General features: G+C 31.4%; 3 protein-coding genes across 8 annotated transcripts; all 3 read left to right on the plus strand.

Moving 5' to 3' along the window:
• Positions 1-475: 475 nt before the first annotated feature.
• On the plus strand, positions 476-89908 carry LOC125071051 (hypoxia-inducible factor 1-alpha). Of its 5 annotated transcripts, none has more exons than XM_047681112.1 (12): positions 476-736; positions 25775-25962; positions 28955-29124; positions 33968-34138; positions 37642-37883; positions 39685-39791; positions 61185-61329; positions 82028-82317; positions 82403-82608; positions 82692-82992; positions 83066-83220; positions 87442-89907. In XM_047681112.1, the coding sequence occupies exons 1-12, from the start codon at positions 690-692 to the stop codon at positions 88021-88023; spliced, it is 2604 nt and encodes an 867-aa protein (XP_047537068.1). In that variant the 5' UTR covers positions 476-689; the 3' UTR covers positions 88024-89907. The 5 variants fall into 5 exon arrangements, with proteins under 5 accessions (XP_047537068.1, XP_047537069.1, XP_047537066.1 ...); XM_047681113.1 differs by having other exon boundaries at positions 477-736; positions 82028-82287; positions 87442-89906; XM_047681110.1 differs by lacking the exon at positions 476-736 and adding an exon at positions 13424-13843 and having other exon boundaries at positions 87442-89908.
• Positions 89909-91545: 1637 nt separating this feature from the next.
• Positions 91546-117457, plus strand: LOC125071009. 2 transcript variants are annotated; one of them, XM_047681055.1, is made up of 7 exons: positions 91546-92490; positions 95345-95431; positions 100335-100453; positions 106639-106695; positions 115041-115135; positions 115314-115439; positions 115611-117457. In XM_047681055.1, exons 1-7 carry the CDS (start codon positions 91713-91715, stop codon positions 115846-115848), a joined length of 1500 nt encoding a protein of 499 aa, XP_047537011.1. In that variant the 5' UTR covers positions 91546-91712; the 3' UTR covers positions 115849-117457. The 2 variants fall into 2 exon arrangements, with proteins under 2 accessions (XP_047537011.1, XP_047537012.1); XM_047681056.1 differs by having other exon boundaries at positions 115594-115756.
• A 24770-nt stretch (positions 117458-142227) lies between these two features.
• Positions 142228-143989, plus strand: LOC125070831 (silk gland factor 1). The gene has a single exon (XM_047680816.1). It carries the CDS (start codon positions 142264-142266, stop codon positions 143314-143316), a length of 1053 nt encoding a protein of 350 aa, XP_047536772.1. The 5' UTR covers positions 142228-142263; the 3' UTR covers positions 143317-143989.
• Positions 143990-144179: the final 190 nt, after the last annotated feature.

Raw genomic sequence — 144179 nt, forward strand, 5'->3', positions numbered from 1 at the left:
CCCACTCTCTTTATTAATTATAATTTATTATAAAATGTCTAAGATTGAAATTAATAAGACACCATTGTTATGAAGCTAGAGACATCTAGTGATACAGTTGAACATACTTTGCAGTTTGTATTGCCATCTATTACAGATTTTACACAATATAATATCGTCAATAGAGGGCACTCACACTTTGTACTTTTCCTTTGTTTGAAATTCTATACTATGATTGGCGAACAATATATAGATAGATGTAGTCCGACAGAAATTTAACGGGAAATTAATAACTTTACGCATATTTTGTGAATGTTGCCACTATATTACATATTTTATAAATTATATATATGATTATTTTATTACATAATATTAAACGTATCAATAATTTATAAAAAAAAATAAAGGTTCATTCATCAATAACGATAGATTATTTTAGTTACTTTTTATTATTGATACTGGTAACACAATATTATTTGCTCGATCGTAATTCGTAAGTTTCTGCTGCTACTACTGTGCAAGTTCACGACAACAAAGTATAATTGTTTGTGTAGTGCATTATAAAATGACCTATATTGTGATCTGTGAAACAATATTGTGATTAAATCATAAACAAATCTAAAAAGAAAATCGTGAAAAGCGATATGATACTCTCCTTGGCAGTGTTCTAAGATTGTGCTCATATCGTGAAGTTTCATAATAGTGTCACTATGATAAAATCCGAAATGGCTCCAAAACCCGCAAATCAGAAAAGAAGGTATGTATCATAATAATTTGAGTATTTCCCTTTGGTGTATTCTATCCTACAACATTCTCAGGATCATACTTATCACCTAACCTTAGATTCTGATTTTCCTGGTACGGACCTGCCAAGTGTCCCTGTTTTAACTTTCTCTTTAATATTCAATATAATTCACTGAAGTTATTAATTATTATTAAAATATATTTCTCCTGGCCTTTAAATTATTGCTTATGTTAACAATCTTTATAATTATAATATATCTACATAGCGATTAAACTGTTTGTTAGAGACGAATACGTATACGTAACCAATAAAGATAAAAGTTTGTCAGAGGAACAAAAATAAAAATACTTCTTTCTAAGAGAACATTTACATAAAACAAGATTCATAGCAATGTGATGTGTAACTTAAATAATGCTTCTGTATATCAAAATAAGTTAAGTTTTTCATTCTTTACTCATAACTTTTTTCCTGAAATATCGTATTATCCAATATAGTGAATAGGTATTGGATCCTATTCAATAAGTAATAAATACCTCTGATGTAGTTACTTTTATAATTACATCAGATTGGTACTCAATTAATAACTTTTATTTTTAACTTGTAATCTTATAGTACCTAGAAATACACAATCATATTGCAATAATACATTTTATATAACTGATTAGTTAGTCTAGTGGTTAGCATATAATGCTAAAGATCTTATAGTCTTTGGTTCATGTTGTTGGCAGTGTTGGTATGAGAGTACACAGAATCTGTGCCTCTCCAGTTTTGCTAGGTGGCCGGCCCATTAAACTTATAGTTTAATGGGCCGGCCACCTAGCCAAGGAATAGATGGGTCATATAGATAGGATAGTCCTATATATTTGGCAACTGGCAACCCGAAATGAAACCTGGTCTGAAAGATATTACGCTATATTAAAGCGTTTATTTGTCTATGGTTGTCAAATAAAACTTTTAGAAAGTCGTGACTTCTTCTTGGTCATTGGTTTTAAAATATTACATTTGCATTATAAATAAATCTGCCTAAGAGCATAAAACAATTATTAAGTTTATATCATTTCCAAAACTGAAATAAGATTTTTGGTAACATAATTATAAACAATTTAGTGAATAAAAGTAAATAAAAATATAATATAACAAACAATTTTTATCTATAAATATATTAATAATAGGACAGTAAGTTAACCATTCTTGGAATCCTCTCAAAATTTCCTGTTTTTCAGCAAGAACAGGATGTTAATAATGTCGACAATATTTTTTATTCATATAAGTAAATAAAATCAAATACTAACTCCACACATTCAAATTAATTTTATAACAAAATCATATCAATGTAACACCTGAAACAAGTACAAATATTATTTTACAGAAGATTAAGATAAAGAAAAATTTACCATAGAGTATTAAAACTGTAACTAGGGAGCTATTACAGTTTTAATATACAATGCATTTCCAAAACAATTCTATTGTAAAATCTTTTTTTAAATTTCATTATAATATTTTAAATCTCTTCCTTAAAAATTGTTAAGCAGGCTGATAAATGGGCCATTTGATGGTGTGTGGGCATCACTACCCATTAACATTTAATGTGTAGGAGATATTAAGTATTCATTGCATTGTCAATGTGCCACCAACCATGGGACTTAAGATGTTATATCCCTTTTGGCTGTTACACTGATTCGCTCAACCTTTAAACCAGAAAACTACATTACTATGTATTGATATTTTCCACCAAGTTTTATATACTCCAATAAGTTTTACATCCTTGTAATATCCTCTGACTGTTCACATCGACATCATAAGGTTACTAAAATCAATTGTACCAGTGGACGAGCCAATTTAAAAATTGTTATTTTCATTTTGTAACCCTATTTTGAATACAAAATTATTGTAAAATGATATTCAATATTTCTCCAACATAGCTAGTCTAGGCTTAGATTTAAATTTGAATTACATAAACATTTAACAATTAAACCACTTTATAAAATCAAATATAGTAATTTACAACTGGCATTTCTCTGTAAATGCCTTAAAATATGCACTAATTATTATTAACATGCTTAAATATTTCGTGTAATTGACTGACTTGACATTTTTTTTTTTTAATTAGTTTTGTTGTTAGTAAAAATAATTATTTATATAGGTTTTGTTGATATTGCTTTCAACGTAAATACAAACGGAGTAATGGTCATTTCTTAAGATATATCTTTCCAAGAATACTAGCAGCTAGTGATAACTTTTTCCTGTTATGTGTATTTATGGTTCAAAAGATCGTATAATATTATAATTAAAATTCGGAAGTATGAATATAACATTGATGCAACTAATTGACAATTCACTTGATAAACGAATATTTGGTATTTAAAAGATTAGATAAGTATGATATATGTATATTTATGGACCTTTGCTGACGTTTCTTTACTTTAACTAATTGACTGTTTGATGTTTTTATTGATTATTTAAATACACCCATTGTTTTGGGAAATATTGATATATTGATATATCCCAAAACAATGGGCCATGGAAACTTGTTCACTTTACAAATATATAGATAAAAACTTATCTTGAAATTTATTTTTGTCTTTATTAATTTTGACTCAACCCATTAAGTCAAAAATTATCATATTTAAGTAACTTAATCTATTCTAATACTATAAATGTCTAAAATTAGTTTGCTTGTATGTATGGTTAATATCCGGAACGAATAAATAAATTCAAAAATTTTAGTAGAAAGCTTTATTATTCCTGAGTGCTATAAGGTATAAATTATGTATAATTGTATATAATATAATTTTCTTTATTACAAAATTTTACCTGTGTGAAGTTGAGGCGATTCCCTACTAATAAATTTGAAAAATACAAATTAGAATATTATGTATATATGGATAAGATTGAAAATTGATTGATATGCTCTCAACTTTGAGCAGCTTCTGCTGTAACGAGATTATACATTATATGTATATGTACATTAATTTCCTTAACTCCACGTAATTCCCACAAAATGCACAGCAGTGCATTTTTTTAATTGAATAATGTTTTAATCTATACAAATATCGCTGATACATTTTGATTATATTATATTTATTATCGCAATAAAGTAATTACGTTAAAAGTATTTTTAATCGTCGATTTTGACATAAGTGCAATATATATTGATCAAATGATCAAGAATATCTAATGATATCTAATAATAAATAAATTAACATGTCTCAATTTTCGTTGGATTAATCTTGATATTTTATATATATTTTTTCACATAATTAAAAAATAAAACCATTGAGACATGTTCATTTTTTTATTATTAGATATTATTCGATATTTTTCCACCCAACAGTAATACTTAGTATTGTTGTGTTCCACTTCCGATTTGAAACGTAAGAGAGTGCGTGTAACTACAGGCACAAGGGACATAACATATTCGTTCCCAATTTTGGTAGAGCATCGGCGATATGAGGAATAGTTAACATTTATTACAGCTTCAATATCTTTGGGCGGCAGTGACCATTAACCTCCAGGTTGCCCACTTGCCCGTCCTCATACACATATATCTTTAAAAAAAAAAATCCTATATCAATGATTGCTGTACTGCCAGCACCAATAATATACGTAACGTTGTAATTTTGTATGTTTTTGTATTTAATATACCTACGTTTAATTTATATTATGAGATAATGATTATTATATTTTAAGTTTAATTATATTATAGCGGATACTAATGTAGTTAAATGCGTCATCATTTTAACTAATAATGTGCGGGGATTTACAAATTTCGTAATTAACTCGTCATAAGTTTTCATCCTGAATTTGTTCATTAAGTAAATATTGGTTGGATACTGAGAAATCACAGACTATACGATTTATTATTTACGTGATATTTTTTATCTGTTATTTGCTTACATGCAATACTTCACTCAAAACTTTGTTACTATCAAACTTTTTTCATTGTTATGATGTAATAAATTGTTCAAATTGTTGAAGTATTAGAAGTTTGGAAACGGAATATCCAGTACCTAACGATATTTTAAATAGTTATCATGTCTTATTTGTATTATTGGCTATGAATATATATTTATTTAAATAATAACAAATTTTACAAGCCCGTCTGAATAAAGTACCACCCACTCAACAGATATTCTGCCGCCAAACAGCAATACTGGGTAATGTTGTGTTCTGGTTTGAAGGGTGAGTGAATCAGTGTAACTACAAGCCCAAGGGACATATATATCATAACATCTTAGTTCAAAGTTCAATCAAGGTTTCGCATTGGCGATGTAAGGAATGGTTAATATTTCTTACAGCCCCATTGTCTATTTGTTCGTCCGCCAACCTATACCATAAAAAAAGGAAAAAAAATGTTTTTTCATAATGTCTCGTAAAAACTGGTGGTAGGACTACATGCAGGCCAGACCGCGGGGTGATTAACATTCATACATCAGTTATTACACAGATAAAGATTGTATTGTTAGGGTCTCTTTTGAATTGTTAGTAAGCCAGTGTAATTACAGGCTCAAGGGCTATTGCATCTTTAATCTCGAAGTTAACGCAGTGAGAATGTAGTTTAATAATATATTATTAAATTATTTATTTAAAGCAGGTAGACATGAGTCATCTAATGGTAAGAGGTCACCTTCGCAGGTAGATGACACTGCAATTGGCTCTCTAAAAAGTATAAAATCCCTTACGTCGCCAACCACGGGACTTAAGATGTCACTTGGGCCTGTTCAATTGTCCATATTGATGTCTATAAGATACAATTTTCCCTACATTATTTTCTCATAGTCTATTTATAAATGCGAAAGGTTGCTGTCCTAATACTAATACGTCTGACATCCACTGATCGTATTCCGGTGAAACCATTTTGTCAACAAAAATGCTCTCTGAAAATAACATCTTACCGCGCGTTGAACATATATTCTAAATGTTTACACTAGTAAACACGAGTTCAACAGCTAATCGTCAAATTATTTTAACTGAATTAAAAATATGCTACTACAACTGAATATCGACTACGTTTTTCTTAAAAAATATAGAAGAGCAAAAAAAGTGTCAATCTCTTTACATATAGTCAGTATAATGTATTGTGATTCGCGAAGAGTATAATAGAGTTACTGCATTTCAAGGCATGGGTGCCACAAGAGTCGAATAACTTAAGTGCATCCGTGAATGAAGGAGGTAAACGACTTAACCACCTGTATGGTGGCAGGGAACTAAACCAACAGCAAAAATATTTCCAAGCATGGTTGGCATCGAGCGATCCTGAATCGTTAAACAGCTGCACAACGTGGACAAAACCTTTTTTTCAGATATAATACAGCGACCCTAAATAGACGAAAAAAACGCTAAACGACCGATGTACCTACTGGTATAAAATTCATATGTATTTCTCTGCTCCAAATGAATTTTTGAATTGGAGCAAAATATCTATCTACTTATGACCTTCATTTTTCATCAACATAATACCCTAAAATAATTATCAGTGCTATCGTTGCTGGCGAAAATATTGACCAGTTTGAAAATTTTTCCTGAAAATTAAAGTTTTACTGTTTGTATCGTATTTATTCCTAGGTTATTAGTTGGAACTTTATACAATAAGTAACTGTTGTTGACACTTGTTTGAAGGCTTCTGATACATAGAATCACCAACACACAATAGATGGAAATACTTGAAGTTATCGTCTACATCATGTTCTCTAACATAATTTGCATCATAATTCAAGTCCTCAGCCAAGAATTCATCGCTCGTTATATTTACATAGATAAGGCCATTCACACTAAATAAAAAATGTTGCTAATATAAAAAATCCTGCTTTGTACATACAAACGAGCGATCACGGAAAAGTAAACAACACTTACAATGCATTGTTACGTAATTGTCAGTTTTCTAGCCAATGCTAATTCGGGTCAATGAAAATAGCTTCAGGGAGCACTCGAATGGCAGCTAGTTATCTTGGACTGGAATTTTCCTTATAATAAACTTGCGCTCTTTGGTAAATAATGGTAGGTATTTTGAACGTCAATTATTATATACTTAAGTCTGAAGTAGTAACTGGAGGAAACCGATCCAAATCCATGAGACCCACCAACTATGCCTTGCCAATTCGTCTCAAGCTTTCTCAACTTCGCGAAGAGTGTAAGCCAAAGGACTCACATATCCATTGCCTGGATCTCATTAACTAGTTTAACCACTGTCTTAAAACATTTTAAAAATATTTTACCTACTTTTTTTTAGCGAAAAGTTTACCCCCTTTTTTTAAATAAACACTAACACTAACTCAAATTCAATTTTAAAAATGTGTATATAAACTATTTCTTATCTTTATAAATTAATATTTGATTGTTGGCCCAAAACATTACCAATAGTTGTCGAAACAAATTATTAACATGAATTGTCTCAACAATTATCTTACATATACACGAAGCGGACTTTGAACTACAAATTAGAATCAAGTAGCTTACGATTCCGCCGTTCGGAGACGTGATAATCATTTGTTACTTGAACCGTTTGATAAATGGAATCAGAACTGCAATTTTCTTGCATAATCATTATTTAGAGTGAAATAATAAAATCATTTGTAACTTTTTGTCCATGATATCTATACTAATATAAATGCAAAAGTTATTCTGTCTGTCGCCTCTTCGCGATTGAACCGCTGAACCGATTTAGATGAAATTTGGTATGGAGATAGTTTGAGTCTCAGGAAAAACATAGGCTACTTTTTTAATTCACCCTACAAGCGGGTAAAATGGCGGGAGTTGGTTTGTGGGCTATAGGTATTTTTTTATAAATTTCGCGCCCGTAAAGTCGCAGGTTCAACTAGTATATGATACATTTGTTAATTTCTATCAAACAGCTTACCAAAATTATATTTCTTAAATCAAGACAATAAGACAAACATCAATAAGCGTTTTTGATTTAATAAACTAAGTACGTCCTAAGTTTCATACTTTGAACTTAAATAATAAGTATTTTGTAATTTGTTTATACTTTTGACCAAACGCTTCCACATATTTAAATAAAATTTACTTAATTGGTATACAGTGCAACCGGCCACGAAGATAAGAATCGAACAAGCTACAGGTGGAATATTAAAATATTGAAAAATACTTCGTAGAAAGTCGGAGTCCACGGAATTAAATGTACCACTGAATTCCACTTACACAACAACTGTAAGGCCATTACCATATAACATCGAAATCTTCATAAGCGTAGTATTATATTATTAAACCGGAGTGCAACGAACTCGGGAAACTTTTGGATGTTATATACGTAAGGTACAATAAGTTAACAACACTATAAATTATAACCTGCATCATCAAATATGCAACATATTAACATACTATAAATGACTGTATTCGTTCTTTTGGACAAAAATAATAGGAAACTTCCATCTCAATCTATTTAGTTTATGAGTGAAACCTGAAAAAACAAAACATACTTCATTATTATATTAGGATGACACCAGTGACTTTAAATCAAAATTAATTAAAAATGTTAACTAATATCGTTACAAAGTACATCTACAGATACGTCGAAACAATAACAAAATAATAATAATTGAATACAAAGTTAACCAAATGAAATAAGTATTTTTTTTCTTCAAAGAATTAACGGAAAATTTAATGAAGACTTTTCTTCTTATCCTTGTCACTCTTGCCAGTAACTTAATTAAACTATTCACAGTACACTAAAGTTTTAGACGTCATTATTTATTTTTTTTGTGTTCGAAGATTTTGTCCGAGTGTAGTACTTATATATTAGATCTTGTTTTTGGAAAAATGTGATGTGTGGCTTTGTGAGATATTCTATTTTATAGTAATGCGGACCCTATACGTAACCTTTTAGAGTACCAGGTTAGGAGACGGGTTAAGTTTTAGCCTCTTATTCGATCGATTAACAGTTTAAGAATAGCTTTTCTGGACGTTTCGTGTTTTAAATTTATGAGTTATTATATCATAATATAAATTTATGATAATATTGAACTAAAATTTTCCAAATAAAGTCATGCAGTCAGCATGTGAAGTGACACTTGATGGAGAATCTTCAATATCGGACAATTTTTATTTAAATTGCAGTATCTTTAGAATATTCTAGAAATTCTATGCGAACTAGTAACTATATAGACTAAACAAAATAATATGAAAGATTTTCCTCCTTCCTCTAGCGAATTCTTCCAAAGTACATAATATTCACTATAAATACATCAGCTTACACTTGAAATGTTTCGGGTATTTAAACTACTTTTTTAATGATCGTTTACTTTATTTTTACTTTCCAGATCATGAGATACGTTCAGACGTATTTTGGTATTTATTGACGTACTTTATCTGTGACACGTGAGACTGGATTTAAATCTGTTATCGCATTTTTTGAATAAAATAATATTGCACAATCATTATTAATATATTAAACGGATCTTTCTAAGTCTTTGTCAATAAAAAGTTATTTGATTTAAGCCAAATTTCTATTTTACCCGAGATCCACACTAGTAGAGTTACGCAAATAGCGGTAATTCATTCTAAGAATTATAATTCACATTCGGGGATCGCTTTTGGCGATATGGACATTTTGTAAGACGGTCTTTATACTTTCAAAAATTAATAATATAATAATAATAATAAATAACTAGTAATGAGTACATGTTAGACAAGTTAGTAGTTGTGTTGCTACATGTAAATTTGTAAAAATAAATATCGGAAGGCAGTTGGGCAAATGGGCTATATGTGTATGTGTATCTTATTATTATTAACAATAAATCAACCAATATAAACTAAGACTTTATGTCCGATTTGCACTTGCACTTGCCCACTCACCCTTCACACCAGAACACAAACATTTAAAGTATTGTTGTTTATTTAATTGTACTTATTTAACAGAAATGTTTTAAAAGTTTAATTGTTCGAGGTTTTCTTAATTTATAGTGATTGATTCAAATGTTATTATTCTATACGGATAAAGTACTTATATTTATATAAAGTTAGTGATAATGTTTTTTTAATTTAGAATTTGTATCATGTTTACACAAAAAAGCTAGACAATCGTTATCTGATAGGTATAAGGAAGTAGAAAAACGTTGAAACAGATAATGAACTTTGATTATTAATATCTTTAGATAGACTATCAAAGGTGAGAACGCATCGAAAAAAATAGTGGCCATCTGTTGGCAACTAAGTACACACACACTGTCTAGTAAAGTAGTATGACGTCTAGCGAGTGGCAAGCATAGCTGGGTTCTTTTGCAGTGCGACACTCTATCTATTACATTAGCAGCCTGTAAATTTCCCACTGCTGGGCTAAAGGCCTCCTCTCCTTTTGAGGAGAAGGTTTGGAGCATATTCCACCACGCTGCTCCAATGCGGGTTGGCGGAATACACATGTGGCAGAATTTCGTTGAAATTAGACACATGCAGGTTTCCTCACGATGTTTTCCTTCACCGCCGAGCACGAGATGAATTATAAACACAAGTTGAAACAACACATGAAAATTCAGTAGTGCTTTAATAAAACTTTTCATTACGAAAAAAAACATCATCAGCCTTCCAGATTAAGCACATGAAAATTCAGTGGTGCCTGCCTGGGTTTGAACCCGAAATCATCGGTTAATATGCACGCGTTCTAACCACTGGGCCATCTCGGCTCTCACTATATCTTTACATATAATTAGTCTAACATCATAAACGAATACGAATTGACAAGAGTTTAAAAAAAATATTTATTTAATTATTCGTAAAACATATGTTACATTTTTATTTACACAGTCTTAATAAATAACAGAGTCTTTAAAATACAACCTTTGTGCTCTAATAAAAAAAACTCGTTACACAAACAAAATATAAGAAAACAAATCGACTAGTATTAATTGCTACACGTCGTCCTTGGTGTCAAAGTAATCTAACCATACGTGACAATATTTTATTTATACTTATATTCTAGAGCATAATATTATGACACTAGAAAACAATAACAAGAATATATGATATAACAAATATAACATTATATTAAATCAATTGACGCTATTGACCATATTTATTCACCGAGTCCTTCTGTTTCCGAATCATGAATTTCCTTTTGTATTATATTTTAAGCTATATTATTGAATGAAATACTAGATTTAATTATTAAAAAAATATAATTTTATCAATACTATAAATTATTCTATGAATAAAATTAATTAATATTACTGCGCCACAATCGCAGCGCTCCAAGCAATTTAAAATTGCTGTAACAACTTAAACTTTATATTTATAGCTACAAGGTTGATATTAGAATGAACAAAAAAATGGGTTGATTACCTACGACCTTAATGCACAAAATGCTATATTAAATTTAAATACATTTGTAACTAGTTTGTGTAAACTGAGGGCATTTTACGCCTTATAATTAACCCTCTTAGCTGATCAATTATTAAAAATCTTCCTTAATTCTTTCCTATGTTATACAAGGATAACCGGAGAGACTGCGTAGTATGTCAGTTAGTCAAATTATTATTTTATAAAAAATGAAAGTAAATGAAAATTCGTATTTAAAATTAAAGGTATGGATTAATTTTAAGCTGAACGTAAAAACATTTTAAAATATATGTTTCAAACATGCTGTTAACTAAACGATTCTGCGTATAATTGTGCGTCCAACGAAATTAGGTTAACTGACTACTAAAAAGAGATAACGACGCGAGACTGCAAGTTAATATGCAGTTTTGGGAGACCCAATGCCACGTTGGTAGATAATATAAATCACTTCTATGACTATATAAAAAAATTTTATTTATACAAAGTTACTTGAAAATTTGTTAAGTAAGCCGAAGATTATATGTATTTATCACTGAAAAAATTAAAAACTAAATATTGAATATTAAGCTGTTCATGATTAGCTTATGCCAAGTTTCATAAAAAAAAAAAAACTTTGATTATTTTGGTAATACAAAAAAGCTAACGACAAGCAAAATATGATGGCAAATAATATTAGGCATTAGTAGCAAAATAAACGTAAACAGAGTTCAGTAGCCTTTACAAATTTAAATGAACACAAGCAATCCGACATGTTTTTATGCGCCTTCGTCGTCGACATTGCGTACGCCATCTTTAGTAACTTGCCTCTTAATTACAAGTTCGTTACCAGTGCGTGACATTTTATCATCTCGTGATAACTGCACATTTAACCTGATCTCATCCGCTCATTACCTTTTAGAAAATAATGTTATCTTCTTTCAACTTAACCATATACCACTTAACTGGATCTCTTGATAATTGTCTTTTAATATTTTTTATTATAGCTTTTCGTCATGTCACCACGGCACAGATTATTTTATTAAAGTTACGTTCGATGAATATGACATTAGGGAGATTGATCGGTACAGTCAAGGTCACATAAAATGAAGTCTGTCATAATAGAAGTAGTTTCAATGTGAACCCGTAACCTGAAACAAGAATAACATAAATGGTTGAATTTAAAAATAAATTGTTCGTATAATATAATACTGGTATAAAGAAGACAATAATAAAACTATTTACAGTTTAATTTTTGATAATTAATACCTACAAGGTCTATTTATTTCTTTTGGTCGTGTCATATTTTGTATAAAAAAAACTGGGGGGCTAATTCTACTAACAAAATGTAATTTTATCGTAATCGAATCGAAACCTAATTGTATTCCATTATCCGTTTTTTTATTCTATTAACAAAACTACCCAGTTGCGGTTAGGTCGAATTTGGATCGGAATATATATATACAATAGAAAATGTATCGTAACTGTTATAAATTAATAGGTAGGTTCCCAGCTACGATACAGCTAAGAATTATTTTTGTGAAGAATAGTCGAACTTCTTCTATCATATCTTAGTAGGATTAGCCCCCAGGTAAGTTATTCTATTATGACCACTCTTCGATAACGTTGAGAAGAGGCATGCTAAGTGGTAATAAGAACGAAGGCCAATTAATTATAGAGGAGTAGAGGGATATTTACGGGGTCTTAATGAATCAGTTTTACTTAATAGGAAAGCAAATCCCTTTTTATTCCTTTACAAATAACACCCAATAACTACCAAACGAAAAAAAGGATTTAATTGGCAAAAGTAAAGTAATGAATTGTTTTCTCTTTGTATATACAAGATCCTTACCGTCCGTTAAATTTCCGTCGTGATATGAAAAGCTGCGAACGGTGAAAATAGTAATAGCAATTTCACGTTTTTATATAATTGCCCATTTTGTATCATATGATGTTTATTTTTTATCAGCACCTGATTGATCGGTACGTTATGACGATTCCGATAAACGTTTGATAAAATTTTAATGTAACCATCATATTCACAGCCTAAGTAATTTAAACCATAATTTATTATAAGTAAGAATGTAAGTAACTTTTCAATTAAATTTACATACTACGAACAAAATTTGTATTGGCTTTAATGTGCCACGTACTACATCGACCTTGTAAAGATATATCTCTCTGGTGATCTCCAATAAAATCAGAATTATTATTCAAAACACATTATAAAAAGAAACAAGTCCTGGAAGAAACGTTATCAAAAATCTGTCACAAATAGTAATTGATGAAACGAATATCGTACATATATTTAATATCCGTCAATGTAATACCCAGACAGGGTCGAAATTAATCATGAGTTATCAATTTTTGCTACCATGCGAGTTATAGCGGGCGAGATAAGCACATCTTTGCCGCTATCAGTTGCTCGTCGATTATGTAGCCCGATGGACTGTTTTATAATTTCATTTATGACTAAAACAAAGTATTTAGTATGTTGGTGAACGGGGAAAATATCACCCAGCGATGTCCAGTGGTCGGTAGCTTCGAGGAAACAGGATGGAATGTGCAGTGTCCGATGTCGAATCAGTGGTCGAGGCAAACAGTGGACAATCAGTGCAATTATGATATTTACAATAGCTTCAGTGATTTATCAGTGCAATGCTACGACAGGAACTACTACCGAGACAGTGTCCCTCAACAGTACTATCCACAAAGAGTGGTGTACACCCAGCCGCCGAGTTTTCAAGCAGACTTGCCGTGCCGCCAAAGACAGGAATGGGACTACAATAGCACGTGCTACAATGTAGACGGTCAACCGTGCCAATACACGAATGTCGTCGACTTAGAAGACTTCATGTGAGTCTTGTGATCGCCTGATTAAGATGAAATTCTTCGCATACTAGTCATGACGAAGTAATTTATACACATAATTAATTATAATACTAAGCTTTAAATAGAAAACACTTTCAAACAATGCTTGTGAACGTTATCTTGCTAGTTACTAGGAACTCGAAGAGTAGGTATTCTGTATTTTATTTACATATATTTATAGGTTTTGAAGGCCTATGTTTTCTAGCCAGGTAACTTGATATTTGATTAATGCGTTGCTCCATAAAATATTTGACTTTTTTTCGCTGAATCTAATTATTACCATCCTATAATGCATAACGATTAAATATACTTAATTATCTATTATAAGATGTTACCTAGCTGTACCTATATGAACGCGTTCCGTTTCACGTCAAAAATAAAAATCTTTAAATTTATCCGTGTAAAGTAATTTGAATAAATCTTTTTATGAGTAAAATACTCTTTAAGGTGCTCTCACGTAATTTAGAAAAAAAAAGTCCACCACAAAGAGTTGTGGCTACTAGATAACTTATAAATATTTTTAAATAAAATTACCGTTACATTAGAATCCGTCCAGTCGTTTACTTGCAAAATGCAACACGCAAACTGCATAAATATAATATTAGTATGATGATGACATTTAAAAACTATAACATACGTTTATAAATAAACTATTTTGTTATAAAAAAAAAAAACATACTTAACCTATGTACTAAAATGTTATGATTGATTTAAGTATACTACTTAAATTATATAGTAAACTAATTGTCGCCCGCGTCTCCACTCGTGTTTTAGAGATTGGTTGTCAGATGATAAGCAGTAGCCTTTGTCCTTCCTTGGGGTTCAAGTTTCCTTCATACCATATTTGATCAAATTCAGTTTAGTAGTTTGGCCCTGAAAGAGCAACACACGGACAGACAGACAGACAGAATTACTTTCGCATTTATAATAGTCATATAGACATCAGAAGTGAAAATTTTGAACGCTATTGGTTGGGTGGAACTTTTTCAAAAATCTTTTGTAGATTTGCTCAGGGCAACATAATATGTTGATATCAAATAACCTGTGTATAATCAAAGTAATTATGATCAATAATAATAATTATAGATCTTTTAAATTTCAATCATAGAACTCCTTATACCTTATCGGTTTAACTTACCATCAATAAAATTATCAAATAGCATAGATTTTTTATCGAATATTTTGAACACTAATATTGTTATCGCAATATTAATTAAGTCATAAGATTAATTCTTTGATAATATTGTTATTTCTTTTTCGATATCTATAAACACACTTAAATGTACCATTCATTATATACTCTTGAGTTTTTCTTCTATAAATTCTCATTAGCAGTTTGGAAGTTGGCTGTTAAACAATATTGTCCCTCGGAATGCACTTAAATCTGTAGGTGTTCTGGAACTTTCTCTGGTTTAAGAGAGCTCTTGAAAAGAAAAGAGAGTCATTTGTCTAATATGAAAACTCCATTGGCTCGTGATTAAGAGGACATCATACTTATGGCGTATGATACGTTACACTCATGGAGTATTTTTATACCAGAATTTCGACATTTATGTAATGGCTATATGTTATAAACGAATACTGAATATTGCTAGAATTTAATATATCTTCATATTCTAATAATAAACTTTAGTCATATCTAACAGTAAAAGGAAACGCCAAAAAGATTAACATATTGTTTCGAGTATTCTAGATTACGTTAGATACGTTAAGTCAATAAGAAAAAGGTCAAGAGAGTTTCTGTAGATTGGTACTAAATTTACCGATATCACAATCACCAGTAGATTGTCAAAAGTAGTGATAAATATAAAGATAATTTGATTAAATTAAGAAGTAAGGATTGATAGTAATCCTAACATGTCAAACGTACAAGTTTATACTAACAGGGTTATATCAGATTAGTGGTCCCCATTGTGGTCGTTTGAATATTTTTCTCACTCTTTGAATACTTAGGTATAGATATACCTGTGCTTATATAATTATTTATCAATTATATACATATAAATGATAAATTAATTGCTTGTATTGAGCTAAACATGTAGATAACACTCGATAAAAATTTTGGGTATTGTGATCGACAATAAAATAATAAAATCGAGATATATTTCAGTTATATTTTTTGTTAATAAGTTTAAGTAGTTGATACTTTTATTGTACATACTAATTAAAAAAAATTAAAAAAATGATAATTCTAAATTTAAAACTTATTAAGGGCTGTAAGTAGTGAGATATGTCTATTATTAGATATTAAGTTACAATCGGTTTATATATGTAAACATATTATATTGACAAATGAGCATGTATATGTACCCCTTCCAGATCGCGTGGGGGCTTTGTTACGGCTTCATTTCTAGAATATTTCTGATATTACTAATAACGGCTGGAAGAGCGCCAGACGCCTCATGTTTATCAGCTGATTAAAACCACGTGAGGTTTTCAACTCGCAGACTTGAGATTATTTCCCCCCAGACAGAAAACCGCTAAACCCTCCCGTGATACGTCAAAACAAACTCACAGCTCCAGATACCGCGAGTCAATAATAACGTTTAAGGAAAATTATGTGTTTAGTCCAGTTCGGACGACTGTGTTTGTGTCGATAACTTAATCTGCTCCGTCGGTGCACTAATCGTGTGGAAACAACATAAGCACAGAGCAACCGATAACCTCGCTCCTTACCAGCATGAGGTACGTAACGCGACGGTGATAATACGACCGGCTATTATGTTATCTACGACAAATTCTAACATATACATATGCGTTTATATAATTGATAATAATGATGGATACCACGTTGCAGTCTAGTGATACGTATCTTTTTTTTTTAAGACTGTGCAGAGCAGACAGTTTTTTATTTTCAAAATTTATAAGTTCTGGTTTCTATCTGTTATACGTTTGCTGTTGTTAATCTAGCATTAAATCTTGTTTATCAACAATATAAGTAACTGATACTTATTACAATTTTCTGCTTGTTATCTGTGCTAGCTGTGATTACGTTCGGTTGTTTATTAAGGTTTTAATTTTAGTTGATAAAAACAGATCAATAAATAAAGAGAGATTTTCCACCACCCATTATTCAATGTTTTCTTTAAGTATATCTTCAATAAAATTAAACATTTTATTTTAACATTGCTGTTATATTTATTTTACGTCTTAGGACTTTGTATTTGATAAGACACCCCATCATATAAAACGTGCCACGCATCATTTGGATTAACTACATTTTAATGACTTAATAATTGAGTTTCATACATAAAAACTTAATGATCAAGGAAAACAAGACATCTTGTTTAGTTTTTTTTTTTTAATTTAGTAATACGTTATTTTATAAAACGCAATACATTTACCTACATTGCTGTTTTTATTCGCATGGGTTTATTAGACGGCTAGGTGGACAACTTGCTAATAAATTGTACTTAATAGTCAATTGACCTTACGTACCTTGATTTATTTACTAAATATATATAGATTTGTATTCAGCCTCTAAAAATTTGTTACTTTACGCCCCTAGTACCTGTAATTATAAAGGCTTACTCACCCACTTCAACGCGGTAGTCAGCTGTTTAAAGTATTATTGTTTGGTAGAATTTGATGTCGGTACCTGCCATGGCTTACACAAATTTATAACCATCCATCCATCCATCCAATCGAGGCAATATTGATATTGAAGTTATTGGATATTCAGTACCAGCTGGAAGTCTGGAAGTTGGTAGCGTTTATAGTTCCGTGTACCAACCACGTATATCTCTAGTCTTGCACCTAAACTTACCCATCCTATCAGACTTGCCGTCCTATTATGAGATTAAGGAAATGGAGAGTCCGCTTGCGTTGAGATGGCTAGCCGCTTGAGATTGGCCGCCGTAACCGAGTCGTTCAAGAGAAAATCATCGTCGATATAAAGGAGCGTGTATTTGCGTTAACGTCAAAATTTGTGAATTGTCTTGCGTTAATATGTGTTGGGCCGCGATGGCCCAGTGGATAGAATGCGTTCATCTTAACCGATGATTTCTTGTTCAAACCCAGACAGGCACCACTGAATTTTCATGTGCTTAATTTGTGTTTATAATTCATCTCGTGCTCGGCGGCGAAGGAAAACATCGTGAGGAAACCTGCATGTGTCTAATTTCAACGAAATTCTGCCTCATGTGTATTCCACCAACCCGCATTGGAGCAGCGTAGTGGAATATGCTCCAAACCTTCTCCTCAAGGGAGAGGAGGCCTTTTGCCCAGCAGTGGGAAATTTACAGGCTGCTAATGCTAAAAAAAAAATATCTGTTGGCTAGGCCCGTGAAAGTGACCGCCGTAACCGAAATCGTTCAAATGAAAATCATCGTCCATATAAAGGAACGTACACTTGCGTTTACGTTAAAATTTGTGAGTTGTCTTGCGTTAATATGTGTTGGCTAGCCCCTTGAAACCGACCGCCGTAACCGAAACCGTTTAAATGAAAATCATCGTTAATATAAAGGAGCAAGATATGTTTTGGCTAAACCCTTGAAACTGACCGCCGGCGCCGTAACCGAAATCGTTCAAATGAAAACCATCATCAATATAAAGATAAAGCTTAAAATACTTTATTAATATTTTAATATGATATGAAGTATGAGTAAAGTTAATGTATGTTGTATGGTTGATGTCTGTGTAATATAACTTATTTTATATACATATTTCGATGCAATTTGATATAGCTTAACGGATAATTATGCTTGCGAAGCGTGTTTATGAGACTATAAAATTAATTATCTGTTTCCTACATTAACTCCAAGAACTAATGCTAAGATCTAAGGTAAATGGCTATTAATTTATACGTGATTTATAACCTTATAATACCCATTCTCAGAAAAACAACGATGTAAAGTTAAATAAACTATAGAGATTCTTAAAGCGCCTTCATTGACACTTTAATATGATTCATTTAATGTTATGCTTATACGTGCGGTCTGTAAATAGTTTTCATAATATTTGGACAAAGAGATACTCTTTTTTTATTGTAAAAAATACATGACATGTCATAATAGAAAATATAGCTATTGTTCTATTTAAGGCCTTATTAGCGATTTCGAAAAAATGTTGTGGTGTGGTGTGACCGGCTATCACTTTCAAATTTTTACTTAGTTAAAGAGGAGTGGTCTGTGGTAGTATTAACACGGTTTTAAGGTAAAAGCTTGCCCGACATCATGGAAGGACTGTTTGAGCAACTAAGGGTGATATGTGCCAGGAGTTAAGGATACGAAAAGAGAGAAATACACCGTTTATATTGGGATAGAAAATACACCGTTGACACAAACAACACAATATGGAAAAAGGACAAACAAATTTTAATGAAGAACAAAGTTCATTAACTTTAAATGTTAACAGATTTTATTTATCAAAAACCGGCTTATCGTGCTGATCGGATTAAATGAGTTTGGATTAGAATCGATATTATAAATTTTTCTCGAAATATAAGACACGTTTTCAAACATAAAATTCGATCCTTATTTATTTATAAATAACTGTGTATCTTTCTAAAAATCACAGTACAGTCATCAGTCATATGATCAATAAGGTATATTTGTTAAAAATGTTTTTATGGTAAACATTTATCTTCAAATCTTTACCATAGAACAATGAGGGTTAAAATACAAAAGAGAACAGATCAGAGGAGATATAACTTTGTCAAATGAATTGTCAAAATTAATAATAGAAGGAAATCATTGAGATGAAAATGAAGTCGAAGAGTAATGATATGGAATTAGTGAAGAAGAAACAGTCTAATACAATAGGCACGTCTAAATACCAGCAGGCGAAAAACTTTATGTGAAATCGTCCAAACGTCCAAAAATAACGCATCACTATTATATTGGATTTTCATATATCGTCTAGGAAGAACAACATGAAACCCCAATTCTTACGTAATACATGATAACCTCTTGGAGCTCACGTACTCGGCACAACGTGTGACGATATCAATGAAGAACGGACATACAAATTTGCAGACCTACGTCACAGATCCTCGATTGGACGGAACGCAATTATATTTACAATCACCGCCAATTGTAGCCTCCTGCTTTTAGCTCCTGTGCAAATTGCGTACAATTTTATTGTTTCCATTGCCATTTTAAAAATAAACAAGTTTAATTAAATACCGAAAAATTGGTCTCGTTGTGATAAGTTTACTTTGGCCAGATCAGAATCTAAAATGTTCAAATATAAACACGTCTGGTGTTTATATATTCAACTGTTTTTGTAGATTCAGATAAAGTTGACTGTTACATGATAGAGAGACACTAGATTCTATAAAAGACTTTTTTTGTGGGTACGTGGGTATTATCGTTTATCAAAAGTGACGTCAAAGTACAAATTTGTAGTTAATTTTTTTTACACAACAGCTAACAGCTAAAAGAAAACAAAGGCTTAAATATAAAATTTGTAAGTACAAAGAGCGGATAGAATTAATAAATTATTTTAATGTTTTCAAGAATAAAAACAAAATTATCCTCATCGTAATTACAAGTTTTAGAAATTTATAAAATAAATGTACCATCTAAAATAATCGATTGTTATCGACAATATGATCGGACATAGTTTTAAAAAAATCGATTTTTTACTACAAGCATTCTGAGTTGTGACCTTTATCCAATGATAATAATGCTCACTTATCAAAATGCTGTTACAACGTCGGCCTACATCATAACAACTCATTGCGAAAGAACACGCTATTATTTTTGCAATTACTAACAAATTTAGATTATACAGTAACCTGATCATATCATTCAGACACTAAGTGATACGTACCTGTGTGTGTTTATAAAAATACTACACACACTCATATTAAATAGTAATGAGTTTTGTTTTTATATCTGTACAATAATATTAATAAATACGAAAGTAACTCAGTCTGTCTATCTTTTATGCTTTTACGGCCAAATTACTGAACCGAATTTGATGAAACTTTGTATGAAGTAAGTTTGAACCAGAAAGAATAAAATTGGCTACTATTTTGTACGTAAAATCTACGACCCTCCTAGCACGCGGCCGAAAACTAACAGAATTAAATTTCGATTCATCAGTAACAGTTATGTGAAGTTACATAAGTAAAAAAATATATGAGCGCTTTCTTTATAATTTCTTATTGAGCTTGAGCTGAGCTTCAAAACTCTAAAAAAATAAAAAAAATATATTTATGTAATGTAAAAAATTCAAGCTATATTCATAATAGGGACGTATTTATTTCTTTAAGAACGCATAAACATAACAGACGAATAGATAATTTCAAGTTAGTTTAATTATAACAAGCAAGCCGTCGTAGGTTAACGGTATCCAAAAATTATTTCTTATTCCAGGAACTCGTTCTGAAGATGAATACAACTCGTAATTTTAGATTGAACTAACAACAAGACGCATTATTTTGTACACTAGAAAAAAATATTTACAGGTTTATATACATTTTTAACACTTTAAAACACACAAACGAACTGATGTTAAAAGAGCGCTAAGTATGCTTATCGCTTTGAAATCATTTTTCCAGAATACCCATAATTTAAATTGATAAATAATATTTTACCAATTCTATAGGTATTATATAAGACTTGGAAAATATTCAGATTTTATATAAATAGTTACGTTTAACTCCAATAAAAAAAGTATTACAAAAACATGTTTTTATACATTTAAATGAAATGAACTACGCACAAGCATACATTGTTCCTGTATTGTTTAAAACACCGGTCGAATATTATGATGAGTCCATTGGCTTTAGCTTTCACGGGCCACTGTGGACTGGTTTGTATTTAAATCATTTGTAACGTTTAGTATGCAATGGAGTTTAAAATAGCACTACATAACCGTCACAAAACGCACGTGTAATTCTAATTGAAAGTCTAAATCTCGTACGGATTTTTTTGGCTTATTGATCAGTAATAATTAATTTTAAAAAGTATATACATTTCAAAGTTATAAAGAACAGTCACAAGTCAGTGAAAGACTCAAAATGTATTCAAAAATATTCTTGTCATAATATTCGAAACTATAAAATACTTGAAATTGGGTATTTTTATGTTTAAAGTAAGATTACAACGAAATCCCTGACCTAAAATAGTTTGTACTATTTTGTTGTGTAAATATAAAATCCCGTGTGATAGATAAAAGTTATAGATGAACAAACGACACGATAAGGAACGGCTTGCCTATTGACTCCACACTAGGCAAAATATTACTAGTAAAAAAATAAATCTTTTCTTTTAAAGTACTTTTTGATTTGTCAATATTATGTTCGAATTGTAGATTGGAACGAGAAGAACTAAATCGAAATTAAAAATAATATAAAATTCGAAAATCCGATTTTTTTTTTTTTTTAGGAGTCGGTATAATCTTATTTTTGTCAACGATCACATGGTTTAAAATTTTAAATCATATTATTTAATTTATATATGCGTCTTTATTATTTTTTTGCAAAATATCAAGGCTTATTTAATTGTTTTTTTTTTTTTTAACAATTATAATTACTTTATATTGCCATAAAAAATCATATGATTCTACTTTTCTCAACCATGATGAAGATCGACATATTAAGGCATTCCGTTTCACCGATTGCATTAATTGTTGTTGTTTAAAATCTCTTTTATTTTTTACGGCCACGGTATTCATTGAAGCGATATTTTCCTCAATGCATTCCACTCAGATATAGCCGTCCTTATCGTTGCTCACGACGATTTATCGTTCCCAAAACTAGTTCACATCTGTAACCTTTTTGTTATAAACTTTGTTTTTTACGTTTCGTTTATTATTAACGTGTACGTTACTAACATTTCTTGCATATTTTCGTCGAGTGCTTGGATTACGTTAATTTTAAACGGGGATAGCGAATTCAAACCGAAGCGCCACTGAATTGTCATGTGCTTTGTTTATGTTTATAAATAATTTTGTGCTAGGGGTGATGAAAAACATCGCGATGAAAGCTGTATATCGTAATCGATATTAAAATTTAACTCGTTATACACTTGGACAGTTTTATTTCTCACTACATTTGCCTGTCAAAATTTACTTACAAAATCAGAAGTCGTTTGTTTTAAATATATGAACATACGTAATTAAGTCACTTGGCGTTATATAAATACTAAATTATTATTTTTTCGTCCATTAGATTCAGAGAAAGTGGACCCTGACAAGACACGGCATTGAGATACGAGATGTTACTCGTTTTCCATTGGATATACGTACCTACTGAATTTTAATAATACCAACATATAGCTAACTACTTCAATCGATATTCATTTTTCTATAGTAACGCATGTTAATAAATGATAGAATTTCGTTATTACATTAACCGTAAAATAATCCCATATTTAAATAAGATAAGATGTTAAATAACTTGAAAGAGAGACAGACGACTGCACAAGATTATATTTAAATCTTTCCACGCCATTCCCGTCGGCTCGACATTTCTTAGTATGAAACTCATTAATCTGCTCACGTTCCGTGGCTCGTTTGCGTCAATAGCTTCTACATAACACACCATTCGATAGACATAGCTCTTTAATTCTTTGACACATCAATTATTTCTTATCAATTTCCACAATAGTCGCAGGATCGATCCCGTCCCCTTGTGATAAGTTTAAAATGACGGGTCAATAGGAATATTAGTGATTCCTTAATTAATTTGGGGCATTGCAAGTATTCTTTTTTTTATGGCATTGGTTGTCGGACGAGCATATGGGCCACCTGATGGTAAGTGGTCACCACCGCCCATAGACAAAGGCGCTGTAAGAAATACTAACCATTCCGTACATCACCTATGCGCCACCAACCTTGGGAACTAAGATGTTAAGTCCCTAGTGCCTGTGATTACACTGGCTTACTCACCCTTCTAACCGGAACACAACAATACAGAGTACTGTTATTTGGCAGTAGAATATCTGATGAGTGGGTGTTACCTACCCAGAAGGGCTTGCACAAAGCCCTACCACCAAGTAAGATTAAAATCCTTTTAAAATAAAAATAATAATAATTTTATCGTCTTATATTGACAAATTCACAAATGCATTATAATCTAAACGTGATAAGATAAATGTGCATGAAGTCCAAGATTATTTATATGCATTACTGTATTTGATAAAAAACGAGACTAAATGATAAGATTTCTGTCGAAATTTCTGTCGATTTTTTTAAAACTTTGAGGGCAAAACTGTGTAATCGAATAGGCAATTAACCATAAACAGTAATTTGAAATGCCATTTATTGACGCATTTGTTAAATATGCTATTTGGAACATGCGATAAAACTTGGTGTCGGGTGGGACCTAATGACAAATTAATGGAATAAACTTTTTGTAATTGCAAGCCACACCGTTCAGTGATTTGGACGAGAATCGTCTTGTGTTGTCTAATGACTTTCTGTTCTACGATATTCTCATATTAAAAATAAATATTTAAAAACGAGAAGTATTTGTAAAATGTGTATACCGGGTGCGCCCGAGATTGTCGACAATCGTAACAAACTTTGTGCAGTGTCAAAAAGGTAATATGAAAAAGTATATTTTTTATGCAAAAATAGAACATACATATTTTAATATAATTGTGAAATTTCTATTATTCTATGAATTTTATTTTCTGTTCACAAACGTTACTTCTATTAAGAATTTGTGTTAACGATCTGTTTGGAATGCAAATTATTCGAAGATATATTTGTATACATCGAATTTTCTAGAAGAATGTGTCAACATGATAATTAAAAGAAACGCATCGACCGACTTAATAGGTCTTCTATTTTGAAAAAGTTATAAATTATAACTAATCTTTCTTTATTATAATATAATATATATGTTAAAGCAGTAATTTTATATGTATAGAATAAAATTGTATATTCCGTTTATGCAGATTCAATGACTTCTTTAAATAATAATTGTACACTTTTATTATGTATGCTTATTTTATCGGTCCAGGGTTTTATTATTGACTAAACACTCCATAATACTCAATTAATTTAAATTTAAATTATTTTATATTAACTGTATTTGCGGTCTCACCTGTTTAATTCGAATTATAGTTGCGTGTTTGATACGGGTTGCTATAATCATTAAAGTTTATTAGTCTTGCCTGTTTCCATAATCGTAACGTGAAGTGATATAGCCCTATTATTGTTTATTTCAATTGAACTGACAACTGCTTAGATTAGAGCTTTCAGTCAACCAATCGATCCAAGTTGACAATAAATCTATATTCAGAATAGCTGTTACCCGCCAAATATTTAAAAAAAAAATATTGTTTACAAAAGATAATTAATACTAAATTAATGAATAAATTTTTGCTTTGTATATATAGTCTATCATTTGCACATGTTCTTACTATATACTAATTTTTATAAAGATCAGTTCAACCGTTCTTGAGTTATAGCAGGACATACAGACAGACAAGAATTTCAAAAATGGTAAAACTGATGTCAGTGCGTCATAAAACGATTTACGACGAAAAAATTTAGTGTACAGACAGACTACAGATTTATATAGTAGTATAGATATAGATAATGATAAAATAATTTAGCTTGTAACATAAACATTATTATGTTTATGTTACAAGCTAAATATTGATGATATTTCATAAAAAGATTTTTTTTTACTTATTATTTTAAACTAGCAAAAAGTAATAACCAATTCAATTAAACTTCTTGGCGTTACGTTACAAATAATTAATTAATCCAGCGAGTAATGAGAAAAGGATTCATCAAAAAGTCCCCAGCTTAATATCACTCACTAAACATTATTTCCCGTACTTGTTAAGTTAATAACACACTAATTTTATTAATATTTTGTAGAGAAATTTAATTGTAGTTTTTGTAATTATTTTAATTTTAAAGCCAAATTATCTGAATTGCTTATTTTCAAAAATAAATCATCTGCTTTCAGGACTATTTATCTCATATATATGCTTTATTCATGATCAGGAACAATGAGAAACGCAAAGAGAAATCTCGCGTTGCGGCTCGCTGTCGGCGGACCAAGGAGATGCAGATCTTCGCTGAACTAACAGCTGCGTTGCCGGCGAAGAAGGAAGAGGTAGAGCAGCTCGACAAGGCTTCGGTGATGCGCCTTGCTATCTCATACCTTCGAGTTCGCGATGTCGTCTCTATGCGTAAGTATATATCACTAGCGAAACCTGGTAGATGTTGCCCTGTCTGTGTGTATGTTGAACAGTATAATAGTCCATGTGCCGCAGCGCCATCTAGCGACGAGTTACAGGAAACAGGATAGTATAAAACACTCAATGGAAAATAAATGTATCGCCAACTTTGATGGTGATTGTCCAAATAGATTCGAAGTTTATTATTGGTAAAACAATATACGAGCAACCGTTTTTTTTTTATACACATATATCGTAATAATAGTCCTGATATGAAGCAATGATGATTGACACTAATTGTACATGGCGACCCCATGCCGGTATCGAGGTATTGCTTTTTTTGTTTTGGTTCCTTCGAGTCGATTAACGAGCTCAGATGCAGTAACATAATCATTAGCGCATATAAGTAATTATTTATTTAACTGAAACAATTCATGCGGTCATTCTTTGGAACATTTTATCAAAAATTTAAACGAAAGTAAAGAAATCAATAACTAAATATTTACATTTTGGTTTTTAAATGGCATTTTAATACAACCATTATTGAAATAACACATTCTGACGTCATACAATCAAGTTACGTATTCAGTATTAGATTTATTAATCCGTTATCCTAATAAACTTAGCTGAGATGGCCCAGTAAATAGGACATATAAATTTTAACCAAAAATTATGTTCTAACCTAGCCAAACAACTGAGCATCTATGTGCTTAATTTACATTTGTAATAAATCACGTGTTCGGGAGTGAAGGAAAACATCGTGAGGAAACCTACATAATTGTGTCGCATGAAATTATATAACATGTATATATATGTTACCAAACTGTATTTCCAATACATCGTGATGGAATAAGTTCCAAAAGTCCTTGCAAAGGTTCTCCTCAATGGGAGATGAGACCTTGGCCCGGCAGCGGAACGCTAAAGCTCTTACTTTACTTTGACGTAATAAAAGTAACACTTATATTATTTTACTTAACTGTATTTGCAATATAGTTATTTTTTGATTCGCGCTGTTTTGACGTCCATGCAACATACAATTTGTAGTTATCATACTTAATGTAAGTAATTCGCGTTGACGTGATGAATAATTTATAGTGGGTATATAATCAGTTTCATGACGCATTTATTGTATAGAACATTACGATGGGTAGAATTTAGGCGCCCTATTCGCTTATTGCATTTTGTTTACAAAATCCATTTACCGCGTATCATAAAAGTACGTGTATAATATTATCTGTTTCGATAGTATTACTTTAAAATTTAAATATTAAGTTTTCTATGGAAAATATATAAAAAATATACATAAATTTATTAATAATCTAGTAATAAATTGACATAAGTTGAGCGATATTTAATTTAATTGAAAACACAACAATTAAATTACGTAAGGTTTGGTGTTAATTATTTAAATAACTAAATATCGAGCGTAAAATTTGAAATTTTGTATAATTACAATACAATATTCCGAAACAATAAAGTAAAATAATATAAGTGTTACTTTAGTCGCTTTTATTGATTTGAAGTACCTAAATTATAGGGACATTGATAATTTAAGCAATATTAATCGTTTTTGATATCACCAAAGTGCAACCAACCTTGAGATATAAGGTGTTATATCTCTTGTGCCTGTAGATACAAACACATACCCATCAAACCAGAAGACAACAATACTGTATTGCTGTTTGGCGATGGAATTGGTGGTACTAGTACTACACGTAATATACATTAGACCTCTTATAAATGTATAGCTAACCCCTTCAATATAACCTATTAAGTTGAAATTTTGCCGGTTGTTTAGGTAAAAATAATATTAAGGAATAAAATTTTTAGATATTTTATTAAGTTTTTAACAATGTAAAGAAATAATGATACTTAAATACTTGTTACAGCGTTTTAAATTCGTTTTGTTCAGTCTGGGTATATTTTCCTCAAGCTACAGCAAACCACAACTTCCGATTTGTTTAAAACGTTGGCACGCGTCAGTGCGACATTTTATAATGCAAAATTTACCACAATATGTCGTCAGCTCGTCGGGACCAAATAATTGAATTAATTTATAATATTAATATTCAAACGGCTTATGCACACATTTATGTGTTAAATATTACACTTGAAATCAGTACAACGTCTATAGCATTGTACGGTTTTGAACTGTACTATATACTTAATTTGAACGATAAGACCGATTTGTACATACTTCTGGAACATTTGTGTATGTTATTTTATTTGCTATAATGTATATTTTTAAATAGATATAATTTTTTAATAGATATAATCACGACGACAAATGGCCATATTATCTCTACAAATATCTGTTATGTATAGTGGACGAAACCACTGTGAAAATTACGATAACTCGGTTGGTTAAGAAAACCATTTTCGAGTGAGTGAGTTTGAGTCTTAATCTTCTCTTCAAAAGAAGAGGTCTTCTAGCACAGCAGTGGAGTTTTTACGAGTTACTTCTTCATTAATTTTTTTTTCCTGCAATAATGTTTACCAGTTAACAACCATTACTCAATATACAATAACGACACCGTATGAGCGCGTGCATCAAATATATAAGTTCAACGTCTTACATAATAACGAAGTCGAAAATAGAAAGGATCATTCCATTGAAGCAGCAATGACCTATTTTATAACGAAACCAATATTCACTTGTCTTTATCTAAAGTAATTGTTTATTTAATATGTACCTTATATAATTAACGTAAAAGTATTGTTAATCTTATACGAATTTCACGCGAATCAAATTAAATGAGTACACACTTGTTAGCTTAAAGAAATAAAATACAACTTTATTTGAGTGATTATGATTTGTACAGTAACTAGTTTTAGTTCTTATTTGTATATATAGTTAAGGCCTTGATGTTAATAATTCTTATGTAAATAAATGAATCAAAATATTTGAGTGGTGTTTAGATATGGTTGTATTTCTTTAGTATATTTTCTTCAGTATTATGACAAGAGCAAAAAAAATTTAAAACACGGTTGATTTTTCTTCCAGTTCCCGAAGACAAAGAGGCTCCAACACTGCAAAGTCCAAAAGGTCTAGAAGAAGTACAATCCGAGCTCTCCTATATGAAGGCGTTGGATGGCTTCGTACTAGTTTTATCACAGCAAGGCGACATTGTTTACTGCAGTGATAATATTGCGGAACATCTTGGTGTCTCTCAGGTAAGGAGTAGATTTGATTTAATTTTTACAGTCTCGTGATTCCAGATGTTTTTTGTAAGGCATACTAAGCATTAAATGTTTGAGCTATGTTGGAGACTAAACTAACTTAAAAGTTGACCATCTCGGCTACTTTTACATCATTTTGTACCTAAGCAATAAAGGCTTCTAATTAGCTACAGAGTGTATAGGTTCAGGAAAAATTCCGGGCGTTTCGTACAGTATTTAAAACACCTGTCCTAATCGAACTTCGTTCACCGAAGCTAATCTCAAGGACTAGCCAACTTCCCGGGAAATATAATAAAGAATATGTGATTCCTCACTACCATTGTCAGATGGGACGGCGACTGAAATGCCTAGAGAAATCAGGAGTACCAATGACTTTAAATATTTTCCAAGAACTGCTACTCAGTATTCACTGGCAGAAAAACCCATTCATTTTAATCTCGTGATCTTAACTTTTAATTTAGTATTCATACCAATGAGGCAATATTAAAATTACAACAGTCTGTAGTGAGTAGGTATTTAAGTATAGCTGTGTACGTATCCCACTGCTGGTCCAAGACAGTTTATCTTGAGGAGAAAGCTTGGGGTTATTACACCGAGACTCCTACGCAGACATTTTACATTTATTGACATCGATTGAAATATCTCTAGAATATTTATCTTCTGTTGAAATCACTTTCAAATTTTAAATTGCATTTAACACACCTCTGTCAATGAATAAGTCATTCTAAGAATATCGTCTCGGTTACGACGGTATAGCATTTGATTATTTTATCAATTTGGAGTTTTTCCGCTCAACGAGCATTTCAACGTCAACATTCTATCGACCTGATAAACAATTCTCACTTATGTTGAAAATGTATAATTTATATTTAAAAAAAAATATATCAAAATTTGCTCAGGAGATAAATATCCTTGCGCTTAAGTAACTAACTCCTGTTGCGTATTGTAGTATTTCGGATTTTTTTTTTAAAGTAGCAAAAGCCTTCCTTGTTAATGTCATGAAATATTCCGAATAACTCCCAACCCGTGTGTAAATTTTTATCGATTATACGATCGGACATGACTAAACACACGCTTAATATTTTATGGATAATTGTATTTTGCCAAACAATAGCCAAAAATTAGCTTAAAGCGTATTGTAATATATTTATAAGGTCCTCGAATTCAATGCTGCAAATCGACCAATGCTCCTTGCATTCTAATAATGTACTTTACGTCATTGAATATGTTTGTAGCAACACGGAAAATCCAGACATATTTTGGTTATTTCGATGAATACAAGGGATATTGTGAACATAAAATAGCGCATTATAACGCTTACAAACACAGTAAAACTTATTCTTCAGCAAAAATTAAAATATGTCCATTGGTCGCGAATTGAAAAGTATTTTTCTATGATAGGCATTTTTTTTTATATCAAATTTCATCGTAGTTTCATTTTATACTAAATTAACACGATAACAATTCATTGTTTATTAAAATACAGATATTGAATTATAATTTTTAATCTTAATTATTTGAATATTAAAGTTGTATCCATTTCATTGTAAATCATATTCCAATGACAAATATAATATTAACCAATGATAGTCATGCAATTAATTTGAACATAAATTTTAATAATACAGTCGCATCGTAATATCTTATATATTAAAAGCATAAGCCGATTTTTGTCCCCGTGATTATGGGGCAATAGCTGCAAATAAAAAATCTCGGTTTTGATTCATTCATTTTGATGAGATCCGGTCGTAGATGTGCAGAAAAATAAAAATATGATGGCATTTTGCTAAATTGTTACGAATTTATTTAATTGAAAAATAAAAGATTAGATTATAACAAACAAATAAAAACGTAAACAAACAGTTCTAAATGAACTAATCTATATTTGATATTAAAAAATTCACTCAAAAAAGGTTTCATCATTATGGCGCCAAATGTAGATGAGTGACTTGCGGTTTACAATGAAATTATATATATACAAAAACAAAACCTGTCATATAATTATTATTACACAATGCATTTATAAAAACATATAAAAATTTAGCCCATATATAGTATTGGAATATAATATAAGGATATATAGAAATACTAAAATGTGATAAAGAAATGTGAAATACTTAATTCAGGTGTAATACCCCATTGCTGATCTTAATCAGAGGTTGTGGACTTAAATCTGAACAAGCACCACTAATGCTTAGGTTAACTTAAGTAACGAATGTTTGCCGTCTTTCGGAATGAAATTATGTTTGGCGTATATATTTGTAATAGAATCAGTTTTCAGTTGTTATGTATACATTTTTATTTTTTAGTAAGTAAATAATATAAACGAATATAAAGCAAAATAAATTCGACCATCCCATCGCAACAGTGCCTCATTCGAAAGTAATGAAATTTAATTGTAATGTATGAGTACCCTAAACTTAAACGTACAACAAATCCTTTCAATGATTACTGAAACGATAATTCAGATTGATATGTCGCTTTGATAAGCATATTTCAATACAGATTATAAATTTGTTTTTTTTTTTTTCTTATCTCTGGCGTGTAACTAAGCTAGTTGAGCGCAAAAAATTCTGCAATATCACGTTTAATAGAGAAGACACGTAAGAGATTAATTCGTTTCAAATGATTAATGTTTTTATAATCTGTTTACAAATTATAATAATTTGTAGTGTCTTTTTTTTATTGACTTGTTTAGGTCTTCAATTTAAAAAATAGTTCTTGAGTATATAATATTTAAATTAATTATGAATAGTAATGATAACAGCTGCCAACAACAATTTCAGTTTTTTTTTTTTTTTTTAATTAGTAATAACTAGAAGAATAACTAGAGACATATTATTTCAGCCCCTAATTAATAACTGAATATCGGAATTAATAAGTAAATTATTCATTTAAATAAAACTGCTTCAAAACGCCTTTAGACCGAAAGCTTCTCGGTCAAAGCGTTGCACACACAGAAGCGACTTCCGCCTTCACCTTCTGACTGACTGTCATCTTCCCCAACCCAAAGCAATTATCACATTGTCTTGCGAAAGAGTAAATATTAGTCTCGCAAATATATACAAAAGAGATGCATTATCGTCTAGTATAAAAATGATAATAAAATTAGTGGAAGAACTAAAATTATGAGGCCTATCTACTGGCATATTAAGGAACTGACGGATTAATATTTATTAAACGGTTAGTGGCGTATTAAGAATTCTACCACACGTGTGGACTAACTGACCGAACTTGAATTTGCACTTACAGTTAGATGTTAAGTACATGTTTTGATTATTGATTCTTGTAATAAATGCCATTGATGATTTAGAAAATTTCCTTTTAAATTTTTAAGGAACACATTGTTTTAATTAGGAAATAACAATAAATTTAATCCTTTAAGTTCTAATTTCGATAATTTCATATTTAAGTTTATGATTTGTTTGTCAACATAATTGTAATGTCAATATTAAATTTTATAATAAAATGAATTGATTTAAATTTATTCTTAGTAAGTCTTTGTTCAGAATATTTACATTTCAATACACGGAATATCAATTTTAAGCAAAAATACGCTAAATATCGCAAGTGTATGCCAATTGATATGCTACAAAAATGTTGTTACGCTTAAATTTCTATCCTTGAAAATATCGTTATATGTTTAAACCTGAGTGAATCGTAGTTTTTATTTTCTGGCGATAATAAAGCGCTACCACGCCGCTGCGCGTTCAAAGTGTGCAATAATATTTTGTATCCGTTACAAAAATAAAATAACCTCCCATTCAAATGAAGGCCCCTTTTTATTATTTATGATCGGCTTAAATGTTATAGATCAATTCGATCGATAGAAATTTTAATAATAAATACAAAAATATTTTGCAAGACTTCTGATAGATTTTACGATTAAATTTTTAAACTATTCTTTTGCAGCTATAATATAATCTATGGTTGATGATATACAAACTTCTTAGTTTCCTTACAGCCTGGTATATAAATATACATAAACTATATAAGAGAGCAAGGAAAATATGTTTTTCGATTTATAAAATATCAGCAAATTAGATATATCGTACCGTATGTATGTTGTGCTTAACTTAATACACTCATTGTCATCCACGATACATTGTGGAAAATTCGACTCGTATACGATAGTATTATTTTAAATTATGAATTATAATAATCGTTTATAAATATTTATAAAATTTACCAAAGGTCGATCCAAATGTTGGAAAAGAGTAACTACTGAGCTTCTTTCCGGCTCTTCCCAGTAGAATCTACATCACGAACCAATGGTCGTTTAACTTTTAATACAGTTAACAAAAATGACGATCCAAGAGTGCTTATAAAAACCTACTTAAACAAAATATATGTTGATTCTAACAGAATAACCAATTATGTTAGATGTTACATTGTCGGATAGATATGTCTCTTTTTGAGCTGAATATATATAAATAGATAAGATATATATTTTTATATTACATTACATTAGCAGCCTGTAAATTTCCCACTTCTGGGCTAAGGCCTTTGAGGAGAAGGTTTGGAGCATATTCCACCACGCTGCTCCAATGCGGGTTGGTGGAATGCACATGTGGCAGAATTTCGTTGAAATTAGACACATGCAGGCTTCCTCACGATGTTTTCCTTCACCGCCGAGCAAGCATTGTAAACACAAATTAAGCACATGAAATTCAGTGGTGCTTGCCTGGGTTCGAACCCGATATCATCGGTTAACATGCACGCGTACTAACCACTGGGCGATCTCGGCTTAAGATATATATATATATATATATAAGATATATATAAGAGACTATTATTTAAAACAAATTATAAATATATTTATTATTAAATTTTACAGATGGAGATCATGGGCCAAAGCGTTTTCGAGTTCAGCCACCCATGCGACCACGATGAGATCCGTGAAGCATTACGTGCGGGCCACGACGGGAAGCGGGACTTGCTCCTACGCCTCAAGTGCACTCTCACCAGCAAGGGGAGAAATGTACACCTGAAGTCTGCTTCCTATAAGGTACATGAAACTCACTGGAATAAAGAATCCCTTACTTGTAAACCGTAAGAAACGTTTCGAATAATTGTCTAAGCCTTATTTTCTGAACGGTATATGGCTATCTCATTAAGTATTGAGCTTGGTGTTCTAATAAATATTAGGATTTAAGAAGCTATCTTTTTTTATTAATATTTAGGCTATGAAAAACTAACAGTTGACAATAGTAGATCTAGAACCGAAAATTGAATTTGAATTTTGATATTCAATACGCGTCTCAACAACGATTTTATCCCATGTGATCCTAGTAACATTCAACATCATGTTACTTATTTTTTTTAAAAGAAATATTATGCTATTATTACAGGCCGCTAATGTATAATTAAAAATATAATTTGACAAAGTTAGTAGATCCTTCTCGGAAGAATATATTACTTGATTGATAGGAATGTTTAGTGTTAATATTCGTTGAAGGTCATACAGGATCCATAGATATACGATTATTACATATAAATCGTTTTTGATTGAAAACGAATAAGTACTGAGAACCGGTGGTAGCTATATATATAAAAAAATATGGTGAAAAGTACTTGTTGAATAAAATATATTTTGATTTAATATTTAACCGAATGTAAATCGTCATATTGAAATTACCCCATTCACATTTAAGACGTGATCCTTGACCACATTACGTAAAAAGTTCGTTTTGCGATATTTAACAATTAAATTGTCTTTTTTTTTTATTACGAAGGAACAGATGTGATGTAATCCATTACCAAAAACCCATGTCCGATTAATCTCAAAACGAACAAAAAAGTTGTAATCACTTGTGACTGTGTATTCTTTCATTTAGGTAGTAATGCAATGAAAAATACAAATTAAATGACGAAAATTAATAACTATATATATTTGGTGAATTATAACATGTATTTTCTTACATTTTTTTAAAATAAGTTTAAATATAATACGTGGATTTTAAAAGAAGAGCTTTACATCCGCTAGGTATTTCGTGACTGTTAATTTGTTTAACAAAACTTCCAATGAATTTCTGCTACATGTTAATCATCTACCCCATACTGGAGCAGCGTGGTAGAATTAAAATAAACTTGCATAAAAAGAGTCTCAGTCAGCCCTTTCTCAGCTGTAGATTTTTATAGACTTGGAGTCTGTTAAGATCCACCAAGATAAGATGTTATTTTTACAAGTACCAATTTAAGACCTATTCTTGACAACATGGTTTGACCAAAAAATTTTATCCTAAGCACAACATAAGTATGGCACAGACATTACTAAAGTAACCGAAGCTTTCTTAGACATTCATCATGAGCAATGACTAAAATAATATCTGACTAAGACTGGATTAATTTAATCGTACAGACAGTACAAAAAATACAAATTAGATTAGATTTGTTTATTATATTTTTTACTTATTATAATGTATAACAAGCATTTTATGTACATATGTAAATTATATAAGGTAATCACGCGTCGAAAATACGTTGGTCATGCAATTATTATCGATATGAATTTGATTTGTCATCATAAAAGATTATTTTACCCGGAGAAATAATCGAACGAACAATAGAAGTACAAAAACTGTTAATAATTTTACGTATACAATGTATATGTAATTGTAAATGAGATAATAAGATATATAAAGGTAACCGAGAACCGAAATATAAAACAAATAATGTAAAGCTATTTTAAAAGAGGTTTTTTTTTTAATTTTTGAGATACGCGGTAACGTACGAACAAATACTTAGCGGCTACTTAACAGAACATTGTACAGATATCGCTAATACTGATAAAGCAATAACATTTTTTTAATCAGCAATATTTGACTAATTATTATTGTTATGTGATTTAATTATTCAAATAGTGACAAAATAAATTAAATATAAACAAGGAGTGGATACCATTCTATGGCCTGTAGCCTATATAGGTAAAACTACATTTTTAATATAATATCGTCAAGCCTTAAAAAACCATTACTAATACCATCGATATTACACAAGTCATAGAAAACAAAATCAAAATATACTTTATTCAAGTAGGCTTTTACAAGCACTTTTGAATCGTCATTTCACAAATAAATAGATTCTACCAAGAAGAACCGGCAAGAAACTCAGTAGTTACTCTTTGTCAACACTTAAATATACAGTCGTGTTAGTTGAATACAATTATATATGTATGTAATATATCTTGCCTGGAAGTCAACAAGTATTAACTCCACGCTTTTTTATCATCTGTATAATCTTGTATTGAATAATATGCCTTCTTTACCAATGTGTTTTCTACATTTTTTATGAAAACGACAAAGTTAAAAATTACCAGAAGTTAGGGTTATTGACATTGACCCTTTTAGCACCAGACCATATATTTTTTTCTTTAAGTAATATATTTAATGGTAAGAACAAAATACATAACACTAAACAATGTTATCAAGTCGCACATATACGTTTTATATTACAACAGTGCTCATTATGGGCACTTGTAATTCAATGCAGGCGTTACACATGTGATACTATTTAACGCATTACAAACACAATAATTCGCTTTTGTTTCGACTCGATTATTAATGCTTATTGGTTTTGCCGAGGTCTGTAACTACTTCTAATATTTGGTACCATGAAAAGAGTAAAATTTCATATAACTTTCTAGATATTTTTACACTGAGGTGTACATTAAGAAAAAAAAGGTGTATTTTGTTGTTTAAAATTAATGTATAACTTAAATTGAGAGAAGGCTTTTATAACCTTTTTTCGTTTCGTTTCGTTATTCCTGTTATAAAGTCTATGTGTAATCGACGTCTGTATCACAAATCGAAATTGTATTAGTAAACAATTATTAAATATACGAATCTAATAGACCCACGAACTATATCACAAAAGTATTGTCTGTATACACATTTACAATATAATTGTCCATTAGAGCTATTCTAGTAACTTCTAAGCGATTTTTCTAACGACCAACCAGTTACTACAATTACCTTAGATTGAAGCAATTTTCAACGTACATATATATTTTAAACTGTTATTGTCATTGATATATAACATTATTTCATGTATGATATGAGACTTGAACTAACTGCGTAGTAAGTGTATGTCAATATGTGCTTATTGTTCGTTTTTTAAAGCTACATTTTAATAAGTCTAAAATAGCACTGAGTACAATTTGAACGAGGTTATTTTACGTGGCTTACAGCATAGTGAAATGGTTAAAATCGTCACGTAAGGAAAGAACGTTATACCCCTCCAGACTTTTCTCTCTGTTTCTCTTTCTCCGTCTCTTTTTATTATATACTTTTTTAAATAAAATTACTTTTTGTCCTTTTTTTAATTCACACGCGATTTTTAATAAGCAACTTCGTTCCAATGGGGGGGGGATCTAGGCTCCTACGTCACATCCTTTTTTTATTAAATATAAAATAAAATTATTAATTCGCTGCTGGATAAAATTGATTAAGTTATCTTATATACTAATAGTATATTTTCGTAGCGTTCTACTAATATATTTCAATTCAACAGGTCATCCACGTCACCGGCCACATGCTAACCTCGTCCGAAGAGAAAGCCAAGGAACAAGAGCGTAGTACTGATTCAGAGGATGAAAAGAAAGGCAATGAGATTAAGAAATACACCAAGTCCGGCGCCCTTGTGGCTGTCGGTCGTCCGATACCTCATCCTTCTAATATCGAAGTACCACTCAACAGCATGACCTTCTTAACAAAACACAGCTTGGATATGAAGTTTACGGACACTGATGAGTGGTAAGTTGTAATGTATTTTTTTTTTCGTAATATTATTTATAATAATATTCGTAAATAATTGTCGTAGTGAATATAGTATTCGATATTATTACTTCCAATACATGGTTCAAAATATTGTGACCATGTTGTCATCATCTAAATTTATAATGGAAAAATCGTTAATTCTTTTTTTCTTTAGCATTTTTATCAAAAAAAAAAAAAATTCAATAGTGTTAAAAAGCAAGTAAGCTTTTTGTTTCTGTCAAAGTAGTTTATCTTAGAAATTTTCTATAATAGAATCTGTCGCGATATCTGTAAGAATATCTTTGAATAGTATAAACAAACTCATATACTTAGTTTGTTTATACTTATCAAAGATATTCTTACATATTATTTAAAAATAAATACTTGTAAAGCATTTCACAATTACCTACTAACATAAACAAAGCTATAAATATAACAATAATATGATATATTACATAATTATGATGTACAGCATCATCCAAAGCATAAAAATATTGTAAATATTAAAATATCACTGCAAGCGAAATGAGATAAACAGAAAAAAACCACTAACAAACCAAAACACGACTAAAAAAGTTATAAAAGACGTATTTTTTTTTAATTTGCTGTTGTTGTTTGTTTTTAGTACCAAATAAAATGATTTAATTAAAATTGTATTTAGTTAGATATTTAATAAAAAAATACATCTCTTTTTTCCAATGAATCCAAAAGTTAATTGTAACTTGTTGAGAGAAAACAAACAGATTTTATCCTCGACAGATGTCTACTTAGTTCAAAACAACGCTAAAAGATGGCGCTGAACAACAATAGAGTTCAGTTATTACCTGGCAAAATTTAGGTACTGGTCTGTCCGCTATGTTTCGACCTTCAGATCGCTTTACTTAACTTGGTAGTATAATATCAACAAAAATATCACCTTCAAATGTATTTTGTAGGTTAAACATGATACGGATTTCGCGGTTTTGTACTTTTGTACTCGGTACATGATAAAGAACGGATCTTGGATGTGTTGTGATGCTTTGGGAAGTGTTGTGTTTTGTGATTATTTGTGGTGATTAAAAATTGTGGCGTTGAAAAATAATATTTAAGAGCTTGTGAACTAAATTGGCGGTGATGGCGGGTTTTTTAAATTTAGCCGTAAGTAGATTTTGTAGAGTTCACAATAGAAACATCTGGTTATTGCAATCTTAGCTTCGAAATTGAATAATATTATATGTTTATGATGTTATGTTTATTTAAATTCCCATGAAAGGTAATTGATACGCCAATAGGTCATTCAAGGTTAACTGCAGGTACCGGTAAACATAACCTAAACAAATATTAAGACTAGGTCACATTGGGGATGACCTTTGATATCATCATGGGATCTTTCTATAATATTTGAATATATCGCTTTTATTTATACATACATACAAATAAGTATTCACTTTAGAAAATTAAATTCTTAAATATATAATATAAAATATTTTGTTTAGTTTTAATACCAGTGAACAATTATACATTAATTAAATATTTTCATTTATATTGAAAATTAGTTACCTGCGAAATATTTCAAATTAATGTTCGGAGCATGGAATTAGAAATAATATTAGGAAAATAATTTTAGAGATAAGCACCTACAAAAAATTACAAGTTAAATTCATATTTTTGTGGATTTTGTACATATAAAAAAAAATATAATGATCAGGATCACATATAATCAAATTTCACAACAATTCCTGAGGTTTAGAATTTACCATAGATTTTTTTTGTTATCTTCCAAGCAAGTAAAAGTATTTTTTTTTATTTTTTGTTGCAGCTTAATGAAAACGCTGGGCTACGATACGGAAGAATTGGTAGGTCGTTCCTTATACGACTACCACCACGCAGCCGACAGCGCGGCTTTGGCTCAGCAGTTCAAATCATGTAAGTACATACATAATTACCTATTTATTGAAAAATAGACCTAAGTTAAATAATAGTGCAACCTAATGCTAAAGGGTCAATAACCCTTAATAATAATAACTTTTGGTGATTGGAATAGAAATAATGAACATATTTTGGCGGTTTTCACATATTATATGCATTTTTGTATAATATTGTTGTTATTAGTAATTTTACGCTTATCGATGCCGATTCAGTGTAAATTAATTTATTATTCTTCACATGATTTGACAAATGTACTTTGGATAGATGTAATATGTAGACATTTAATTTAAAAATATTTTTCTAAGCATTGATAATTATTTATTTGAAAAATATTTGGCGTTTGTGCAAAATATTCTAAGGCGTGTAGGAAAGCAAATAAGTTTTATATAGATGTTATATAAATAAATAACATACTGCGCTCTCAGTATTATGTCGCTTTTTTATCATTCGTAGTGTCGTAAGTATCGTAATTCTTTAACAAAATGTGGAGGCAAATATAATATTAAATATTAGCGCCATCTGTATCCTGTGTTTGGAACTTTTTTTCTCTAACGTTATAAGTTATAGTCGACATTTAGTACAACGTAGATGAAATAGATGGCAGGCAATGTTATCATTTGTATTAGTCACGTATTTTTTTGTTTGTAGTTGCTGTAAACAAATATTATGGAATACAGCTAAATACAAATGACAATCATTTAACGACTGTTTGCGCAATTATTTCATTTGATTTAACCTCAGACATATTGTGTAAGTGTTTCGTAAATAATTACTTTACAACGCGCCTTTTAATAATATTATATATACATAGAACATTGTCATATATTTAAGACAACCAATTTAAAATTAAAATATAATCAGGTAGTAAATATAATATAAGTAAAACATAATGATAACAAACATACATCATTAGATGGAGCCGTGGTATGTGAAATCATTATTTATATAAAAGCCGGATGCGTTTTTGCTCTTGGCTAATAGCCACAAGCACCAATTTAAGTATTTAGATATTATTCCATAAACAACTTACACGTGCAAAAATTAGACATAAATTTTACATCACTGTAAAAATAATATCTTGAAAACTGAGGCACGTTGGAAAAAATCACGATAAAGCGCTATATATATTTTGAATAACATTGTCAAATATACTTTGTAAATCAGAATCTTAGGCGGATTTCACACTTTTGCATGATGTAAATTCACGCCGCGATTTTAGTGTGTAGTCAGCGTAAAAAGATAAGCTCTCTCTCCATAGTCGCATCTTTCGGCGCTCAATTTACTTGCACTATAGTCGTATTAGTGACACTGCTATACTTTTACTAACAATTTAAAATTAAAGCGCTTTGCCTCACTAAACGTTTATTGAGAATATTTAAAATGTATTACTGTTTTTAAGCAGCGACTGTGAATGCTTTTACATTGAAGCTAGGTTCACATTCCGACTCGCAACGATAAACAAAGTGCGAACATGCAGAAAACACGCGAACGCTCTGCCAAATCCATCCAAATTCATTCGTGTTATTTCACGCCTGTTTATGGCGCTAGTAGTGTTTTGCATTACGACTGAAGTATGTCTCAAATATAGATATACTTCACCTTGTTTATAAACATTGGTCGGTACTGATTGTTATAGTTTTAAATGAATGATAAAATTTTGATAAGACATAAAAATATTTTTCTTTTCGTATGATGTAACAATGTTTTGTTTATTTTGTACGTGTTTTAAATGGACGAACTTTTTAAGAAATATGTATACAAGATAAGAACATTAGATACTTACGAATTGTGTTATGAAGGCGATGTTTTAGCAGATATTCTAAAGTAAACTACGACCATGGAGAACAAAAAAATACCTAATTATACTTATATAATATTTAAAGTTTGGATTTTGATGATTCCACTGAATTTAAAATTTTATTTAGGTACTATAGTAAGTAAATATTACAATGAAGTATAAAAATCTAAAATATAGAAATACTTAATTAATAGTAACTACAAAAATATCTAAATGATAACAGCATCTCATCTTATTTTACATGCACGGAAAACAATAAACACTATTGTTATATACATGTATACTTATACTCTATTTCAACCATAACAGGAAAAAGCTAAATAAACAACATTTGACAGCAAATTGACGCGACATTGGTCGAGAGCTTGATTAATCTATGATATTCACCATGGATTTTCGTAAAATGGCGTTTTGAACGTCGACATAACTGTTATATGAAATTTGGAAGTAAAATTAAAGTGAAAATAAGTAATTACGTGTTATAGTGTTGTTTTATAAGTAAATATATAATAACCATAAACTCTCAGTAGTGCACAATATAGCTGAGTTATTAGCAAATCGCATAAAATACGTAACTGTAAGGATCGTTTATCTTTTTTCCTACTTCTATTGGAATAGACTATAATTATTTTTTGGTTATTATTGGGAAAATTATAACATAATTATGTTTTATGATTTATTTTTAATTCATCTTAAAACATAATCATGTTTATTTAATTAAGCTTATAATCCTAACTGACATGTAACAAGTAAGATAATTTATATTTATTTATTTATTTATTTATTTATTTATTTATTAAGATCCTCCAGGAGTAAATACATCAACACAATATTAGTAACAATAACAACATATAGGGATATAAAAGGAGCTTACACGATAAAAATATGTACATTTACAAATTTAAACATATTATGCTAATTGAAAAGTTACAAAAAAATAAAATAAAAATATACTTAATAAAAAACAATAAGCAAAAAAAAAGAGTTAAAAAAAAATAGATAACGAAACAATAACAATCAAATGGCTAATAATTCTGACATTTTCTTATGGAACTTAGATAAAGAGTCACCAAATGGATCTAGGGAGGCACTGTGCTCGTTTAAGATTTTACAAAAACGTACCACAGGTGAGTTACTTCCTAAAACGGTTATACGAAAAGGTCTTACTAATGGCGCAATCGGTTTTCGTGGGTATCTAGCAGGAACATTTAAATTTATTCTTGAAACTAGAAAAGAATTATCATATAAACTATTTATAGCTTTATATAAAAACGTTAAATCTAGCATGTCACGCCGTTGACTTAAGGAAATAATTTTGAAGTACCTTAGTCTTTCATTGTAGGTAGGAAGTAATTTGGCTTTACCTAAAGAAAATGTGCGATGGTAAAGAAAACGTTTTTGAATTCTCTCTAGTCTTAAACAGTGAGTCGCGTAATGTGGCCTCCAAACAACACTTGCATATTCCAAAATGCTCCTGACAAAACTGTTGAACAATATGATCTTAGTTTTTGGATTTCGAAACAGTTTACCGTTTCTGATAACGAAACCTAACATTTTAGATGCCCTGCTAATTATGTTGTCCATATGTGATATAAAAGTTAATTTTTTGTCAAAGATCACCCCAAGATCCCTAATCGTATCTACAGAATTGATATGATTGCCAGCTATATATATATATATAGCTATATACATATAATGCGTACTAATCTCATTATAATTTCTAGTGAAAGATATCCATGAACATTTATCTGGGTTGAGTTTCATACCATTATTTTGACACCAGTTATACAATTGTGTTAAATCATCTTGTAAAAGGATTGTATCATTTGAATTCCCAATGATTTTTAGAAGTTTTACATCATCAGCGTACAAATATGGGGTAAATATTTAAGAGAACTAATTAGGTCGTTTATGAATATATTGAATAATAACGGGCCTAAGTGTGAGCCCTGTGGAACTCCAGATATTACTTTGCGTTTACTAAATTGAAAACCGCTGGCAACAACATAAAAATGTCTGCTAGTAAGATAAGACTCGAGCAATCCTAACAGTGGCCCTGTGAGACCACAAACGGACAGTTTTAAAATAAGAGCAGAAAATGGCACAAGGTCAAAAGCCTTACTTAGGTCAGTATAAATAACATCTACTCTTTTATTTCTATCGACAGATTCAAATAAAATTTCTGAGAAATTTACTAAGTTCGTACATGTAGACCGTCCAGCAACAAAGCCATATTGATGATTACTGAATAAGCATCTAACATGGTTGTAAATATATGGGTAAATTAATGACTCAAACACTTTTCCAAATATCGAGAGAATCTAAATGGGCCTGTAGTTTTTCACATTATTTTTCTCACCACTTTTGAAAATGGGAACTACTTTTGCAGTCTTCCATTTCGAAGGAAATATCCCCAATCGTAGCGAAGTGTTGAATATAATTGTGAGGGGCAGAGCAAGATTTGATGAGCATTTTACTATGTAAATTGGGGGAATGTTATCAGGTCCAGAACTTTTATTGCTATCCAAGCACTTTAATTTTTCTAGAACCTCGGATTCTTTCAATTGAATTATCGCTAAACTGCTATTGATTCTACTGTCCAAGGTTTTAAGAATATTATCAATATTATAGGAAGGTACTTTATTTTCTTCATAAACTGATGAGAATTGTGATGCAAATAAATCACAAATACTTGGGCCATCACTCGCTATAACTTCATTTCGCCACATAGTTGCTGGATAAGTGCTAGCTTTGTTGTTTTTCTTTCTTTTTATATACGACCAAAAATACTTAGTATCAGATTTAATTTTCTCTTCCGCGAATTTATGATACGAATTATAGCACTCCAGTGATAGCTTGTCGCATCTTTTCTCTAAAATGGACAGTGACACCCCATCCATAGGGTTTTTATATTTCTTAAATCTTATTCTTATCTTTTCTTTTATTCTTTTAATGAGAGCTTTGTTGAACCATGGGGGGTACTTAAAATTGTTTTTAACAGTTATGTTAGGCGTATGAAGTTCTATGGAATTTTGTATAATAGCGTAGAAGCAGTTAACCATTTCATCTATATCATTAATCTCTGCAAACGTTTCGACCCAATTTACGTTGCTAAGGAATTCATTTATTGATTATATAAAATAATTATAAAATAATTATATAAAATAATTATATTTCTTTGTGTTAAGATTTTTATTCAGGTTTTTCTGCGAATTATGTTCTAGATCAATATTGATGTTAAGAGGTGGATGTAGTGGATCTACTCGACTTAATTCTTTTGTTGAAGGGTCAACTGTGAGAGTCATTAATTCATCATTAAAGAAAACCAAGTTCAAGATTTTATTCATATGGTTTTTTACACGATTAAATTGACTGAAACAGTTTGTGTGAGAGAAATCTATTAAAGATTGAGCTAAGATGGTAGTGTGGTATCCACCGAGGGGACTTTCAGCCAAGTTCCAATCGATACAACTTAAGTTAAAATCTCCTATAATATTCAAACATTTATCCTACAAAAACTATAGTATAAATAGGTAATTAAATAACCGTTAAAATTCCGATCTATGTTTTCCTTCGAGAAATTAAATTACTACATTTGCAGCGATGTTAATAATTACCTATCCTACAATTAATATTTTCTACTTATTATTGCATATATCTTACCTTATCGTAAAATATAACTGTCGCCTTTCATGAAATTTAATGAACGAATCGGTTGATTTTAATATTCGCTACACGCATCACAGTCGTCCCCTAAACCTGTGGTAATAATGACTATCTTAAAAGCTTTTATGTAAGCTTTCGTACATGACACGCTTACCATGCCGCGGACTTTTGGGTTACCCTCGTAAAACATTTTACGGTTCGTGGACCTGTGTTGATGATGTAAAAAACCTAGATTTTAAATTTCTTACAGTTTATTTTATGTGTCTATAAGCAAAAGTGAATACATTACATCAGCTAGCCCAATAGCCCGTCTTACTTTGTTGAATTATAAAATATACAATCGATATACATTCATGATCGTCTCAATATGAATGAAAATTTGTAAATTATTTAACAAATACATTTATATATACATCAGAATTATTAACATCAAAATTTAAGGATACATAAAAATTTATAATTTATTTTAATAACTAATAATAATTATTTATTTTAACCTTATTAAATATTACACGGTCAATAACTCCCATAAAAGCTTCTAAAACACTTAAATGATAAATATCTAAGAAGATATGGCGTTAATATACATAATGGTAATTCAGAGGCAAAGTTAATGTACTATGAAATGTCTGCTTTTATATTGTAGGCATAACGTTCCTTCGAGGATGTTCTATTCTTCGGGACATTAGAGGGATCGTTTATGAATGGAAGCGTAGTATTATATTCGCACCGTTTGATACTTTTTTTTAATTTAACTATTCACCTGTGACGTCATCTATACTGGTAACTGGTGAATCACATCGAGCGACAGCTTAAGTTAAATTGCGTAGTCTTTTTTTAATAAATGCTTAAGATAATACCTGCGTCTCATCTCATACCTTGACATAATCCACTCATATACCAAGTTGTATGCGATTGAATAAGAAACATCCATATAAACAACTACCTATCGTACTCTATATATAACATATAATAACATTAGAATGTCTGTTTGTAATATTAAAATAAACACGCACATTACATTAACAGACTGTAAATTCCCCCACGCTGCTCTAATGCTTGTTGGTGGGATACACATGTGACAGAATTTCGTTGGAATTAGACACATGCAGATTTCCTCGCGATTTTTTCCGAGCATGAGATGAATTATAACACTCAAATTAAACACATGAAAATTCAGTGGTGCTTGCCTGGGTTTGAACCCAAAATCATCGGTTAAGATGCACGCGTTTAGAACGCGTTAACTGGGCCATCTTGGCTCTTCATTGATATTTAATTCCCTATTAAAATAACCACTATTTACTCAATGCATATGAATGTATACACTGTACATATACCAAAATAACATAATTTTTTTTAATTTTTGTCTGTCTGCTCCGGCTAATCTCTGGAACGGCTGGACCCATTTTGACGGGACTGTCACTGGTAGATAGTTGATGTAATAAGGAGTAACTTAGGCTCCAAAAATAACTTTTTTTGTTAAATTCAAACGTGCAAGAAGTCGCGGGCTAGTTCTAAAATATATTTTACGATGGAAACAAAAATTAATTTAAAACTATAAAGAAAATTTAACATATTTTTAAAAATACCTACCTCAGTATGTTTCTTTTTGTGGCCCGTTACCAGTAAAGATAATGATATATTTGTTTATGCTTATTAATTTTCAATGTTTATATAAGACGGTTTCTTACATATATATTATCATTAAATTATCCGCCTGAACGACCTTTATGTCTAGTACTATGAATCGCTTACAGTTACTTAGGGGTAAGATCGTTTTACCTAATCGTATGTGAAATAAATTGTCCCCTAACTCTTGTCGCGAGCGCGAATATGACACGTAAGGATAAATTGCTATGTGACGACTATTGCCTTTTAACCGACTTCAAAGAGGTGAAACGATCCACCTTTTTCCCAGTTTGCTTTTATATTGCATATTCTAAAGATTTTTATTTAATGCGTACATATAGGCATTTTTTTGTTAACTTAATCTATATTATATATAAAAGCAAAAACCACACTGATTAATCAAGAAATCGCAGAAACTACAACACTTACTAACTTGAAATTTGGCAGGTAGATTCCTTATATGGTGTAGACATGTGCTAAGAACAGATTTTACAAAACTCCACCCCTAAGAGGGTAAAACGGAGGTTGGAAGTTTGTGTTTTATTAATTTCGCCCGGGTAAAGCCGGTGGTTCAGGTTATTTATCAGAGTTTATGGTTATCTTATTGAAGTTATAAATGCGAAACATGTGCGTGTGTTTGTTGCTCATTCACACACATGTCGATTACATCGTAGAAAAATAGTAAAAAATATTATCGTGGAATGTTTAATTTGATAATAATAATGATTTATTTGTCATTGATTAATTTATACGTGATACTTAATCGCACTCGACTAAATCGTCGGATTATAATTTAATTTGGCATACATACAGATAACATCGTGTAATACAATAGGAGATAATAATAGGGTGTTTCTTATTATTCGTAAATAAAATCATTAATGTTCGCCGAACGAAAGCAAGCAGTCAGTTAACAATACCTGTAAAAATATGATTATTATTACCTTTGTTTTTGTTTCTGTAGTTCCTATACATCTAAGGTTTTCATAAATACGATTTGTCTCACAGCGGAAGTTTAATCTGTTTGATTACGAGTAATTTTCTGCAATTCTAGTTCTGAATCTCGCTCTGCACCCACATCCGTAGATCTTATGATATGAGTCTATTGTGCCATCATTTCTCATCTCATTAACTTTATCTTTCCAGCCAAAATCAAAGTTAAAATGAATTAAAGTTATGTTTTCAGATCGGGTTTTTCTGACAATTATATTCATAAGTTTTCAATTGTTAAATAATCACACAATGACATTTAAAAGCGCGTTATCGCAATTACATTTCTAACGAATCAAATCAAAATATACTTTATTCAAGTAGACTTTAAAAGTGCTTGACATTTGAATCATTTTATGGAATTGTCTTATATGTAAAGCTACCACCGCTTCGGCTTGTAAACTTGCCCGAGAGGAACTGGCAAGAAATTCAGTAAATAATCTCTTCCAATATTTGATCAACAAAGTTATGTCAATTAAATTTATATAAATTGCCGTATTTTTAATAATAATTAATGTTCGACTTAAAATAACATTATTGTCTGAATATTATTTGTCTATTATTGCAGTAAGCACTAATATCGTCGTACAATTAAAACGTAATTTAATATGAAACTTATATAATGGATAGTAAATACATTCTCATTTGACACACTATCATATATCGTAATAAACACCGATTTAACTTCCGTGTTTTTAATCATAAATAGACTATTCAAAGTATGAAATATAAATCACACTTCAAATGCTGCTATACAGGGTGTCAACTTTCAATTAACGAGACACAACGCGCCCACATAGCAACAGGTCATTCGCGTATGGAATGATCCATTCAAATTCATTGACGTCTTCCGTCGGACGTCACGATGGACGAAAACAATACATTTCGCAATTACTTCGAGCGTACTTAACAAATTAAATCAATAAACATTAATAAATAAACCGGTTTCACTTGTATTATTGTGTCAAGTATCGGTTTTGTCAGACCAAGTGTTGTCTATGTCAAACTCAACATCAAGAATAATGTCTATACATAAATCACGTATTCACGAAACATTCGCTTTTATAACATTAGTTTACATAATACGTTAGTTACAAAGAAAGTAATAAAGTTTATTTACCTTACAAACGATTCTACTCCAACAAAGAATGTATTGTAAAAGAAACAGAAAGAAACATCGTAATGTGCTCGGATAAAATTCATTTGTTATCCATTTCATTTCGCATAATAATATCTCTCGAGAGGCGGGAGTGCGGTCGGATCGTAACCGGTACAATGAGCGAAAAGCGTAATATATTTTTATTGCATAAAAGCCTTTACGTCTATTATAACGAAAGTACGCGTCACTTGGATAAAGGTTCTCGATTCGAAAATATATGCCGAGTTCACACAACACAAATAATAATTAAAAATCATGCAACCTTTTAACGCGGTGTTAATTAAAAATAAGCGTCGCCCACACACGCGATGACATAGAAAATGTAATTTCTACATATTTTGCACTTTTTTTACATCAGATTCTAATTTATTTGCACTTTAAATGTGTCGTGCATCGTTCACTGACAAACTTGCTACATTTGTGATAGGATTGCTGGAATTCGAAGTTTATATTTGATCCTACTCACACTATTGTATATTTAAGTTTTTACGCGGTCGAATTAATATTATTAAATATTACTATTACTTCAACGGTAAAGGTTACTTGGCGAGTTTCAGTTTTTATCATTGAACTATTTGTAACTCGGAATAAGTGAACGCCAACACGTGTCAATACTAACTGAATTATGGTCCTTTAGTTCCCTCGATAATAAGGTTCTTGAGCCGTTAAATTATATAATGTATCCGACGTGTCTCACATGTTCGTCCCAGAGGGCATGCAAACTGTAAATCTTGTCCTTATTTTTGACCTACTAGTACTTATACATAGGTACGTGGTCTATTTTAGATACAATATTAACATATTAAAGCAACTAATATATTTAATGTCATGCCCGCAAGAAGAAATTGTGTAAATAATAAATCCTTACTAATATACATATATATACATAGTTTTATCTGGGTTTGTTAGTTTTTCACGGAAAAACAGGCGAATGGATTTTAATGTAACTTCACAATAATATAGCTTATACATCAGAATATCACAAAGGCTATAATTTATAAAGATATTGTGTGAGTAAAGGTGTAGACGTTCAAGAGGTACAAACTAAACCATAAATAAATTTGTATTCAGAAATGAAACCTATTTAATTTTGACACTAGATAATTAACATGTATGTATGTAAGAGAATTTGGTTTTATTGTTCTGGAAAACAATCCGATATAATAGAACGGAGCGTTGGAAATAAGCTCGATTTTAATATATAGAGTGCCCATACTTTTCTTTTATGACCGTACAATAGCGTTACAGTCGTAAAACAAAGGCGGTACTCAAAAATATTTTAACATTCCCATATCCATAAAAGTATTTCTTTAACGACACAAAAAAACCTTCTGTTATTTAATAATTCTTTGGTAAAATAAGTTTCGAATCATCATCATCCAGTCAGACATAATTACATAAAAACCCATAATAAATGTGATTACGTAGGTACGTGGTAAGGTGTGTAATATTACAAAATCGCAGTCTCGTCAATCTTCATTAAAAATAATAATAACCATAAGTCACTACAGACAAAAAAATACAATTAGAAGAAAAATTAAAAAGCTTAGTTCTAATTTTTGCTGGTGCCTGTGGTTGTCTGGTGGGTGTGACCAGGTCTCTCTTCTCACGGCTGATATCTACAACAGTTTTTAATTAATTTCTTTATTAATAGAAGTAACTATTAACGAAAACATAGTGCTTGTGTTGACTCTATGCAAAGAAGAAAAAAAAAAGATTTAATACTATGCGTAACGACAAAAACTTAAATATTACCTAGTGATATGTTTATATCCCTATTTAATATTGTAGCTTTACTATCTTCAGAAGATATATCTTCCGAGAAAACTTAATCATTGCTGAAACTTATAAAACACGTTTATTTTCTTGAAATTATAAAATAATTATCAAAGGTATTCGATAGACTTATTTTTGGAATTGCAATGTACATGTATTTTTTATGTTTACGCAAGTTAGTTTAATTTATCCTATATAGATGTTATATCATAAGCAATTCGATAAATATAAAACAGCGATGGGTCACGGTCAAGGCCATTTAAACGTACGATATGGTATGACCGCTGGTCGGTTCGTTGAAATTATATTCTGTGATTTTATACGTCCCATATGTTCGTCTTCTAACTACATCTAAACATGTTTTTTTTATTTAATTAGTAACGTTTGACATAATCAAAGTGTTTAGTTTATGCGTATGAATGTCTATTGTTATGAAATGTAGTCTAAATGTAGGTACATAGAAAATGCTATCGAGTGCTCTAAATCATAATGTCGTCACCGTGACGAAATCGTTAAAAGATAACTAGATTATCTTAAAATGTCATTTGTAGCGTATCACGTGCGTAGCAGCTGATTTCATAGAGTAGTAATGTCATTGTCGGAACGTCTAAATAAAACTAGTGTGACGGCCGAATATCTAGGAATCCGGCTAACTTGCCAAATTTTCTTTTATCGCACGAAAAAATGTTAGTTATAACTCATAATATAAATCCAATTTATAAGGGAGTTCCTCAAAGTATCCCGAATCTGGCTGAAGAAACATTTTTAGATAGAACTTTTATTGTTCGGTAAATATTTAATATGGTCTGTTTATTTTGGAGGAAAAACTCGCCTTCTACGACAAAAATTCTGTCAAGAACATCGAGTTCAAATATTTGTTCGTGGTTAGTATTATTTACTCTTGCCCGAAGCTACTTCAATCGGTAATTTTAGGACCAGATTCCCGCCACGCAGTCTCAATTTATATAGATGTTTCCAACACTATTACGTAATCGCATTTTATTATATTTCCATTTAATTAAATATGCATAATAAGTCATTGAAAAAAAAGACAACTAAACAATATCGAATTATAAGCAATTAAAAATTGAATAGTATATTCATCGCCGAGATATGTTATTTATTTATTCACAGCCCTACCGAAACCCTCCGCTCGTATAATGTTATTCACAAATTTTCATGCATACATCACGTGTTGAATGTATTTTTTCTCCGTCTACCTTGAACTTGAACGTAAAATAACATAATATAAATAGATTATCATATGTTATACAATCGCAAACATTCGTATATTTGCCGTCGTCCCGAACTTTCCACACTCGCGTTTTAAATAATCTATTTTTATCGTTGAATTGAACATTACGATTAAACAGTTTTTAGATAACTGTAAATTCATAAACGATAGTTTTACGATATTATCTATATGTATATTATTTTCGATAACGTATCAAATACTATTCATATATTAATAGGTAAGTATAATATATAAATTTTTGTACTTATATTCAGGGATATTGAAAAAGTAGCCTAGGCCCTTGGGGCTCAAGCTTGCTTCATACCAAATTTTATCATCTTGTTTGGTCGTGGAAGAGTAATGAATGCAGTAGATATGCACGAAAATAGGTCGCATTTCACAAATAATTAATATCTGCAAATACATATTATGTTCCTCCTTTATGACGTAAGATATACTAGTATTATTCGTTTTTCTATTGGTCGGCTTAGAGGATCGTCAACGATAGAGTTAATTAATGTTGACGGGTTTTTTTTTTGTAGAGAATTTCTCAGTAACACCCCGGTGTAAGGAAGCAGCAAAAATTTGTTTATATTTTTAAAATTAATATTACCTATAAGTAAAGCGCTACATAAACAATGACCTATTTTATCGTAATTAGTGATGCAAAATAATTTATATGTAGGTGTACACTTCTTTTACAAATCATTAGGTAAATGTACATTTCAACTTTAATCAGAAGTGATTCTACTGTAAGAGCGAATCAGCGAGTCTTGTTTGTTATTTGAAATAAATAGAATGCCAGCGGTGGGACTACATTATATTGCGGAAATGAACGTTTCCGCTTATCCGTAAGATCTCATCGCTTAGAACGAATTCCATTCAATATCACGTTGGCGTATTGCGTGTTCCCTTTAATAAAACGTGTTTTGAAGTACATGTAATATTACTTGGTGGCAGGGCTGCTGTACAAGCTCGTCTGCATAATCACCATCCCTTCATCAGATATTCTACGGCCAAATAGCAATACTTAGTATACATGTGTTACGGTTTTAAGAGTGAGAAAGACAGTGTGACATGAGGTACAAGGAACATAATATCTTTGTTCCCAAGGTTGATGGCGCAATGATGATCTAAGGAATTATTTTCAAATCAGTGTGATATTAATACAATACCATTCGAGTTACAAAATTATATGAGGAAACCTACTAAAATGAGTTTTAAATTAATAAACTTTCATGTTGTTATTGAATGTAGTACGTCGTGTAGTAAATTAACAACATTAATTTTATTATTTTATATTCTTGTGAATTAAAAACTTACAACGTTGTTTTTTTTGTATAATTACTAAAGATTTTTTACAATGTACACACACTGGCGTATACAGTAACAATTAACGAGTCAGCTTATTAAAAACAAACCTTAAAATTACCATTTTTCAAAGTAATATTTCAATACAGTTCAATTTACTTAATCGTATAAACAATTGAATTCATTACGCATTGATTTCATTGTTATAATACCTTCTGTGATTGCGCCACGTAATAAAAGGAGAATATATGTAAACAGGTGCGTTTGTAAACATCGTTCAAAAAAATAGGTACGTTACAATCTAGAAACTCATGAAGTGCTAGTTCAATATATCATGGTCGATTTATAGCTGCTATCTTTACTGGTTATAAAAAGTACATTTATAACGAGATTAAAAATTTGGCAACTAAGCGTGTTTTGTCGATATACATAAACGTGTAACATTATAGTCATATCTCGATATTGGAATTTTAAACAGAAATATTACAATTTTTTGGTAACTATTTAAGCTATTACAACAAACATATCAGTGAATTTATCATTGAGATTGATCATATTTAATTCTATCTTATCATTAACGTATGCATGTAATAGTTATACAATAATTGGTGACTGAAGATATGCTATATCTAGCTATGGATTTTTGATTAACTATCCGTTTAATAAGTTCCAACGGATTTTATTCACGTGGAGTGAATTTGTTGAAAAAATTACTTGCATTGCATTATTATCATAAAACCGAAGTGGTATTTGAGTCATGGATTACACAAATAGCATTAGTACACGTTGAAGTGGACTGCGCATCCTAAGTCTCTACACATAAATATTCGAATATATAATATCATATTAAATATCACATCTAAGGAGCCGACTATAAAACGATTAATATTCGATACAGCAGTTATAAGAGATAGATGACACCCAAATGGTGATATTAATATAGTTATTATTTTTTTCTCCTATTGTATTTGAATAGGATCCGAAGGAATAAAATACGTGCCCATTCGTAAGGCCAACGCATTATCCACATTCCGACCTCAATAGGGTTATTCAAATCAACCTGAACCTTTTTCTAAGCTGCCACGTCGTCCTCGAAAAAAATCGTTAATTTAATTTTGTACGTTTTTTAATTTTATATGATCGCCAATACGATTGTCGTTAAAATAATGTTTTAGTATCTAAAATATATTAGTGGTTTTAATTTAAAAAATATTTTTATAGATGTATTATGTATGTTTATTAATTAAAGTAGTGGTTAAGAGCAATGCAAAATATTGCACATAGAGAATTTGATCCAGCCTTTGTATTTATGTCATTCATTTCCTTTCATTTCCTTTTCGAATAAAATAAAGAGTTATAGTAATAACATTTATATACAGTATTTAAATCATAAATTTAAATATATTGAGATTTATTACGCAGCCCTAGAAAGTCTCTCATCTCAGAAGTTCGTAGCTGGAATTTCAATTCGTCTAAATGCTAAATGTTCCACAATAAACTGTGAGATGAGAGCCCTTGTAAAACCTTGAGCTAAAAATATCGAAAACCAACGAAAGTACGGAAGAAGATTGCTTACTGTATTTGTATGTATTTTTATATATTATGTTTTAATTTACATGACGAAGAATAGTTGCTTAAAATAATTCATGACAGTAACATTTTACGTGTAATATAAATTAAATCATAACCTCAAGTGTAGTCAACGAGGAAAACAATTTGTTTTGTTTTTAAACTAGTTATTAATAATAATGTTATATTTAAGCTTTGGCGAATATTAGAAGTCATTAAAAATAGATGTCATGGAAAAAATGTCACTCAAACATAGGTATAGAGAGCATATTTGTATGGGCTGGTTAATTATGAGTGACTGGGTCAATATTAACGGTTATAAGAAGCGGGTACGACCTCAATTCTTACATAAGCTGGGGTAACAGTTGTAAACATGTAGTACAAATAAAAAAAAAACATTTGATACTTATTTTACAAATAAAGCAATGTTTTCAAGTATTGTCGAGATAAATAATATAATAATAATTCAAATTATCATAGATATTAATAACTATTGTTACTGAGCCGACATATACGGCAAACAACTTAATTTTCATCGTTGGTCTCATTAAAATAATTCTTATAATAATATGAATCAATTATAATATATTAAAACTATTCGTTTCTTCTTGTTATGGTCTATTATATTAATATTAGAGGGTACGACACGTCGCCAGTTGCTATGTTGACAATAACATGATACTAGCAAAGATAACAAGCGGCCAGTTTTACGATCATTCAATTATTTGCTATCAGCGCGGCGACTTTATGATGCTGGATTCGACCAGATTTTTCTTGTTGCTTACAATATTCATAATCACTCGTTCTTTTGTATTGTTGGACCTCCATTCTTGTTATAATTCTATTTCGCGTTTATGCGTAACTAAGGATCATTTTATAGAAGCTTACAACTGAAATTTCCGATGCTCTAGGATTTTCTAGGAATTTCAAGAATCTCGCTGTATTCTGAAACATATATTCAATTCTTCTAGAAGTGTCGTGTCGTGTTGACGTAACATATTCTCTAGAACATATCATACTACAACCAAGTGCGGCGTGACAACGCAAGTATCATTGTTGAGGAAAAATTAAGTCAACATTGATTCTCTTAACTTAAATTTGCGATAAATATACTTTTTTAATATATATATATTTTTTAAATGTTATTACTTAGTTGAATATACAATACGATTACATTAAGAAAACCCAAATTCGCCTGTTTCATTAAAATTTAATTCAACCGCGAGTAGGTATTTAGCATAATCCATTTGTGTTTTTTAGCAAATGTAGGGATTTTTTTCTCCTATATATTTTGGTAATCTTCTTAATAACATTCACAAACGATTTCTAAGTGTAATAATGAAAATTAGAAATGATTTTCTCTAAATTACAAATTTATTTACCCAATTTGTTGTAAAATGTCTCAACAATCAGGAAAGGAGCATTTATCGTTTAGCTGAATGTCTCGGCTTGATTCATTAGCATCCAAAAAGTGCCTACAGCGAAATTTATTTGTTTTACATAATTTGAATGTCTCGAGTATAACCGTAAAATTGTTGATAGCGGCATAATAATGATTGAAGTTACTTTATTTCACGGCACTTTCATAATATTTGAATTAAAAGAGGATCATTTAATTCACGTTAATAATAGCCGAATCGATAATTAAAATCATATTTACCCTAAATTGTCTATAAAAGCGAAGCTGCCTCCGATTCGATATCTAGATTCTACGGTAAACTAATTACAAGCATTTTATAATGTATATAATAATATATATAAATTAATGATCATATGCTAATCTAATATAACAATTAATAAAATATAACAAAATATATCCAGATGTTCGTATCTCTGGATAATTTTAATACAGAGTTATTTTCGCGACTTTAATAAACTACAAGAATTTGACCTAATTCTTGTAGCTACTTCTATTGCGATCACAGTATTTACCGTTAATAAACATTTTGGCTCATTATATCATAAAACAAATGAGCGAAAATGCTTAATAATTAAATGATATATGTGTACGTTAAATTTTATTGTATTAATATTAACATGTACCAATATTTTGGAAGCGACAAATCGTTCTTACAATTGAATATTTGATAATATCAGTAAACACAGAGTAATTCAAGGATATTGTAATATTAATATTATAATAGTACTAGAGTACTAGAAATATGAATTAAATGTTTTTTTGAAAATTTATCCGTCGTAAATTTTCACACTGATTACAGAAATACGTGTTTTACTACGTATCTGATTAACAATATACCTATTTAAGGTGATTTATGGTGCAATGAAGACAATCTTGGCTTCTATCGTTTTATTACATACAATAAAATAACATATATATAAATAAATATTACGTGTGAAACGATTTCATTACGATCATTTAAAATGCATCGAACATATAAATGTTTAAGTCACTTACTAATTCTAATACTCATCCCATTTGAATTATTGTAATCCAATTTTGAAAAATACTTCAAGCATAATCACTTTTTATTTATAATACGTAGTATTTAATTAATACTAGCGAAAAGTCTGGAAGTAAAATTCACATCATAACCAATAGATTAACCTTGGATTCTATGAAGTTATGTCCCTTTTGCCTATAATTACGTAGGCTTACTTACCCTTCACAACAATACTAAGTACTGCTTTCTAGCGGTAGAATGAATGGTACAAGTAAATAACTAAACTGCAAATTACAACCATCAAGTAAATTACATTCATAATCGCGATTCAAAAAGCAGCCGTATTTACAGTGTATTCGAGGTACGGAAATAGTTGTTTAATGTAATACCGAATTTAGAACACCGTGGCCATGACATTGTATTCATGAGAACAAGCTATTTTAAAACTAGATCGTCTCAACTCTTAATTCGATAATAGTCTATATTTATAAGCAACTAAGGACGGTTTTTATTTAAAACGTTTTTTTTAAGTGTCTTCTTAAGAATATTTAATACGACAAAGTACGACTTTTTAGAGCCGAGATGGCCCAGTGGTTAGAACGCGTGCATCTTAACCGATGATTTCGGGTTCAAACCCAGGCAGGCACCACTGAAATTTCATGTGCTTAATTTGTGTTTATAATTCATCTCGTGCTCGGCGGTGAAGGAAAACATCGTGAGGAAACCTGCATGTGTCTAATTTCAACGAAATTCAGCCACATGTGTATTCCGCCAACCCGCATTGGAGCAGCGTGGTGGAATATGCTCCAAACCTTCTCCTCAAAGGGAGAGGAGGCCTTTATCCCAGCAGTGGGACATTTACGGGCTGCTTATGTAAGTACGACTTTAACTAATGAAGATGCAAGTTTAAAAATGCAGTTAAACCATACTTATTCTTAAACATCTTAAAAGCAAATATGAAATAATATCATCTTGGGCCATATATATATATATTTATTATGTATGCGTAGATATAAGATATATGTAAGTCAAACTTTGGTTATGGAACATAGCTATGATATGATCAAGACGTGTTAATACTTTTATAGTGACAGTATTATCATTTGAAATAAAAATAGTACTTGAGTTTTATCTCAGAATTACCTGTAAGTGAATTTTTATTTGCCGACATTGTCAATAGATATTTATGTTTTATATATCAGCGTGTGATACACTTTTAACCAATCACTTAACTAATTTATCAGCAAAAAATTATTTCATCTCATTCTTATACGTGTGTTGAAAAAGGATAGCAAGTAGTTTAGTGTCTATCAAAAGGCTTAGCTAAGAGATTATGTACATCAAAATTGGCACATCTGTCATTAAAGTTTGAGTTTCTTATTACCTACTAATTTTTATGTTTTGTTACTTGTCATAGCTATTATTGATTTTATCTGTTTGATTTAAATAACATCGGCTACTACAGTAAAATTCATATGAAGATTTTATCAAATTTGTTTATTAACTTTAACATGGTTGTAGGGCTTTGTGCAAAGCCGTCTTGGTAGGTACCATCCACTCATCAGATATTCTGCCGCCAAGCAGCAATACTTGGTATTGTTGTGTTCCGGTTAGAAGGGTGAGCGAGACAGTGTAACTATAGGCACAAGGCAATCATCTTGGTACCCAAAGTTGGTGGCGCATTGGCGCAAGGGATAGTTAATGCTTCTAACAGCGCCAATGCCTATAGGCGGCGGTGACCACTTAACATCAGGTGGCCCATTTACCTCTCCGCCTACCTATTACATAAAAAAATAATAATAATATAGGAATAAAATATTTCCATTACTCGAATGCTTGATATTTTAACACTATGCAATACTCTATTCTTAGAGCATCAGTTGTTTTCATACACTCAACAGAAATGTATTCGTACAGGTCGATGGCATTGAATAAATATAAATTCACTTGCCTTCATTTAAACTTTCAATATATATCTAACGTGCATGTATAGCGAATTATATCCAATCCATTGTTGACAACGTATATATTTATAAGTAACTATTTTAGTGGTGTATTAAAGGGAACCTATACCTGTCTATTTAATTCATGTAAGCATACGAAATGAAGTTCGAATGTTAACCCAAATTATTTGGTAGCGTGCCAGCTGAGCGAGCTGAGCTGAACTTAGCAACATCGCGCGTAAAATAAACAAGTGGATAAATTATATTCAGCTTTTATCGTGGTTTTTTTTTTCATCGTGATAATGCAATATCAACTTCGAAAGTGAACAACCAAAATACTTTTGGAATGAAACACAAAATACAGTTTATAATTAGATCACCTACACTTTCTTTGTAACAAAAATGTTCCTTATGACTTAGCCTTAAAGTACAGTTTAGTAATTGAATTAGTATAAACATAGTTATATTTTCGTGTAAATAATATACCAAACAATTACAGGGTCCATTAAGAAAACAGTTGCTACCAGCATGAAATTTCTTTTCGCTTTTCGAAACCTTTATATTTTACGCGATAATGTTCTTTCAACTCTGTAGTAAGTCGTGAAAGCCTTCTATAAAGATGTCATTGCACTTTGAATGAAGGAAACCGATGACCACTTAACCTAATTTGATTGCCTTCATATTGTTGCCAGAACTACTATAACTGTAGTCACGCGACTTCGCGACAAATAAGACGACAATGACTTAATCTATTGACGTGATAAGCTTGATAATTGAGAATCTATTCCCATTTCGGAGGAAATTGTTACGAAATTTAAAAGTATAATTTTCAATTTAAAAGAAATACATTTATTTATTATTTTATTGTCATTCGGCTGCTCCTAGTCAAGATGAAGTAATCAATAATCATTGAATATATTTTTTTCTCATATAAAACTAGTTATTCCTTACCGATTATTGTATGTATGTAATTAAATAAGCATTATGCAATACATTCCTTAGTATTTATGAATGTTTTGATGTAACAGCTGATTCCACATTATTAATTAGCATTTAAGTTATGAAAAGTCAACTATTTTGAATGCGATAGTTTTTGTAGACTTGAATTATTCTTAAAACTTTTCGAACTATCTGAATTATTTAAAATTCTCAGACGGTAAGACCCTTAACTACGAAAACTAACCAAGTACTTGGAAATTTCGAAACAGCTACTGTAGACGAGTGTGTTTAATTAAAACTTGGATGTTTAGAAAATGCTCTCTGGGGCTTATTTTCTTAAAATAAGTATACCATACTCTATGAATAAACATATGTTTATTTATAAAAAAAATACTTGATACAATAGTCATTCATAGAATCGTACGAGAGAAGTTTACGGGCTTATCCGTTATACAATAAATTATAGATATAACTTAAAATTGTCGTACATTTTTTATAAGGGATTAAATAGTGATGTATAAGGCGATTATATTTTTCCAATAAAAACATTTTAAAACCCTAATATATTTTGTAGACTGAGGCAAAAGTGGGCAGTGGCACGTTGTTGGCCTCGTGAACCAGAAATTTTCACCTATAGATTTTTCTTACGATTACACAAAAAGACTCTTTTGATTGAGTTGAGAAAAATCCTCATCGTCAACTCCTATTCAAATCATTCTAATAATAAATCTGATTGTTCCGATAATAACTCGTGGGTCTATTCAATATTATATTTCTGACGTTTTTGACGTTCAATCGAACTCGATCTAATCTAATTCTTTCAAGTTTTATGTGACTAGTTTAACTTATTTAAAATTACAGTAGCTTTCACGTCCATACTATTTGTTTCATAAATATATGAATCTCTAGGTGTTATGGTGTATTTTGATGACGATTGATGAAGAACATGTAATTATTTTTCAATTTATTTTCAGTGTTCTCGAAGGGACAATGCGAGACAAGCCAATATCGTTTTCTCGCAAAATCTGGCGGTTTCGCCTGGGTCCAGACACAGGCCACTGTGATCACCGATAAACAACAGAAGCCGATCAGCGTGATTTGCGTCAATTACGTCATCAGGTAGGTCTAGATTTAAGACGGAATTTAGTGAAAAGTTTTAGTTGAAATTTTTAGTGTATTTTGCAGCTTTCATTTCCAGGATTCAATAAAATATATAAAATATTTATTACAATATAAACATTAGTGGACGGTAAGTGCCTCTTTTCTTTTTATTATTCATTAAACATGGTCTACATTTGATAAGAATCGTTATCGGAATTTAGAAATACGTAACCTTCTCTTTAATACCTTAATACTATTAACGTCTTATCTTGATTAGACACTCCTAACAACTTCGCTGAGAGCAGTTTAATCAACTTTATTACATAACTGCCATTTGACCAGTGGAATGTGAATTATTACCTGAAATGCGTTGGACCGGCTATTGTCACATTTTTATTATGGCGTATCATTTTCTTTAATCGTTAAACGAAATCGACACTAAACTTAGACGATGTGTCTTATTCATTACGTGCATTATATTGGTTTTTTTAAAGGAGCTATATAAAAATTACATACAAATAGTAATTAAATTGTATACAATAAAAGTACTTCACCAACGCTCGCGTGCTTGAATTGAATTAGTATAATGAAATACAGTCAATAAAAATGTAATGAAGGTAGATGAAAAGAATACTTCAGTAGACAAAATTAAAGGGTGCGCGAAACTGCCAATCAGTGCGTTACTAGGTGCAACTCTGCCAAAACCGGTTGAAACCAGAATTTAACAAATAAAAAGTAAAGCGATATAATAATAATATTATATGTATAATAAATCATAAAATACGTGCTTATCGTAAATAGTTAAAGATAATTTTACCAAGCATATATTAGGTGTGTGTATAGTTTTATCACACGAAGCTTAGACGTAGTTAATACCCTTGATATGAAATACTCTTAGTCATAAATTTATACCAGATCTTGTTTTATGAGTCTGCTCATATAAGCGAAAATTGAGGCAGCTCTGGCAAGTCTATACTAGAATAAAAAAAATACTGTCGGAGAAAATGCACTTTTTTTGTTGTCTGAATTGATATCTGCACAACTGGTGATATCGTAAAATCCGAGATCCCAGTGACAATAAAGTAAGGTACAATGTAATCCTTTGATCGTTCGCCGCGGCTTCTTATGTAACAATTTGCCCTACGGCCGGTCATTGGAGTTATTCGGGTCCGCCACTAAGCCCTTTCGCCCCTTTTTATTACTTTCATCTCGTACAATCGCTAGCTTATTTTTTTTGTAACAGTTATTTTTAATTAAACAATTGTTGTTGTATAAATTAATACGACACCTAGTAACTATTTATCAATCTAACACTGAATTATTGAGAAATAAATTAATCTGAATCTGAAAATTAAAATATCTCTAAGCAAATGACGTGTCCACTCTTGCAAAGACACTTAGAACATTCTTAGTTTATTTTAGTCCATCTTCCATTTTCAACAATTTTCCCTAACGTCAGAAGTGGTCACTAACAATGTTTATTTGAAATCTTGTCAGGAGCGTCACTCGGCCATCTAGTTGAATCGTATCACATTGTTGGCACATTTAACGTGTTACGATATACAATGTAGGAGTAAAATAAATTCACCCAAGTTATAAAGTAAGCTTATTTTTCGTATTCTGACAGCGCGTTTTATGTCTTCATTGTAAAATTTTGAAACTGCTAACAATAGAATATTTATAAGCGCTGAAAGGATACTGATTTTTGTATAAGAAAATTTAACAAATCTGGTTTGCCCGGGATTTCGTTAATGTTTTATTTTATATCTTGGGTACGGAATACGTTTTTAATACAGTTAAAAATGAGCCATGAACAAATCGGTAATCTAATTTAATATGCATAGGCATGTAATAACATTAAAAAAAAACATTGAATCGTTACTAAACTAAAGATATTTGGTAATGCTTTTTACCTACGGTCTCTTTAAAGTCATATTATTCCAGATAAATAAAGTAAGAAAAATAATAATATTATTATTTTTAAAATAGACTAATAAAATATTTTTTCGCAAATAATAGTAAAAAATGTGCACGAAGCAGTTTATTCTTGTGGACGAACTCGAACAATCGGTTAGTTGTTTATGCAATAAACAGAAAAAAAAAGTCATACAATAAAATTATAAAGATTGTTACGTCAATTCTTTGATTGCTCATTGGTGCATTTTTACTGTATAATATTGAATTAAATGTAATTTTTGATCTTAAATCTAGATAATTGAATTGTATGGTTATTGATTGACGATAACTTTTCAAATTTAAACAAAATGATTATAGTAATTATTATTAAAAAAATAAACTGAAGTAATTTTTTTTTATTCTGCTCAACCGCTGAAACTAAATAGATGGACAGCGTAATATAAAAAAATGGGCATCCAGGGAATTCAATTAAAAAGGGGTCCCGGATCTTAAATATTACATTTAGCAGAACTCTGTTTATTTTTATGTTATTTTCGCCACATTTTTCGTGCTTCATAGTGACGTTGACATTTCATTATATCTTTACGATGTCGTTCGTTTGTTATGGCTTTATCTCCCGGCTTCCATACGACGAAGACAAAAAAGTATTTTCGTGAAGTTATTATTGCTTGAATAAAAAGTTATTTTTCTTTTAATGATTTGATTTTAAAAGTTTCATTTTCCATGTTTAGATGTGGTTGTCTATTGTCATTGTCCTTATTTTGGAAGTAAAAAATAATGATATTCATATGAGAAAATGTTTTTTCACATAAAACAACAAAAATCAGAATTACTAGTAAACACAGCTATTTTATACAATCGTTAACTCACGAAAATCGTTATTAACTAACCCAAAAGGACCCAGTATCGGTTTTATGGCCTATACTTACCATACTGCTTGTAGACTCGTTTTTGAAGGTCACGAATATAAAATCAATTGACATTTGCTACTTGAATATAAGAAATATTTTATATTTTCTACCTAACATTTTTTTAGTAGGCATAGAAAATTAATATCAACTTTAATTTGATTATTTTAAAAATGCTTGGAAGACGCCTTGTAAATCCATACTAAAATATTGTCAGAATATTTAATTTTATTAACGTGAACTTGGTTCCTTAAAAATTTGCTATCAAAATCTTTAAATATTTGACGAAATTTCTCATGTAAGCTGTGACGCTATCTCGGCGAAATAGCGCAATGATATTAAACGGATAAATTCATCATTATCTATTGATGAATAAATTAACTAATTCAATCCACGAGATATGAATTACTAGCTACACTAGATCCTACTAACTACGAACATAACTACGACAACTACGTAGTACGTAGAAACTACGACATATATATATATATATATATATTTAAAAAAAAAGCCCCTGAGTTCTTTTTCTAGATACTTAGACGACTCAAATAATATAGTTTATAATTATATAATATCGCCAATATCACAAGATGAGTAAAAACAAAAAAATACAATATCCAATATATTTACATTGAATTGACGCCATATCATCGGTCGAGATCTTGATTAACCTATGGTATTCATAATGGATTCGTTAAAAAATGGCGTTTTGAATGACGTTCAAGTTGTTATCGGAACTTGAAAGTAAAATTGAAGTGGTTTAAGGATTAATGATGAAGGTATTAATCAAGTAGATTTAATGATACAGCAGCAGATTGCTTGGTGGTAGGGCTTTGTGCAAGGTTGGTAGTGAATTAGCGACTATAAAATAGAGGAATGATTTATATTTCTTACGGCGTCAGTGTCTATGGACAGTGTTGACACCCATCAGCATCATTTATTAGTAGTAGTATTTTAAATATTGAAAAAGAGTAACTACTAATTCTCTTGCCCGTTTTTCTAGATAGAATCTACATTCCGAACCGGTGGTAGCTTCACTTAATATAGTTCGTGAAATGACGATTCAAAAGTGCTTGTAAAAGCCTACTTGAATAAAGTATATTTAGATTTTTGTTAACTCTTGTGGAATATGCAAATCCATTGTTGATTTATCTAGTCATTATAGGAGGCCTTAAATACATTATAAACTCATAACGTTTGAATCGTAAATAAATAAAACAAGTGAGACATTCACTTATATAGTGTAACATGTTCTTCTATCAGTACAATAGTAATTTCTACTTCCATTCGAAATAATAAATCTCTTTCATTGCTTCCTTTGCTCTGGTAATTTGGCGTCGCGTTCCGACTGAAGTTCAAGGCTACCTTTATTAGGTTATGTTATGTCTATACGTATAATACGTCTTGTTGTTTTGGAAGCAAATATATTTGGTTTTTTTTTTATTGTTTTGTACTGTGATATTCGGTATTTAGTACATAAATTGATATTTAATATCTTTCGTTTTAAAATAGAATCTGTTATATTTTTTTCCTTTGTTTTTGATTGCAATAAATATGTTTATTATAATAAATTCCTCTTTGAATTGTGTTTTTACTGTGACGTATATGTTATACGTTTCTGAGATTTATAAAACATACTTAGTTGTTTCCAAGTATATTAGCGTAATTAATTAATAGTTTTTTTATAAAATACATAAAACTTATCTTTAAAAACTTATTAGCTAAATATTTATTAGATAAGAAGTCTTAAATATACTACAAAAAACATAATCAAAGAAATCCTACGTATATAAAACTTTAGTTTGTAACCAGTATAATAATAATTTTAAATAAATAAAAATATCTTAGTAGGTTCCTTCTATTGAACAATTTATTACCTTCTTAAATAATGTGTATTAAATCAATCCTTAAACCATTTTCCTGTTTTCAAAATCGTTTGTTCCTTTAATAAAATAACATATTGCCTGTTAATTTGGTCTCAAGAAATTACGCATATTATTATATCCTCATATGTGGTTTTAGTTCCCATAGGAAACAGTAACTGGTCGCAAACAAAACCAGTAGCCAGTTCCCTCACATTGTTCATTGTAGATTTAATTTATCAGCCGACAGTTTAATGACTTCACAAACTAATTCCGGTTTATTTAGCAAGAAACGATTCGAACGAGCTTGCTTGCTTACGGATGATAGAATTGTCTACGACACGTAATTCGGGAGCTAAAAATATTTCAAATCAAATTATAATTGTTCGAGTGGGCTACCTACTTCATCGTTACTCAAAAATATCGATTACCTGATATACAATAAGAATTCATCTAATATATTAACTAAATAATAGACATTAAGATATCGAGATTTTTTTAATTTAATCGATTATTAATTTTTTTATAAAACAATTATTAGTATCGATATAGGCAATACGTTTCACGTTTGTGTTCTGCGGTAAATTTTGAGTTTTACAGAATACCTCTACTTCGACTTTTTACTAATCTTTATGAACACATAAATGCCCAATACTTCCAAATCTGTATACAACAGTTCGAAAAGAACTTTTGTATATAGTAAGTTCAAAGCAATATGCGTTGAACTTACTATATCTTTTATGATGGGTTGACGGAAAATTTATCTTATCTTTGTTGACTGTCGATAATAATTAATGCATAATGCCACCAGATGCCTCTAAAGCCATGGGTTATCTCGGGTGTGGCGGTTGCTATGCATAGTACAGTAAATCAATTAGCTTTATCAATATGTTTATGCTAGCAAGGTTGTGTGAATTGTTATTAATTATTCTATTAATTATTTTCACCAGATGCAAATATATCGCTAGAGTATTGAAGCTATACATGTTTAATACTTTAGGTTGTGTTTATCACCTTAAGTATTTAATGTTATAGTATATGTATTTACATACCTGATAAATTGTTATCTAAAATAAATTTAATTGCATTCATTTAATCGAATATCATTTACTTGATCTTGTAAAATACGTATAAATGATGTTAAAATAGTCTGAGTAGTTGGGCTTTGTGCGAGCTCGTACCACTTACTCATCGGATATTCTACCGCCAAACAGCAATACTTAATATTGTTGTATTCCGGTTTAAAGTGTAAGTAAGACGCTGTAACTATAGGCCTAACATCTTAGGTCCCAGGGTTAGTGGCGTAATGGTGTAGGGAATAGTTATTATTTCTTACAACGTCTATGGATGGTGGTAACAACTTACCATCGGGAATCCGTTAAAAAATCCTTCTAATGTATGTTTAAAACAATGTAATTAAAATGTTTACTTCATAAAATTTTAATGATTACTACTTTAAGCGATAGTAAAATTTAAAAGCCTTTAAGTAATATTAAAATATGTACATAATATATATCTAAAGTCGTCGTCATGTGACATACCAATGGGAAATGTTTATTAATGATACCACGGTTATATTAATGATTCCAATGATTAATGATGTAAGCCCAAGTGGGCTCTTATGGGCTACGATTCTGTCTGATAATTTTGTTTCTATTCATCAATTTAACCCCCCGTGTATCGTTATAAATTGGTACTTCCTATGATATTACTACTTTTAATAGACATTATCTTACAAGATGTATCCGAGAGAGATAGAACTAAAAGGATAGAGACAGAACACATTTGTATTGGAAAATGTTCCTATGGTATAAAACGTAATCCGATATACAATAACAATAGTTTAATCAAGTTTAGTTAAACAAAATGTAAAATAATTTTCAAATATGAACCATATGAACTAATTGCCTGTGACAAATCAGGAAAAAGTAAAATCGTAATACATTTAATTTTCCATCACGTTTTTTCGTATTCCGTAATCGTTCGTTTCAAGGAGATACCGATCTCAAAAGAGTTTATAAACTGCCCATCCGGAGGCTAAAAGCGAATTGCCATGCTTAGTTTAAAGCCAGTTATAATGGAATTACGAACTCATCCTACCCAGTTTATTTGGGCCGAAGTTAGTTCTGTTGTTTTCAAATTATCCGAACCTAAAGCCGTCTTCAACGTTGTATTTTAAGCCTGTACATTCGGTATTTTATTATAAGTTATTTATCTTTGTCATTTCCTTCCGTTGTTCATGAATATGTCTTTTTAATTGAAACTATTTTGAAAATAACTTGTCAAGGACTTCCATATTTAGAAGATCAGATGTCCCTTGCGACTGTTCTAGTAGACTCTTCCAGCAGACATTTTAATATTGGTTGGGTCTTGCTAACGTATATCGTTAATCTAGATCATTATATCTAATGTCGATTATTTTAAATGCGTACTATATACTATTTATGTCTAAAAAGAACAGGTTTTAATACTCATAATAATACAATGAATACATTGAATGTATATAAGTAACATATTATGCGCAATGCCAATTAAATTATTCGTGACTCACGGGTACTTACGCTGAAACTTGAACGATATCTTATTTTAAACCTCCTTAATATCTTCTACAAAGTGTATTATTGTAAATGTATGAATAATATTTAACTACGAAAAGAATTTTTTTATAATAAAACTCTGATTTGGGCGTACAATTATATATAACTCGTATAATATAGTTCCTTAGTTCCAAGGAAACGCCTTCGTATTCCAATAAAACAAACATTACGATACCTATTAATCGTTGTATGAGAGAGATATTAATCTTAACTCCTATGATAACGACATTTTCAGACAAAAACTCAATACTTTTTCTTTTTTTTTTAAAGTGTTGTTACTTTTTTTTTTTTTTTGTTATATCTTCTTCCTTTATTCAATGGTATTATTATATGTAAATGCCTGTAATAGTAATGTGCCTCAGTAGTACTAGCCTACTTTTATCGCAATTTTTTCTTATTTTGTTAATATTGCTATAATAAATAAATAAAAGGAATTTCAGAATTATCACAAATTATTTGTCAGTAGGAAAATAACTTGTAGCGTATCAAGTTTCATTTGTCTTAATTAAAAATTTAAATTTCTCAGAATACTAAGTCATGTCGATTGTTCTAGGTAATGAATTTCATACAATTGGCAATGTCAAACTTATATACGTGACAATTACGTTACCGTCGCAAACGTTATTTATAAAATAAAAATTATTATTAATTGATTGTAAATATTTTTACGTTTCAAACCCTTAACGTGTTAATACTTAATACTTCATATTGTGGTTTTGCGGTGAGGTATCTAGTCACTGTGGATTACCTACATACTCGTTAATGGGCTGCTTGATATTACCAGGAAACTTGAAAGCTATTATCAATCGAGAAGAACATCTTTAAACTGATCCATGCTATATTTATCAATAAAAATATTGGTAGATTTTTTCTAAGTCGTTCTACGTCGTCTTATACTATTTTTTTTATTGCATTGGTTGGCGGACGATGGTAAGTGGTCACCACGGCCCATAGACAAAGGCGCTGTAAGAAATATTAACCATTCCTTACATCACCTATGCGCCACCAACCATGGGAACTAAGATTTTATGTCCCTTGTGCCTGTGATTACACTGGCTCACTCATCCTTGTAACCGGATTACAACAATACAGTGTACTGTTGTTTGGCGGTAGAATATCTGATGAGTGGGTGGTACCCAGACGGGCTTGCACAAAGCCCTACCACCAAGTAAATTACTCGTATTACTCTGATTCGGTATAAATGGTAGGTCGGTGTATAACGTATATAACGTTTGTGGTTGACAATCCATAGATGGTAATAACATTTATTTATGCATCATATCATGTGCTGCTGTCAATAGCCAATGGGTGACCTATAGCAAAATTCACGTTATCACGATTTATCACGAGACTAGGTATACAGGTCACTGTTAATTTGCATGTTATAAAGGTGAACTGACAGTAACGGTAGAAACTCGACGAGATAACGTTACAACTAATTAATCATAAAAAAGTAAGTCAATTAATCATTAACAATTGTAAATATAGTAATCATAAGTCAACTTTATGTTTTGAGTTGTAAGGTTCTGTCAAAACATAAATAAATACTGTCACTGTTACTGTCAAAGCTCGAACTAAGGTAAATCTTAAGATTTTCCAGTAAAACCTAAGATTTACATGAGTTGGTAAATGTAAGTATTTATTATAAAGGGATGACTTTTTCGGACTTTTACAATTTCAACCTAATCTAACCTAACATGTAAATCCTAAGGTTTACCAAGTGAATGATCGAATCCCAAAGTTTTATGGACATTTACCATTCATAATCGGTAAATCTTAGGTTTTACTGGAAAATGTTAAGATTTACCGTAGTTCGAGCTTTTAAAGTAACATCATTTTAAACGTAGTTATACAATTCAGAAAAGAATTGCATGAATAAAATAAATTTTTGGGTTTTTCAATTTTTTTCAACCGGATTTTATCATATTTTACTACTAATTAATTACAAGAGACCTGTAATAATACTAGGCGATAGTGAATGGTTATAGTAAGCCATGAACTAATATGTCAATGTAATGTATTCATATGTGTTAGTTACAATTATGCGTGCTCTAAAACATGACGTCGATATAATTACCAACTCGGCGCTTTATTTAATGTATTAAGTTTACTGTTACATAATACTATTTTTATTAGTGTATAGGTATTTAGTTATATGAAATAAATGTATCGGTTACTTAACTTACGAAATATAAAAAAAAAATATATTAAGAAAATTATTATAATCGACCTGTTAGTATTCAATTCAATCTTTTAAGTTCTTAATCGGATAAACGGATACCATCAGACTATTACCTGGGCTATATAATCGCATTTACTTTCGCTTTATGAAGTTAATACTTTGAGTAATAGTTTGTTTTTATTTTACAAATTTCTTCTATTGTATAGTTTCCGTTTCATTTATATTTTTCGACTGCCTCGTTGGTACAGCGGCTAGCTTTAAGGGGACTACACCCTGATAATTCCTACGTCCGAACACTCCAGTCGAGCTGGATTTGCTATCACATTGGATCATGAAGAATCTTTCTTTAATTGAATTGAACTTACATGAGCGCATATACCTACTTGTATACTGTATGCCCCGCGTATTCTTGAGAATAGCTGTGCCCGAAATACGACATCATACATTTAACTTTGCTTCGCTCACATTTTGAAAGTATAATTCAAATGTTTATATAAACTAACTCAATGAACCTATATAGGCAATCAACAAACAAACTTTCCATTTGTAATATATAAGGGATAGGACTAAAGATATATATTTAATAATATCATTGTCCTCGTTGCTATTCATTACCAATAACACTATCTACAACTGATAATATAAGTGCGATACATACTGTTTGGGTTAAATGCAATAGCATAGAAACACGACTTATCTCTTATCACATATAAACGCATTCTCGCTTTGATATCCGATTGCAAAGCGGCTCTTTTTCCGACTAGTTCGAACGGTATTCAATAAGGGACATTCTTTTTGTTTCCAACATACAAATAAACGTAGAGTTCACTCTTATTTCATTTTATGCTTTTATTGTAAAATTTTAAGTTTGAACTTAACATAAAGAAATTGTTGTAACCTAAGTTACTCCTTATTACATCAGCTATCTACCAGTGAAAATCCCGTCAAAATCGGTCTCGCCCTTCCAGAGATATAGCCGGAATAAACAGACAGACAGACAAAAATTGTAAAAAATGTTATTTTGGTATTTGTACTGTGTATACATACAAATGCATTTAGTAAAAGGCGGTTATTTTAATATTACAAACAAGCTCTCCAATTTTGTTATGTGTATAAATTCTATAAGTATATGATTATTGAAAAAAATGTATACTTATATTTCGTAGCTAGATAAATTTAATTGAAGGTGAAGTATTAATTTTTTTTATCCAACTACGGCAAAGTAAATTGATCTACAGGTGATTGTAGTGTTCATTTATTTCTTACAGCTAATTCAAACTAATATTATAAATGCGGCTGAAGCCGTGAGCGGTAACTATTGAACTTATATGTTGATATATGATACTTATATATCTGATGTCTTGTTGAATTCAACACGACAGACATAATTATGTAACTTGCATATTACACCGAGCAACAAAAATAAATATTTGACAAATATATCGATTAATTTATCAAAAACAGGGTCAAGTAAAAGCTAATATAATATACTAATAAAGTAATTAATCACTATTATCCGGATATGCAACGCCCGTGACCCTTCCGTTGACAAGATATTGGGTACCACCTGCGAGAAATCGTGCGATACATATATCGTTTATTTTCACATATGTAGGTCAATGCAATTACATACTAGTGTATGTATGTATACTCGTGTGTTGCATTCGAAAGGCTACCGGCCACTCGCTTCGACTATTATTAGAACTGGATCGTCTGGGTCGATCACAATGATAAAATGTGACTGTTTAATCAAGAATCGATAAAACTAACCGATTCATTAAATAGGTACCCGTGTACGACTGATGATATTTACTTCAGGCTTCATGAACATACATTTTTTTGTAAGAAATATACTATGCGATAATTAATTAATAAGAAAAAAAAAAGATTTTTACATACATAGTTACAGAACGTATATTTAATACAATTTGTAAAGGTATTCGATGGTTTTAGTTGAACTAAATTTTCTATCCGTTCTGAAACGAATTAAAGTCGAATTAATTAATTTGACTGTAATCTGATGATCTTTGGACACATTAGGGCGACCAATGAACGTTTAGTATTTAATAATTATGTTGATCAAAGTATATATGTTCACAACATAGTAAGTTGTAGTAGTTTTTTAAATTTAAAATTATACCCAAATGAAGTTTATACCTCTAAGAGATCGGAATTTGTTTTTAAGAATGGTATGCATGTCTTTGTGTTTTTGTGTGTAAATAATCCAGATAACTCTTCTATAAGCCATGTAAAAGTACTGTGTTCCACAACTTCGTTCCAAAAATAAACTTCTACACTGTCTAGAACAGAGTGCATACAAATTGTAGGTAGGTATTTAAATATGCATTTTAGTTATCTGCTTTACAGGAACGTTTATGTGAAAAAACAAACCTTAACTGTAATTGTGTTGCTGATAAATATTATTAGTATTACCAGTAATCAGTATTCATTGCTCAAGGAATTAATTTATATTGGACAACATCACATACTCACTCTGATCCCAATGTAAGTAGATAAAGCACTTGTGTTATGGAAATCAGAAGTAACGACGGTACCACAAACACCCAGACCCAAGACAACATAGAAAACTAATGAATTTTTTCTACATCGACTCGGCCGGGAATCGAACCCGGGACCTCGGAGTGGCGTACCCATGAAAACCGGTGTATACACTACTCCACCACGGAGGTCGTCATATACTAATAAAGTATTTAATAATAATAAATATTACACCTTTGCCTCATTTAAAAGTTTACTGAAATTAAATAATAAAGAATAACAGTTAATTTATTTTTAAAATTGCTTTTTAAAAGAAATATTGTTACAATTACAAAAAAGTATGCCAATTTAACATACTGGCTTGAGAGGGGTAATTAAAAGAACTTTCTGTAGTTAATTAGCTATGTTTTAATCAACAAAAGAAAAACTAAGATGCTTTGAACATTCATGTAATTTTGCGTCTCGTATTATATCGTCTATAAAATACTATTGGTTACGTGACCAAAAAAAAAAACAACTTACTTAAAATCCAAAAGTAAAGCGTAGATTTAAATAAAACAATAGAAATCATCACACTCTCGAACCAGTAATCAGTATTCATTGCTCAAGGAATTCATTTCTTCGTTCCATTGCATTATTCTTAGTTTAGTTTTATGTTTGTAGTAGCTGTGATTTTAAAGACAGACTAGCTGCTTGTGTTTGCGTTTTCAACGCCTCTTTAAACCTGTTTCGAAACAATTAATCGATACTCATAAATATTCTGTCTGTTAAAATCTACCTATATCAATCGACATTGTAATTATGGTATATAAACTAATTCACACAAAAGTACTCTATGACGTATATATCTTTCATGGTTGCTCGACATTCATCTTTTTAAGGATCAGATAAATACTACTACTCTAATACACCCTTAATTATGACGTTCAGCAGAAGAAAATATATGCACATATTTAGTTTCGTAACAGCTAACCATTACACGGATTGCTTCATTATATTATGCATTATGTATCTCATAACAAAAGTAAATGTAACAATATTTCATGCGAACTTATTCATACAAAGTTTTACCTGTAGCTTTTAAATTATTTAAAAGTTGGCCATAACAGTTGAAATACGTAATGAAAGCGAAATTCTTGCTCGTCTACACCGGAATCGTCGGTCGGGTTTATGCAAGCGGAGTGCACTGCAACCTCCCCCCTCGGTCGTTCACCCCTCCTTCCTACTACCTACTCCAAGTAGAACATTGCAGTTTTCGTTTTAAACTGAATGGGTGGCGTGGGTGTACTCCGGTTATTGTCCCGATTGCGGCGAGAGCGGTACCTCTGAAACTATTCTTGAAAATCAGCACTCAGCGAGTCTTCTGTTTTTATTAAACAAAGTGCACGTCGTATTTTAAATTTTATGCATGCATATAATATCATTTAAAACATTAAACAATTTTGTTACTTTAACGTCTACCAGTACTTTGATTGTTATATATTGAATGATATATTCGAATTAGTGTTTGAAGGGAAGAGGGTCAGCGGTATCATCATTCCAGCCTATTACGATGTTAGATATCCACTTGTGTCTCTCGAGACCTTGAAAACTGATTATGGAAACGATCTTGCTCTCAGATCGACTTCCCTTTCGGTTTTGTTATACGTAAAATTTTATTTCGTTTGACCTAAAAACAGTACGTAGCACTTATGCGATACATAAGTTTTGTGAACTTAAACAGACGTTTTCGTGCACTGTGTCTGAATATATTTATATAACATTGTGGAATTCGTTCTATTTTATAGTTGTGAGCCATACGTTTGAAATTATTCTATTTGTCAATAAACATCGTCATTGTTATAAGTATTTAAGACTTGAAATTTTTAAAGATTTTAATTTTTTTTAATGTGTACGGTTTGGCTGTTTCGCTAGGTTTCGCACGCGATTAACGTTATTGTTATACATATATTCTATATCCACAATCATTTTTAATAAGTGGTCAGTCTTTTGCAATTTTTTTTAGTTCTATATCGTACGTAGTATATAGTACGTTGAGAGCTAAAATGTCACCTGATGATCAGTAAACAGCAGCAATCTAAGACTTGTCGAATTTATTGAAACGAATAATAGCGTTAGAAGAGGTAGATCAGTATATCAACATAATTACAAATAAATAACACAAAAGATATAATGTTTACTCTATATATACATAACAAATGATGTACAAATAGCATTCATATTTAAAAAAACCATCACATGCTGTAGTGGCGTGATGTTTTTCATTTTGAAACACGTTATTAATAAAATATAATTTAGCTACGAACGTAGACTTTTAAATACCTATTGGTTGTAACGAGTTCATTGACACCGGTTTTATCAGTCGATAGTATGATGTAATACTTTATCAACATTTAAGTATATTTAAGCGGGTGATATATTAATTATTTTCATAGCATTATTTAAATTATTTAACGAAGGACTTTCATGAATAATGCAATTGAGTTGCTGAAACACGTCGTGTATTAAGTCGTTAAAATACTTTACAACGTATATAAAAGTAATAACAAATTTGATTAATATTATTCATAGAAGTATAAAGGACACGTAAATAGGTTTTTATCAATCAGAAATCAAAGGAGCTCATTACCGTCGTCTATATATTTTATACTAAAAGACAAAGATTTTATATCTATACAACGAGACTACCAATTAAAATCGCCTACACAGTCTGATTGCCGTGTGTTAAATGTTACATAGGTACATTGTAAAGTACCGTTGCAAGATCGTCACGTGACATTCGAATCCAGCGCACGATCCAGTATCGGCGTTATCGATTTTATATTTCAGACTGTCGAGTCATAAGTAAAATAAACTTTTTATTTCTCTGTAGCCCAATAACATGTAGGTTCGTGTGGACGGTCACGTAAGCTCTGTTTGCTGTAGCCTCTAACCGTCGGCCATTTTTTTCATCACTGTTAAAAAGTAGAAACAACAATGACACGTCATATCTAATCAAACTCAATATATTTTAATTGAAAGACGCCTATTGAGTGATGATGGAAGTATCTCTTTGGTTGTTTAAAAATATTGTGAGTTTAATTTATCTTTTCTTTTATTTATATAAAATTATGCAAATACTTATAGCACATTCTCGTTTTCTTCTCTACTTAATGCATACATATTTACATATGCCATGATCTGAATTATCTGTAATTATAACAGACACCATCTTTCAACTTTTATCATAGAACTATCATGAAAAAACTAAAGTAATAATTTTATATCATGCAAAACTGTTATAAGCATTAGCATGCTTTTTTGTTGTTGTTGCATTTATTAAGGTCATGTCAATTTTTGTTTCCACTAAATTGGAATTTGTAAAATAAAAATAACATCGTGAAAATAATGTTTAAAAAAAAACATAAACGTATTTCCTAATTTTAAAGAAGTTTACATAAAGGAATGTTCGCTATAGTAGGAATTTTGAGTCATCTACTGATATTATATCGAGCTCGTTAATCGGACCACAGTCTCGCTAGAACACTATGACGACATGACTATATTCAGGTGATGTAATTCAAGATTGTTCAACGTTGTTAAAGTCACGTAGTCAGTTCGAAGCAGGTCGAAAATGGGGATGGAGCTAGTAGGGTCAACGTACGGACCCGCGGGCCCTAATGGCATAATGGGTTCGCAGTTCGCGAAGTGAATCTTGTATTATGCAACGATCTCTGAATTGTTGAGAAGCAATCCTTGTCGCGGCTGATAAAACATTTAATTAAATCTAGTTTTAATAAATAGCCTTATATAAGACATAATTTTAGGCTCAACGAAATATTAAAATCTACCCAAATTAAATTGCTTAAAATATGATCAAATAAAGGCACAAATTTCTTCTAGAAGTATTTTACTAAAATCATTTTTAAAGATGAATAAATATAAGGATTATAAATATTACATCAGATAGTTTTCATCGGATTGTGCAATAGAAAAGCTACTATGTCTGCGGCCTAAGGATCACTCTGCGTAGTATCCTATCGGACTCTTTACGAGTTGGACGAAATATTTAATTGCATTCCAAGTTTAATTATTATTTTTTTAAACAATATTCTAAGCTACTGTTAATTTTAATGTTCCGTTTTCGTGCTTTCCACGATTTGTACTTACCTAGTAATACTTGGTATAAATCACGTTCACAAGTCTAGATTTTCTGTGCATAAACGAAGGTAAGTACTGGTCCATTAGCGCGCCGGATCATATTACGCGGCTAAATTGTGGAACAACGCTCCTTCATCCAACAGTATCGTATAACAGATTTATGATGGATTGATGAAGGTCTTCCTGCTTCGTTCCACAATCGAAGAAGTAATAGCGGTATTCATTTATACATTCAATTCTCAATTTTACTATACTTTATTAATATTTTTATCGTTAGGCACATAACATTTTTCCCGTAGGTGATAGTATATTTAGTGATTATACGCTGTTGCAGTAGATAACTTCAGTGACTCATTATATAAAGGTAAAGTTGTTATGGGTTGTTATGGAAAATATAATCGCACAATTATTATGCTAGTCAAGATTTAGCATGTTTGATGATCAATATGATTGTACAAAATTTTTTCGATTTAGCCAAGAATAGAATGCACATAATATGTATGTCAGTTGATATACAATAATTTGGAAAATTTCTAAAACATTAAATTGTTTTCAAAGAATACATTGTGTTAAAAAAAAATAGGTATGCCAATTTTTTGTTGAATTTATTTTAAGAGTATGTAGTTCCACGAGTTGCATATAGTTCATCATGCGGGTCATTAACCTTTTCGGAAATAGCTGTCGCCAAAATAACTTATTACTTAAATGCTTCAATATACTTTAAAATAACACAAATACTCTGTTGTCAACGCCGAGTGTTATGTAAACAATAACATAATCATATATTATCGAGGTCGTTACAGACAATAATTGCAGCCTTATCTAAGTCAACATATATTGTAGTGCCATAAAAACGTGTGAGAATCACTCATTGAAAAATGATGTGGAGTTAACTTGACCGTGATCAGTAGATCACCGGTGGTACGCGAACTCTGTTATCTCACCGCGTGGCTGTCGAATGAACGAAGCGGCAACCCTCGAATATTTATCATCAGGTTACGTCGCTTGACTGTGCAGTGTGTGTTTAGGTTGGTCGCGTCACGAGTCTCTCGAGTGCGCCGTCGCCGCCAATCGCCGCGCGTATCATTCGCGCCACGGACTTCATAGCAAGCGTACACCCCATGCGTACACCCTGCCGCCCACCTACCGAAACTCACGTTCTCGATCAGCTGTTCACTTCGTAACCTCCGCACGAAACTTCTCCACACAAACTTTGTTTATCACTCGTCCAAACGTTGGCTTTCCGCACAATGGTAAGAATCAGTGGAATATTTGTGTCAGTGAATAGTGATACCGTGTTTGTGCCGCTAAAAGTGCTAATAACTGCATCATAATAAATTATGTAAGGACGGTAGTCGGCTAATAAAAGTGCATTGTTATCGTCTTCGGGCCATTTATATTCTCTACGTGTCCAATTTAGACATTTGTGGAATAATTAAACAATTTCCCATAAATATTCAAAACGAGGTTAAGTAACTTCTTATATTTATCGATATATTCAATTTACATTGTAACCGACGATTGGTTGTGGATATTATAAAAGAATAACACAAATACATAACCGTAATCGTTAGTTATAATAATGTTATAATAACTAGAAGCTTATCTCAATCGATGTTATCATTTTCCGGCTCAGAAATCGAAACCAGCTACATTGATGGAGCGTCTCTTTACACTGCGCTTATGGTTGTGTTGCGTCTTGTTTTTGAGATATGCTAAAATTAGCGAACTCGTCCCCCGCTGTCCTCAGGCGGCTCGTTATGTAACGCGCCACCGGTCCGGCCTTGACTCCCGCGCCGATCTCACCGACACGCCATTGGCAGACCGATGAGATATTCGTATTGAAATTGAATCATTGTTTAAATTGTGGAAACTAGTCGTACACGCTAAGATGCTAACAATTAGAGTCGTTGATTTTTACTAAAAGCTTTAACTACTTTGTAAATTCATGTTGTTTTACAACTTCAGCCTCGTTCCTGTAGGTTTGGTATTTAACGGCAGGTGCCAAAATTTTCCACAATTGCCACTGATACCTTATCGTTGCCTTCATTCAATTGCACCTGTTAAATGTTTACTTTCATCGATCAAACGTGTCCTTCCGACAATAGTAATGCCTGTACTTACTATCTTCCTATTATCGTCTTAACGGCTATAATAGGGATTCTTATCAGTACGGCCTTGAAACTAATGCGTAAATATTTATCGTGATAGAAAATCGTCTGGCGTTTCACACTTGATACCTTGTTAGTGTTGCGTTAATGCTTATTAAGATACTTACACGTTGAATGTACTAAAATTATCATTATACTTTGTTTTAATACTTAGAACTTCTGATACGTTATTCGCGTTTACATATAAAAAAGCAAAAACAAAACAGTTCAGTACCATTTTCTTCCCTGTAAACCGTTTTTATTTTATTTGGTAGCGGTTTAAGAGCTTTAGTGTTATCAATAAAACATAATGTAAATAGGAGTAGAAAAATCATTCGAAACGTGCATATTCATGTGTTTTTTGGTATTTTTTTAATAATGATTATGGTCGAATTTTAGTCACTAGGCGCACACACTTGTCTTATTAAAATGCATGAAAATACATTGTAAATTACGTTTAACAATGTCAACTTAGATCAATAACCTCATTTCAAAACGAAATGGTTCATTATATTTTACTAGTAATAATATTCTCACGTCAAACATTTAGTTATAATTAAAACCTGTTTTATTTATTACATAGTAAGCTGAGATTGTCGGTTATAAATTTTGATCGTATGAGATGGCCAAAACGAATGCCCTTGTCCATGGCAATATAATTGTTGAATCGCGTTTCTCGTTCAACGGTATCACGGCCAAGGTCAGGGACAAAACAGCTGCTTCGCTACTGACTATTAGTTTATGAATCGATATTTTTTTTTCAAAAAATATTTTTTTTTCTATTCTTTAACACGTAAACTAATAATTTCACAACATGTGTTTAAAAAAAATAAAAACTGAACATCGGTTTACGGAATATTATGTAAGCAGCTTAAGGGATAACCATTGCTTCTATTTTTAAAATAATCGTATAAGCAGACTAAGCAATATTTTTTTATATAGACCGAGTAGACAGAACGTCGGATCGTAATCTAGTCGGCAATCGATACGGGACACACCGCGTGGATTTCTGCGTGCGCATTCGGTTTCACTAGCAGCCTAGTGAATGGCCGCCCCAAAGAAAACATGGGGATTTAGGCAGGGGGGTGAGCGGGCAAGGTCGTTAGCAAGGCCGAACTTACTACCATCCCTACATCTCTCTTCTACGTGACAGCATCCCATTCAACTATCTTTCTCTAACAAATTCACTTTCGAAAGTAGCGTAAATGCACCGAACAAAACACACCCTCTTACGATTTATGTCTGGCCCAGGATGAATCGACTTTTTGGCAACATTTCTTATGTTGTTACGTCACGACAGTTAGTTTCAATCTGCCAAGACTTGCTAATCTTCCGGCATGCATTATATTTGTGCGTAAATTAAGAAGATGCTTTATTATGTTTTAAATTAGAATAATTTCATAATTATATTTTTTGTATAATTATATTTCTAGTTAAGATTAATACAGTTAAGTAACATTATCTATATAATGAAGGAAATAAATAATTCCGTTAACGCAGCATATATTTTAATCTATTAGGTTAATGAAAACTTGAACTTTACTTAACTGTCAACAACGTTCTTATCGTAATAGTTAGCCGATCGAAGTTTTGACGTGAAATCATTGACGCAAATGTATCCCTGAGGAACAATTCTTAGGTTATCTTAGTCACTTGACATTTATTAATTAATCCCGTACTTTGGTAGTTAGAGCTGTAAAGATAGCATATGTTTTAATGGCGTATTTATTGATTCGTTTAGGTTTATTTAAATTAGTGCCAGCAGCGAGACAGTCAACACGTTATTAAACTTTTTTTATTGTTACTTCAATATTGAAGTTGTTACAATCTCGTGATTGTAGTAGTGTCGACCGTTATCGCGTTTTAGTGATTCACTGCTCAAATTGTTTCGTATTTTTTTTCTGACTATGATATATAATTTATTTTCCAAGAATATTTTCAATAAGGTGAGCGATAACTTCGTAGCTACGCAGACTCTATTATAGATTTATAGTAGGTGTTAATCAGATCGATTTATTGCTGTTTTCGCATAACAATTTCACTCCATCTCTCGTGTCTTATATCATTTTGCTACCTATATATCTTATATATTTATCAAAGAGAATTAAAGATACAAAACTATGTAATTATATAAATGAGCTAACGAGTTACCTGACAAAAGAATATTGGTCTTACTCTGCTCTATTCTAGATGTATCACTCGTTTAAGCATCGGCCTTGAAGTATTGTTGGCTCATTACTCGGTTCCACATACGTTCAACATCGCGACACATTGTACAGTGCTAGGACGATACTTATGTTTATCTATTAGCACTCGTTTCTTTACTAAATCAATTAACACTGTAAACATCTATCTGTTTTCTAACAAGTTATTTATTTTTTGACGACGCTAAAACTGTAGACCATGTTTATTTTTTCATTTTATTGATTTATTTGCTATTTTGTACGTGATTTGTTCACAGCGGTATCGAGTGCAAAGATGAGGTGTTTGCTGCACACCAAGTGCAGCATGCAGACTTGAAGCCGGTGGTGGCTCCAACACTGCCAGCACCAGCTCCGCAACAAATCTGTGTTCCCACTGAACCCGCTAACGGAGCGATAGTGGCCACTATTCTCCCAGAAGAGGAGAGACCTATACCCGTTACAGAACTTATATTTGCACCAAGAAAGAAAGAAATGAACAAAGGATTTCTCATGTTCTCTCAAGAGGAGGGACTTACAAGTGAGTGGCACTTGAACAGCAAAAGCTTAGGTACCCGTTGCTTGCTTTTAGAATACTTTATTAAACTAATAATCTGAAAAGAAATTCCTTGCAACATTTCGTTCATGTTTTTCAGTGCTTAAAGACGAGCCGGAAGATCTGACTCATTTGGCACCCACAGCTGGTGACGCTTGTATTCCTCTGGAGAATAGTCCTTTTGATATGTTTGACGAATTCATATTGAGCGACAACTACTGCAGTTTACTCGGCGATGATTTGGCTAGTGGATCACCCGTAGACTCTCTAATCGGTGACTCTTTACTGTCTTCACCTGAACCGCAGGTTTGTGTTCAATGTTGAAATTATGAATAACGATTGTATTCAAAGATCAATAAAAATATGCTAATAAATAATCGGTTTTTCAGGAAAATGAATCTTCTTGTGAACAGTCGTCACTTCTGACGGAACTGTCATTGGATGCTTTCGATAACAATAGATCAGACAATGACATCGATGATGGACATTCGCCATTTATACCCACAACTGACGAGCTTCCGCTCCTTGCGCCAGCTGTCATGTGGGGCGCTCTACCCGATAACGTTAGCCAAGCGAGACCACAGCCGTCGGAGGCACAGACTTCGGCACCAGCTCTACAACGTCTACTCGCCGCTCCACCTACGGGCCCACAACCGCAAGATCTCATTACAAACATTTATTCAGACCAAGGTACTTTTAGAGTCACCGTACGAAATGGACATATACGATTTTGAATTTATTTTACCAAATTAATTATTTTTAGGTCTAATTCCAAGCAAAAGCATATCGACGTGGGATACGGGTGTAAAACGAGTTCTAAAGCAGGAAGAGGAGCCCACTGCTAAACGCGTGAAGCGCAGTCCCTCCCCAGCACCTGCTGCGAGGTCTCCGTCCTCAAGCGTCCTCATGAACCTCCTGGTGAGCGGCTGTGACGTGGATGCCGGCTACATTTGCATGGTACAATGCAGGCCGCGCCAAAAAGCGAAAGCCTGAGACAGCTTAAACTGTCCTCAGATAAAAACTGTGATAATGCGCGTCCAGTGATCGGTCGATAGTTGTCCGGACCCCTCCATACAGCGATATTCAGCATCGAATACGAATTATTACTTAACCGTGCCGTCAATACTTGTGATATTACTACTGTTTATACACTTTCAGTATCTAAGCCACGTCCGTAAACGAAATGATCATACGACAATAAATATCAAACATCAAGTTTAAAGTTTGTGGAGGTTTAGGTATTTGAACGGTGCAATGCACCTGACAAGGACTTTTTAGAGTAGTAAATCTTTCGCTGGCTTGCGATCTCGTACACGCCTCGAGGAGGCATGCGAAATAGACTTTTTAATTGTTCAGCGTAGACCACACCCGATGCTACGCAATAAATCCTAAGCAATCGTTTTAGTTTTATTCTAGTGCTAAGTTTGAAGTGCGCATATCGATGTGGTTATGGTGAACTATTTCTAGGTGTACTAAGTCGACTCTCGCGTGAGAGCTCTGCCGCGCACTCTGTCTTATGTTCTAAGAGTCAATAATTTAATAGATTTTTTATTAATAACCTATTTTCGAAGGTCACCCCTCTATTTATTCGTTGTAGTTAAGTTACGAGTAGTTAGAAAATTTCTGTTGATTTTTATATAAAATTAGATAAGACTGCTAGAGGCGGTTTAAAATATCATAGAGTGCCCGTCGTTATTAAATTTTTACCAGAGTTTATCTTAGGAAGTGTAGTTATAAGGCAGTTTGTGGACACGATTTGCTAGTTATTTAACAGACGACACTGCCAAACCATACAAAGTACAATTTAGCTGAGCGGTATAGTTGTGTTGTTGACTTTTGTTCATTTTATAAAGGATATGTATTCGTAGCGATTAAATAATGTTTTAGTATTTATTTTTTAACGTTAACTGCGTCGATTTTTGTATTTTATTATTAAGATGAATGTTTAAGCAGCTACGAAATACTCGAATAAGATAAAGGAAAGTTCGATAGATGTCATAGAGCTATACTAAGTAATATATACAGATACCTAATATATTAAAAAGACGTAAATTTCTATGTAGAGATATAAACTCTTGTCATTGTTATTATTAAAAAAAATTTTTTAGTCATAAGTGGATGATGTATGTATTAGAAAAATATAATATTTATTTTTCTTGAAACAAAGTATATTGTCACGAGGCCTGATGAAACTGACGATATTAAAAGAAACGAGAGCAGGTGAAATGTGCACATTGATTTTATTTACCCCCCCCCCCACATCCTTTCCCTTCCGAGCGAGTATTAGCTTTGATTGAATTTACGTACACAAAGACGAAACATCATTTATAATCAAATACATATTTTACAAATGATAATATTTTTACAATACTAAACGGATGTTTTAACGAACACGATACTTTTTCTGACAATTAAATTTTCAGTGCTTTTTAGTTATCATGAAAGTAATTATATTATATTCTTTGAAACGCACTTTATCTTCTGGTATAAGTAATATGTATGTTACTGTAAAATCTCGAACGAAGGTAAATCTTAAGATTTTCCAGTAAAACCTAAGATTTACCGATATTATTTGGTAAATGTAAGGATTTATTATAAAGGGATGACATTTTCGGTCTTGTAAACCTAAGATTTACCAAGTGAATGATGGTAAAAGTTCGAATCCCAAAGTTTTATGGACATTTAGCATTCATAATCGGTAAATCTTAGGTTTTACTGGAAAATCTTAATATTTTCCGTAGTTCGAGCTTTTACAGTAACATGTATATTGGTTTTGTAGTTTTTTCAGTTAAAACAACGGAACGTCTCGTTATTTATTAGTACTTATCGATAAACTTATAGACTTCTTCAAGACGGTACTATTAATAAGATTATTATAAACCCGGTAATATATTTTACGAACATAACTTGGAGATAATGCTATCTGACAGATTAACGAGTATCGGAAAACTAAGGAAATGTTATTAATATTAAATAACGCGATAAATATATAGTTATTGCTCTAATTAGATGACAGATTAAAATAATTTACCTACATCAAAATGTAGTTTATATGCGGAGCCGTAAATTGTTAATATATATATTTAAAAAAAAAAATTCATACAGTTGGCAGATTCTTCGTGTTCTTAACCGAGTATACACCTCAAATACATAGTGTAAAACGAAATTGAAACCGTCAAACTTATCTTGTTATTTGTTTTTCAACTTTGTCATTTTGATAGTATCGTCCGTTTTTGTTATGATATTGATAGGCTGACTAAATGAGGACTTGCAAATACGCCACCATGTTATGTGGTATCCGATGCCTAGAAATTAGCGCTGTACGAAATATTAACCATTGCTTCCGGCGCTATAAACCTTGGGAACTAAGATGTTAAGTCCCTCGTAACGCTTGTAACACTTGTAATTAAACTAACTCACTTACTGGCTCAAATTGAAACCATTTGCTGTATTGCTTGTATTACTGTTTGGTGGTAAATACCTGTAGAGTAGGTTACCCACCCGAGCGGGCTAAAGCCATCCCACCAATTTCAAGCTTCACATAAGTCATAAACAAAATTTAGTTTTTAATAGTAAGTAATAGTTACTGAAGTAATAACTCGGCTGATATAAACTGTTATTATTTCTTGCCATTTAACCTTTTTGTGAATATTTCCGCTTCGAATAAATATTGAACAAACAGCGATAACAGTCCGATACAAATTTTATAATATATCTATTTTCAAAGGTTAATGGTCCGTCGAAAGGAATTCAATCGATTTACGTTATTAGAAGAATACAAGAAGTATTACGAGGCTTTTGACGTTAACACAGATTAAATGATCTTTCTTACACATGCGGTGCATCGCATAAACGTTAAACTGGTTTTAACTAGTATTTCGCCCTCAGACCTTTTCCAGCAGGCTGTATGATGATCTGATTTTATAACGCATACGATATAACTTTTTTAAACAATTTTTTCCGACATTCCGTATATTGAATTCAATAAATTAAAATTCAATAATGTCCTAAATAATATTGAATACTTGTATGAATTATTTTAATCATCAAAAATCTTTAAAATATAATCACTTTTTAAGAATACTTTAATTGATTTTGAAATAAAGTCATTAAAATAATTTTCGCGACCCTTAATTTTGATGTTCTATGCCTTGATCTAATTCAGCTTCGGTATAAACGTACGTTTAGTCTCACAAATAGTCCATCATGCTTTATGCCTTCAGCCTTTGTAGAAAATACACTCGGTTAGAGAATAAACTATAATGTTTAATTTTCTTCGCTAGTAGTTTCGTTATTCTGAAACTAATAACCACAATTACAAGTCACTTGCATAAATTCACTAACGCAATTCAGTCTCACTAATCTAACCAAAGCTGTACACTTATCACCTGATACCAAATACATTAACATCGGCTATCATTTAAAACATATTCGTTCAAGCTATGATATAACAATTACAAAATAATCTTAAAATTTTACGTGATAAACACTTAGTTTGAAACCGTAAATAGAAAAAAAAAATCTCTAAAAATAACACTATCATGGTTCAGATAAAGTAGGACATCCGAAAGAATCCCGACCGTAGTTAGTGGGAAGATAACAAAGCACGAAGCGAATATAAAGATAACGCGTGGTCAAATCGGCCTTTGTAAAATACGCTAAGTTTCCTACATTGAAAGACAAAAGATAGAAAAAGGAACGTCCATTTCAAGTCGGAATATCACAGCTATGTTTAGCTTTTGTAAAATTATATATAAGTTGACTGTGAATCAAGCTTGCGATCAATTAAATATTTACAGTATTTCACACGAATTAATGAATATAGTTTAATTTTCTCTGATCAAGCATTTCGGCAGAATGTAAACGACATACATACAAAAAACAAACGGTTCTTGTGGTTAAGAGTAAATAAATATTAAGAAAAAAATCTAGCACTAAGTAACTATGTAAATTGTAAAGAAATGATTATTTCGTCACACTCGGCTTAAATTCAAGTTTAAAGCTAATACTACAAAAAATTACTCATTACTTTTTGCTGTCGGAAACGTCAATGTGCACCATTTACCGCTTATTATTGATTTCCATTCAATACGATATTATTTTTACATTTAAATAATAAAAATTCTTTGTGTGTTACAGGACATACATCCGCAGGCAAAGCAGATAAATCAACAGCCACCAAAATATCCCTTCATTATGAATTCCCAAAAAGTACCACAACAGAATACCGTCAATAGAAATATTCCTATTCCCGTCATTAACATCATACAATCGACGCCGAAACCCATGATGCCGATGACCAATGGCCAAATTATACGTTTAAATATGAGTCCAATGTCGCCCCTGACTTTGAACGTAGGAAGCCCCATGTATTCTTTACCCTCCAGCCCAAACACTCCGAGCTATAGTCCCGCTATCAGCCCAGCTCCAAAAGAACGTATCCTGAGTCCTTACTCCACTCCCCAATCCCTTTCGCCGACCGGAAGTTACCAAATGTACAGTCCTAACAACAGACTTCTGTCACCCACCGGTGTAATGCAAGGCTACGACCCTTACCTCACGACCAAGATGCAGTCGAGTCCCGGGTTCATGCTTCAGTCCAACGAAATGCTGCTGGACTCCAACGTACCCCTGACAACGACGGACTTCTGGCCTGACTCTGAAATATTGCAGAGCACGAGCGAGCTGTTGACCGCCTTCGATGATGTAAAACTAGTTTAAGAATATATTGAAAGATTGTTTGCATGAGTGATTTCTTCTTTCCGTTGGAAGATTGTGGGAGTATTAAATACTGGCGTTAAAAGCGTTTCAATATATGTCCCGTAAAAATTCTCAGTAAAGGTCTAAAGGTCCGTATTACTCGCAACTTCACACAAACATTCCAATAGAAGTGGTGTTTGAAATATATTACGTAGTTGAGATATTTCTCTCCCTTAGAAATCACTCGAATGAATGCAGGGTCGAAAATAATCGTAATCCAAAAGGATTCCACACTATTTCTCATAGTTACCTTATAGCCATCGTGTTTAATAAGCACGATGCTGATGACATTTAGTACGAAATAGCCAATGTTGAATTTTTTGATGAATTTTATAGATTTATATTAGTGAATATTTAAGCATATATTATAATGATTTCATGATTTAAAGTGGAATCCTCGGTGATACAATGATGTGACTTAGCGTGAGAAATGGTTTTTACATTATATTTAACTATACAATAAATGTTATCATATGGATTATGAATAAGAATGGGTGTAACTTAAGTGTAAGTGAATACAATCACGGCTAATGAGAGTTTAATATTTAGGCCCAACTGGTTTCATCGTTTAAATATAGATTTATTTTAGTCTCTATCGAAAATTTGTTAACACTTTGTTTTCTTCTCGTCGTATTGTATTCTTCCATTAGTATGATTTAATACTTTATAAAAATAAAGCAAAATTTAGTGTTAATTTCGTCGGGAGGACACTCTCGGTTATTAAAATTGTTAATGATTATATCGATTCTGAACTTTTAATTAGACATAGTTTAATTTTTATTTTATGATCAAAATTTATATACTCAGCTAGGAAGTAAGACTACGAATCAAATTTCGTAACCAAAATCATAATACCCGGGCGCTGTCAACACAGCATTGCTATTCTGTAAGAACGTCAGTCAACGTCGCCATATTCTGACTTTTCACGCTCATCTTTCGTGAGTTTCGAGTTTCTTCTTACAGAATGCCTCTATTAATTGTAAAGATCAAAATTGGCATTAATTAATTTGAAAGTACTCATACCTTCAACTATCAATTATACAATCCAGACAATTATCGGCTTTACCTATGTATCTTCTTTGCAACGGTGATTAGTTAAACAATGTTTCTATCTTTTTCTTAAAAATGTCAAAACAATGACGAAGGAAAGAGATAAATCAGTGTTTAATTATACACCTTCTAAATAAGTTTTATAAGTAATGCCGTATATTAAATACGTTAAAACATTTTTCTTGTGCGACTTATATCCAACTATATATTTTTTGTACACTCGAATAAATTTTATTTATTCTACGTAACATTTTGTTAAATAGTTGTAGTTTTATGTAGAAATCGATGAAAAAAATATAATTTAAAACATCGTAAAATTTCAAGTACAATTATCAACGTCACACAAGAATAATTATCTTCATAAAATGCAATCGTTAATTTAAAATCTCGTTAGGTTAAATGCCTACGCGTAAATTTAAGTTTGTTTTAGTTAGTTTAAATGAACTTTTTAAATAAAAGAGAGTAAATGTAGTCTTATTAAAGTTGACAATAACGGTGGCTTCTTTTTTTTTGAATTTGGAATATCGATAAATTGCCGCCAAAACCATTGATTATATGGCTAGACGTATGTTTGTTTCTTTTAGCTTATACTACTGTATTATTATATAATATTTACCGTACTGCCAATAATCTATCATAATATTACGTTAAAGTTATCCGAGTCTTGTATGAACGTCGCTGTGCCATACACAATTGCATGTCTATATTTCATCTTATGTATGCCGATAATTATCAACGATTATATAAATATACATACATATGTATACATATTACTTATTTGAAAATGTGAATTGTAAATACATAATAAATCAGATTCTTTTATATATTTTGAGAATAAATTTCTGTCATTATTATAATTATTGTTTTATTTCTACTCTGTAATATACCTAATTGTATTTATGAAACACTCAAAATATTATTTAATATGAATCTACAAACCTAATTGTTATATTCAATATATATGGGTAAATCTAAATAAAAAAATAATTAAAATGTCCCTAAAACTCTTCAGACGACACAATAAAAATAAGTCTAAAGAAATCGACGCTTAAAAAAGACTAATAATGTTATGTAATAACATCATAATCTAATCTGCATCATCAATATCAAATTAGAGAAAGAGTTAGAAAGGAATAGAGAGAATTAAGAAAATTAAGATTTTATAATACTAGAATATCAGGTTTATAACAATTTGTCATTACGACTAGCGACATCTAGTGACATATAACAAATGTACTATGGAAACCTTACCATTATTAGTAACGTAGTTGACGTTACTACATTGTAAACTAGATGTCTCTAAAATATAAGAAATTGCAAATGTATCGATTATTAATTTCATAATATAAAATAACGCGAAAGATCACGTCATTCGTGAGTGAATAGATCTATACAAATTATAATATTTTTTAATTTTGATTGTTGAATTAAAAAATATTTATTATTCTCAATAGCAACATTGTACTAAATTAGTCAGAAATCAGACTTCCGCCTTTTTTTTTTTTCGTCAATCAAATTCATTAATCTTGATTGCTCACGAGGTAGGTAGTTATATTAAGTTTCAGATTACGCAAAGATATAAACTTACATTTTCTTTCCTGGGGCAAGTCATAATAAAATTCTGTAGCTGTTCTTAATGTTTACCTGAAGAATATAAATAATAAATAATCGTAAGACTTATAATAATCTTATTTTATTTAAAAAATAGTAGTTGGTAACACGAGTTCGATAATAGCTTCAGTCATCTGTACAAAATCTAACATTAAGATGTATTTGTACATAAAATCTACAGTTAAAGCAATAATTAAATATAAGTTATATTAAATTATATATTAATTATCTTATTGACCATTAAATACTTTTAACGGTTTAGTTGAAAAACTGAAGAGTTAATCAAATTTCAAATATACCTAATCTTAGGCACCAAAGATTTTTTTTGCTTTACAATTTTTAGAACTGAATATAGTTATTAAGTATACAACTACTATCAATATTTTAACAACTTTTCGAATTAGATTAGAAGTATATCGTATTTTTTGTGTTCTTTATTTGTATAATTATATCGATGATCTGAATGACGTTGTTTTGGTAGTTGATTGATATTATTCTGTTTTTACCTTCAAAGTAATTTCAAAAATCATTATAACCTTCGATTCTCATTTAATTGCTATAGGAGCGCGTGCATAATAAATAGAATAGCATAATATGCAATTAATTCATTTTTTAAACTTCATAAATTAATTTATTTAATATTTTAATATTCACAAAATTGAGGGTTTTTGTACTTTTATTACATTTATATTCCATAAACAATTTATTATATAAACGAAATTCTTCCTTACTTTATAATTTGACAAAGACTTTGACGGGTGAACCGCTAAACGTTAAAGTTGAAAACTGACATACGAAACGTCATTAATAGTAAACGAATCATTGGACTGTGGAGCCGCGTAACAAATAATTTTATGTAAATTACGAGTTTACTGTGCTTCGTTCTCTACTTTGTTTAAACATGGAATGAAATAATCGTTCTTATTAATAAAAGTGTAATGTTACTTATGAGATTGATTCAATAGTCGTTATTAGATTTCGCTTTATTCATGGCTTCTACACCAAAACAATCGAATGGCAATTTGCCATCGAACAACGGTTCCGGTGTTAAGCGGAAAAAATCGCGTGGAAGTAAAGGAAATTATCTCTCGAAATGGTTGGATAAAACAATGCATCACATTCAAGAATCTACTCCAAGCTCCGAAGTGTATGATGCTTATGTTCATTCCAACACGAATTGGCCGACCGGTTCCCAGTTTGCTCCAGGTTACGATCCGTACAAGTACAATATATACGGATGCGCTTCCGAACCGATGTCACTTCCTTCATTGCCGACGTATTACAACCCAATGATACCACCTCCCTATTCTGAATATCGATATATACAAAATGAGCATAAAGGAATTCAAGTCCAAAGACCAAGACAGCGACGTCGCAGTGAGAATAAAGCTGAAGAGCTATCTAGTACACCAGCTGATGCGCCTATGAACCAAACGAAATATTTGCAACCAAAGAATTACTCAGATAGTCAAGATTTTGCTAGTCTCCCACCAATAGTGACTTCAATGGGTGACACGAATTCAAACAGTGATATACAGACCAATGAAAAAGATGATGCAAGTAATGCAAGAAGATTTAGTGACCCTTGTGTTAGAGGTTTGCCAGATGTCACCAGGCCTAATGGAGAGGTAGATTCAGGCTCTGAAGCTAGTTCCGGTCTATCAGGTAGTCAAGTTGGCAGCCGTTTATTGTCATGTCTCCTTGACCAAATTTCAAACCTTAAAATCAATAATGAACGATTAAACAAAGAATTGCAAGAGACAAGAGGTAAGCTGTTCAATATTAATGTACAATTAAAACATTTCTTAACAAACTTTCACCTTTCAATGTTACAATAAGTATTCCATGTCATTTCAAATTATGTTAATATTAATAAATAGCATGATTAAGTTTCAATATTAGATGGCATTCACCGTTATTCCTGCTGTCTTATGCTATATCTCTCCTTGCCTTATGGTGTTCTATCACCAGTTGACTGAATAAAGACTAAATTAAGTAGATATTTTTAACATATATATGCACAATGAAGACTAACTGCAATCAATATCTTGAGACACTATATAGATAACTGTTATTTTTTTATTAGAAAGGTTTAAATTAAATATAAATCATAACTAAATAATTCCTAAAGCAATATTTACAACCGTAATAATTTAGTATTGGTATTGGTATTTTAAAACAATTGAATGTGAATAACTGATGTCTGTGAGACTGAATATATTCATTTATTTTCAATAGTACTCTTGCACTTTGTCGATATATTATTTCGTTATTGTTGTTGATGTCATTACTTGTCATTGTGTTAAAATTGGCAAAATAACAAGTTTAATAATAGAAACTTGACCACTGTTCTTACTTATATGCACATAAATTGCAATAAAACATAATCTTAATTAGTACAGTTGCTTCTATTTTTACATAAATTGTTAATGAATCTCAGAACATGAAATTCTGTAATATAGGTCCAACTCCTTAATGCCAGTTTAAATGCTCAAGCTCAGCTCAGCTTTATTGATAAAACCATCTCATTTATATGTATTTTTCCAGAATGCACAGTTTCATGTCATTCATTGTATATAATTCATTGTGTTTATTAGTAAATGATAAATATATAAATTTGCATGCATACAATGTAATTCTGCCAAATCTTTATTAGAAGATGTGTCTCAGCATTATAGTGACATTTTGGGGCTTTTTGAAATCAGGTTTCATAGACTCATCTGCTTTATCTATATTATTTGTAAACTGGTTGAAGTTCATTAGTCTTTTTATTTATTTAACCGGGCAGATTGAATATATTCTTAAAAAATAAATTGCTAAATACAATAATTCAGTCTGAATTATGTGTATAGATAAATAATATATTTACATATAAATTAGAATATTAACATTAATATTACATAATAGCATTTGTTTTTGTAGAAATTTACATAATAATTTACATTGTGTAATGGTTTATCTATGATAAAGATATAAATAGACTTTATGTTAGTTTTTTTTTTCTAAGAAATTATATATTGTCTAGTGTCTACCATGCATTAGAGCATGAATTGAAGAAGAGGTATTTGTCTAGCTTTGGGAAATACCCCAGTATAGACATTTAAGTCCTTTTAAAAATATTACTTTTATATAAAAACTTCTTTGTCCGACATGTTTATCTACTGGTAACCTTACCACCTACAAATGATGTCCATAAGAACATTGAAATAATATCACCTACACAATATGACTCAAGGCGAATCAACTCATCGTGTTACATATTAAAAATAATACTTTGTAATGCAATACTTGATGCGATGACAATGAAAATCTCAACTTATTGTTCACTTTACAATACATTATGTAATCTTATTTTGTCGTCTTAAACTTACATATATTAATCTTGATAAATAATTTCTTTATTCTAGTAACAAAGACATATCGGTTCGGACAACCAATTCTATGGGATATGATAATCTATATTTATTAATTAATAGTAATTGTATTTAATATAACATTGATACTAGATGTCATTTTTAACTTCGGTAGTATATAATGCATTTTAGTCTAGTTTTCTAAAAATACAAAACAATCTTGTTCAAGATTGTGTCCGAGTTAGTGTGTGTATCTGCGGACCAAGGATGCACATAATTTTCACATTACTCTTCAAAGCAGTCAAGATTAACTTAAGCATACATCCTTATTGTACTACATAGTATAATAATTATAAAATTACGTAAACTAACTACTAAATACTAACACATAATTTAAATATTTAAGTCAAACTTGCCCAATTTGAACTATTTAGATATAATGGTTTCAAATTGTGATAGGATTACATATTCACTAAACTCTAATTTGAGCATTCCTTAATTTGAGTATGTTTTACGATAGTTTGTTACTCAAAGTATTGTTATATTTAACACATTTATGTACCTACCTAGTCTACATGGGCATTCCAATGGGTGATATTTTAGAGATCACATATAAAAATCAAACTTGACTAACAATTATTATACTAATGACTATTTAGAATACTCTGTTTAATTATAATTCTTTTTATGATTTATAATTTATCTATACTAATATTATAAGTAGCTCAGTCTGTCTGTTGCTCTTTTCCGGCTAGACTATATACCCAAATTTGATGAGATTTCCAAGAAAAGACATAGGCGACATTTTTATATATAGGTAAGGTAGATAAATTATAAGAATACATGTGCAAAATTATGTTTGTCCTTGGTGGTGGTCTTAGAATAACATTTTAAAAATCGTAATAGTCTAGATTTTTAGTCATTGTTGGCATTTTGCCAAGAAAACTATTGGTTGAAATTCACTGTTTTATAAAACTTATTTTATAGCGCACTAATAATTTTGTTGCGATTGAAATGTTAAGGGTAATACTGTATGTTCTACCTTCCCAAAAAAACTGTTTATTTCGTGATCCAAAGTAGCCTGTCAGTAGTTTCCTGCCACCGTGTTCACACGAGCGCGTAAAATAATAGAATCGTTTCATACATTGGTTGATGATAAAAATAAAAACTAAGCCAAACTTAAATTTAAAAGACGTTCACCTTAACAGTAAACAAATTTACAACGTGCATAGATTTGCAGTTTTAAACTTATAATTTGTTATTTTCAGCTGAATTAGAAAACGCGCGGCATCATAATCCGTATTTTCCAAAGGGACCGAATAGTATGGGAGCTCCGACTAATCTCAATGGAAATGGTAAATATATTTTTGATACATTATGTATAAGAACATCAGCCTTCGCGTATAACGTAACCGACGAACATTGCAGTGCTTGAACCTGTAGTGTAATGTCGAACCTTACCGTATTTGTAGAGTCTCAGACGAGCAGTCTCGACTCGACATGCGAACAGGTGAATTTAAACAGAGCTGCTATTCGTTCGATCCTTGACCTCATTATTTTAGACATAACTGCTGTCAAGCTCGAACCCCTCAATAAAAAAAGTGGAACATTTGCATACAGCATTGAAAGTTAAAAACGATAATATCTAGACACGCGGTAGCGTGTCAGCCAAGTATCAATATCAGTATCTTCAACTCAAAAAACTTCGAAAACATTGTATATGTTTTATCATTTTAAAAGTAGGTGTTGTATGAGACTTAACCTTCATCATACAAAAACGGAGATTAGTAGGCGTACGAAAGAGGACAACTTGTTTTTTCATAATAATAGCATAACGGTATTCAATAAATAGTCACGCTGAATGATGACGAAAGTTTAATTTGTTTGAATTTTACAGCATTACTAATTCGAAAGGTATACAAATTAATTTTAAAGGAAATTGAAATTGAAGTATAATCTAGTCGACACGGAAACGTTTATAAAATATTAGTTTTCGTTCGCGGTTTCGCCTATGATTTAAGGGGTGGGGGGTAGGTACCTTATCGGTAACCGGTTGAGTAGAAACAACAAAGAAATAAACAAACTAATTTCGCATTTGCGGTTTTAGATAGAATTTGTAATATATCAAAATAAAAGGTCAGAAGGAAACACGACATTTCTGGGCATCGGTAAGTATCAAGAGCTATAAATCAATACGCTTTAAAAATTTATACGAGTATATGTACAACGGTTAAGGCAGATTTGTTGTCCCGTTTTGTCCATCATGTGCGACTATAATTTATACACAAAACTGTTGTGTGTATGACTCACATAAAACAACAGTTTTGTATTTAAAAAATAACAGTAATGTTAGCTCAATTTTTTTTCCATTAAAAGTCAATCAATTGGCGCGTATAATCTACGTTGTGAAGAACGAGAATACTTGTGAAATATAATATTATATTCTTTCGATAAAATTCAGACAAAAACATAACTTATCGTTTAAAACAAGCTGTTTGGGTTGTTGGTAATCTTGGATATTAGAGATTCCCTTGGGCATTTTTCGGTAGAGTCTAAATTTATTTGATCGTGAATACATAACAATGATTTTGATAGATAGATAGATTTAATGGTGACAGATAATCTTATAACAACTTACTTCGACATCTCATCTATTTGACCATTTTTCTTTTACAATTCGACCTTCAATTTTATGTTGCATTTTCTTGTACTTGAGCAGTAATGGGACTGATGCGATTCCAAATGCCTCTGATGTTCATTGACGCTCACGTTGATGACTGGTCTGAATCACACCTATTTGCATCGATTTGCTAAATGCTTGGAAAATTGGTTTTGGGCACACTTTTACGCATCATAAGTAGAAGGTGCTTTCAGCTGCTAAAGGTTGCAAACGTTATTTGTGGCCTGTTTATCTATACTTGCAGCTGATCAGTGTCAATTAGCTACGTAAACATGTTTTCGCATGTTTAAGCTTGAGGTTTCATGCGTCTACTAGATAAAGCATTCAGCCATAATCTTTGATGGTCGTAATTCCTCAATATGTATTATCGAGTGCACACTGTGATCTGAAAGTGAATTTAACATACAAAAATACGTAACGTGAATCCATGAAGACATGAGAATTGTTGTCTTTCATGATCTATAAAAACATCGTCCTAAAAATATATATATTTTCAATAATTAAAATACAATTTGACGCTCTTAAGTAATTCAGGCCTTTAACGGCATCACGATGAAAATAATTTTACTAATGGGAACGAAATGTGGAAGCCCAAACAGATTTCTAAAAATGTTTGTCATTATTTTTATGGATTGCCCATTTAGAGAACTTGGATTTAGATTATGACGTTTAATCCGTGTTGTGTGCGAAAGGATTATTTCGATTACTGAAACAATTTTAAGCATTTTGTGGCTAACGAATGATAATGTATCCGAAGTAGAAATGTAATGATCATTATAAGTTTGGTATCATTTCTTTATTTGCTTCTTACAGATTCGTTTGAAACGTAGCATGTATATGAGCTAGATTTAACGTTCGCACCAGAACTGTGATGTCATTATCTTTTTTCCTAACACATCTTTCCCCATCACTACCTATTAGGTATGTATGTATGTGAGTGCAACGCAAATGTTACAACAATATCTTGCGTCGTGTTTTTTTTTTTTGTTGTTTTTGTTCGACACCGTATCGAGTTAACGGGATTTGTAACATAAATGCATTTATATTTTACGATTAATTGATTTATAATTCTCTTTGTCGTTGTTGTTGTAATTAATCTATTGTGTTCATGAGTCATTGTTTCAATACTGAGACTAATTTTTAGGGAAAGCAATAAATCTTTTGGACAATAATGGTGCTGTTATGTATAACTGTCGAACATTCGACAGTATGATAAAGTTAATGTTAATTTTCTAAATTTAATACAGTACACAGTCTGGCTAATGGGCTCCTTGATGGTGAGTTGTTAGAATCGCTCAAACTGAAACAAAATTATAGTACAAAGTATTGCTGTTTGGCGTTAAAATTAGTTGAATTTCGTTACAGAAATGTTAATGTATAGTACTCATTTTCTGCATGGAAAAGATTTGAAGGCTAACTGTCTGACGTCAACGCTTCTTGCACTACATTTGCTGGTAGATTGGTCCTCGCCACCCACAGCTTGTTTGAAGCGGTTACGTACTCGGTTTCTATTCTAATCTTTGTAGATTTTCTTATAAAAGTAAACGTTTGTAAATGACCCACTGCTGGGCATCCTTTGATTTAGAAAGCTTGGAGCTTATTCCCCTCAAAAATAAAATCAAAATATACTTTATTCAAGGAGGCTTTTACAAGCACTTTTGAATCGTCATTTAACAAACTATTTAAAGTAAAGCTACCACCGGATCGGAATGTAGATTCTACAGAGAAGAACCGGCAAGAAACTCAGTAGTTACTCTTTTTCAACATCTTAACATCACTTCCATAGCTGTTATAGTCTGTGGGCTCCCTTCACTGCCGAACACGAGATGAATTATAAACACAAATTAAGAACACCAATATTTTACCATTTTTACCGACCAATCGACGGTTGTGTTTCAAGTAATCTAAGCAATGGACCCATTAACCAGTTTTATAGCACTATCGGAAGTCTTAAGTAAATTGACATTGTGATGCTATCTGTACTATTGATAATGTATTAAGCTAACTGTTTTGTATATACATTTGATATCGTCGATTGCCTTAGTACTTTAGGCATTGCGTGCTCGGTCTGACCCAGCCAGATAACCTCGGCCACATTATGCTGAATCAAGTTACGTAAACTACGATAATAAGTTTTATTCTATTGATATCAAAGACTAAATTTGATTTCAATTAATTAAGTAAATTATTAAATTTTTATTATTGAAATTTTTTCATTTTATTCGAGCAAAATATGTAGGTACGTTAATTATTATTATTATTGCAATTACAACAAAGTTTTGATTATATTATGTGTAATTTTATATGCGTAAATGTTTATGCTTGTTCATTCAAAATATTGTTTAGTACAAAATGCTATGGCAAATGAGTCTGAATTTTATTTTAGCATCATTTAATCAGCAATCTATTTAAAAATAGATTCAAGTAAATAATTTTACATTTTTACGATAAAAAAAAAGTACGTCAAATATATAAAGTTGTTAAACTAAACAGGGTGTTCGTATATGCTAAATTAGCAATTTATATCTATAGAGACCTTATATACAAATTATTATATTTAAACAGTAAATTAATGGATATTTTTATTTTTTTGTCGTTCAAGCAACATCAAGCCCCTTCGTTCGAGATTTGCAATGTGTTGTATGTATTTGTAGTGTTTATATTAATTGTATTTTTTATTTTGTTTTAATAGATAAATTGTTTGAATGATTCTTTGTTGCCTATAACAGATATATGTTTTAACATAGTATTAATATCATAAGATACCATTACATAACAAAACAATTTTAAATGGTTGTAGACACGATGTTATGTACCATTTCATTTTTAGGATTATATGTATATACTTCAAAGGTAAAACGAAACCCTCATAGGATCACTTTGTTGTCTGTATCTCTGTCAAGATACTTTTTCTCAGGAACGCATGAAGGTATCAAGTTGAAACTGATATCTAATAATCAAATCTGCAATCCTTTACAGCAGTGAAAATATGAAATTTTCAAGCACAATCGGACTATGCGGCCCTTTATACAACGTTGTTGCCACATATTCTGATAACTTTATGTATTTTATTTGAGTTTTAATAGCGATCTCGGTTGTGATGGTGAGAAATTTTGGATGTGGGAAAAGTATACAATTGTCGATAACATTACTGCCTGTATTGTGTTTGTCATGAAATGTGATTAAGAAAGTCATATTTTAATATATAGGGATACCTTAACGGTTAAAACTATTAAAATATAACATAGTAGTTGAATCTGCGGCTCCGTGCGAAATTTATTAAAGTAAAGTAAATATCTATAGCACACAAACCGGCAAACGCATTTTTCTCCCACGAGGGTGAATTAAAAAAAAAACTAGCTATGTTCTTTCCGGACCTCAACTATTTCCATAACAAATTTTATTTAAATCAGTTCAGCGATTTAAGCTTGAAGAGGTAATCGACGTAGTTATTCGCATTATTATAAGTCAATTTAGAATAATAACAACTCAAAGTTTAATAATTTATTTATAATATTGTTCTAGAAGGTTCTTCATAAGTGCTTATGTTTAAATCGTAGTTTGTTCATTGTCTCCAGGCGGTCAATACTCGCCGGGATTCCTGACGGACTTGGTGCGCGAGATACGAGACGCGTCGCGCATGCGCGAGGAAGCGATGTACGCGAGGCTGCGCACACTGGTACTCGAGAGGACCGACGTACGTATGACATGGTTTATATATTAGTAATGTACTTCGTTATACAATTGTTACAATCAATTGACTTGGTTAATTCAGATCAGAGATTACATACATACATATATATACATAACAGTGTACACTTATATCAAATATATTTTTGAATTGTTGATTAAAAAACATTTGTTTACAAGGAATTAAAGTAACCTAATATATTTTGATATTTAGGTAAAATTAGTAATACTTGCGTAACTACAACTGTTACTAATTTAACCTAAAAAAAACATGATAAAATAATATAATAGATACTTCATCAAAGACCCATAATATTTATTGAGTTTCTTGCTTGCTCAATTCGAACATTCCGTAGAAGTGGTAGCTATGCATTCAATTTCATACTTCCTAATATGAAAACAAGACTCTTTGACGAAATAAATAACATTTTGGTTTTGTAACTATAAATTACCCGTAAGAGATTTGTAATTGTCTAGGAACGTAACGACTTTGGGTCTGTTATCTCCAGCCGGTCGTGACGTATTGATATTCCGTTCCATCGGAAGATAATTAGTAAACAGTTAGAGGCACTATATAAATACATATTTGGTACTCACAAGAACATGAAGCTCACGCTTGTCACGTCAGTCTAAATTGAATGCAAGTGAAACTGCGCAGCGTAGCGAACTTATATTACAACTAACTACTCGACCCTGCTTCGCACGAGTGGCATAAGGGTCTACATAAAACCGAAACTTTCAACAGTCATCATATTTAAGCCAATTTACACCAAACCTTTAACGAATTATATACCTAAACCTTCCTTATAAGTCTCTCCTTCCATTAGTATAAAACAAATCAAATTCGTAGTTTTTGAGATCGCGTATCTATAGACGCGGCGGGAGGACTTCATTTGTCTGAAACGTGCTGCGTCTTGTTGTATAAGTGTTATGTATATTGATTTAGTAGTGAATTCAATTATGCGTAGCAAAAAACTGGTCAAGTGCGAGTCGGCCTCGTGCATGAACGGTTCTGGAATCTATAAAAAACGAAAAAAAAAACAATGTCTATTATATGGGAGCCTCCTTAAATTTATTTTATTTGTTTTTTTTTTTTGTATTTGTTGTTATAGCTGCAACAGAAATACATCATCTGTGAAAATTTCACTGTGTTACTATCACGGTTCATGAGATGCAGCCTCGTGACAGACGAACAGACGGTCGGACTGACCGCGGAGTAATAGGGTCCCATGGAACCCTGAAAACGTCTCCTCGTTTTGTTAATATAGATTTAAATAATAAGAAAAGTAGAATGTTCAAAAATATGTAAGCAGTTTTCAGTGACCGTCTGTCCTTTACAAAATACCTTGGCGTTTGTCCAAATGTGCGAACTGTAAAGGTGCGTTGCCACTGAAATATTTGACAATTTCTATATTCGCAACTGTTTTAATTGAACAATTCCAAACAATTGAACTTGTTTTCCTATTTTTATCAATTCTACACTAATAAAGTTGATTGAGCAAGCGGCATAGAAAGTAATTCGTGTTGTAACGTCTGTAAACGAAAGTTAATTAAATACTTTTTTAAAGTTTAATTTTAAATTTATCTTGTAATACGACGATTTAAAAGATTTCGTAAGAGCTTATTTGAATAAATTTAGATGATTTTTGTTTTCATTTTTTGGCTTGCCTGGGATTAATTAACCCACAATCATAAGATGCACGCTTTTAACCACTGGATCGTCTCGATCAGTCATGCTAAAAAAATGAGCGAGCCAAATCTTGCAATGTATCTACTGTGTAGACTGAGCTTTGTCTTTATTTCATTTGTTCCTTGACACATGGCGCCTGGAATACTATGAGGATGAAGTTGTTATGTATTGTATTACCTTTAGCATTTGCCTTAACGCTATAAATAGATTTATCCGTCTACATTCGAAAATATCTTGCCATGGTACAGTTCTGTGGTGATGGCTTGAATTTGAAAACTTTAACATTTATTCGGGCGTGTTTAAAGGAAAATATAGTTCGCCTATTTATCTGTAATAATTTGACTAGCTCCCTTCCCGGCATATAAATTTTTTTTTGTTTTTTTCGGCTAGGAAAGTTGAAACTCTTGACTTTTCTCTACTATAATTAGCATGTATTACACATATAATCCTACCTTTTGAATCCCTCAGCGAAATTTGGTATGTGAAACGTTAAGGTTGGAAATACAAACACCTTTAAGATGATAAAAGATTTTATTGTCAACACGTTCGAGCACATTCCAGAAAAACAAGTGAGAGATATCTCATGAAAAAAAAAACTAGAATCATTATTCGAGACCCAATTATTATTAACCATTTATACAGTAAGTTACAATGGACATTATGTGAGACCTATTAAATTGTTATTTACCTTATGGTACTGCGTTTATAAAGACAGCTCTAATAGTTTGGTGATAGTTTGAATCCTGGGGTACCATATATGCTAGTTTTTTAATTCATCACTCGAGGTAAAGTTTTATAAATGTCACGCGAGTAAAGCCGCAGGTTCAAAGCTAGTTACTAATACAAGATATTATATTAAAAATGTTATTAGTGAAAGAATTATTGCGAAAAAATGTATCAATATTTTAGCATCTGTATGTACATATAACGCTATCTAATGCAGATAATTGCTTACGTGCGTTCTTTTATCTCACGGAATCAAGGTCTATCGTACAACCTTGTCATGTCGTGTAGGACTTAGGGATATACTCACTCATATAAGACTGTATTTAAACGTCGGACAGCTAAAAATAAAACTAGTAAACCATTATGTAATCGATTATTTCGTTTCATTAATAAAAATCGATTACTTAATCGATATAAAAATATACTTTATTCAAATAGGCTCATAAATTTGAAAGGTAATTTTATAAGATCGATTAAATTGGAATTAGAAAATGGTTCGGAATGTGGATTCTAGAAACTGTAGTATACACTGGTTACTCTTACTCACAATGTTAGTCATAAAAAATATATATCTACAACTAATCTGCCCCGACTTCTGGGTGAAATAAGATTATCTATGTTTTTTTAATATCATTCAAATCCAGCCAGCTGCTTACACAATACATACAGAAGAAATGTATATTATAAAGATAAGATAAACTTTATCCAGAAAAAGTATTTCAAATACAGAGCATTAACAAAATAATCAATCTACATCTGATAGAATCACAATACAAAAAAAAGCGATTATAATATATTTTTCATATATGTAGATAGGTAGGGGTACTTGCTGAACAGATATTCTGCAGCCAAACAACAATACTTATTAGTATTGTTGTTTGTGTTTAGGTTTGTAGGGTGAGATAGAGTAACTACAGGATAACATAACATCTTGGTTACAAAGGTTGGTGGCGCATTGGCGATACAAGGAATGGTTAAAATTTGACACAGCGCCAATGTCCATGGTTATTGGTAACCACTTAATATCAAGATCCCATCAGCCCCGTCCGCCGACAAATTATTAAAAAAATATATATTGTTTCGAATATTTACAAATAAATACACAAATTCATTCCGTTCTGCCCACTTTAAGATGTATAAATTGGTCTAAAAAACAAAGAGAGACTTAACTTTCTACGTTACCAACTTAATTATAAATATAAAAAATGTTGATCAATCTTAATTAATATGTCTTATCAAGATATTAAAGTCTATCGTTGATAAAATCACTTAGATCAAATGTTTAGATAGAACGCGTAAATTATATACTAATATGGTAAACAGGTAAGATTTGTTTGTTTGTGTTTCCAGTTTATCATAAAATCTGACTGATCCGATCCATACAGATCTGTTATAATATAGGTAATACTTTTAAGACAAACATAGACTATATAGAATCTATACTAATATTATAAATGCCTATCTCTGACTGCCTGTTACTCTCCCGGTCAAACTACTGAACCGAATTTGATGAAACTTGTTATCAAACAAGCTCGAATCCCAAGGAAGGACATAGTCTTTTTTAAACCTTTCATCTGACAATTGATCCCCTAAAACGCAAGCGAAGCCGCAGGCAACACAGATAGTTAAGGACACAGTTTAGTAGTCGTTGATGGAGAGAACATTGACGAAGCTGTTAAAACAGAAAGCAAAAACTTTATGCTATGAGATATTTGTAGGTAAAAATATCTACTGAAAAGTCGAAGACGCAACGATATTTAGCTATATTTCTATAGATAACATCAGGACCATTTTATTATAGCTAATTTAATATTCACAAAGTATCAATCCTTATCAAAGCAAATTACATATTCTTTTTTAACGCTGTAGATAAAAATCGACTTTGGACATTGAAATTAGAATCAATTATTTCGGAAATATTACGAAATATTTAAATGAACGCGCTAAACAGTAAACAATAAATGCACGGTATTGAGTCTTATTGGTTAATTAATAGCAGGATAAAATACTTATTTTACTCGTGCGAAATCGGGTCGGGTAGCATTATATATATATATATCTGTTGGTGTGTCTGTCACTGACTTTGGAACGACTCGACCGATTGAGGTCATATTAATATGTTATTTGTCGAAATGTTTCATGTCATGTAACGATCTGATAGTTTGCCTTATAGTCAAGTATTATTGGATTATGTGTAGTGTACATAGATTTGTAATAACATAATTAGTATTATATTTATATTTCATATGAATCATCATCATCTCGAGTGACACACATCGCGGAAAGCGCGGGAAAATGAGATATATACAATTTGGCGCGCGGTGAAGACGGTGTGTGTGCACAGCGAGCTGATATTAAAATATAATATCTATATAATGTTACTTGTAAATCGATCTTACATGTGAACATTACATTATGTATATAGAATATTTAAAATTTATAATATATATTGTGTGAAAAAGAAAATATATGAAATCTATACCCGACAGATAGCTTTGTCTTCGAATAGAGCGTTATCAATTAGTTTTCCTAATTTATCAGCTATAGTTTAATTGTAAGATATTGTTATATATGTGGGATTATGGTTATTGAAAATTATTGAAACGTTTTAAAAAGAGTGATATTTCCGAATCAAAATCAACACGTCTTACATCGGGTTACATTCTAGGACAGCTGTCTTGTGTCATCATACTTATAAAAAATAGATCCTTTAGTAAGGTGGTGTAACATTAAAATAATTAATGTAACACCTCACCTTTTATATATATATAGAGACTGTACCCATTGTGCTATAATGTTTCGTGTCGACTATGTTTTAAACCTCTTGTTGATTATTTAATTGGTCAAAAATCAAAAGAATAGTTTATAGATAGTTTCAATTTAAAAAATATGGCTCCGAGCTGTTAAACAAAAAAAAATGAATTAATCTCTTCAAGATGGCGCATTTAAATTTATTACTTATTATTTCTCTGAATTAATGACTGGCCTATAAACACACACGTGAGTAAAATATAACATTTAGGTCTGTCAAATTAAGTTCAAATTGTATAAAATACTGTGTAATAATAACATGATAATAGTAATATTAAACTTATAACAATTGTATAAAAATAGATATAGTGTGACTTTGTATCATTGTGAAGCTAATCTCTAGCCTCTTATATATTTAAATACTCTATTTACTTTTAATTTACTGTAAGGGCATAAACTCTACTCATACAGCCTTAAGCTTTCATTTCATATAAGACTGGTATGTTCCCATAGACAATTGCCACTTTTTAACTTGTTAGACATATTCATCACAGTTTTATCACAGACATTTGAGTTTAGTTTGAGTTTTATTATCCGTCAACTTTAAGTTGACAATATTTATAGTCTGAATTTGTACACATCAGAGTTTCTATGTAGTGCAATAGGATAAATAAATTATATGATATTCTATGTTATTTTTTGTAGATCATGGCAACAAATCAACATATTATGTTACAATAGCCTTCAAAGATGTCTCTACACATTTAGGTTAAAAAATTATTCACTCGGTTCTATTAAACATTTTGATCGGTAACATAGTTTACATAGTTTATAAGTTTGGTAATTATTAATTATATAAAAAATATACCACTGGTCGATAAGTGGACGTAATTCGATCAAATACATTATTGAATTTGTATACTTATTTAAGGTTTTATTTTTTTATTATAAGAATATAGTTATTATAATTTATATAAATATGTTACAAAAAATATGTGGATTAAAAATGTGTTTTTGTTTTTTAGAGCGGCTTATCTTCAGCGGAGTCGAAACTTGCGGAACGTACACTTGAAGAAATCAAGGTAAAATATAACTATTTACAATATCACGGTGAATGCCATCTATTGTTAAATGACTACAATACAACCATAATCTTGTGTTTCTCATTTGTAGCGACATCTATCGCATTTTTTTATCATTTAGCTATTTAGTTTCACTGTACATTTGTAGATGGCGTTGTAAAATAATTGTTAATATTGCTTAAGTAGTAATATTTTAAGTTTGTTACTTTAAAGAATTCTTTTTTTTTTAAAGTTTGATTTGTGTTTTTGAAATCCTGGTATAATTAGCAAATTGAGTCTAGGATGTAACATCTTTTAATATTCTATATACGTATTTATTACTATAAAGGTCTTCTGGCACACTCTTAAGTAGGTACGTAATTGTGTAGATACTAGGTATGTACTCAAAATTCCTTACAATCACATTTATATAGAGAGTATTTATAATACGTTGCAATATAATATATTTACCAAAATTAGAAGAAAAAGGTTTTAAATATAAAACTATTTTAAAATAACTAGTTCTAATATTATGATTTTATTATTTGGCTAAATAACTAAATACAGAAAACTGAGAATATGATAATATTAAATTAAATTAAGTGACAACTTGCATACGTTACACTGGCTCACTCACCCTTCAAACCGGAATATAAGAATAACAAGTATTGCTGCTTGGCGGTAGAATATCTGATGAGTGGGTGGACCTCCCATAACTAGCACAAAGCCCTACTACCAAGTAAAACCCAATCATCAAGGTTTTTTAACGTTAATTTATTTTTCCTAATTATCAGTGAAGACGCACCCTAATACGTGTAGCCGGTAGTTGTGATTATCAACTCCGAACACAGAATAACAAATTATTCCCAGTCACATCAAGTTGCGTTTTTCGATTCGGCGCTATTAAGGTTTATTTACACGCTCGCTGGGTGGTCTTTGAGTGCACTTCACGCTTTTTGACGTCACACCTTACATCTTGCGAGTTTGTTTGTGCTAAACGCCCGTCTACCGACACGCTGTGATAATGCAAATTTGAAAAATTCATACGTCTCGCTTTTTTTTTCGATTATTTACATTGAATCGATGTTTTGTATTTTGTTATATACTTTACGAGTTCGCGTGTTGTTGTCGTATCGATTTCTATACTTAAAAAAAAAAAAAAGGTTTCGATTTTTAAATGTTTAAATTCACTAATTAATATCATCGTTATGAAGGTTTGTAAATGTATATGTAGATCTTTGATTTAAATTAGCTTATCGATTTGTTTATATATTGTTTATTGCGCAATTTGTTGATTTTGAAAGACTAACTGCAAATGTCAATTTGTAATACGAAAAACCTTTCTTTCTTTGTAATAGGATATATCAAAATCTAAGTACGTATACAAAATGTCATTCACATGGTAAATATTCTATACCTATATAAATATCCATTGTACATAACTGCAAGCTTGTCACATTTTCGACGAAGTTTGATCAGACTCATTAATTAATATGTACATTATATTATTTCGCTCTTTACAAACATATATATTAATTTTATTATAAATATTTATTTTTTTATAACCATCGCTAATAGCGTGGACGCCTCTCTGAGCAATTATATCTTCTATTTTTCTTACAACTTACTACATTTGTTATTAAATGCAAAAGAGCTTTTCAAATCTATCAGTACATGTGTATTTAACGTACTTTTGTATAGAAGTACTATATATTTCAACATGTATACTATAACAGTCGTGACGAACATAACACCTTAGACGCTGTGATTGCAAATGCATTTAAAATGAAAGGGAGAATCGAATCTCGCAATGTTTATGAGCATGCGATATTATCACACATTTGACACACCTGGTGGCGCATTTATAGTGGCAGAATTCGGCTCAGGGAAGTTTCCTTGCGATGTATTCCTTCTGCGTCGACCATTGAATTATAGCTTATTCCAATGGAAGTAGGAAAAAAGGTAAACAAACCTTAGATTTACTTATTACATGCGATTAGCTAATAACTTAGCTATATTGTGCTCTACTAAGAGTTTCTTATTAATATATCTTTATTTATAATACAACACTATTACACTTAACTACTTATTTCCACTTGAATTTTACTTCTAAAGTAGCAGTTTCGACGACTTTCAAAACGCCATTTTTTTCGCAAATCCATAGCGTATATCATCGACCAATGATAACGCGTCAATATTCTGTTAAATGTTGTTTATTTGACTTTTCTCCTCTTACGGTTGGAATAGAGTATACATAGGTATTATACGATGCACGTGAAATGTAGTTTTTCTTTAGGTGTTACAATATATACATTGAATATATTATTTTTTACAGTATATCATTTGTTTCGTTTACTTCTAAACTACATTATTGATTGTAATGCGATTTACATATGAATATAAATATAGGTACTATATAGACATACTATTCATGTTAAATTGAAACAGTAGTATTTTGACGTTTCAATCAACTACATATCAGCTATACTTATACATCAGCATATATCTATCCGTATTTTACAAATAAGTCACACGGTAATCCTAAGTAAACTTTATTTCGATCAGGAATTTAAAATTTTTGAAAGAGATAGGTTCTTTCTAAATAGTATATTTAAAATTTCAATGTAAAGTTTACAGCGATATTTTGTTTGTGTTTGTCTTTAAGCGGCCCCCGACAATTCTATCGGCGTTGGTTGCTTTATTCGTTAGGTTTTTGTTGTATAATTTTATTATATCAATTCGATTATATTCCGAGGGTTGTTTTTGTACCAGTTCGCAGTGAGGATTATAAAATCACCGTGAGTCGGTAAAGAGCGGAACGCATCGATTCATCCGAACGCGTTGCTATTCGTTTGATCCAATAGTTTGATGGACTACTGTTACACCGATTCGTAATATGTAGCGTGTAATATCATATATTGTCAATTATTATTTCGTATTTGTATAAGTATATCAATTAAATAAATATAAGTCTTAAAATCCATGAACTTGTAAAGGATAATTGGATATACCTACCTACATCGAATTTAAATGTCGAAACAGTGTTGTGATAAAAGTTAAAACGCCTTTACAAATAAGTTCATCTTTGGTATTGACTTTAATGATTTAACGTTTATTTTACTATCCTAGTTGAAATATTTAGAAGTATATTCCATTTAAAAAAATCCCGTTCATATGATAATAATATAATGATTAGCAAAAATCTAAACACAATTAATTTATTTGATAAATATTTGATACGAATATTACACTACCGTGTAACATGAGGCCAGGTTACCCGGTATTTTGTAGTCTTTACCGTCTCCCCACAGCGGGCATTTGAAATATGAACGGGTGCGTACGGGGTGGGGCGCTGTGTAAATATTGGCAGATGTGAGTGGATGGCTGCAACGAGGCGCCACCCCTGCGTGACGTCACCGCGCTCCCATCTCGCCCACCCTCGCTACGTACGCTCTACGTGGAGATTTTGAAACGTAACTGACTTCGCTGATACATGATATAACGGAATTTAATCATATTTGATTACCTATATACTTTTATGTGTGATCCGTTTTAATTTCTGCGAAAGATACTTTGGTTAAAATGATCAAATCGGTATAATAATATTCCCTCGCTAAAGAAATCTACATTTTAAGAACGCTACATCTTACTCGGTATATTATAACTATTATTTGGTACCTGACCCAGCTTTTCAGGGGTATAATAAGGATATATCTAAAATGTTAATATTGAAGGACAACATTAATTTTATTTTTAGCGTATAGAACTATCAACCACAATAGCCTTTCCCGACTCGAGAGACTTTAAAATGATAACGTATTAGCTTCAGACTTTTGCACAACAGTGTTACATAATACATACTCAACGTCTGCGGTGCGATTCTGTATAAAATCACTTCGTACTTAACTCGTGAAATGTTGATACGCCTATTCTATAAATTTTATAATTATTAAAGTCACATTCTAATATTTCACGCTCGTGTTCTGCGGTGAGTTTCGAAGTTCTTACAGAATATCTGTACAGATTTTAAAACCGAGGCGATAATCACGCGTTAACCGAACGTATCGTAGGCAAGTTTGCGCGTTCCATTAGCGTGAGAGTGAGTATGTGCGCACCGAACTTAATAAGTTAATTGACGTGCAAAAACGCGTACTCGCTTCACACTATGTAATGGCTTGCTATGAGCTAAACGTTGCCTATTGACGCTAACCAAACCAGTTTCCGATCCTTCGGCTTTCGTGTTATATGTATGAGGAACATGTATGCTTAAAAGCCTTCGATGTATGAAGGTGCGTCGTATAATATTCTGGTGTTTTTTTTTTATATATAGGTACAAGTTGATATTAGATGTTTGTATGTTTAATACGTAACATTATAAGGACTAAGTTTATATTAAAAAGACAATTATTTTATAATAAAACTAATACAATGTCGTGATTGTAAAATATGTTAGGTTTGCTCATGTGTGTCTATAATTTTAAACTCAAATAGGTCCGTTAATTTCTATGCAATATGCATCGTTTATAATTTTGATAGTTTACAATCTGGCTCCGTTAATTATAAATTTTAATTTATTATATTAAGAACATTGTTATGTATAAAATATGTATGTGTCTATGTATACATATATATCTTCTTTAACTAAGTTCGCCGTCTGTAGACTATTTCCTCATCCATAAGGTTTCCTAGAAGAGATCGCTGTCTAGTAATAATGCATTTATTGACATATAAAATGTTATTCAACTGTTTTGGCTTGGTGAGCAATAAGTAGTATTAATATACTAACAGGCTCTTATCCGACTCTTTGTATGTATATATTACCTAGAACCGGTCGTAACCGGTTCGAGAAATAGGATTTTGAATGCGTACGTGCCAATTGTGCAATGATCCTTTGTCCTGTACGACTGCTCTACTCTAGTCGAGCGAAAACTTAACCAAAAAGGTAGTTATATATTGATATAAAATTATAAATTTTGTTGTGATATTTTATTTGGAGATAAGGCTCCTTTCAAACTAAAAAAGCGACTGGATGGGTTGTAGGTACCTACATCATTACTTATTCTTCAACTAAGTAGCAATAGTTTATACCGCTGTTTTAGGTAAACAAACTTTATGCAAAAAAAAGCAATGAAAGGCATTTGTACTATGTTAAAGAGCAAATGTGTGTAGACAGTGATTCTTATTACAAGAATAGAGCTTTCCTAGAGAAATCGTTTAAGACGTGACTTTAAATGTTTGCCGGGCGCAAAAATACATTCTGAAACGTCGGTGCCAGAGACGTGGGAAACGAATGGATCTGACAGCAATATGTTATATTATTACGACGAAATATTTTGGTTGAATTTTGAATTGTTGTATGTTAAAGTTTCAATGATATTTTTTGCCTTAAGTTTAATAATATCAAGGTTATTGTAAGCCCAAGATATTATTTAACTTATAATTGATAACTTGACCCATCATTTATCAGTTTTTAAATAAATATAGATGATAAAAAAGCGTGGAGTTAATGCTTGTTGATTTCAAGGCAGGAGACATAACATACATGTATAATTGTATTCAACTAACATGACTGTATTTTTAGATGTTGAAAAAGATTAACTCCTGAATTTTTTGCCGTTTCTTCTCGGTAGAATGTACATACCGAACCGGTGGTAGCTTTACTTTAAATAGTTTGTTAAATGACAATTCAAAAGTGCTTGTAAAAGCCTACTTGAATAAAGTATATTTTGATTTTGATTGATTTGATTGAATGCCATTTATTTCTCCAGATAATCATGGGATCTTCACACATTTGACATTATTAAAGTTTTGTCTACGACTGTAAAAATTTCAGCTTCCTACCTCTTTCTGGTGCAGTCAGAATGAGTATAGGTTTTATGCATCTTAGCATTTTGTTACTGGTTACTTCTTGGTGTACTTGCTCGTTATATTATATATATATATATATATATATATTTATAATTGAGGATATATCTAGTCGTAACTGTAAATTTAAATTTTGTAATGATAATACGTGTCTACCCCTAATATATTAACCCGTATAAATTATTTAATTCTTGAGTATGTATATATGTATATGTAAAAAAAAATTATGCTAGATACATTTTTTTTAAAAGATAAGCGTGCACTTTTTATACTTTGTTCTGATTGGACTTTTTCTTTGCCTATTGCTGGGCTAAGACTTATTTTCGGAGTTTCGGAGTTTGTTCCACCGGTTAGTGTAGACCCACGTGACAAAATTCCATTGAAATTAGAACATGCAAACTTCTTTCACCACCGACCACGACCTGAACTATAAGCATATGAAAATTGAGTATTGTTTGCCCGGGCTTGAAACCGCGTACGTCGGTTAAGATGCCCGCGATTTAACCACTAAGCCTTCACTTTCTATTCCACTAGCTCGGCCATCTATTATATCTATTTTATTTCTGGTACGTTTAATGTACATTACATAAATAAGTAAAAAGAACACGTGAAAGATATTTCTGGGGGCTATTGTTTCAATAAAAGTTATATTCGTTACTTTTGATTTCCTGTTTCTTGTTACATTTCACTGTATACGACACACACAGGAACAAACAGTATTGGCTTGTTTGGCGACTGTCCGTTTATATACACGTGTATCTCCTACCTACTAATCTTCACGTGATATTGATACCACGTGTAAAAGCCTTAATGGCGGTAATGTGTCCAAGGCTTGTGCCAATAATTAATTTCCGTGTTATATTTGTTCGTGAATTCCCTGACACAACGATTAGTAACATTGGTTTATTTATGTGTTTTATATATAAATTATGTTACTGTGACCTAAATAATTAAAAGATATTAAGTATTCGTTCACCACACTTTCGAATTTAGTCGAATTTCATCCCACATTGATATTCTCCAATCGTGATGTGAAATATGGCTGTCGTGGTCGTGGTTAATAAACCACTGAAACAATTTTGTTGAAATTCAGTACGTAGGAAACTTGAACCCCAAGAACGGGCATACGTTACTTTTTATCATACAATCGGATGAAGTTCGAGCGGACAAAGCCGCGGGTTCAGCTTGTTTCATATAAATATGAGTCATTGACTGTTATCAGGTGTTATCAAGAGCCATAGTAATGATAATAGGAAATAGCATTTTTTAAAATTATTCTATATAAGCAAAGCTACAAGAAATAGCTAAGTAATATAAGGTCTACCTAGATGCTCCCGGTCAGCATGGCCCGGTCGTGTCCGTGCATACATTAACTGTACAATCGTCTACAGAATTGGCAATTGAACTCGTTTCAAATCTATGTTCGAAAATATACCTATTCTAATACTATTGCCATATGAAAAAATGTATAATAATTTTAGTATATTATGGTTATCCTCTTTGTATTTTTTTACACGAATAGTAGTAGGTATCCTACCTAATACGTATTTATAGTTTTTTTTTAATTAACTTTTGTGTGCCTGATTGACGTTTGGTTTCACAAATTGGACTAAAATTTGAATTTGTTATATGTACTAAATAAAACCTTTTTCGAAACGCACTGAATATTCTGATTAAAGTTTCAAAACCACTTAACAAATATACATAATCTTTGCTTAGAGGTTATTCAATTAGTACTACACAAAAATATGTCTTTTGTATTTTTTTTATTACAGTAAATAACGCTTGTGTAGCTGATAGTACGTTAGAATTTTCCTGAACCAAACCCATACGTATAGTTATACACATACATACGTGTGGTTTGGTCACAAAAACACGTCTGCTAACACGCTAAGTGACTTATCTTGAGTTTCCGTATGTCTGTTCTATTTGAGTTATTGAAACTTCGTATATATGTTGCTGGGTCAAATAAAAAGGCATGTGAAATGTCTTAAACCGTATTGTAAGCGATAATTGTTATTGATATGATCCAGTAGGTCGCGTGGATTTTAACATAAAATGACAGTCACATTTAGCATTTAAGGGGGGGGGGTCGTTACGACAGTTACGATATAGTATCAATTTTATTCCGATCTAACTTTGACGACTAGGATCTATCTACGTCCACTTACCTACCAATCAAGTTTACTTAGTTTTACTTATAAGTAAGGCTTTGTGCAAGTTCGTCTGGGTAGTTCTCCCCTTTGGATCTACCTCCAATCAGTAATACTTAGTATTGGTGTGTTTCGGTTTAAAGGGTGAGTGGGCCAGTGTAACTAACAAGGGACGTAACAGTTTAGCTCCCAAAGTGGGTGGCGCATTGGCTATTTAAGAAATGCTTATCGGTGGTGATCACATACCATTAGGTTGCCCATTTGCTCGTCCGCTTACCTATACGGCAACCCATATGGTCTTAATAGCAAAATTATTTGATGTAAGATTTATTTTATCATTTGTTTCAGAGCTCTCTGCGTGCTTCGGAGGCTGATAAGCGACGCATGATGGATCGAATTTTGAAAATGGAAGACGAAATACGAGTACTGAGGCTATCGAGCGGGTCAGTATAATAATTCCCTAAAAACTTTATTATAGTAGTATTTTACTTTAGTATTACTTTAGTATTGATTATGTCTATTCCTTTGATTGTGATATTTGTGATAGATGATATCTATGCTATACTAGATATTAAAATATGTCCCTTGTACGACACGTAATAACTTAAATAAATATAATAGGTACGACCCTAACGACAATCGTATGAATGGTAACGTGGAAGACGCAGACAGTGAACGACTGCGCTTGCGCAAGGAACTAACCGACATGCGCAAAGCGAAGCAGAGCGCAGAGGAGCATGCCCTTAAGTAAGCTTTTTGAACTGATTAAAATATAAGAAAACGATTGCAATTAAATACAAAACTATGTAGTAAATGAATGATTTACAACTCTGCAATCTATCAATGCATTATACGCGAGTCCTCTTCCCTTATATTAAGCAACATTTTAATATATTTTAAGGCTAAACTCAATTGCAGACTTGAACGTCTAGTAACGCAGCTACGTTCAAAATTCAACGGCCTACAGATAACGAACGGACCCGACTCGTTGCCGAGCGATCACGAACACGATACGCGCACGCGACGCACCAGCAACTCGACCAATTCGACTAATAATATGACCAACAGTTCAACCAACAACTTGCCCAATCTATCTAATCTGTCCAACACTTCGGCCAATTCGACGGTAGTCTTTGGACCTGTTACGGATTTGTAGCGAATGGAACTCGGGCATGTAATGTGCTACATTGTCACGGACTTTTTCAAGTCGTTAAGACATAGAATGAGTAAATAGTACTGATTTTGAGCAATAATCGAGTGTTGATTAGTAGTAGACGTGTGCTAAATATGACGATTGCGATGACGATTCTTTAGTAAAACTGTGTTTAGTGTATCGTGAATCTCAAAATTTGACGCAAATATCGAATTAACTTTAATCATTGCAAAATGTCATGTAATTTTTAAAATCTCTTAAAGATTTAGTCTCGAAATTAAATTTTCTATATATATTTCATTTAACTCTCTGGCTTTGTTGACAACTATGGCATTATGTACTTAACTATTGCCATCGTTAAATTGGAGCGAATTTTCGGCGTTGCTCATTATGTATCTGTGATTTTGTTTACTTGTAATCATTTATTACTGAGCTCGATGTAAAGCTTTACGTAATTGTAAATATTCATTTAACTACTTATTACCATTTGAAATTATAATTTTAAAAATATCGTTGTTTATTCGAACACCATAAACTCTTTGCTTCGACAAATTATTTGGTGAACTCGACTGATATTCTTTGTTGACGATGTGTCTGTGTGTGTAAAATGGGATAGTTTTCCCCCCACTGAGATATAAATAAAAACTCTTTTATCGCTGATAACAAATCATGATTGCAGATCTATTTAAAGTAATAAATAACATGTATGTAAATTAAGCTAAATATTCAACTAGTTACGCTCCTGACGTTCGGGTTTTTGTCTTTCGTTAAGATAGAAACATATTAATTTTCTTTCCCTCAATATGTACATTTTGATTTATCACTCATGAAAGTGTTTGAATTATTTTGCTAATTAACAATTTGCTATGTTTTCGTGCGCGTGTGTGAATCTATCTTTATATTTGTCTTGGTTGCCATTGGCGTCGCTTCACCAGTTGATTATTTTATACGTTTTAAGGTTTTATTCACTTTTTTTTTTAATTAAATGCAAAATTCGTTAGATTCATGTAATTTATCTTTTTAATAACAATTAATTAACAGTGTTTAAAAATATAACAGTTTTGTTTGTAATAGTAGTAGAAATGTGCCAACAGAAGAAATTTTTGTTCATTTCTTTTTATTTAAATATTAGTTAGATTTTTTACTTTTTAAAAAGGTATCTATCTATATAAAAATACATCACTAAAATTGTTTCATAAGCGAAACGTCGTAACCGTTAAGCAATATAAAATACCATAAGCTTTTATACGTTGCAATAAAATCAATTATTATTATAATTGTCAGCTTAAGGTGCTATATCTACAATTAATATAGAACTGCCTCATTTCTAATATCGCTATGTAATATAAGGTTCTTAAAAAACCTTAAGTTTTAATTTCGTATGTTTTTGCGTTATGAACCTATTTACTTGTCAAATTGACAGCACGATAGTGTAGGTAGGGCAGAAAACAAAATAGCATACGTATAAAATTTACGAAAGTCATAACTGCGACACATATTTCACAGATTACGTTATGGACAATTGTTTGTCTGTATCTTACTTTTATTCGCACGTGACATTGGCGACATAATCTGTGCCCTCTTGGCACAAATAAAAACCATAATAAAAAAAAAATCTTACTTTTATAAAAGATCTATCTCCTATTTATGTATAATATAGAATTTTATGTATAATATAGAATTTATTTTTCAATAAATAATAAAAACCGACATTAAATAATCGTTAAATGGAAAAAGCTTCACTTAACTTAAAATATCATCACAAACAAATCAGAACAATAAAGTTACATCCGACAATACATAACATATAAACAGGATAATTGAGAACTATTTTAATACAACTAATATCAGCACCTCTGTACATCCTAAACCTAATTAATATAATTTTAATAGATTCATCGGTCAGAGTGAAATAGAAACAGTTTTAGATATTTATAAATTGATAGTTATGCCTTTTTGTCCCTTTCTATCGTAACGAGATCGTTTCTGCAAAACTATGCCGAAACATTTTTATAATCTCGCGAGATAGATTATAATCTAACATTATTTATATTTTTATGGAGATATATTATTATACATACAAGCCAACGACAGTCCTTCAAAACGTGGTGTATTTTCTGAAGTTTTATGTATATTGTATGTAGTTTTTCCAGTCATAGAACTCAAAACAATCGCCTCCTCATATTATGTATATCACTTGTTGTTGTATCAAAATATTCAGTAATATTAATCATTATAAAATAAACCAGTACTCCTAGAGCTCTGGTTCACATAAAATTAATAGTAAATTTGTATACGATTAAAGCGGTCTAACGCTTTGTCTAAATACTCAAATAGTGTTTTTTGATGGATGTTTGGTCTTAATATTTATAAAAGCTATTAATAAAATAAATATATAATAATAAAAATGTGTAAATTTAAGTAACTTATCCTGATTTCATTCATAAAAATAAAAGTGGCTTTAGTTCATTTTTTAAATCAAAAGTCTCTTATAATTAGTTTGTTAGTTGTGGCTAAAATTAAAAGGCGTCAAAATCGAACTGCAACCTTCACATAGCCAAGTTCCCTGTTCATTGTTGAGCTATTAAGGCGTCGTTGTTCCTATTAACTTGACTTAACCTCTCAATCATACTTTATAAATAGAAAACAATTACCTGTTATGAAAAACGATTACACGAATAATAAGTACTAGGAAATAAGTTAATATTAGAAGTACATTTTGGTCTCTTTGATAGTGTGTTATCTATTATGATTCAAATTTTTTTAGGGCTTGTCAAAATACTCAAATAGTTTTGATGTTTGTCTGTGTATTTATAAATGCTAACATTTCAGTTACAAGGAATTTTTCTTTAATGCGTAATTTGGCTCATAAAATTGGTCGCGTCTATAAATTCGGCCTGGTAGCTCAACCGGAGTGTTATCATAAAAAAAAAATCTGTAGTGATTTTATAATTATATTAGATAAGAAATAACTCATTAGTGAAAGTGGCTTATTTGTGTGCTGTAATCATGAATAGTCTAATAATACAATTAAATAAGCCAAAAGAAGCAATATTCCTTATAATCTAAGATAAATATTTTTTGTATCATCTTAATACTTTTTGGCATACATTTTTTTTTTCTTATTTAATTTTGGGACTTTTTTCCAACACAGGTTAGTCAGTCTCATTGTCCCTTCTTCCTTTTGTTTAAACATTATTTATTATTTATAGCAATTAGATAGAATTCCAGGAGCATCCTTGCAGATTCTGATAAGGATTTCTAATCCAACATTGAACAAACATGCTTTTAATTTACTTAAGAGTAACTTTCTCTGATTCTGAGTCCTGTCAGATTTTGCATACTTGATTAACATAGTTCTTCATTGTCTAGTCCATTCAAGCATTTACACGTTTTTTCTTCGACGCGTATAATACATATATAAATTAAAGTAAATGACGCACACATAGATATTATGGATAAACAATATTTCGTAGATATAAGCCAATGAGGGTTATCGTAAGTTACTATAACTGTTTGAAAAATCATTTGTTACCAAACAAAACGAAATGAAACCAAAAATATTGGTTGTCTCCAGTGTTGCGCGCGAACCCGTTTTGTTCCGAAAAATGAAGGATCTACGTTTCCAAAAGAAATGACTCGCCTGAAACAGGTAAATAACAGAATAATAAGTGATTATCAACGATGAAAACTTCGCAAATAAACACTCGTTCCAACTTGACATTTCTAGAAACTTCCTTCTACATTACCGCCTTGCTAGATTTCAGTCGCGATAGCCCTCATTACACACGTAGCGACCTATAGAGCTACTGTCAAAGAAATACCTTCGACGTGAATAACTTTGACGATTCGACTTATTAAAAAAAAAACTTTTTAAATATATCATCTATATTGTACTAACCACCGACTTCATATTTAGAATAGACTGATTTCACTTATTTATTATCTTACGATTAAATCATATACCAAATTAAATTAAATTTAATCTTTAAGTAATATCATAGATTTTTATTAACTTATTATAATTGTAACTTGACGTAGGTTCTATTTAATCCTTGTATGTTTAATGTTAGTCATATGACAGTTTCAAGAAATGTAACATTAAAACGACTAAAAGTTAATTGAATGATAATTTTGTTGACGTTAAATGCAAGGACGTTTGTTTTTTTTTTTTTAATATAAATTGTCAAACTTATGTTAACTATAGTAATGATCGTGTTCTAGATTAAATGATGGTGCCTTATTCGTAATCATGTCCGCCCATGAACAAATGTCTGTATTAGTATACTCTGTGCCATTTTCTTTTATATAATAAATATACTTTTCTGTGCTTTTTTTATTTTGTCGTATTCAAAATATACGGTACTATGTATGCTCGTTTATAATTAAACATGTTCATATTTATACCAATTTAGTATTTTAAGGTTGTGTATTAAAGTTAAAAGCGTTGATTAGCTTTAGCGATAGTTTAACGTTTAAGATTTACCAAACAAAAGGTCTCGTATAATAGTTATTTAAAGGGAGCACTAATTTGCACATTAATATTGTATAATCTGTTTCTATCTAATATGTACAAATGGAAAACAAATTGAATAACCTATGTTTAGATTTTGAAATGTTGATCAAAGTACGGTTAACTGATTGTTTTATTTGAATTGTGATTGGTCGGTGGTAGAGGATGACGCAACAGACGACCAATCACCGTTCAGTATTTGATCTGACTTTAATCATCACTTCAGCAACTAACGTTTAGTCTTAAGATTTTTTTGTATTCACATTCACATATCGGGTTTTGAATATGGAAATGTGTTCAGTTTGGCAGTACATTGTTTACGATTTGTACAAATTAGTTTGAAATAAATGGTGCGTGGTTCATTTCGTAATACTCATTTACAATTATTTATATTATTATGTAACTGTCTAAAATGTCACAATTTGTAAGTTCAATGGCTGGTATAAGGTTATAAATATAAAATAAATGATTAAAACCTAACTGTGTCTAATTTCTAATAACCCCACGAAACAAAAGAAAATTAAGCAAACAGTGTCGTTATAATAATGTCAGTTCAATTGGTTTTTAACCCTAGCCCGGGGTAATTTACTCGATGAGACAAAGGGTATTGTTTTCTATTTTGAATGTTTTGAATGAAAACAGAATGCGCAAGGGCAGGCGGCACGCGCCCTGGCCGCCGCGTGCGCAATCTCGCGTGATGGGCGATGGGTGGGAACTTCCGTACGCGTCATCGCACGCGTTGTGGGAATGAGTGACAAGAATCGGTTTTTTAAACTATTTTCCGACGAGGGGAAATTAGAAAGTGGTTAATTGATGATACTCATTATACATTTTTAATTGTTTAATAAGACTCATATTAAAAAACAGTAAGTAACAATAATCAATTAAAAACTATCAAACTTTACAATATTATTACGAGAGTACATTTAAGTTATGGCTGTATGCGACATCACCTTAGCTAATGAAGTAACAGAAAAACACTTTGTAACAAAATAATACATTTTAAAATAGAATATATTTTAATTTATTATTAAATAAATACTGAAGTGTGGTTCGTTAAACGCTCAACCAATACACGTGTATAACTAACATATCAATACGTACAAAATCCGTAATTACGAATTGAAATGAAATTACAGTAAAGTAAGAGTCGATTAAGGTTTATGTATTTTAATAATTTTACGCCGAACCGCATGATAAATGGTCGGAATTTTCCACTTATAATTTAAATAATTAAATACAACGTTACGCAGACAGATCAAATATTCAGACGACCGCAGCGCGACAAATTGGGCACAAATCAATGGCGGGTCGCTCGCGGCGAGCTAAAAAGCTCGACCTCATTATTGAACATGAATTAATCACAGTTGTCGATTGTCCATAGTGCTGGGTATAGAAGGATGTCTAAATATCGATGTTTGCAAATATATAAAAAAGTTTTTCTTGTAAATTTATTGTAAATTCCGACTAAAAATAAAAAAAAATAGCAATCAAACATATTATTTGATATTGTATATAAACATTACATTTTTTACAATATAAATAGAGGACTGATGAAATCAATGTGTTAAACCTTATTACTACCACTTGCCTTCCATATCGTGGATATACTGTTGATTTAAATATACTATGGTTCCTGTACTAACATCTAACCTATGTAGGTACTTTTATAATTTATTGTGATGATTTATAATGATTTAATTTTTAATGAAAAAGTATGCAAACTATATAACACTAGATAAATAATTATAAAAGTGAGAGCCGAATCAACAAAGTACTCGTGATAAAGTGAAAAGGAGTGACTTCTTTTGAAATACCTATTGCATTTTGAAACCTTGCTTATATGTAGCTGAAACTGTTGCACTTAAACTGGACTTATAAAATGATTCTTAATAAAAAAATTTAAGATATTTCACTTACTATAACGGATTATTAAACAGTTGTAACAATTTATCGACTACAATGCCAGTTACTCCCTACGCGATGAATATTGTATGGTGCAATTTGTATAATTTGATTAAGCCCACCTGTGTGGAGACCGCGCTATGACGAGGGTGATTCTACAGTATATGATGTCGGGGTGTTCGCTTTTATGATTATTATATTGACAACGCATCTGAACATTAAGTTGATTTTATATTTTTTTAATGAATTCATCCACTACTTAATTGAAAATGATTTCCATTTTAGACTAAACAATAGTTTAAACATGTTGTTATCAAAAAAATAAGCATGGTTGAACATTTTTATTTATCTTTTTTTTATAAATTATATAATTATTATTATCCTCATTACCTTTGTTTAGATAATAATTTCTTAATATTTGTGTCACAGGCCTTAGTTAAAGGATGGCGCGAAAACAATAATCATAATTTTCCCTTAGTGATACCATCGGGTCATTACAATTCAAAAGCATTAAACAGCACCTATCTACCCGTGCACGCTTATTTAATCAATCAAACACCCTTATGCTTATCACAAAACCCATCCCGACAAATTACATATTAATACTGGCAACACTAAAAAGAGCACGTCAAACTGACAGTTATACCCCTCTTTGTAAAAAATTGCGGAAGTCCGAACGTACGCATATAATTATAATAATATTTTTACAAGTCTCAGGGGTTGCGTGGGATCGTAAGGGTGAATCCAGGTATTGTTATAGATGAGGGATGAGCCTCATAATGTGCTTAAAACCAGGTGTTTGACTTCTAAACGGGTAACATTGCAATAAAAATAGGTGATAATGTGATTAGATTCGTAAGTCAATTTGTAAACTAAGTATATTAGTTACGTTATTTGATAATGTGTAGATTTTTAGGTTAGCCGTTTTTTTATGAAATAGTTTTGGCGCACTGGCAAATGGTTCACCCGATGGTAAGTAGTCCCCAGCGTCCATAGACAATGGCGCTGTAAGAAATATTAACCATTCCTTACATCGTCAGTGCGTCATCCTCAATGGTGACTAAGATGTTATGTCCCCTGTGACTGTAGTTACACTGACTCTCTCATCCTTCAACACGAAACAAAACAATACTAAGCATTGATATTCGACGGAAGTATATTTGATGTGTGTGGCGGCAGATGAGCTTCTACAAAGACCTACCAGTTACCTCCAAGAAAACCAACACATTTTTGGGCGTAAAAGTTTGTTACGAATTTGAGTGTAACGTTATTCTTTTAATATCGACCAAATTATTCACGTTTACTAAAAAAAGTCATATAATTAATCAAAAGTAAATTATTTTGTCAACTAGAATACGTTGCTATTTTCCGTGGGAAAACCAATTAAGCGGTTTCATAGGCTCTTCAGAATTAATCAAACCGCTGTCCATTATCTTCTAAGTCCCTAATATAAACAAATTGCAGTTCAATTACTCGGACCCTTTGGATCGCTCGACATTGTTACCGCGGCGTATTCTTATAGATACCATGAATGTTACACAAAAATAAACTTTATTGTCAGAGGCATAAGGAAATGTTGTTTTTATAGTTAGAATAATATTGCACATATAGTCAAACGTGTGTTTTTCATTGTGAAGTCTGTCATCCATGACCGCTGAAGAGGGCGCGTGGTGTCTGACACGCGTATTTTTTAATTTTATTTGGTTTTAATTTAATTAATCATGTTATTTCGTATTTCCTAGAGAACTAAATCAATGCCAATACAAATATTTAGTGAGTACCTGATTTAATTATATAGAGCAATTACAAGTATGTTTATGTTGATTCTGTTCATTCAAGTTTGATTGTTCATCAGCTCTTAGTTAAATTTTTAAAATTAAGTAAAAAGTAAAAGTAACTTTTAAAAAAGAATCCCAGAAGTTAATTCTAATTATGAAATTTTCTTCTATCGTTTTTATTTATTATTTAGATGGCAACACTAAATGTTAACAAAATAATATCATTGGCCGAAGTTGCGTAATATTCGTTGTGCTATCATTTAATGAAGCTTGTAACATTTGCTTGTGACGAGGCTCCATTAGAATCTAAGAAAATAAAACATCTTAATAGGCTACTAGGACCGGCCACCCACGTAGTATTTGCTTCGTCCGTAGTCTGCCCCCTTTTAATTGCCAACACAAACATTTAACACTTTTTCTTGACGCTCCTATCAAGGGTTGATTATGGTCAGCCAAAATAAACAAACTTTATTGTCGAAGAATGACTTTTAAATTATTGATATTTGATTTTTATATCTCGTTTGTTAGAATTATATTTTTCACAAAGCAGATAGAATTGTAGAAGTATGTATATGTTTAATTGAAAATGGAACTTTAAGAATACATAATTATCTATGGCCGAATAATAACTTTTGATCTTAAAAAGGAGTGGACGCTCCTAGAAAGAACTAGTCGGTTCAAGACTACTCCAGCTCGGGTGGTCCAGTACAGGCGCAGGGAACCTCGGACATATTTACAAAGTATAAACATTTTTTACTATATGCATTCGAAATAAAATTATTTTGCCAATCGATATTGTTAAACGTCAACTTAAAATCAATAATAATTCTTTTTTTTAATCTCCTTATAAGAGTAATTACTGAGTTTTGTGCCGGATCTTCTAGCTAGTATGTACCATTCCAATTTCAGCCTTATTCAACTTTATGTTTAAATAATTTTGTAAATAATGCTTTTATGTGCCCATAGTACAGGTTTAAAGCGGTTTTGATTGATTTGTTAATTCTAGCGTTTTAGCTATTAATTAAACTTTTAAATAGTAGTCAAATATTTTAAATAACATAATTATTCTGATAATATATACCCAATATCTATTCAAACAATAAAAACTCATCGTCCACATCCAATATCTCGTTCGTCTGTACGCCATAGCAAGACATGAGTTTATGATGGTTTTACTGCGAGAGCCACTTAACGCCCGTCTCGGCTACCGTGTACTTACCCCTCTCCCTCCCAAGCCAACCCTTCCTTGATTAGATGCACCCCGTATACTTATGTATTTATTTCAACTTAACGAGGTGTGGGATGATAAAAAACAGAATGTATTTACTAAAAAATACATATAAGTGTAGGTATCATAAAATGAAATGACCATTAATTCATTATATTTACTTATTACTCTGCAACGCCTCGTTGGTATAATAGCCAACTTATGAGGTTCAGTCCATCGAGGTCCTGTGTTCAAATTATTACGGAAATAAAAAGTTATTGAGTTTTATTGTCAAGGAATTCTTAATAGCGGCTTGAATATTGGTTGCCTATAAAAATTGGTCGCCAGACTAATAAATTGTTCTGTAAGAAATGCTAATGAGAAACTAAATCCTACAACTAAAATGTCGTTTTTCTTGAGTCTTTAGTTACACTGGCTCATTCGCCCTTCAAACGATAAAAAACGATGCCAAATATAATTATATTAGTGTTATTCTGCCGTAGGATATATGCTGAGCGATACCTACCTATGCCTTGCACAAAACCCTACTTCCAAGTTATATTTTTTTACACTGAATTGTCTACTTAATTTTAAGTTGTTACACCTAAAAGCTATTTATTACCATTAATACACACGTTTTATTTGAAATATATGAGTAGCAATAATAAATAATTCCCAACTAAAAAGCAATAGCGCAACAAATCTGAGATAAGTACCGTTTTATTGTCTTGAACGAAACGACCCACAATCACAACGGACAACCGCAACTCTCTGGATTAACAGTACTTTAGCGTAGGGCGATCCCTAATTAATTCTGTATTACTAAATATTCCAATGAACCCTACCCTACATGCGTACCTTAAGCCATGGTGGGAGGAATTATTGTTCCCAGGAATCCCTCAGGGCGACCACTTGCCGCGGATTATGTGCGGGTTTTGCAATTCAACGTGGCTTGGCTTATATGCAACTTGTTACTAAGAAATAAGCTCTTTATTTTTATTATGTAATAATAAAATTTTTTATAATATTTTGTTCCATTAGTATAAACACTTTGTCATAATTTAATTGTTGTTTTTTAATAATGATTATAGTTTCATAGATTGCAATCCGATTTTATGCTATTGTATGTTTTAAATTAAAAAAAGGTATATTTATAAATTTCATATACTTGCCCTTTTCTGCCTCTCTTTCTTTCCTCTACCGTAAGTACGTCTGAATGAGATCTCTGTTACAGCGATAAGCCGCCATAAAGTCTTGTACATCATTTATGTTGATTAATCTAGTTTTTGTTGGTGTGCAATAAAGAGTATTATTTTTTTCTCCTTGAAATAAATATATATTTTATCCACCAACACACATTGGCGTAGCGTGGTGGAATAAGCTCCAAAAAGTATTTTCAAAGGGAGATGAGGCCTTAGCTCAGCATTAGGATGTTTACAGGCATTAACGTTATTTTTTCAATTTACACGTTTATATGCTAATCAAATTAAACCAAATAACATTTTTTTTCCTCGCATGTAACCCCTACTTTAAAAATAGTAAATGGCATAACTTTAATTGTTTTTAAAGTGCCTGTACGGTCGGTCTGATCTATGAAAGGGTCTTTTGAAGGCCCGAATATAGCGAGACCATAGTGCAGAATAGCTCTATGGTTAAGAGCGTGGGAATGTGAATAGCACTTGTCGTCAACAGCGCTTAGATTCAATGACGGAATGTTGGCGACTGTTATCAAAATAATCAATCTGAAACTGTATAATGTTAAAAATTGTGTTTATTTCAATAAAGTCACATTATTGGGATATATATGTTTAAATATAGATAGGTTTGGAGTACGTATTCGTTGATTTCCATACAAGACATATGTACGAGTTGTAACCCGTTAATTCTGTTTCATTTGCGAAAAAAAGAGTGTCTAGTTGTTTTTCCCGCCGGAATCTACGTTAAGAACTGTACCTATCTTTACATTGAATATTTTATTGTAAAATGATGTTTCAAATAGTAAGTTTACTTGAATGAAGTTTATTTTAGTTTTGTCTAGCAATAATTTTCTTGAAGATACTTAGAAAACATATTTCAATTTATATAAAAAGTATTTTTTTTATTGGCAGAAAACTACATTATTCTTAACGTCTCATATATAACATAGAATATATTTTCTTTATTAATATATTGTATCTGTGCGAAGCCTTATATAACTACCCCAATAAGAAAATCTCCTACAAAATTACAATCAATTCACATTAAAAAAAAAAAAAACATTATTTTTAATATTTTGTACGGGACTCATCAAAATTGATCAAATGACCAGATTCTCTTAAATAATAAAGTCGAGGGTTTAACTAATACCCATATTGATTACTTATAGTCGTCCCCCTTCAACTCTATCAACAGATAAGATCAAAGTACCAGATCGTTGAATTGAAATCTCAAATTTATCTTAGTAATAGTAGAAGTAGGTTAAGAGTCACTTCCTAGATTTGATTCTGTACTGATTAGTAAATTTTATTATTTATATTTCACTTGTAAGCAAAGCTATAAATCACGTGAAAATTGGAATTCGTGACTAACGTACAATAAATACATTAAATTCCATTGATATTTGACGTGCTAAGATTTTAATAAATATCATAACAAATATTTTAAGTAAAAAAACGCAAACGTCAAGTTTTTTTATTTCATTCAACATACCCACGGGCACGTATTACCGACGTTAAACGAAATGTTATTTCATTATCGTCTGAAAAAGTAAAGGAAACAAGCTCTTAACATGGGGCGGGGAGAGGGGCTTTCATCGTACCTGCGCAGGCGCACCATACCTGACCTAGGAAAACATTGTACTCCGTGAGAATAGAGTGGATCTTCCTCGTAATAGTTTTGGACTAGTGTTTAAATTTAGTTTTAGGACGTTATAAGAATATTACAAATCTGCAAGTAGTCATACATTTGTAATAACATTAAGTTGATATTAGAAAATAAAGCACATTTATACCGGAATATGTTTTATAATTTACTAAATTTTTAATTTTGTATAAATGAATGACCGTTTAGAATCGGCATAATAAGTTTTCATCTTAAAGTGTGAATAGTATCTAATTAATTATTAACTTTAAACATATAATGTATATTTTAGTATATATGTATATATTATATTCAAAGTATGGAAAGTTTCATATAAACGTACCTATTAATATATAACAAAAAAAATCTACAGGTATGTCCACATCTAACTCTACCTGTTATAAAATTAATATTTTCATATTTTTTGGTAGTATTTTTTGTGTGACACGCTAAGTGCCATGATGGGACCACCCACGGAGTTGGAAAACCCGAAAAATATTTTTCGACGGGATGATTTAAAACATTGTGTTAATTATTTTCACGACATACTTTATATAAGGTTAATAATTAAATGTTTAACAATATCGTTTTCGTGACACGATTTGTAAACAATATTATCAATGTTATAAACGCGTGGACTTTTGCGTTACGATATCTTTTGTTTTTGTGTCGATTGGTTTCAATGAAGCATAAGTTTATTATACTGTTGACTGCGAATTCGATTTTATTCAATTGACTACCACGTATGTCTGTTAGCCTAAGCCCTAGGTTCAAATGTTGGGTCGCGACTCACGCCATGCTCTGATTTTTTCTATCCAGTAACTCAACGTGGCAATCCAGAGAATTTTGTGGTATTTAACTTAAATCGGAAATCGCCTAAACTTTGGAATTGCTTCGAACTCCTTCCGGTCGTGTCCGATTTGCCGTCCGATCGGATTATGAAAGGGAGGGAATAGAGAGTGCACCTGTGTTTGCCCTTACACGAGCAACACCATATCTTCTGCACTAGTCTTCATGAGTCACTAACGCCGGTCAGAACGACGAAATAAGACTCTACTGAACATAAATAAAGCAAAAATCAGTCAGTAATTACAAGAACAAGGGACGTAACATTTTAGATACCACACTTGATATGGCATTAACAATATACTAATGTTACCATAAGTATTTATTTCAATTAATTAAAATAATTGTTAATTTGATTATTCAGATTTAATTTCATTTGTACGTGTTATGGTTGTTGATTTGACTAAAAACAAAGTTTATAAGCTGGCAACAACGGGCGATTTACTTTTAATTCGTTGTGAAGTACACTTGTATTAATAACATACGATAGGGTAAACATAATACAAAATACTTAGTCAAAAGTAAAAAAATGTATTATTTGGATTAACGTGCATAGTTTATTTCTCCGTAAACATCATACAGCTGCTCCTGCATCCTGCTTTTTGCTTTTATTAAGGAATAGTTTCAGATCAGAAGAGGTGACAAGAGGTACAAGTCTCTTTTCAGTAAATTTACAAATTGCTTCTAGAACTTCTCGGGTAATCTTGATACTGAGCGCAGTTTTACTTGCGTCTAACTTAACTGCTCACTGTATTGACATATAGTCATCATCTTTCTCAATAATCTTATCCATAAATAATCGAATGGATACTGAGAATGTCTTGATAGAAGAACTCAATAGTTTTGATTGGCCTCGGGATCTGCAGTTCTATGCTAGGCATAAGTCGAACGAATCAGATAAACTGGTAAAATAACTGTGGTCTTACGACCGTTTATATATATTATTTGTAAAATAAATTCGTTTCGATTTAAACATGTATCACGCGTGTGTACGGCGAGTGGCTCTCGTGTGAAGTATGTACAGAATGGCCGAGTGGGCCACTGTACGGAATAAAACTATTTGCGTTGTGATCAACATAATAATTCTGACGATATTGAACTGACATTCCGTTAAAGATTTACTTAAGTACGTGACTAATTAATTTAATTATAAGTTACTCTTACTGGTATTATCCCTAATGAACAAAAGTAAGTGTATTCGTAATGAGCAAAAGTATCGGCTCTCATAGATGTTGGGAGAGGTAATTTTGACGTCGGACGTAGTCTCCGTAACCATTCACCCCATTAGTAACATTATTTCATCAATATTCATAATAAGCCAGGGTAATAAATTAAAAATAATTAAATAATTCATAACACAGGTGGACATAATCGATATGTTATTCCAGAATATATAATAATTGTATGAACTCGTCTGTTGTCGCTGGTAATATATAAAGCATAACTTGGTTTTGGAAAATAAGAAAATTTGGAAAAAAGAAAAAATATACGTATTTTTTGTCGAATTTTGAGTTTCAGGTATTTAACTATAGCACTGGGATGAAACACGATTTTTCTGGCAATTCTCACATAAAAGTGGGGAATTTAGTTAGTTGGTCGCGATCTGGGCGCTGATTCAACAGCGGCCTAATGGTGTGCCGTGGGAGCGTTAAGTCGCACAACCACTGGAAGCAGAGCGTCATAGTAAATATATCTTCAAGACATATTGCACTTTGATTTTTTCAATTACTTAAATATTGAACACATAAACTAAACGGCATTTTATTATCTCTATATCTAGATGTCTGTTTGTTTATGCTAATTAATTAAATACAACTCATATAAGCGACTAGCAACAAACTTTTGTTAATTTGATTATTGAAAAAAATATAATAAGCATTTTGTCCGATAGCTTGATAAATAACAGTGCTATAATATAATATTTTTTTAGTGGTCGATCAGATTAAGCTATCGTTTGTCCGAACTTGCTGGTTTTGGATAAACCTTATATGGCTAAAGGGCTTGGTGTGTGGGCTCTCGGGAAATATGCTTTATAAAAACGTTTCGTCGCTGCAGATTGATAATTTTTACGATTTCAAGTTGAAGTTTTTTTTTACTAAAATTATTGTTTTTGACATTTTTACATCAACTGGTATCAGGTACATTAAATATTTATGTCTAAATGATTACTTATTATGGGCTAATATACATAAGTACATATTGTATGCAAGTTATTGTGGAACCGCTTGACGCGTATATTTTTTTACAGAAATTAATTAATGATAAATAATAATGATAATCATATAAAATATATTTATATCAGACAGTAATAGTAAGTAAAAGTGTTTAACTTGACCATCAATAAGTAAGTGAAGTGCTTTTATTTGAATTGAATTTGACTTTTAGTTTGAGTTTGAACCAAAAGTAACAATGAAAAAAAAGGACAACTCACTTATATATAATATTGCTAGTGATTTGTCCTTAAAATTATGTCAGAATATAGTCTACATTTCGAAACAATAATAATTTTATTTCTAGACATTAACTACTTAAATACTTAGATTTTAAGGCATATAATTTTTTTATGTTATAGGGGGCAAACGAGCGGGAGGCTCACCTGATGGACAGTGATTACCACCGGAGAAACGTTCGTTCGTTATTGATTAATTAAGATTAATTTTACAGATAATTAATATTAATGTTAATTATAAATTTGAAATACAAACAAATACAATATCTATAATGCTACTTAGTGAACCCTATAGAGCGACTTCTATAAACCCGTCTAATATTTTTTTCATATAAATAAATAAATATGGGACATCACATACATTACTCTGATCCCAATGTAAGTAGCTAATGCACTTGTGTTATGGAATATCAGAAGTAACAAGGGTACCACAAACACCCAGACCTTTTTTTTTTGTTTACGAGGAGGAAATGCCTTTACGCATGCCGCTCGGTCGGGGGACTGGAACGGGTATGTGGGACTCAACCGGAATCTAATGCCCCGTGCCAGGGCACGCTCATGCTCAATGCCCTGTCCTACCCACTAAAACCATCCTCAGGTTTCCACCATGCCGCTGAGTGGTGAGGCCATGGGATCGCCAAGGGCATGCAACCGCGACCCCACCAGCGGCAGCCAACGAGGCCACTCACATGGTCCACCCTGATGCCGATCAGGGACGTATCAGGAGCAGCCCCGCGGCATCGCTCCCGCCAGTCTTAGCCGTGGCCGACGAGCAAGATCAAGCCGGCCCCGTTGCCCAGAGTACACCACGAGGAGGTGACTGACATGTACCCCAAATATGATACTACTTCGGATTCGTGGGGATCGAATCTAGTCACTCACAATAAATTTCCTTACATTGATCAAATAGTCTATCGTAATCGTTACAAACACCCAGACCTAAGACAACATAGAAAAATAAAAAACTTTTTTTACATCGACTAGGCCGGGAATCGTACCCGGGACCTCGGAGTGGCGTACCCATGAAAACCTACACCGGTTTTCACACTACTCGAACACTGAGAACGTCATATTCAAATGACATTATATTAAAATCAAATCAAAATTGAATTAATTCAAACATTTAACAAAATAAATCTATCGATAATAATAAACAATTTTGCGTCAATGCAAACGACAGGGCGATGACTCGGAAGGGATTTGATTCGTAATTGCAAATTCTCACGTCAATTTTAGTTCGATCTTAGCAACAATAGTGACAATGTGATTGTTGTGAATGAATACGTGATGCTATTGATGCTGCTGAGCTTATGTACCTGGCTTATCTCGTTAGGATGGATGCGGTCAAGGTATCTTTGGCCCTTTGTTCAACGACGCTAATGCGTGAAGCCTTTAACAGGATAATTCTCGATGTCAAAATTTAGGATTTTGTCTTTTTTCAATGGCAAGTATGGACATAAACTACACATATAAGTATCTAGGCATTAAATATATAAATCATACACAAATTAAAAAAGAACTTACATCAGAATATCTAAGAAAAGTAAATATAATATGTAGACAGAAACTTAATTCTAGAAATTTGTTTAAGGCTCTTAATACTTACGCACTTCCTATACTGACTTACTCATTTGCTATAATTAAATGGACCAATACAGATATATCTCACTTACAAATTAAAACAAGAACCTCATTAACTAAACACAAATACCTGCATCCAAAATCTGCTATTGAAAGAATGACCATTAAAAGAGAGAAAGGGGGAAGAGGGTTGATCTAAAAATATTGTTGGAAAGCCAAATAAACTCCTGAGATTTTTTTTCTATAGAAACCTGAGAGTTCAATACACAGAGCAAACATCTCGAATCTGTTAGCAACCCAAGCAAGCTGCCAGTGAAGACTTGATTTTTGGGCGGAGCTGGTCCGGATACTACCATAATCACCGAGATAGAAATCAGGATGATGTTGACAATTGCAACCATCTTGAAATTGTTAGCACTAGCACGAAGAATAGCTCTGATAATAATGACAATGAAACATGAAAATGAACAAATTACTTTTCCACCGGTCTTTATAAAAAGATGTGCTAAAGCGCTAGCCTTACCCGTTACTTAAATTTTTTATCGTTCTTTAAAAGATGGAGTATTTCCAGAGCAATGGTGGTTTGGTGCTTTGGTGCTCCCCATATTTAAAGATGGTGAAAAGCGTCTTGTTATTAATTACATACCAAACTCTTTACTTTCAACATTAGGCAAAGTTTTTGAAAAGATTATCATATTATGATATGATATTATATGATAAGGTTGTCATTAGTGGTCATTGTTCTGATATCTTTGAAGTGGTGTCAGGCGTTCCACAGGGCTCACATCTCGGACCAATTATTTATAATGTATTTATTAATGACATCACTACATGTTTTCACCACGCAAGCTATTTCTTATTTGCCGATGATTTAAAATTAATGAAGCCTATAGTTACAAACGCTGATGTAATTAAATTTCAAGAAGATATAAACAGATTGGAGATTTGGTGTAGCGCTAATAATTTGATACTTAATATAAAAAATGTCACTACATACAGTTTACTCGCAATATAAAAGCTGAGCCAAACAAATATTATTTTAACAAACAACAAATTTTACCATTGCACTGTATACGAGACCTTGGAGTTACTTTAGATTCTAAACTGAGATACGACATACATATATTTAATATTGTATCTAAGGGATTTAAAATTATTGGTTTTATACTCCGTAATATGAAGGACTTCAAGAATAATTCTACCAAAAGTAAAATATCCACGACTATAGTTCTTCCCATACTGGAATACAATAGCATTATTTGAAATCCACAGTAAGATGTCCACATTAATAAATTAGAAAAAGTTCTCTCATCTCTCTTACAGCGATTTACAGGCTAAAAACATCACGATCATCACAGACTTAAATATTTTCTCATGACCTCTTTTATAAATCGTAGATATTTCAGCACAAAATAGTACATGGAGTCATAGATTGTCGTAATCTGTTGCAAAAGATTCAAGTTAATGCTCCTTCTCGTATGCTCCGTATAAAATCATATAACTTATTTAATATTCCTACATTTCAATCAAACTTAGGCCATAACGCTGCTGTTCCAAAGTTCTGTAGACAATATAGCATACTTTCTAGGAATAATAATGATCTCGATATTCATCGTTACAGTTTGCCCAAATTCAAAGCGTGTCTAGCTAAACTTTTAACCTATCACAAAAAAAAAAGTTTAATGAATAAGCTATTCTTAATTTCATGTTCGTTTTTTACTGCTATGTATATTTTTTTTCACTTTTTGTCTTAATTGTATTTAATATATATATATATATATATATATATATATATATATATATATGCTTAAGCTTAGTGCATGCTGTGGTCTCCTATAAATGAAGGAGCACACAACTTGTACCCATGAAAGAAAGAGAACTTAAGAACATGTATTTAGTGTGTATCGTTTGTTGGAGACTCGTGAATTATTAATATTAAATAAACCTTTATTTTAGTAAAAGGTTTTAAAATTCTTTGCTACGTTAATCAATTGTAATTACTATTGTTTTGTCTATATATTTTTAAGTGCCAGGGTAAAGATTTAACACAGATTTTCAAATAACAGTACACTGTATTGTTGTGTTCCGGTTAGAAGGGTGAGTGAGCCAGTGTAATCACAGGCACAAGGGACATAACATCTTAGTTCCCAAGGTTGGTGGCGCATAGGTGATGTAAGGAATGGTTAATATTTCTTACAGCGCCTTTGTGTGTGGGCGGTGGTAACCACTTACCATCAGGTGGCCCATATGCTCGTCCGTCCGCCTGTGTTTGTAAGCAAGCTTATTATCGTAGAATCCCTCATTGCCCATTTAATCCCTTAAAAGTCAAATACATTAAAACAGAAATACTTATATGGTAATTTCTAGGGTTCAAGATATAGTCTAAGATATTAATATATAATTTGCGTTGAGAGAAAATGGACTAAGGAAAGAGTTAATTATGAATATACATAAGCTACAAGTACATACATATACATAGTACATACATGTACAATTGTACATATTACAATTGCGTATCGTATCGTATTTTTGACACAGTGCAAATTCTGGCACACTACTTTTCAATTAAAGATTCAGTAAGTTTTATTTATTTCATTTTGTAATACATATAAATAAATTATGTCAACTTTTGATATTTCTTTATTAATATATTAAATAAATCTTCAATGCAATATTTAAAATTGAAATAAAATTGACAATCGAAATGAGTTATTGACTGAGTTAAAAAATATACTGACTGCTGGAAATCCCAACAATACCTTTGTCCCTATATAAGTTCCTATATTATGATTGAATTATTATTATTTACTTTTTAACAATCCCTGTCAACTTTTTTTTTGTTTTGTGGCCAATGAGGTCAATTAAAATCAAAATTAGCGTTTAAAAAATTTTGGAAATAGGAGTTGACAAAAATGTTCAAACTTCCATGTCCAAGTTTACCTTAATTTTTGAATACTGGTTGCGATCGAATTTCGGCCACTGAGCGAACACTAGACTAACACTATAAAAGCGAAAGTTAACGTCTATTTGATGAATATGAAGCAAGTATGAGCCCACAGAAAAGGCATAGGCTGCTTTTTTATACCTGACGCCCAACTCCAAAAACACGGGCGAAATCGCGTGCTGCAATTAGTTATGTACATATAAACACGTCTAGGGAATAATAAAATACATAGCAATCAGAATGAAATTCAAAGCATAAACAGTCAATTAGTAACAAAGTAAGTCTATTTATAAAAGAAAATGCAGTGGTGGAGTATTTTGTTGTTTTTGCCATTATGAAGCAGACTAATTAGCGTTGTGAGTTACCAAGACGTCTGACTGTTTGCTTTATTAATTGTTTTGTTTGTTTTTGATAATACGTACCTATGTTTCGTGTCCTGTCTAATACGTACCGTCAGCTGCCAGTGATCCTGACGTCAAAATGATTTTCGTTAAGTCTACTTCTTTTATAATTCTTGTAGCACGAATGTTTTAATTAGATTTAATTAATAGCTTTTGTTTAAGTACATAATAACATACATATTATGTCATGTATTTTCATTAGTATGTTCAATAGTCCATATATATATATATATATATATATATATATATATATATATATATATATATACAATGAAGAGCCTGTAAATATCCCACTGCTGGGCTAAGGCCTCCTCTCCCTTTGAGGAGAAGGTCTTGGAGCGGGGGACCAATGCGGGTTGGTGGAATACACATTTGGTAGAATTTCGTTGAAATTAAACACATGCAGGTTTCCTTACGATATTTTCCTTCACTGTCGAGCACGAGATGAATTATAAACACAAATTAAGCACATGAAAATTCAGTGGTGCTTGCCTGGGTTTGAATCCGAAATTATTGGTTAAGATGCACGCGTTCTAACCATTGGGCCATCTCGGCTCTATATATATATATATTATTAGTGACGTTAACATATGCAATCATAGTTAGTATTGTGCTTTGTGTACCAACAATTTCGTTCAATTCATAGCAATGTGTTTGTTTAGTCTATATATATCATAATTGTGTCGCGATAATTCGTAAAATTGACAAAGCATAAGTAGCTAAAAGATAACTCTTCTTAATTGAATTACGTGATTGTATATATATCAACTATAATTAAAAATATTGATAGCGTGATTCAGATATTCAGTAGTGCCAAAATGTAAAGTATATAAAAAGTATTTTAATAATATTTTAACTGATTTGTGAGCTCACAAATCTGTGTCTGGTAGACAAAAGCTTTTTTTGTTTATTTTCTTTGGATTAAGGGGAACTGTTTTCTGGGGAATTCTTGTAGTTGAATAACTAGACACTGGAATAAAACAAGTTAATTTTGGTTTTCTTTTAAACCTTATATTTTTGTTACGGTGTTATCTACCATCCAATAGGATGTAATTAATTGTATATACAAATTTAGAACTCCAAATTTAAAGGTCCGATTGGACTTTTTATATATAGGAAACATTATATACAGAAATACACCGATCTTTCATTCATCCTCTATCAATTCATCCCCCTTAGAAGATGAATTACAAAAAACCTTTCTTAATGGTTAATACGATCTGTTTTGAAATTCTGCACAAAAAAAGAATCTCATAAAACCTACGTTTCAGTAAAAATTTAAAATTTAATAAATAGTAAAAAAATTTGAAGGATATTATATCTTCAATGTGCTGCATCTTAAGCCGTCGGCTACAATACACACGACTCACACAAAGACAAAACATTCACATTAACATTAACATTCTCATTTCTCATTTTATCGAATTTGAGATTCGAATTATGTAATTCCATCGTGAAAGAACGTCTCCGTGTTATACCTGTATAACGGATAAGCCGACTAGTGTAATACAAGCGCAATTTCGATTCCAAGCTCGTTACTTTTACAATGGTAACATTTATATGAAAAGACTGCGTTCTACTTTAAGATTGGATATTTATTTCTGCTAGTAAAATCATTTTGGGTAAATTAAAAATTTGCTCAAGCAATACAAGATTTGAAAAGTGTAAGGTTTGAAAATATTTGCATACGTAGCAATTAAGCAGTATATTTTATTAGGTCTTAAGGTACAATCAATAAGAACAAAAATAATGATTATTATTATATATAATTAGTTTATAAGATATTTAAGAGTTCATTCAACTCACGAGTAGTAGCGCCAAATATATAAACAATAAAAAAATCACCTTTTTTTAATGAGTAGGCTATGGGCAAAAAGTTTAATTTTTAAATAATTTTTGAAACAAGAAATCTCTTCGGTTTCACATAAATTACTATAGTATAGATTTTCTATTAGTTTTGTCACCTTAAAACAATCAATTTCTTTATATATATATAGCTATACATAGGACTATCGTTATATATTACTATCGTTATATATTACTTAATATAAGTATTTACCTGATACAGTTCCAATCTGCCGAACAATCGCCGTACTAAGTTTAATTTATACTATTCCATGGGGAGGTAAACATAAACAATGAAACCACAGATAATATAAAATGAACGTGTCAAGTATCTCTCTATTGATTAAAAAAGATTGCCTTTAAAAAATCATATACCCGACCCCGTTACAGTTTTATAATATGTATATTCGTGGTAAATAAGACATCCAATACGAATACATGAGTCCGATGCAGTTCATGTTACATGAGGGTACATGCAACAGCCATTAGCTCGGATCCGGTGTCGAGTTGCTGAGTGAGTTCCACTTTGAACTGTCAATTGTTAAAATAATATAAAAATGTCGACGCTGCAGCGAGAATTTTGATTTATTGTAAATTATATTTCTGTTTAATAAAATGATATCGATCTAACTATTTTGAATAGTATTTAAAATATAGCATAGCATCTATATCCCACAGCTGGGCAAGAGTACCGCCTCTTCTACTCTTTTAAAGGGATAGTTTAGAGTTTATGCCACTACGCTGCTCCAATACAGGTTTGTGGTTAATTTATGAGATGGCGTTAGGTTTCGTGATTTTTTTTTATTTTAAGGTAATAAACATACTAAAATCTTAATTTCTTGTAAACTGTGAACCTTTGTTTTTATAATAATACTTAAAACTCACAAAACATAAAACGACAATGATAATGATAATGTCGTAAATTGTTTGGTATTAATTGTTGTTATATGTTCAATTTCAAGCTATATTTATATATAAGATTAAAATATTAAATATAAATATATATATATAAATCTACTTAATTTAATATAAATTATATTCGATTATGTTTTATTTAATATATGCAAATATATAATAAAGTATTATAATATAATATTTAAAACAATATTCATAGATCAAAGAGGAAAATGACTAGGTATGGTTCTACAATCTCTATTAAAGTCATATTGTACCTACATATATCATCTTATGAGGTTTTATATATTATAGCAAATTTATGTAGGAGGTAGGATGAGGTAGGATGTGGTGTGGTAGGTAGAGAAAAAATATTTATAAGTAGGTATATGTTCATTTCACGGATGTTATAGTTTTATTTAAATTTCTAAAATAAATAATTGTTAAATATGTAACAAATTAATATTAATGCCTTATTTATTTATTATTTAATATTGATATTTATAATTGCAATTGTAATTCTTAAATTATAAAAAAATAAATAAAAAACAAGCAAGTATATACATTTATAAAGCAAATATAGAAAAAGACAATAAGTAGTTAAGAAAAGTACTTTTCTTTTAAATTATTATGAATTTTTCAATATTAAAATTACTTTACTTATGATTAGATTCATAAATTCGTATTATTAAATGTAATTTTATTATTTAACAGTGTAAGATTATACATAACTCAAGCAATATTGCATGAAATTGAAATATGGAATTTATTTAATTTTTTATTTTTTTATTAAGGACAATTTACAAAACATACACCATTTATAGGTTTTTAAAATAAAGGTAACTACATTTATTGTTCTTAACATACAATTGCTTTATAATACAAAAATAATTATATATATTGTTATTATTATTTACATATATGTCTCAAAAATAATGCTTTAGTTTAATTATAATTAAGTAGTTAACATATATTGTAGTTTGTTATTTACCAATTTCAAGTAATTAAGTAACTACTTTGTTTACATCGATTAACAGTGATAATAGTTATAAATTCAACAAATACTACTTATGACCTTGTTTGTAAGTGATACTGGAGTCTAACGATCGAAATATAATGTCAATGAATATAAAATAATTATTCCTAATAATTTCTTTTCTTTTAGTTTATTGTTTGTATTTCACCTCAGTAATAATTATGAAAAAATTTCACAAACATTTGTTTAAAAATACTTAGAATCGTCACAAATCAATACCCATGTCCCAATTATTAAACATACTTATTTTATGTGGGATTATATGTTCAAGATATTTATTCTTCAACAATACCTGTTGTCAGTGTTTTCAATTCGCCATTTTTTACGAATTTCAAACTTTTTTTGTGCACATATTATTATTTTCCATCTGAGTATGTCAATAAGTACAAAGTTTATTAAAATATATATGCGTCGAGGTGGATTTTAAAAGATACACTTTTACTGCTATCAACGATTTAATTTTATTTAAAAATTATATAATTCAAGAATTCTTAACATTAAGTCCTCAAATATATACAAATATGAATTAAAAATAGTTACTGTACAAATCCTGATCGCGTAGAATGGTGGCAAGAATGCTATACACCTATATTTTTTATGCTATAGAAGGCATTATTCGAAGTAAATAATGTTAAATCATTTAAGCGTATCGAACACAGCTCAAAGTTGGAGAAATATGAATATCATTAACACATTAATTCTATTTTTTTAATAGGTAAGTTACTATATGAATTCTAACAATTTAATTATCGATTTAAAATATACACATGCTTAAAGTATTTGAAATTGATTACAAAGGATATTCAAAGGAGATATTATACGTCTGATGTTATACATAAACACAAAGCGACGCATAGAATTATGTTTTCTTTAAAGCATTTACAGCCCGTTTAAATTTTACACGGACATTAATACATTTAGTATTATAACTATGTGATATCAGCTTTTAGATACATCCCAGACTCATTTTCTGTTACAACCTATTGCACGCTCTACCTTTTTATATACCTGTGCGTTATTTGAAACATCTTCCAATACCGAAGCTACTGCTCTCCCAAGCTTTTCTTTGTTCCAAATGTCTTAATCGAAATAGAGCCTAATTGTTAAGCTTACTGCGTAATTTATTATATTAATATTTGAGTCTTTATAATTACTTAAATTTCTATTATTTAATACTTAAAGTTGGTAATTACTTTTAGACAACTAACTCAATCTAATACTATAACACTAAGAGTCTTCTACAACGATCGGCTCGGTAAAACTTGTTTCCTTATAATACTACCAGGATATTTCGCGATATGCCTAAGAATCTTCCGCTTGCTGTTACTTAAAAATATATCAAATTATTAATAATGATGTCACGAAATATTCCTATGGCGAGAAAAGATAGTTTTTATGAAGATGAGTAATTACTCATCTAATTAAGTAATGACTAATTAGTCAAAATTAATTTTATTCATTTTATTATAAAACTAGTCATGTTTTAATTATATTATTCTATCATAAATATTATTTTAAAAAATTAAGCGTAGGACTCATTTCAATCTATAATTGAAAAGACAAATTATTAAAATTAACGCAATTATTTTAATAATACTTTAACTCTACTTCAATTATAGAAACTCTTTTATTTAAATTCTTGGTTATATCACGTTTAGGCGATTACAAAGAAATGTAAATTAATAAAAATTTAGATTATTTTTAATTCGAGAATTTGAAAAATATAGTAACTTAGGATACTTTTTACTAGACACTTTTAACACATAAAATATTACAACAAGGCTACCTAACCGCCTAATGCACGAATGGTGCAATAGGTAATTGTAAAAGATCGCGACATTCAGCGCATATTTCAAGAACAGTCCGCAGGCGATATTCAAAGCTTCACACAACTACACATTCCCGCTAACGCACTTATGATTATTTCATGTTTTTATCTTTCCGAGCTGCTGCGGTATTATTAGCGGCGGACGCGCTAGCTATCGCGGCGAGGGGCGAGGGGCGCAGGGGTCCGGCGGAGGAATGCGCGCGCAACGAGGGGCGTGGCCGGGCCGGTGACGCCTCCTCAGCTCCCATGGCCGGCCGTGGAGGGGAGCGCGGGCCCCCGGCTTCTATTTACTCTTTCAATCAGTGCGAGTGTTTGCCCCTGGCCGGCGTGCACGCGCGGGTGATGCGCTAGCCATGATCTCGCAGAAGCTGTCGTACGGCGACGTGCCGACGTCCGCGTCGCTATCTTCGCTATCACCGGGCCTTGCGCCACCTTACGTGAACGGAATGGGCTGCATGCCAGCTCAACCTTACCCGAATCTCTACACCAACAACATGGTGGCGAGCGGATCCTGCATGGGCTCGCCGGGCGTCGGCTACTCGCCGCCGAGCACGATGGCATCGTGCATGGGCGGCGGAGGCGCCGTACCCTACGGCACGCTGCCCCGCGAGCAGGAAGCAGCTTCACCAACCTCGGCCCTGCAGCGTGCGCGCAACGACAAGACTTACCGTCGGTCCTACACGCACGCCAAGCCACCGTACTCCTACATATCGCTAATCACGATGGCAATCCAGAACAATCCATCGCGAATGCTCACTCTCTCCGAGATCTACCAATTCATTATGGACCTGTTTCCATTCTACAGACAGAACCAGCAACGCTGGCAAAACTCGATTCGCCATTCATTATCTTTCAACGACTGTTTCGTCAAAGTTCCGCGGACGCCCGATAAGCCCGGCAAGGGCTCCTTCTGGACATTACACCCCGATAGCGGAAATATGTTCGAAAATGGTTGTTTCCTGCGACGGCAGAAACGATTTAAGGATGAAAAGAAAGAATCTCTGCGGCAGGCGCAGAAAGCTGCTCAAACGCACCACGGCGGACATGGACATGAAAAGCGCGAACATGGTCACGAAAAATCTGGTAGCGGCGGAGCAGTACCCGGAGAGGAGAAGGAGATGCGTGACGAGTTGCTGGCTCAGTTGCATGCCGCGCCTGAGCTGTGCCTGCCCGAACACACGCCGCTGGCGCTCGAGCACTATGCCCACCTGAAGCAAGAGCCGACAGGGTACGCACCCGCGCCGCATCCGTTTAGCATCACTCGGCTGCTGCCGGGTGCTGACACGAAGGCGGATTTGAAGATGTACGACGTGAACTATGGATATGGGCACGCGCCCGCTGACAACTACTACCAGTCGCCGCTGTACCACCATCACGCCCACGCACACTCGCAGCCGCCCTTGTGACAGTACCCCCTGGCGTAGGCGCCGCGCCGCGTCCCCAGCGCGCCCTGGCCGCGCCGCGGGTAAGCACCAGCGCCGACACTCATCGCTAATCTCACTAACTTTACCCCTTGGACTCACTGTGAGCGTGATTTGTGTTCTTGTGATATCGTACGCTCCGCCCGGGGCATGTATAATAATTGTGTACATATTTTTTCGATTGTTTTAAAGTCGTTGTGCGCATTTTTAGTAAGTAGATGTTCGATGCACGAGTGGCTCGCGCCCCGGGCGTCGGCGAAGTTAGGCCTAACTCGAACTGTGGGACTCTCGCGAAGTGTCCTTCTGAGTCCTCTGAACTGACGCCCATTCGTATACCAAATCTTATTGGAACTATGAAAGGAATACTCGGTTTTAAATTAAATAATAATCTATACAATTTATAGATTAATTATACTCGGAAGTTCAGGAATTATTGTTTAGATAAAAAAAAAACTTTTTCCGCCCAAAACAATAAGCTATATGACATAACGCTTGAAGTAATCGCAGTGATAATGCGATCAATACGATTCCCTTATCGCCTTTATCTATCGATATTCCGATAAATTGATTATTTGTGCGCGTTGAAATCTTTTGTTTAAACATTTTTGTATTCAAATTATTTGACTTCGATTTCACAATGGATCGCTGAGAGTTGAAATCGAAAATGTTATGTAATATTTGATAGTCATATAAAATATTAAACGAATTAATAATCGTATAAAACTTATTAGTTATAATTGAGTTTTAAAATAAAATATATGTAAATAAATGTAACTATTTAAATTTTAGATTTATTTCAGATAATTGTTATACCAATTTAGTTCATAACTTATTCACATAGTTATATC

The sequence above is a fragment of the Vanessa atalanta genome, chromosome 18 (assembly GCF_905147765.1).
Source record: "Vanessa atalanta chromosome 18, ilVanAtal1.2, whole genome shotgun sequence".
Classification (NCBI taxonomy): Eukaryota; Metazoa; Arthropoda; class Insecta; order Lepidoptera; family Nymphalidae; genus Vanessa; species Vanessa atalanta.

What these genes read in the sequence shown, in the direction of transcription:
- LOC125071009 (XM_047681055.1), top strand. Translation starts at nt 91,713, where the DNA reads ATGGCTTCTACACCAAAACAATCGAATGGCAATTTGCCATCGAACAAC. An exon ending in GACTAATCTCAATGGAAATG is followed by an intron (nt 95,432 to 100,334) that starts GTAAATATATTT and finishes CATTGTCTCCAG; the next exon opens with GCGGTCAATACTCGCCGGGA. An exon ending in TGGTACTCGAGAGGACCGAC is followed by an intron (nt 100,454 to 106,638) that starts GTACGTATGACA and finishes TTTGTTTTTTAG; the next exon opens with AGCGGCTTATCTTCAGCGGA.
- LOC125071051 (XM_047681110.1), top strand. Translation starts at nt 13,479, where the DNA reads ATGTTGGTGAACGGGGAAAATATCACCCAGCGATGTCCAGTGGTCGGT. An exon ending in TTTACGGACACTGATGAGTG is followed by an intron (nt 37,884 to 39,684) that starts GTAAGTTGTAAT and finishes TTTTTGTTGCAG; the next exon opens with CTTAATGAAAACGCTGGGCT. An exon ending in GCGTCCTCATGAACCTCCTG is followed by an intron (nt 83,221 to 87,441) that starts GTGAGCGGCTGT and finishes TGTGTGTTACAG; the next exon opens with GACATACATCCGCAGGCAAA.
- LOC125070831 (XM_047680816.1), top strand. Translation starts at nt 142,264, where the DNA reads ATGATCTCGCAGAAGCTGTCGTACGGCGACGTGCCGACGTCCGCGTCG.